Raw genomic sequence first — 144179 nt, forward strand, 5'->3', positions numbered from 1 at the left:
GCAGCGCACCACTCATCTTGAGTTTCCAGAGGACTCCCCTGAAGACCTTGCCAAAGTAGGTGTTTGGTAAATATCTCCTGAGTACACAAAACCCTGTGGCAAGGTCAAAAAAGATCCCAAATCAAGAATAAATATTGGTTCTAAGGACTAAATTTCAACTATTTCAATTTTCTAGAAAATAAGGTGGCGGGAACTGTACTGGAATGAAATTGAGCTTCCAAGAAATGAATAAGGAGGTGAATGTAGACAGAGCACTTGTAAGTTTTGAAGAGTTACTTAATCATATTTTATTTATTTGAAAGGCTGATTTACACAAATAGAGAGAGATCTTCCATGTGCTGGTGTACTCCCTGAATGGCTGTAATAGCAGGGTCTGTGCCAGACCAAAGCCAGGAGCCTGGATCTTCTTCTGGATGCATGGGCACAGGGTCTTGGACCATCTTCCACTGCTTTCCCAGGTGCACTAGCAGGAAGCTGAATCAGAAGTGGAGCAGCTGGGACTTGAACTGGTACCCATATTGGATGCCAGCACTGCAGGCAATGGCTTAACTTGCAGTAAGTTCTGAGAAAAGGCAAGCCAGAGATGGGTGTAACTTGAGCGAAATTGTTTAAATGATTCTCTTCTTAACTTTAAGGGAAATTTGGCAGTTTTTCTAAGCAATAAAGAAGTTGGAACAGAGGACTAAGAGGAGCTGAAGAAGTGAACATTTGTTATTGACAGAGCAATGTGTTAGGAAGGATTCTTGGGGCAAGTGAGTGACATAGGTAAGAAGCAGGCCATTTGCTCCTTTGAAAGCAGGTTGAATAAAGGAAAGTGAAGGTTTTTTTTTTTTTTTTAAGACTATTGTTTTTAATTGGAAAGGCAGATGTACAGAGAGAAAGAGATACAGAAAGATCTGCCATCTGCTAGTTCACTCTCCAAGTGGCCACAACAGCCAGAGCTGAGTGATCCGAAGCCAGGAATCAGGAACTTCCTCTGGGTCTCCCATGTGAGTGCAGGATCCCAAGGCTTTGGGCCACCCTCAACTGCACTTTCCCAGGCCATAACCAGGGAGCTGGATGGGAAATAGTGTTGCCAGGACGCAACCCGTGCCTATATGGGATCCTGGCATGTGCAAGGCAAGGATTTAACCACTGAGCCATCACACCGGGCCTGATAAGTGACGTTTTAATAGGCTATGTTGAATGAATGGACTTCTTTTTCTGTGGGCCAGGGACAAGAACATCCTATATCCTGGGAGGTGGGGAAGGATATCAGGAAGTGGATGGCAACTCAACAACTGGAATGTGGAACGGCAGCTAGAAGGGATTTGAGAGAGAGAGGAGCATGCTAGCTGAGAAGTCATCTGGATTTGCAAGGGACCCAGCCTGTGAGGGCACGGGATGTCCTCTGGCATCGCTCAGCAGGCTTGTGGGCACAAGGACAGGAAATGGACAGACCAGAGCAGCTGCTGACACAAATGGCTGTGATTCTGGCTCTCCGGGGATCCCGGGCCACCTGACTTCCACTGTGACTGTTCCAGTCACATGGTGTGGTTCCTTTCCTTTGATGAACTCTGTGTGCTCTGGGAACAGACTGCACAGCCTGTCATGTGCATGTGTGGAGTGTAAAAGAGAAGTGTGGAAAGGGTTTCAAGTTTTCACGTGAACAACTTAAGATTCAGTTTCTGGGGCTGGTGTGATGGCACCGTGAGCCAAGCTACCGCTCATATTAGCTTCCGGTTGGAGTCCCAGTTCTTCCACTTCCAATCTAGCTTCTTGTTAATGGCCTGGTAGAAAGCAGTGGGACATGCCCCCAAGTAATTTATACCCCTGCCACCCATGCGGGAGCACTGGATGAAGCTCCTGGCTTTGGCTCAGCTCAGCCCTGGCCATTGTGGCCAACCTGGGGAGTGAACCAGCAGGTAGAAGATACCTCCTCTCTCTCTCTCTCTCTCTCTCTCTCTCTCTCTCTCTCTCTCTTTCTCATTGTCTTTCCCTCTCCTCTGATTTTCAAATAAATAAATCTTTAGAAAAAAGATTCAGTTGCTTAGGATCATGTAGATGATTTCAATACCCTCTTTATTGTTCAAAGTATGTGAAATTAACAGCTAATTCTCATTTTCCCTTCTAGGTAGCTCCTCTAATAAATGACAGCGAAAGCCAATTGCATTATTGTGGAAAATCTTCTCAAGAGGATATGAAGGAGTACAGGAAAGGGACTTCAAAGTCTTGGCTTCTGTCCCTGCACAGCCCCCATGTCTGTAACCCCAGGAGAGACCCGCTTCCCTCCGGACCTTCACTATTCAGTTGTGAAACGAGAGAACTGGACGGGCTGTGCTCTGACCCTATCCAGCCCAACTCTCCCGTAGTACCATTGTTCCCAGCCCCCTGCGTCCCCAAGCTCCCGCTTTGAGAGCATAACCCAAGTTGGACACTAGGGGTCACATGTTGATAACCCCTCACAAGTGGGTCTGTGGCAGCCAGGTCGCACACTGGGCTCCTCTCTGGAGCAGGGCCCCGTGGGTGCGAGGGTGCTGTGTCCCTTCCAGGCTGGCTGAGATGTCTCGGGGGAGAGGGTGCGAATCACAGGTGCCGAGGCTTAGCTGCACCTTCCTTTCACACAACACCCCAAAATAGGCCAGTCTTTCATTGGAGAGGCCCGTGGATTCTTTCTGAAGTGTTCCTATTTTCCCTCCACCAATACTTCTTCTTTGGCTGGGTAGGAAAGAGAAAAAGAAAGACTAGAGATTGCCTTATAGGGAACCATCTTGACTAGCTGTTTGCTTGAGAGGCCCCCACATTTCTCTCACTGCCGATTTCCTGGCTGTTGGGGTTTTCAGAAGTGGACCAGTGAGGCATACGCCATCCCTAACCTCTTTCCCAGAAAGCCTCTGCCATCCTCCTTGACCATCCTCTCAGACGAGCAGGCCTCTCTCTCTAGCTCATTGCCTCATGTCATGCTCGATTCAAGGGAAGATGGGAAATGAAAAAAAGGAGAATGCTGGAGACAGTTCCCACACTGAGGAGCAATATTTTCTTGCATGTATTCACCTTGATGATTTTCAAAATATTTTCACGTGCTTTGGTCCCCTTGAGTATCACGTGGTGTTCTTCACCCATGCATCTCCTGTATCGCTAAGATACAGCCCCAGATGGACACAGGAGAGAAAGCAGCTGGCCTGGAGAAGGGAGCCAGTCATACCCTGGCAACCTGCATGTGGCCCTGACTCTGCTCCTTGTCAGGTGAGTATCTTCTGACAAGCTGTGGCCATTTTTTTTAAAGATGTCTTTTATTTTTATTCAAAAAAGTAATAGAGAGGAGAGGCTGATTCGCTGGTTCATTCTCTGAATATCTGCAGTGGCTGTAATATGAGCCAATCCAACACCAGCAGCTTCTTCCGGTTCTCCCACATTGGGCTGTCCTCTGCTGCTTTCTCAAGCGTATTAGTAGGGTGCTAGACCAGAAGTGGAACAGCTGGGGCAGGAATCAGCATCCCTATGGAATGGCAGTGCTGCAAGTGGAGGGTTAGCCTGCTGTGCCTCTATGCCTCGGCACGGCCCAGGGCTCACTCTTGAACCCGGACTTCCTCATCTGAAGAGAGTAGCTATGAGTCTCCCCTCCCCTCAACAGAACTGTTAGAAAGGGGATCTGTTCTCAAATCTGTTCTCCTGGAAGCAGCCTACCCTGCTCAGTCTCGTGGATGGGAGTTTCAAACAAAGGGATTACAAGTGGAGTTCCTGCCCTGGCTGCCTCCAGCTCTCCCTCCAGTCCTAGGCTATGAGACATTTGGATAATGTTTAGGAAAATCTGTGTATCTTCCAAAACCAGAGACAACCTGAGGAGCTGGACTCTCCCTCTGCTCCTTTGGGGCCCATGTTTAAAAGCACAAAAGGTCTTCCTCTCCTCTCTATTCCTATTGTACGTTCTGGTGCCTCCTTAGGAGAAGCTCCTATTCCCCAGCCCCTCTGAAGAAGGACACCCAGGTTGGACGCCCAAGAACTCCACAGTGGACCAAGGCTGTAAGTCCCCTACTTCCCAGGCTTTTGTCTTGCTTTAGTTTTGGGCTGACTCTTCCAAGGTGAGGTGCTGCTCTAGGATTCCCTCTGAATGTTCTGCAGCCTTAGAATATCCTCTCTCATAGCAGAACACTGCAAAAGATGTTAACTCCAGGATCAGAAAGATATGTGTTTGAATCCGAGGAGTTCAGCACCGAGGAGGCTCGAGTGAAGCCGACCTTCACTCTAGGACAACTTTCAGGACCACCTGTGAGTGCAACCCCTGCTGGGTGAGGCCACCCAAGTAGGAGGGAGCTTGCTCCAGACACTAGCAAAAGAGAAAGCTCAAAGACAGACTGAAAAAGAAAGCCGTGTGAAGAACAGACCTCACCCGCTCTCAGCCCAGAGCTGAGGGAGGTGGGGAGACGGGATTGGGATAAAGTCTTCAAATAAGGAAGATTGAGCCTAAATATAAAATGAGACAGTTCCAATAGCCGTGCAAGGCGACACTGCTACAGAAGCCAGCCAAGGATATTTATGGCTTGCCACCCACCGGGAGAGAAAGGTATCATGAAAAATTATTTAGAAGTCAGTAATTAGGAAAATTAAGCATTTAAAACATTTAAATCAGGTAGCTTAGACTGATCTGTAATTATCCTGTTAGATCAATGTTGGGCAGTCTATTGTTCAGGTAGCTGTTCAGTCTTTTCCAGTTACTGCTCCTCCTACTCATTGAGGACTTCTCTTCCTATGTAAAGATATATTTTTAATTGATGAAGTACTTGGTTATCTTTTTCATTGATTTTTATTTATTTGAAAGCTAGGGTTGTAGAGAGGAGAGGAGAGAGAGAGAGGTCTTCCATTCACTGATTCACTCCTCAAAGGACTGAAGTGACCAGGATTGGGCCAGACCCAAACCAGGAACTGGGCTCTTCTTCCAGGTTTCCCATGTGGGTACAGAGACCCAAGGACTTGGACCAGTTTCTGCTGCTGCTGGTAGAGAGCTGGATTGGATGTGGAGCAGCTGGTATGTGAACCGGTGCCCATCTGGGATGCCGGTGTTGTATATAACTTTACCTGCCGCACTATAATGCCAAACCATGGTTATCTTTCAAATACACTTTCTCTTTTCTTTTTTTTTTTTTTTTTTTTTTTTAAAGATTTATTCATTTTATTACAGCCAGATATATACAGAGGAGAGACAGAGAGGAAGATCTTCCGTCCGATGATTCACTCCCCAAGTGAGCCGCAACGGGCCGGTGCGCGCCGATCCGAAGCCGGGAACCAGGAACCTCTTCCGGGTCTCCCACACGGGTGCAGGGTCCCAATGCATTGGGCCGTCCTCAACTGCTTTCCCAGGCCACAAGCAGGGAGCTGGATGGGAAGTGGAGCTGCCGGGATTAGAACCGGCGCCCATATGGGATCCCGGGGCTTTCAAGGCGAGGACTTTAGCCGCTAGGCCACGCCGCCGGGCCCGCACTTTCTCTTTTCTTTAAAGGGCTTCATCTTGCTTGTGAGTTGGATCTTTCTCCTCATCTTGATGAACACAGTCTGTGTGTCCTTATTGCAAACCCACTTTCAGATCCATACACTCGTTACCATCGCTACCCTCTCATTCTCTCTTGGAGTTCATTCAGTCTAGTTGTCGGCTCCATCACTCTGTCAGCTTGGCTATAGCTGCAGTCAATAGTCTCTTGGCCTAATGGATGTGCATGTGGATTTCTGTCTCGTCTAGACTTCCCCTATCAAGTGCAGAGTCATGGATCGAACCACGTGTCCAGCACTTCCCTCAGATATTCACAGAGCATCCCAATGTATCGGGTTCCATGCTTCCCTCCTTCCTCCCACAGACTGTCCCTGGAACCTCCCCATTTGGCAACTCCTACCTCCCAGTGGCTCAGCACAAGCACCTTGGAGCTTTTCTGAACTCTTCCTCCCACCTCCTATGTTGCATCTAATTTATTAGCAAATTCTGTTAGATAAAAGTTCCATACATACCAAAGATCTGATCACTTCTCATCCCACCACTGCTTACTACTCTGGTTAGAGCTGCTGCTGTTGTCCACCTGTCTTCTTTGACCAACTGTCTGCTTTGTCCTTCCTGTCTCCACCCCAGCCTGCTGTGATGTTTAAGTATGTGCTTGACTGGACTCTGGTACCCAATTGTTGGCTTACCCTGCAGTCTGGGCTGAAGGTGTTTTGAAAGACATGGTTAGGATGGAAATCAGCAGGCTCTGAATGAGGCAAGTCTCTACTGTGTGGTGCTACCCAATCAGTGGAAAGTCTTAAGACCAGAGATGGAGGATCTCTGCAGAAGAAATTCTGCTTTCCCACTGAAACATATGCTTCCTGCCTGGATTTCCAGCCCCAGGACTCCAGATTCCAGCATCAGCCTTGATCTAGCTCTGCAGCCCAGCAGCCTTTGCTTATAAGCCCCAGCCATCCCGTGAGGCAGTTATTAAAAATCTCAATGATGGGGCTTCAAAAAGTTCATGGGAAAATAAAATGAAAAGGAAGGTTTGTTTTGGTGCAAAACTTTAAAATCTATGTACGCTTTTTTAATAGGTGGCTTTTGTGAACTTTCTGAAGATACCTTATAAGAGGGACATAAAATTTTGGGGCACCAAAATGAAATTTTTTTTGTCTCCATTTTCCACTAGCTTTTTGAAAGGCCTTGCAATCGATAAATTGGTTGATATGTGATGTCTCTTGTGGATTCTTCACTCACTGCCTGTGGTGGTACTGCTTAAAATGCCCATCATCAGGTCACTCCCTACGCGTAGCAAGAGCTGAAGCCCTCCCCAAGGCCTCCAGGGTCCTGCCCGCTCTCTGGCCCGTCCATTGCTTTTCTATGTGATCCCTTCCTGTGCCCTTCCTGCCAGCTCCAGATAAAGACTGTCGTATGGACTCAATGGGTGACGTCGGGAACCTGCATGGACAAAGACAGGAAACAGACCACATGTCAGACACCTAATGGAAACCAGAACCTGTGGATCAGCAAGCTGAAGATCAAGGCCAGTGCCGGCCTCTTCTTGGTCTGCGTTTCTCTCTTCCCTCTACCTTGCGCACAGCGTGTTCCCGCTGAGCTGCTTGCACAGGCCCTGAATAGCTGACTTATGCCTCAAGTCATTCAGTCGTTCAGCAAGTATTTAACAAGTGCTTCATTTTTTTTTTGAAGATTTATTTATTATTGGAAAGGCAGAGTTACGAAGAGAAGGAGCAACGTAAAGAACTTCCATCTGTTCCCCAAGTGGCTGCAATGGCTGGAGCTGAGCCGATCCAAAGCCAGGAGTTTCTTCCAGGTCTCCCATGCTGGTACAGGGTCCCAAGGCTTTGGGTAATCCTCTGCTGCTTTCCTGGACCATAAGCATGGAGTCGGATGGGAAGGGGAGCAGGAACCCGCACCCAAATGGGTTCTTGGTGCTTGGAAGTAGAGGACTAGGTAGTTGAGCCATTGTGGCAGGCTGAAGTGCTTAATTTTTAAAAAACTATTTATTTATTTAACCTAAAGGCAGAATTACAGATACACACAGAGAGAGAGAGAGAGAGAGAGAGAGAGAGAGAGAGAGAGAATCTCCCATCTGCTGGTTCACTCCCTCAGTGACTGACTGCAATGGCCATAGCTGAACCAATCTGAAGCCAAGACCAGCAAGACCAGGAGCTTCTTCCGGGTCCCCTACTTAGGACCCAACGATTGAGCCATCCTCTGCCGTACTCCCAGGCCATAAGCAGAGAACAGGGTGGGAAGTGGAGCAGCGGGGATACAAACCAGCACTCCTAAAGTATAGGTTTAGTCCACTGTGCCCTTAGTGAGCGCTTGTTACACACCAGGCAAGTGGATAAAGCAGTGAAGAAACCTAATTATCTTTCCAGGGCTTTTGTCCCAGTGTGGGTGAGAGCAGGCGGGGTGTAAGAGGAAGAGGAGAAGCAGGAAAGAAAGGAGACAAACACACAAATTGAAGTTGATGTTCCATCATTGAAAACACGTCAGAGGCAAGAAAGCAGAGGAGAGGCACAGAGAACAGTGTGTGTGTGTGTGTGTGTGTTACTAACCGTGGTTGGGCATGAGAGAGGGAAGGTCTGGTTGAAAACACACCTGCAGGAACTGGGAGAGCAGAGGCTCAGGAGGGGTAGGGAGCCAAATGGGCAGGGAATCCTGGCGTGGTTTTTGATAATAGGAATTTTGTGAATCTGAGTCGCATTTGAATAGGATCACTCTGGCAGCTTCTAGAGGTTAAAGTGTAGGAGAAAAAGTGCCAAAGACGAGTGTTCCTTTTGAAAGGTCATCCTACTGAGGCCAGGACTGTGATGTAGTAGGCTGACTCTGCACATATAGCACTGGCATCAAGTAAGGGCATTAGTTCACATCCCACCACTTCACTATTGACCCAGCTCTCTGCTTATGCACTGGGAAAGCAGTGGAGGACGGTCCAGGGCTTTGGGCCACTGCACCCACGTGAGAGACCCGGATAAAGCTCCTGCCTGCTGGCTCCTGGCCCGGCTCCAGCTGTTGTGTCCATTTGGAGAGTGAGCCAGTGAATGGAAGATCTCTCTCTCTCTCCGTATTTGTCTCTCCTCTCCATAATTTTGTTTTTCAGATAAAAATAAAATCTTAAAAAAAAAAGAGGTCATTCCCCAAACCAAGAGATTGGTGATGGCAGCTTGAACCAGAGAGGTGTGAGCTGGAGTCCATTTTTTTGTAAAAGGTTTGTGCAATGAGTACGAAAGAGGCAGAGACATGAGCTACTCCTGAACATGGAGCTTACTTAAAGACCCCACAGGTGGTTGATGTGCCATCTGCCAACATATGACCATTGCATTTTAGCACCTGCCACCCATTGTCCCCACTCTTTGGGGTGCTAGACAGCACTAGATCTAAATGGGGAAGCTAAATGTTAGCACAATCTGCTGAGCGAATGATTTAATTAGAAAGGAGTCAGTGCATATTTCACAGCCTTTATCTTGGTTCTGAAGTTCCCTGGTTCTGAAGGAGGCAGATTTCCACTGCCCCATGGGATGCCAGGGAACAATTTGTTTAGCCTCTCTCTTCAACCTGGACTACTAATCTTCTTGATGCAAACGGCCCCAAGGTCATTTTCAAAACTTTTTTCCATCTTATCTGAAGGCGAAAACGAATTGAAATGTGGCAAAACTTATTAAGATAGTTGGAGGATTATTATAAGTGGCAAAGCGAGATAACCTCCAGACGTCTCACTCCGGAGTACTCATTCGTCCACCTGTCTCAACTTCCTCCTGCTCCACAAAAGGAGCCCTCTGGGCAGAGCTGGGAAGAGGCACTCCGTGGTGTTTGCTGCTTTCCCACTCTGCTCAGAGAAAACACAAGACACCAGGTCTACAGGCCCCCCACCTTCACAACACCCAAAGTCTACGTCACGAAGTTGCTGCCAAATGCATTCAGAGTTGGGAGGCTTGCAGAGAGGGAAAGGGAAGCCTCATCAGGGGCTTCCTCCCTTGGCACAGGCAGCGACAGGTGCACATGGGAGAATGCACCTGCTGTCCTCCCCATGGCGCCCCCAGCCCTGTTCAGGATGAATGATCAGGAGGTTGTCTCCATAGAACTGGTTCTGCAACACATGGTTTTGCCTTCATCGTTGTTATCAATCAAGCTGAAAGAACACCTCTTCCTATGGAAGCCTACGCTTCCCGAACAGAAGAGACCGTCCATTGTAAAGATACACCTGAGCAACAAACCATTGCCTGCCCTGAGGCTGAACTCAGATGCTATGTGGCTGCTTGCCCTGCTTCTGGCATCAGTGAGAGGCAGGGAGCCTGTCCACCCCAGCTGCGACCCAAGTGGCTGGGAGGACAGTTATGTCCTCAGCCACAGCTTGGGGACATGTGTGTGCATGATTACCAGCTAAGCTGAAGGGACTCTCTGTCCACAGGGAGGCATCAAATGTCAGATGTCAGACCTGAAGGTCTCAGATGACCACAAAAGGAGCATGGAGCCTGCTGGGATAGTTCTGACCACAACTGTATGTTACACAGAGCTCCACACTGAGTTCAGTTTCTACGGTCCAGCTTCCCCTTTGCACTGAATAACCAGGCTTGGCCCACGAGGAGGGAGGGAGAGGCTTGACTTCTCCATGGCGGGGTCTACAGCAGTTTAGGAGGCAGAAGCTTTGTGGCTGTGGTGAGCTCTGCGGAGGCTGTGCATCAGATAATACATGCACCTGCTGGCAGGAGATGGAAGGGGGAGACAGGGAAGGAATGGAGTGGGGAGAGGAGAGAGGGAGAGAGAGACCTTTCCTTAAAGACAGGACTGGTGGTTGTATTTGGGTAGTGTTTGTCTGCCTCTCTTAGAAGAAGCTGGAATGTGATTGGGGGCTATTGCAGGGGGACTATGGAGACAATTCCGCAATGTGCTAGGATTGGGAGCCTGCGTAGTGAGAGGCTGGCTTCTAGCTCTTTCAAAGAAGGTGGGAGCCAGCAGGTTGGAGGCACTGACCAGAGCAAGGGGAAAGGTGGGGATTCTGAAAGGTGGAGGAGCCAGGAACAGAACCACGTGAACAGGCGTTGTGGCCTGGGCTGAGACCCCAGCACAGGCTCAGCACTTTGCCAGAGCCCCACTACACAGGGGGTCATGGTAGGGACAAAGCATACAGGGTTCAGTGCCTGCTTACTCTCACCAGAGAGAAGCTGGTGTCATGTTTGTTGCATGAGACGCTCCAGCAAACAACTGCAATGTGCTTGCTTTGCACCTGCCACAGGCACACTCACACTCGCACACACACACACACACACACACACACACACACACACACGACTGTGGGGGCACAAGTAAGGAGTGTCAATTTTCCCTTTTTTTCCCTTTCTTTCCCTCCCCTCCCTTCCCCTCCCTCCTTGTCTCCTCCCCTCTTCCCTTCCCGTTTCTTTTCTTCTCCCTCCATCCCTCCCTCCCTCCCTTCCTTCCTCTCTTTCTCTTTCTCTTTTTCTTTCTTGCAGAGCAACAGAAAGATGGAGAGATTTAGCATCCTGTGCTTTACTCCCTACAGACAGAGCTGGACCAGAACAAATCTGGGAGCCAGGAGCTAGTTTAGCAGCCAGAGTTCAACCAGCCCTCCAATGTGGGATTCTGTGTCATGAGTGGGGGCTTGACTCACTGTGGCTGTTTTGCTTTCCTACCCTATAAGGGTGGCAAGAGGGTAGGGAATTGCATCAGGGAGGGTTGCATTTTAAAGGTGGGGCTGAGGCAATTCAGTGTGTCTGGGAGGAAGAGGAGGAAAGTGTTTGGGGTTTCAGCTTCCTTGCTGGGTCCACCTCTCACCCCTTAACTGACTTCCTCTCACTTCTTAGCTTACTTGCCGGTGCCTCCGTGCAAGCCAGCAAGGGGGCCGTGATCTCCGGAGCACAGAGCAACAAGCCAAATGTCTCCTCTGACCCTCCCTCTGTGCAGGTTGTGCGCGGCCTGTGCTTGCATCTGCCTGTCTGACCCAAAGACATTACAAGGGCGAAGCTGTTCTCTGGACTTAAACTTCCTTTAATAGCAATTGAAGGTTAATTCCAGGGCTCACAGTAAAGCCAAGTGCTGCTGCTTTCCAGAATCCCCTTTCTTCTTTGGCATTTATAGCACAGCCCTGTGTCATGGATCTGCCCACCAGAAGCGGTCCACGTTAGAAGGGAGCGCCTTTGTCCTCAGCAATATTGCAAGGGTCTGAAAACCTTCACACCTGCCCAGTAGCTGCTTCCTGCCTCCTCCCTGCTGCGCAGTCACCAAGAGGCCCCTTACACCTGATGCTGCTTGGAGCCCTCATAACCAGCGCCTGAGCTGAACTGACTGGCAGAAGCAGAGTATTCAATGTTAGTTGAGTTTCCAAAGTTTCCACTCTGATGTCCCATGTGATCAGGGGCATTGTGGTGAAATTAGAAGTTAGAAACTAGAAAATCAAATTCCTGCTCACTGGATTAACGCTGGGAGGCAGTATGCATGCTAGTAACCTCCATGGGATCACTTGGTTAGCCACTAAGCAGGGGGCAATTCTTTCTGCATTCATTTCTTAAATAGATACCCTCACCCCCACAAAACATCAGAGGAGCCCCTGAGGGTACTGGTACGTACCTGCTTTCCACCTCTTAGATAAAACCAAAGCTCACAGTAACAGAGATACAGGCTCACTTAAAAAACGGAATGAATTTGTTATAAGCTAAATTAATATTTTATATATCATTAAATAATCAACTGTAATGATCATTTGGGTTTTAACATTTGATATGGTGCAATTTTTCTGCAAAAGTTGAAATCTGCTGTGTTTGAACTTCACACTGTCACGAGCTCACTGAATCTCCGGACACCAGCCCCCTCACACCCCTCATCCTAGGCCATCATTAGGTGTCATTCTGGCTTCTACTCATCAGTATCAAAAATCCAGATGAATCTATATCCTCACTCCGTTGCTTGGCATGGGTTAGAGCTCCATCTTTGCATAGTCCACAAGCCAGCCTTCTTTCTCATTAGTTATTTATTTTTGTGTGTCATCTTCCTCCGACTTACCCTAGTCCCTGCTATTGGCTCCTCAGTGGTTACAACGCTCCAAAAATTTCGTCACGGTTTCATTGCAGCTTCAAGATTATTTGCAATCTATGTATGCACAACAATCACATTCCATTATAATGTTGTAATTAAGGCAGAAGTTGTCATGTATGCTGTGTTAACTTTGCTCAAAATTGATGTTATAGAATATCTGTTATTGCTTCAGTTAATGTGTGTGGTGCACAAAGGTTCCATGGTGGAGAGGAAGCTGCAGTTGGCATGTGGTTTATCCGCCACGGACTCCTGGGCTGGAAAATGGAGCATTCAGGAGCAGGGGCCCAGAGGATGGGAACTAAGCCGTGGAGGTGAAGCCTTGGAAGGGGTTAAGGTCACTGTGTGGTAACAGTGGATCTAAGCAAGGCTGCCCCACAGTGCCTAGCCCCATCTACTTGGGGTCTGGCTCCCTTCTGATTCTCTGCCACCCTGGCAGCCGAGGGAGCCGTTGCCGGCACCATGCGGTTTGGGCCCTGCAACCCCCAGGATGCTGAGCTAAAGAAACCTCTCCACTCTCAAAGTACTTCATCTCAGGTGTTTTTTTTTCTTTTTCCTCCTAAAGGTTTATTTATCTGAAAGGCAAAAAATAGAGGAGCTGTATTGCCAGAGAGCTTCCAGCTACTGGTTCACTCCCCAAATGGCTATAGCGTCCAGGATGGGCCAGATTGAATCCAGGAACCAAGAGTTCCATCCTGGAGTGCTGTTTTCCCAGGTGTATTAGCAGGAAGCTGGGTCAAAAGTGGAGCAGCTGAGATTCGAACCAGAGCTTGCAATGTGGGATGCCAACAAGGGACAGCTTAACTGTGACGCCACAAAGCCGGCCCCATGTGTGTTTTCCTCCAGCCCCAGCAGCAGACCTCTGGGTCCTGAGGCGCTGGTGTTTTTACTTACACATTTCAAAGGTGCTAAGAAACAGAGGGCATATGGACTCCGGCTCACATTCCACATCAGAGCACCTAGGTTCTGTTCCCAACTCAGGCTCTTGAATCCAGCTTCCTGATAATCCAGACCCTGGAAGCCACAGACAGAGGTTGGAGCAGTTGTATCAGTGTCACCGTGTCCAGACATGGGTTGGGTCTGGGGTCACTGCGGGCATGGGGGGCTCCAAGAAGTCCTACAGTGAACGAGGTTGCTGGATCTGGCTCTGTCCAGCATTTCTCACATTTCTATGCCACGAGACACCTCCCATCCTCCCCTGCTTCCATGCAGTGCAGTTTGGCACATACATATTCATGAATCGCACAGACTCCTAGAAAGTCACCAGTCAGAGGACACGGATAAGGTTATATTTACAAGCTGAGATGACCACAGTTAAGGGGTAGATGATGCTTCTACATGAACATAGAGCAAACATTCCTGACTTGGGCTCAGGGCACAGAGCACTTTTTCAAACATGCAACTCTTCTGCTGAGATCAGAATGGTAGGGCCAGCCACCTGCTGCTGGGGGCTGTGGGCGGAGACACTTTCCGTACTCTTACCTCCTTCGCTCTGTGAGAGTTGTGAGAGTGGGAAGGCTAGGGCAGCTCAGAAGGCAGGGACTAGGGACACAGTCTTCGTTCTCTGTGACACGTCTGTTCATGTTGACATTTTCTTAGAGAAATCACTCCAGTTTCTGGGCCGATGAAAGCCTTCACAGGATTAGGAGGCTGCTGGGATGTGGGGTGGGGGTGGGAGCTGGAGGGAGTGAGCCAGGAGCTGCTGAACACAACACCCACTTTCCAACAAGACTTGGCTATTTTTACAAAGGATCTTGCAGATTGTTCAACTGTGGTCTGTGAACTACAGACTATCACTCCTCTGTAGTGTGGGAAATTGTGCAAGGGTTCAGCACACCTTCGTTTAGATGCTTGTTAACTGAATGTTGGAGCTACCCTCCTTTCCCCAGGAATGAACCAAACCTAGTAGGTAAAGGTTTGAGACCAAGCACAGGAGGTGTTCACAGCCAGAGAAGCAATTAGAGATTTATTTTAAGACCAAAAGCTGGTGGCTCGTTCTTTTCTTTTTCTTTTTTTATCTTTTTTTATTTTTCAGGGGAGATGATATGAGCCTTCTGCTCCCTGTGACAGAGCATCTAGCTTGTAAAAATCTGGAAAATAAACCTTACAGCAACAATAAACAGACAATGATCTTGACGAATGACCAGCACAGGACTATTAAAACACAATTTGCCATTGCGGGCACCTCCTGGCTTTGGGGGTCAGATGGTCAGAAATTGGAATCTAGCAGAGAGAGTGGGAGAAGGGAGCTAAGAGGAAAGAGGGGGCAGGCAGAGAACGCAAGCAAGACACTTAGGACTGGGAGTGGGAGTAAGTATAGGAAGGGGGGCTCCAAGCACTGAAAGTAGGACAGGGGCCAGAAGCCAAGATGCGCCAGGAGACGGTGCGTTGCTTTTAAGTGCAGGCAAAGCTATCAAACAGTTTTGGGATTTCAACCTCCTCCCTGTGCATTTGGTGTTGTGGAGATTCTTCATGTAGTAGCAAAGCCAGTACTACTACCCCTGAGGCTCAGGGCACCTAGCGAGAAATGATTGTGGTTCCCTTAGATATAAACTCTCCTGGGTGCCATCTTGGATTTTGGGGTGGTGGCCTTCACAAAGTTGCCTCATGCCCAGGAGTGTGGTGTGGGATGTTCTCTTCCCTGGGCTTGCCTTGAGGGGGAAATAGTACCAGTTGGTAATGGAACTTTAGAGAAATCTCTCTAAGGCTGTTCATACATAAGTCTTCAGAGTGAAGTTCAATTTCTCACTTGACCACTTCATAATAATAAACAACACTGTGCCAGTTCGTAGATGACATTAAATGCAGAGAACTAACTGCCATGGCTTGTAAGAAGTCAGATGCTGAACAGAAGACGACAAGCTCATGCGGAGATTGGTCAAAGCAGGAAGCTCCTCTTGTTCCCAGGTCTGAAGGGTGGGGGGTCTGGTGGGAGCTGGAGATGCGGAGGAAAGACCCTCTCCTGGGATCCGGGACATGATGATGCACTCAAGCGGAGAAACTTCCATGAAGACAAGGGGAGATGCTTCTTTGCCTCCTGCCAATGAGCCCCTTGGTGAATCAGAAGCCGGTAAGCCAGGGAGCCTGGGAAATGTAGAAAAACAGAGTAACTGAGAAACAGATGTAAGGATAAGGAGGCAATTGACCAGTCTAGGTGCCCTGGTGCCCAGCTGTCTCACATCCCATAACTACAGATTCTTTATATATAAAATAAAAATAGTATTCCAACCTCAACGTGTTGCCATGGCCACTTAAGTAGTGTTTGCTTGATTGCAAGAGATGATGTCATTCGGAGAACTTTGGATCAATTGACGGGATGAAGGGAGACAGTTACATATGAAACAAAATGAAACAAACAAAAAAAGAGCTGGATGCATCTGGGCCAGGCACTAGAGAAGCTAAGGAAGCTGGCGTGGCGAGGGCAGGGGTCCCTTCAGAGCTGGGCTTTGCGGAGCCTGCAGCCACCCTGGATCCCAGCAGTGTGGGTCCCAGAGCATTACACAGCTCCTTTACAATGAGATGACAACAAGTCTTGTCCCTGTAACCATCGAAAGGCAGTTTCATTCTCTCTTGGAAGCTTTTCTGGGAAGCTAATCAGTTTTGCTGTGTTGGATTCTGGTGATTTTGACCTGATTGTAATCCATCAGAGTCCTCACACTGGTTTCCACTGGGTAGAGCGTCCCAGCACAGACCTCTCCCATCAGCTGTGACTTGGATGCCTGTGAGGAGGTGGAATCCCTTGGTCCAACCAGAATCCTTGAAGGAAACAGGGCAAGGTGGTGTGGTCCCAAAGGTGACTGCCCAGAGATGTCCCTTCAGTAGGGGCTGTGGATGGGGTCTAGCAGGGAACTTTGTTCTGTCCCCACCTCCTCTTCCCCAAATGCCACATAAGCTGGAACTCTTGGCCACCTTTTTTCATTTTCGGTTCAGAAAACCTCCAGTTTTGAATTCACAGCACCATCTTGACAAGAATTCATGCCAATGCGTTCTAAAATCTATGACTAATACGAAGTTCAAAGTTTCCAAAATTACATTCTTATGAGAAACTCTTGTAATAAGAATGAACAAGTAGAGAAAAGGAGAAATGGTTGACCATAAATCAACTCGCTGGTTGCGAGAACATTGAGGATATGTCAATGTCAGGTGTAGACTCATTCAGAGACTGCAGTGAAGGTAGACACCTTATCCCACAGCAGTAACCCTCCTGCCAGCAGAACAAACAATTCATGAGTGACAACAGTTTGCAAGTCAACAAATCTCAATACTTAACATTGGTGAGTGGATGATTCTGACTGAAGAAGGAAAATGAGTTTAGACAAAGGACACTTTTTCCCTTTTCTTTTAAAACACATTTTCTTTTAAATTTGATACACAGTGAGTCCACGTATTTATTGGACGCAGCATGGCACTTCCCTGCACGTATGGGTGTTCAATGTATGATGGTCAGATCACAGTAATTTGTACAACTATCACTTTCAGATATGTATCATTTCTTAGTGTTGAGGGCATTGAAGATCTCCCCTACCGGCTGTTTTGAAATGTTCAATTAATTGTTGCCAACAATTGTTGCAAACAATTGTTGCCAATCAAAGTGTTCCTGTAGTGCCAGTCCTCCCATTAGCAGGCCTTTGCTCCGTCTCTACTGTCATTTTCCCCATGCCTGTCCCAGGTGCCGGTAGCCACAATTCTTTCCTGTACTTAGAAATTAACTTTTTGATATAAGAACTTTCAGTCTTCATCTTTTTCTGTGACTGATTTATTTTACTTGGCATGATGTGACATATAGTTTGACCCATGTTGCCTGAAGTGACAGAATTGCTTTTTTTATGGTCAAATAATAGTCCTCTTTTATATATACCATACTTATCTTTCTCCATTCAATCATTAATGGACATGTAGGTGGATTTCATATCTTGATTATGGTTAAAGTACTACAGTAGACATAATTGTGGATGTGTCTCTTCAGCATACTGTTTTCACTCCCTTTGGATAGATACCCGTAAGTGGGCTTGCTGGACCATGCTGTAGCTCTGTTTCTAGGATTTTTGGGAGGAGGGGTAAGGAGAAACCACATACTGTTTTCCATAATGGCTTTACACTGATTTACATTCCCAGTAATGGTAAATAAGGCTCTTTCTTCACATTCTAGCTAGCATTTTCTGTTTATTTTTTGGTAAAAAAAAAAAATATTCTAACTTAGGTGACCAGAGATACTGAACATTTTTATTTTCAGATATTTGTTGGTCTTCCACATATCTTTTGAGAAGTGTCTGTAACGCAACTGTAGAGCAGACTATTTGTTTGCTGTTGAATTGTTCCTTCTGTATTCCAAAATCAACCCTATATTGGATGACGAGTGCGTAAATATGTCTTCCCTTTCTGTAGTTGTGTCTTCACTCTGTTGCTTGTTTCCTTTGCTGGGCAGAAGACTTGCAGCTTAACACAATTTCACAGTGCTGGTGTTGGGATAGCAGGCAAAGCTGCTGCCTGGGAGCCCATTGCCCCTTACTGGGGTGCATGATTCCAGTCTTGGCTTCACTTCTGATTCCAGCTTCCTGATCACGCACATCCAGGGAGGACAGGCAGCAGGTGAGTGCTCCCGTACTCGGGTTCTTGCTTCCCACATGGGAGTTTCTAGCAGGGCCCAGTTCTTGGCTTCAGTCTGTCCCAACATAGCTGATGTGAGAATTTGGGAAGAGAATGAGCAAATCTTCTACTTCTAGCTCCCTATTAATCTGTCAAGTAAATTTTAAAAAGTATTTAAAAAATATGTAATTCTATTTGTCAATTTTTGCTTTTTTGGGGGGGGACTTATGCTTTTGGGGTTTTTCATGAAGAAAACCTACTCAATGTCTCAAAGCATTTTTCTCATATTTCCTGTTGGTACCTTCATAGCTTCCTTCCGTTGAAGTCTGTGATTTGGTTTTGAAGTTGCTTTTTGTGCATGGCAGTCAAAAGGCTATCCTTCTGCATCTGGGTAGCCTGTCTTCTAGCACCATTTGTTAGAGAGACTTTTCTGTCTCTAAAGTATGTTCTCATTGCATTTGTTGAAAATCAGTAGGCTACAAAACTTCTGTTTGTTGCTAGGTTCTCTATGCTGTTCTGTTAGTCTGGATGTTGATTTTAACGCCACAGTCATGTGGTTTGATTACCATAACTTTGTAAAGTCAGGTATTATAATACACCCAGTGTTGCTTTTCTTACTCAGACTGCTTCTGCTATTTAGGGTCTCCACTGCCCCGTGTAAATTTTACAACTGTTTATTTCTATGAAGAATGCCATTGATTTTTTTTTTGATAAAAATTGCAGTGACATTGAGTAGTATGGACATTGTATCAATACTCATTCTCCCAATCCATGAATATATTGTGTCTTTCCATTCCTCCCATTTTTGTGTGTGTATTTTCTTCAATTTCTTTCATCAGTGTTATGCAACTTTCCTTATTGAGCTAATTCGCTTCTTTAATAAAATATGAAGCCAGAATTCAGAAGGGAGACATTACAACGTCATAGCCACAGAAATGCAGAGGATTTTAGGGACTCTGCTGAACAATTTTAGGCCAATAAATTGGAAAAACAGGACAAAGTGGACATGTCTAGACATATAATCCACTGACATTGAACCACGAAGACAGAATTTGAACAGACCAAGAACACGTAATGAACTTACTAGCTACAGGTTTATTAATTTTGTTTATTTCTCAAAGACCCAACTTACTTGCTCTTTTATCTTGTGTTCTTCAGTCTCTGATTGTTATTTGTCATCTTCTACCAATTTGTGATTTGTTTTGTTCTGATTTTCTAACTCCCTGAGTTCCACCGTTAGGTTGTCTATCTGCACTCTCATTTTCGCACTATTGTCCTTACTGTAGGCACCTGGAAGAAAAGTTTTATAAATGCCTATTAGGTTTGTTTGGTCTATAGTTCAACTCAGATGGTTTCTTGGTTGTGTTTTTCTTTTTGGTGTGTGTGATCTGTAAGTGATCAAACATGGTGCTAAAGTCTCAACTATTATCATACTACAGTTTATCTATCTTTCAATTTCTAACAATGTTTGCTTTTACAATTGAACATCCCAGCTTTGAGTATGTACATATGCATATATACATTCTCTTTGTACAGGTTTTGACGTAAAGTCATCTAGCTGATGCAAATGTAGCTATAGTTCTGGTTTCCATTTATATGGCATATTACTTTCCATCCCTTGATTCTCTGTCTACACAGGATTTTGCCATAAGAATGAATTTCTTTCAGGCAGCACATTATAAGATATCAATCTTTGAAAATCTATTAACAAAGTCTTCATCTTTTAGGTGCAAAATTTAATCCACTTGCATTCAAGGTTATTATTGAAAAGTGAAAACATTCTCCCATCGTTTTGTTCTTTGTTTCTTGATGTTTTGTTTATATTTTGTTTTTTGCTTCCTTTGTTGTTCTTGTTTCTGGTTAGGGTTTGTCTCTTTTGTTTTTCTGTTCTATTGTTGAGTTTTGTATTTTCACATTGTTTTCAAGACAGTAGCTCCCTTGTGGTTCTAGCTTAGACTTCCTTATGTATTTCTTGTAGGGCTGGTCTGGCAGTAATGAATTCCCTGTTGTTGTTTGTCTTTTCTCCTTTATTTCTGATTTCTTTCTCCTTTGTTTCTGAAAGATAGTTTTCCTGTGTATGATCTTGGTTGGTCCCTTTTTTTCCTTCCAGAACTTCGAGTCTATCATCTATTGTGTCCTTTACTCTAAGAGTTCCTCTGGTAAGTCGGTTGTTTGTCTAATGCAGATTCCATTACACATGACTTAATGCTGTTCTTTCACAGTTTTCGAGATTTTTTCTTTGTCTTGTTCTTTGGACAGGTTGCTCTAATACAAATATAGCTTGGAGAGAATCTTTTGATCTTCTTGGCCTGGTGTCCACATTTTCTCAAGATTTGGAAAGTTTTCAGCAATTCTTTCATTAAGTGGGTTTTCAATGCCTTTTCCTTTCTCTTCTGCAACACTCAAAAAAGTTTGTTTGCTTAATGTTGTTCCAAAAATCTCAAGGCTTTCTTTTCCCTTTTAATTTTGTTATTGTTGTTACTGAAAAAAAAAAGCCTTTTCATCTTTTAGGCTTGGTAATAACTTAATAGGGTTGGTTTTCCTATTTTAGAAAACGTCTGGGTGATGTGTCCTAGGAGAGACTGCATGGATTCCAGGTGGAGGCTTTAGTTCAGCATTTCTGTCACTACCTCCGTTGTCTTGGTGGGCTAGGCTGAAGAGGTTGTGGGTTGCACCATCATTTCAGATGCAAATCTGTTAGTGTGAGAGTGGGATGCCCGTATGTGTTTGCAGGTCAGTGGGGTGGGTCTGTCTCAGTGGGGTGATGTGGGAGTGGCTCTGCATTCCTGGTGGTAGAGCAGGAGTGTGCCCACTTCTGAGGCTGCACACAGGCCAGGATGCCCCCTGTGTACCAGGATGGGGTACCAGTGTCTGAAGTTCTGCTCTGATACTCTGTGGAGCTCTCAGGGCCAACCTGGCCCATACTGAAGGCTGCATGAGCAGAGCCACGTGTTTGCTTTCCAGGGTCTTGGCAGGCCAAGCTCCTGGGAATGGATCACCCAGTGGCCTTCTAGAGCTACAGTATCAGGGACACAGCCATCCAGCTGCTTTCAAGGGAGTCCAACTTGCTTCATTGGGAATGTGCAGCTACTTTTAGTGCCAGCGTGAGTGGGTGTTCAGCTGCTTCCAAAGACAGGTGTAGAGAAAAACCCTCTGTCCCCTTCCTTGTGCGTCCCTTCGTCCTCACAGCGTCCCTCTTCATCTTTGCCTCTCTGTTGCGTGGGAGAAAGGCCCGAGTCGGAGTTCCCTGCATAAAGGCGTTTTACATTCTTTTCTACTCTTGGCTGCCACGTACCTTCACTGGTGGCCGGCGGATCTAACAATAGTTATCAGAAATTTGAGGTGTATTGTTCTGTTCTACTGTGGTTTGATATTACACATTCAGCACCCACTCTTTGGTCTTCAGCTTTCTAAGACTTTGATGGGATTTTAGAAGGCCTATTTCAGGCAAAATCAGGGATCAGTTAAAATGCTCAGACCTATACATCTCCCTCAAGAACATTGAAATCAGGCTCTCTAAATCCAGCCCTGGTCCTTGTGGGGGCTGGGGGCTGAGGACCACTGCTTCAGCCTTGGAGGCATTGGGTATTGAATCAGAGAACACCCAGGTGGTGGCTCAGTTGGCAGTGACTGGCGCTTCCTGCCAAGGTCATTGGGCTCTTCTGTTCTCCCCGCCCCAACTAGATTCTGCCCTCACAGACAACTCTGAGAGTGGGCTGGAGGGCCTGGCTTTTCCAGGGCTGGGGTCCACCCATGGGGATGGTCACAGGGCAAGGTGAGATGGAGGTTCTTTGTCATGGAAGGCACAGCTGCCACCACCAAGTGTCCTGAGACGTCTCACCCTCTTGGCTGCACTGCAGGCCAGGCACAGCTAGCATGGGCTGTTGCCTGTGGGACACTTCTGGGAAGGATTCCTGATTCCAGGCCTCTTGTGTCTGATTCCTTTGGTAGTGGTCCCCCAACATCCTTTCATCAATCACTGTCATGTTCAAACTGAGAGAAGGTAAGATCTGTGCGGACAAAGATGGACTCAGAACTTAATCCATTCTCATTTCATCCTCACTTGACCCACTGGGTTGAAAATATGATGGTTTAACAGAAGAGAATTTGAGGATCTGAGAAGCAAAGAAGCTTGGCCAAGGCCTGCTGGACCCAAGAGGACTTGGTGCAAATGGGCAGAAGCCATACTGTTTGCTCCATGGAGATCCTGGAAGGGGGTGCCTCCTGCTGGCAATTGCAGTACCCTGGACTTGGCCTCTTTTACAGCGCAGGGCAGGGGTCTGAGCCCACTGATGGCCCTGGACCTGTGGGGTGCTGTGGTGTGTGTTTGCTCTGCAGCAATGTCCATTGGCTCCCTGGAGGAGCAGAACTGTCCAGAGCCGTGCAGGGAGACTATTGCAAAGAAAACCCAAGCCAAGATGGCATGGCCAATAAGATACTGCCTAGGCTCCTTGGCAGGGCACTAGGAGGACCAGGACTCCGCTCCGCCACTCCCTTTCCATGTTGTGGGAAAAATAAAATTGCCATCAGTCATCCGCATGTGGACAGGCCTTTGTTTTTCGGAGCACTTGTTCTGGACCAGAGACCCTTCAGGATTGAGCAAAGCCTTTATTCTTCTGGAGATGTCACTCCCTCACGTAACACACATTTACTGAGAAGCTGGCACTGTTCTAATGAACAAACTCAACATGAGATCGGGGACTTATGTGATCAAAAAAATAAAAGCAGGTCCTGGGATTGGAGCCTTTTTAAAAAAAGATTTATTTATTTTTTTACTGGAATGAGTTCAAAGAGAGAGATAGAAAGAGAAAGATCTTCCATCTACTGGTTCTCTCCCCAAACAGCTGCAGCAGCCAGAGGTAGGCGTATGCGAAGCCAGGAGCTTCTTCTGGGTCTCCCATGGGGGTGTAGGGTCCCGGAGCCTTGGGCCGTCCTCCACTGCTTTCCCAGGTCATAGCAGAGAGCTGGATGGGAAGTGGAGCAGCCTGGACTTGAACCAGCTCCTACATGGGATACTGGTGGTGCAGGCAGGGGTTAGCTTCCAGGTATGCCACCTCCTAGGCCCCTGTGGTGGGCTCCAGCTTATACAGTGTGGCCTCGGTGGTCCCCAGGAGGAAGAACCCTGCCTGGTATGAATTAGACAATGGTGCTCAGCCTCAACTCCTCCGGCCTGTCTTTGCTTTCTCAGAGGTCCTTGAAGTTCTCGTCTGATTCACGATTACAACAGGGGCAGGTGGGGCCTCTGGGACTGAATGGCACCTACAGGTTTGGTTTTGCCCACCTCCACTCCTGAGTCCCGCAGGAAGAGGAGGGTCTGTTGATGCCGGGATACAGGTAGGAAGAAGTGGGGAGGGGAGTGGCAAAACACCTGGATTTTGTGATCCAGAGGGGGGTTTGTGATCCAGAGGAGGGTCAGGGTCCTGTGACTAGATCCTGAGACAACCTGCAGCCCCCAAGGAGGAAGCAGGTACAGGTCACGGAGGAATTAGCTCTGGGATTTCACACAGGCCAGGGACAAGGCTGAAGCAGAATGGAAGCAATTCGAGCATGCAGCAGGCGGCAACTATTCCAGAAACCAGGAGAGGCTAAATCTTAAGCTCTCTAAATTTGGTTTTCCAAATTTAGGCTCTCAAACTAGCAGCAGCAGTGAACCTAGCGGGTGTCGGCCGAGTGTTTATGCTGTGCCAGGCATGAAGAGCTGAGTGAATGACCGAGAGGCTGCTGCATCTTGCAGGGGACACTCCAGACTGAGTCCCCTGTCGCTGCCTTTGCCCTGGCCCCCCACCCATGGCTTTGCAGGCAATGTCTGTCTATGCCTCTCATAATTTTATTTAAAGAGTCACATTTGAGTATAAGACAAAGTGTCATCTTGGAAGATGAGTTCACATAAATCCTTCCCATTAGCTCAGCCTACCCTACTCCAAACTTACAAGTGCATCCGTTCTTCCTTGCCCCTTGGCCAGCATGCTGGCTCAGCATTCCATCTTGCTCTTTCTTATTCCCACTCAAGAGCTTCAGTTCCAGGCTAGTATCTCCCGTCCTAGCCCAGTCGCCAGTGCCCACCATTTCTGGTGTCCTGAAGGCGAGGTTTCCTGTTCATCTGTGTGTCTTCCATCGCAGCTGCACCTGCGGGGAGTTCAGCAAACAGTTTCTGGGTTCTGCTTCATGTTGTACCTCATGATCAAGTCACTGTTACACAGCTTTGTTCCCTCAAGAAAACACAACAAAATACACTCAATACCTTCAGGCTTTTGCATCAATAAAAAGCTTGCATTATAGAAAAATAATCTCACTTGTCTCTTAAAAGTGCAAGAAGCAAATAGCATCCAGTTCAAGGCAGATCTACGTCGAGTTGCACTGGCCAGTTTGAAGTCCATCAGGCACCTGCAGCTGATGAAGCAGCAGAATTCGCCCCCTGAGAAAGACTGGGCCCATGTGAGAAGCAGGAGGACTGGGCCCACGCCCGGCAGCGTTACTTTACCAGGTTGCATCACAGCCAACAGGGTTTCTAATATGACCCTCTCTGGGAACTCGCTTTCTTTCTTCTCGTTAAGAGAGCAAGGGTCGGGCCCGGCGGTGTGGCCTAGCGGCTAAAGTCCTCGCCTTGAAAGCCCCGGGATCCCATATAGTCGCCGGTTCTAATCCCAGCAGCTCCACTTCCCATCCAGCTCCCTGCTTGTGGCCTGGGAAGCAGTTGAGGATGGCCCAATGCATTGGGACCCTGCACCCGCGTGGGAGACCCGGAAGAGGTTCCTGGTTCCCGGCTTCGGATCGGCGCGCATCGGCCCGTTGCGGCTCACTTGGGGAGTGAATCATCGGAGGGAAGATCTTCCTCTCTGTCTCTCCTCCTCTGTGTATATCTGGCTGTAATAAAATGAATAAATCTTTAAAAAAAAAAGAGAGAGAGCAAGGGTCGTGCACTGTGTCCCTGCGGGGAGGCCGCCTGCGCATCTCATAAACCTTTATTTATTGTATTGGAAGGGCAGAGTTATAGCTTAGGATAAGGAAAAAGGCTGGGGAAATGTATTCAGAGCTATTGGTGAAAAAGGAGGTAGTCTACTCTACTTTTGCACCCTGCGATACCCCCAAATCATATGTATTCCAAGACTTTAGTTTTAGCCTGTGGTGAGTCGGCTTGTTGTCTTTTGAAAAACTATTGTCAAACAAAATACTAGACCTACCATTGCTTGTACCTGCAATGTCACGATACAGGTCAAGAGCAGGGTGCTGAATTGAGACTACAATTGGAAGACTATATTATTATAAAGCAGGGGGCAATGGGGAGGGGAGAGAAGCCTTATACCTACAAAACTGTAAAATGGAAAATAAGAATAATTTTTTTAAAAAAGGAAGGCCATTGTCAAATCCAAATAAAGGCACCATAGAAGTTTTCTCTCTCTCTCCCTCAAAAAAAAAAAAAAAAAAAAAATTACATACAGAGAGATCTTCCATCTGCTAATTCACTCCCCAGATGGCTGCACTGGTTGGGGTTGGGCCAGGCTGAAACCAGGAATCAAGACCTTCATTTGGGTATCAGGGGCCCAAACATTTGGGCCATCCTCTGCTGCTTTGGGCGGGTCATTATCAGACACTTGGATCAGAAGTGAAGCAGGCAGGACCGAACTGGTTCCTAAATGGGCTACTGTCGTTGCAGGCAGTAGCTTTATTCACTGCACCCCAAAGCTGCCTCCTAGACATTTTTATAATGCCTGCTCATTGCAATTTCTGCCAATTGGCAGGTCTGAGATAGGTGAGCCTTCACTCGAATGACTCTCCCAAACCCAGTTACCACTGATTACGTAAACATGGGTAACACCCGCCCAAGCTGGCCTACAAGCTGGCCTACAAGCTGGCCCATGAATATGGACACACAGTGTTCCCAAGTGGGCTGCTTGGTGATTTAAACAAACATGGAATGAGGTAGAGACGGGTGCTGGGAACCCAACTGACACCCCCTGAAAGCTGAGGCAGAAGCCTCTTTGTGTCAACTGGCTGCATGTCTGCAGGTAGGCAGACCTGCAAGGAGGAAGCGCCTTGGGTAGAGCCAGGACCCGGATGCTGGGGGGAGGGCCCAGGGCTCCTCGGCAGAATCTCCACTCCCAAAAGCCAGCGACCCTCAGGAGAATGAGGATGGTGACATTGGGACCTACAGTGTGTGGGCTTCGGGGAGGCCCTAGGTGCTGGACGGCGGCAGCTGACGCTGTACCGGGCTGCTCTGTACCGGGCTGCTGGCATTCGACCTTGGTGGCCTTCTTGGCGGCCCTAAACCTCTTCACTCCTCAGGGGCTCTATTTCTTCTGAAAGCAGAACATTTCCAGGCTCTGCTTTGGGCTTTTGGGTTTCTTCCCCTACTTATTTCTCTTGGCTTCTGGGTACTCCCCGTGCCCTCAGCTGGGCTTCCACAGCCTGCAGAGGCCCTGCTGTCGCAGTCCACGCTGGGCTCCAGGGGCAGAACGAGTTTCCTCACGTCTTGGGTGACCTTCAAGCTGCAGATCTCTTCAAAATGAAGTGCTGCTCACTCCCAGAGGCCTTTGCAGGGGCGGGGGTATTTTCAGCTTTGCAGCTGTTCTGAAGAATAAAGGGTACCTGATGTCAGGCCAGGACCAGCTGGCCATTAATTCAGTGTGCTCTCCTCTCTTGTCCTTTTTTTTTTTTGAAAGCAGAAGCTTGCTCTCAGGCCCCTTATGCAATTAGCTTGTTTCTGAGCTCAAACAGCCATGGGGGGCACATGAGCTGAGATGTTGGTTGTGCAAAATTTCAGGGGAAAGTCAACTCCAGTTAAAAACCGACCTTAGGTAAAGAACAAATAAATATTGTTAGATAATTGAGAACTGATCATAATGCTGACGCTGTCTGGGGAAGACCTAACGGTATTCATGCGCACAACAGAATAAATATGGAGGGAGGATTTTAAAGTTTCCAAACGCCAGCTAAGCAAGCATACGTACTGTCTTGAAATCTCTTACTGGTCATTCTCCTGAGAGATAGAAATCCTACTGTCTGTCTAGTTTTCTGGATTCCTGCAGGCCTTTTCGCTCCGACACAGGGATGGAACTAAGGCCATAGCTTGGGTTCAAACCATGAGAAAAATCAAGTGACCCAGTATCATTAAAACAACATTCATCTTCTTTTTTTATTTTAAGGTAAACAGAATGAAGGGAAGATTTTTTTTTTTTTTTTTTTTTTATCTGAAAGGCTGAGTCACAGTGGGAGAGGGGCACGGAAGAGACAGAGCTCTTCCATCTACTGGTTCACTCACCAAATGGCTGTAACTGCTGGGGACTGGGCCAGGCTAAAGCTAGAAGCCAGAAGGTTAATTCTGGTCTCCCATAGGGGTGCAGGGACCAATGTACTTGGGGCTGTCTTCTGCTGTTTTCCCAGGTGCATTAGCAAGAAACTGGACTGGAAGTAGAGCATCTGGGACTTGAACCAGCATCCACCTGGATGCCAGCGCTGCAGAGGGCACTTCATCTAGTGTGCCACAGTGCTGGTCCTAAAATACACTGGTACAGTGCTTACCTTTGTTATGCTAGATTTTTAAAAAAGATTTATTTATTTTTATTGTAAAGTCAGATATACAGAGAGGAGGAGAGACAGAGAGGAAGATCTTCTGTCCAATGATTCACCATGATGCAACAGCCAGAGTTGCGCTGATCCAAAGTCAGGAGTCAGGAGCTCTTCCAGGTCTCCCACGCTGGTGCAGGGTACAAGGCTTTGGGCCGTCCTTGACGCTTTCCCAGGCCACAAGCAGGGAGCTGGATGGGAAGTGGAGCTGCCGGGATTAGAACCAGCTCCCATATGGGATCCCGGGGCTTTCAAGGCGAGGACTTTAGCCACTAGGCCACTGCACCTGTTATGCCATATTCTTACAAACTTTAAAACTGTAAAGGTTTGTTTGTCTTTTAAGCCAAGGAAAAAAATTTCCCATTGCCATTATAATGTGAGTCGCCACTCACTGGCCCACCTTCTAAGGCGGAACACACTGAATCTGATCCCAGCAGGGCTACATATACCCGATAGGCACTAACTTAGCGTTTGCTCTTGTCTGAAGCAGCACAGGTAATGCCCCGGCTGCTTGGATAACACCAGGCAGTCTGCTGCTTCTTAGTGATGCTGAGCCTGTTTTAATGGAGCAAGGAATGAGTAGATGTAGCGTCTCTCAGGAATCGGACAAAAATTGCTCCAACCTGGAAGCAAGATACTCAGGTGAAAATCACCCCAGGCTCCCCAGAGCGAGTGCACTCAGGGTCACGGTAAACAGAGATAGGCACAGAGACCTGGGCCGGGGCAGGTGAGCAGGGCATCCAGCCAGAGGGGCAGGCAGCATTGTCAGCGGAGTCCAGGATAGGGCTTACAGCTGGGAGAGATCTCGCCAGCCAGGGCAGCGGTGGCAGTGCACAGCATGGGAAGGTGGCAGAGGAGGAGGGCCCAGGGCAGTGCTCTGGACCCAGGGGGCATGGGCCAGGGAGAAAGGGTAGCCAGGGTAGGAGAGAGTGAGTGATCTCAGATAGCAAGGTGAAGAGAAGTGCTAGAAAGAAGGTGGACCTTGTGCTGCATCCTGGAGAGACGTCAGGTATGACGAGAACTGGGCAGGAAGCTCAGATTTGACCCTGATGGGAGCCTTGAGCCACAGTCACTTTCTTCCCCCTGGAGTCTTAGCAGGAAGGAGTGGAGCACAGTGGTTCAGAGCACAGTGGCCCATCTCCCGTTCTCTACCCCTGCTTTAGAGAAGAAGCAGAACAGACTTCTCGTCCGCCCCGCATGTTACCAAGAGGCACTATGCGCAGGGGTAGAAGACAGTCTGGGTCCCAAATAAACGGAAGATCCAGGAAGGCAGCGCTTCTTGGAGCACTGGATGAAAGCAGGGAGAAAAAGCTCTGGGAGGAAATATAGGTGGTAGAAAAAACTTTGCTTCCTATAGGTGAGAAGGTCATGGTGAATGCCTTCCTTTCTTCTACCCTTCCTTCTTCCCAATCTCCCTTCTGTCTTTTCTTTGTTCCTTCCTTTCTTGCATTTATCCAACCATCCATCTTCCTTCCTCCCATACATACATCTAAACACGCACTCATACATCTATTCAACTATCCACCCATCCATCTACCTAACCATCCCTCTGATCAAAGATCCAAGCTATTATCCACCCATCCATCCACCCTGTAGCTTAGAATTAGAATTTAGAACTAATGCTTGTCAAGGTATGAGGTATCAACAGTAAGTCTGATTTACAAATTGTATTCACAATAAAGACAGCATTAACAATTATGGACTACGGTGGACATTTCCTACAATTGTGCAGGTTAAATTAGTAACTATATTTAAACTACATGTCAGAAATTTTGCTTTTTGCCTTTAACACATATGTGTGATGGGTATAGAGTGCTATTGCTCTAGAGAATGGGCATAATAGCATTTTGCTTGGAGAAGATGAAAAAGAGTGGCAGCTGGAGGCAGCAGGATTGCACGGTGGACCTCGGTGGAATTTGGGCCAAGCTGTTGCTTCGCTGGAGGTGTGAGAATCCAGCTGCCTCGGGAGCAGGGGACTGTCTTGGAGAGTTTAGGCTTTTTTGGTGTCTCTTCTGAGTGGTGTTGCTGCCACTTCTGCCCCATTCATCACCAACCACTTTCACCCCGCCCATCCCCAAGGCTTCGGACCTTTGTCTCCTGCAGCAGGTTTGGCTGCACTGCCAACATGTGTTCCCTGACTGCTCACTGGGATGCAGAAAAGTCTGGAGCAAGCCATATGGAAGAAGCTGGCAACTCCAACCTCAGAGCCCCGAAGATGGTTCTGCAGGTGTTGGAGTGACGTTTTCTTTGCCTGGCAGGAGGGGAGAGTGGAGACAGCCTGAGATCTCCCTGGCCAGGCACGGGAGAGGGAGAGGCTCCTGGAGCAGCTGAGGCTGCGGGTGTCCTCACATCCTCCACAGGAGGAGGCTCCATGAAATTAAAGCCAGGCACAAGGCTGGGGCATTGGCCTTGGGCGGGCCACTGGCCTGGAGAAAACAACAGGCCCTCAACGTGACCAGCCCCGCGTTCTGCACACTTGAAAGGGAATTCCTCTGGCTTCTCACCGGACTCCTGGGGCTCAGCCTGGCCTTGCCCAAGGCTGCAGAGAGGAGAAACAACAGAGTCAGGGCTGCCTGCCCTGAGCTTGGCTCTGCAGGTGCCCAAGGAGGCTGGCAACCTGCCAGAGTCCTGTGGCCTGCAGGCTGTGCCCATGCACTGAGTGAGGCCCCTGCTGGCACCTGGCTCTCCCCAGGCACTCCAGATAGGGCTGGGCTGTGCAAGGGTGGACCCCACATCCCTAGACCTGGGAGGGGCTCAGTTCCTGTCCCTGCTCCTGCTTCCCTGGCTCACAAGGTCTGTTGCTTGTCCTCCTAGATGCTCTTAGGCCTCTCCCAGCCAGTTGCTACAAAGGCAGGAGCAGAGTTGAGCCAGCAGGGGGCCAAGAGCACTGGGTTGGCTCAGGGGACAGGAGCATTTTGATGTTAGCTACTGAGATGAGTGCTCTGGACAAAGTGTAGGGATTGTGTGCCTGGTGGTCAATGTTGTCATCCATCACTGGAGGTGACCTACCCACGCGTCAACTCATGCTGGGATTTATGCCAGTGTTCTTGCTATAGTAAGTGCCCAGAGTAAGACCCTGCTCTGCCTCTTGCACAGTTACTAAAAAAACAATACTCTCTCTCTGTCTCTCCTTCCTCCTCCCCTCCCTTGCTAGAGGCTGTTGTCTAGTATGGCTCCATATCCTGTTTTAGTTTTCAAAATCTGGTGCAAGGCAGCTGACTTTCTTTTGCAGCCATGGCTCTCCATGCGATTGTTGGATCCTCTTAGCGATGTAGACAGCCCTTGTTTCTCTTTCCGAGGCAGACAAAGACATGGCATCAGCTCCAGGGATGCAATAAGAAGGCACAAGTCGGAGACTGGAGAGCTGCGCCTGTCGAGACCAGAAATAGACTTGTGCTAGCGAAGAGCCTCGGGTTACACGGAGTTTGGACAGAGTCTCCTTGCCCAGCCGCCTTGAGCTAATCTGAGCTCAGAAGGACATTCCCGCCCTCACTCATCCTCAGGTCCTGCTAACATCTGAGCATGTTTTGAGTAAACTCAAGTATCGGGGATGGATTAAAATAAACATTTCTCACTTATCAGAGTGATTTCCTTAGAGATGGAATTTTGTTTTGGATTAGGGTGATGAATGCATGAATCCTCAAACTTTAAGACAAAGACAGTCTCAGGTGGACTCTGGACTCCCGGCTGTAAGTATGCCTCCAGGCTCCCTCTCTATCAAAACATGAAATACTTTACTTTCTGCCAGGAACAAGAAGAAAATAACCAAATCTCAACGGGTGCTACATACTAGGCACTTTGCATACGTATACAAAATGTGCAAGGCTCTGAGTTTTTTCTTCCCTTTTCACTCATAAGGACCCTTGAGGAGGAGACACAGCCCCTGGAGAGCTCATGCCACAAGAGTGACCGACACTCACAGGCCTCCTCATGCCACATCTCCAGGCTGCATCTCAGCCACCTGCTTCCACCACACTCAATGTCATCTTCATGCAGTGCAGTACTGGGCTGTGGTGTGGCCATTACCGAGAGTCGGTTGATCCCTCCTTTGAGGAGCTGGCTGATTGGAGGGAAATTACAGGCACAAACAGGAAACAAGGGGTGTAACCAAGATGTTGAGCTGCTGAGTACATGAAATAGGACTGAGAGCAAACAGATGGGTGTCAGATGAGATCTGGTCAGGGAATTGCCACTAGAACAGATGGAAACCCTTCATGGGGGTGGATTCCGGGTCCTGGAAGATGAAGTGTAAGGTGAGGAGAAGCTGAGGGACTGACTGACTTGAGTGAAAATTCTACCTGCGTTAGTGGACAATTCCAGTACATTGGTTTCCGTTTTGGTTGACAGCAAACAGCAGACAAAGACCAAGTCCTTGGTCCATGCACACATAGGGGAGACCTGGAAGAAGCTTCTGGTACCAGCTTTGAATCAGCTCACCTCTGGCCACTGTGTCCATTTAGAGAGTGAATCAGGGGTTGGAAGACCTCTCTCTGTCTCTCCTTCTCTCTCTGTTAAAAAAAAAATCTGTCTTTAAATTTTTGGTAGTGATTTTGTGTTTCTGTTTGTTAGTGAGAATAACTGATAACCCTAGAAGTTCTGGAATTTCAAATAAAACAATGAAGTCATAAATTAAAAGGCAAGCAAGCCTATTGGAGAGGTTTGCTCCTGTCCCCTGGTGTTAGGTCTAAGACGTGTGTCCGCTTACCCTCCTTTTTGACACCTACTTTTCCCTTAATTCCTGTCTTCCTGCGTACTCAACTGGTGCGAAAGACAGAAGGAAACAAAACTAGAAATTAAATAAAGGTCAAATCTAACTGGGTGGAGATCTCAAAGCCAGACTTGGCAGCAGTTAATGCATTCCATAAGACACTTTAAAAATTGCACAGAAAACAAAAATCTAAAATACGTTTGTCTTGGTGGAAAATTTTGAAATTTGTGTGTGATTTTTTTTTTTCACCAAGTAAATTCTCCATAAGTATTTCTGAAGACGCCCTCCCCACCACATGTCCAGACATTTAGAAAGGCTAAGATTAGAGAATTGGTTGCCATGTAGATACTTGTCCCAGTTCATATCTCATGTCCCCAGACACATGGAAGAATCTTCTGGCCCCTAATTTTGACTGCTGGTGTATTTCCGTTTTGATTCATGAAGTTTCCTAGCACACCATTCCAAAGGCTACTTCTTTCATGTTTCTTTTGCCTGTCTTGCCTCTCTAGCTTCTGAAACTTCATTAAATGTTCTTCCTCTGTCGCATCTCCTTCAGGGCTTTCTGAACACAGGACATAGCCCAGAGAATTCATTCTTCCGGGGGTATTGTGTCTCAGCTCATTGTAACTATCTCCCCAATTGCTTCATATTGCGTGTTTCCTTTTTGGCTATTCAGCCACTCAAGAAAACCATGGGAGCATCTTCTTGTAATTACAGTAAACCAGCAATACACACAGAGCAATACTCAATCAGTACTGGTTAGTTGGTTCACTCATGCAGTCTATGATAGTGACTATAAAACTCCCAGTTCTTGAAACTTAATTGAGGATCCCAAGGAAGGAAACAATATAGAATGGCATGAACCCCATGGCTGGCTGGCTTATTCAAACGATTTTGCCAGTGTTAGGGCTGTCTGGTTTACAAAGCACGTTCAAATGCGCTGTGGATTTCATTGCTGCAGAAGACTTTCAAGGTAGAGAAGGAAGAGATTAGATCTCCATTTCACAGCTGAGGAAACCAAGGGTGAGGGATTTGCACCTGGTTAGGGGATGCTCTATTGCAGAGCGGGAGCTTGTGACTTTTCAAATCAGTTTAATTCCATGGAGATCTCACTACCTGCTATGCTATATATAAAAATTGCAGCTGGGTTCAGAAAAAAAAATGATGTGTATGCCTGAGTGGTGTGTTTTCCCAATGATCAGCCTGAGAGAACCCCTACAAGGTGACAATCCCAGCTTATTTGCATAATGCTTGGAAGTTTAGGTACCATGGTCAGCCTGTCCAGAATCTGTCACTTAAATCTCTGTAAGCATCAGCTTGTCCAACCTACACATCACAGATGAATAGCATACTTAACTCATAGCCCTCTGTTAAGAGTAAATGAGGATCTAGTTTAAATACCTGCTGTTACATCGCTATCAGACTGTCTTGATTTCATTAGATTTATAGTAAGTCTTTAAATAATACTGTAGAAATCCTGGGTCCAGCGTGGTAACCTAGCAGCTAAAGTCCTCGCCTTGGACGCACCAGGATCCCATATGGGCGCCAGTTCTAATCCCGGCAGCTCCACTTCCCATCCAGCTCCCTGCTTGTGGCCCGGGAAAGCAGTTGAGGACGACCCAAAGTCTTACGACCCTGCACCCATGTGGGAGAGCAGTACTTTCTAGTGTTCAAAGTTCAGATATTGTACTTATTTTGTTGGCTTTCACCTGGCCCAGCCAAGGCTTTTGAGGGCACTGGGGAGTGAGCTAGGAGATGTTGAGTCTCTCTCTCTCTCACTCTCTCTCTCTCTGTCTGTCTCTCACACTGACTTTCACATCAAAGTAAGTAAATACAATTTCAAAACAGTAAAACAAATAAAAACTTAAATGGACAAGCGAAGCATACAAAATCCCACTGTTCAAGCGGAGTAATGGTGAGAGTTCTCCCACCTCTGCAGCAAGGCAGACAATCCGATTTTAATAACACCTTGACTACTTACCTGTAGGGGCACCTGCGGAACTCAACTCATGTTTCTGGGGCTCAGGGTCAAACTCTAAATTGACTTTTCAAGGATCTTGAGTCAAGAGGACAAGTAATCATGTGAACACTTCTCCCTACTGTGACACCAACACAAAGAAATGGTGACACAAATACAATAAAAACTGCACATGTTAGAAACAAAAAGAACCAAAAAGTGTCTTAGAGGACATAGGAAAATCTCTCTTTCAACTTAAAAAATACCAAGTGTTTGTAGAGCTGAAGTCATGGGGTATATGGAAAGGAGGTCCTTTGGACATGGTGGCCACATACGCTGCATGCTTTGTGAGCGACCAGGCTCATGAGCCAGGCTCATGAACAAGGCTGGGCCTGTAACGATGGCCTCTCTGGCTATGCTTAGAAACATTCCGTTTACCTGGAGAGGCATGCATGCAACTAGGTAACCAGGCTAAGCTAAGCACAGGTGTAACACACTTGATGTCCTCTGACTGAACTTGTCAGGAGGACCAGTGGAGGTAAGCAGGAGAAGGAGCAAGCAGTCAATAAACAAGAAACAGGGGCTGCTGTCGTGGCCTGGGCGACTAAGCCAGCACTGACGAGGCCAGCAACCCATCTCGGAATGCTGGTTCCAGTCCCTGCAGCTCTGCATTGGAGCCAGCTCCCTGATACTGCACCAAGGAAAGCAGAAGATGGCCCAAGCCTTTGGGTCCCTGCCCCCATGTGGGAGACTCAGCTAGAGTTTCAGGCTCCTGGCTTCAGTTTCGCCCAGCTCCAGTTGTTGCAGCCATCTAGGGAGTACACAACCAAACAGAAGATCTCCCCACTCTGTCTCTCTTTCTTTCAAGTAAATAAAATGGATCTTTCGAAAAAACATTAGAAACCAATGTCACAGAAGCTAAAAATCTCAAATAAAATGTAGAAAGCACATAAAGAAATCTACCCACACATGAATCTGTTGAGACTCGACAAGCTAGGATCCACATGCCAAGACATTGAAATGACTTTGAAATCTCTGGGTAACTATGTTCTATATGCTTCAAATCCTCACAGAAATTCAGGAGAAATATCCTCCTTTCAAACAGTATTACATAGGAGGCTACACAAACATACTTCAAAAAATTCAAAGAAATGGAACTGAAACATAAGCTGACTTTGAAATATTGAAACCTGTGTATGTGAAGGGTCTCCCAAAAGGTCCTTGGAAAATGCATATTACAAAGGAAACATGCATGAAGGATACTAAGCTCCTTGTAAATTTTACTCACTAAGAAAACCGAGCACACGCACAGGAGACGGCACACACCTGGAAGAACATCTGCTTCCAAATTTTCCCCATAAAATACGGCTCTGCCAGACACTCCTGAGGCGCTCCCAAACTGAATCTATCTCAAACCAAGTTCAAGTCCTGTGGTTCTGTGCACCCCCCAGCTGGCGTGAAGCCTGACAGTCATTCTTGGCAGGAATGAGCTTTCTGTTAAGCTCCCGGTCTGCAGCACCCACTCTTTGGGATCCCAGAGGCAAGTGGGGTTGCTTTATTCAAATCTTCACTCTGGCCAGATGGCAGGTGTTGTCTTTCCTTCTGGCCCCAGGCTTTGACCCAAAGTAAAGTTCAGTTTTGCAGGTGGTTGAGTGTGAAACAACTTTAGGACAAAAGCTGGGTCTTGGTTTTGCTGCCTGGATTTTCCTTACGTAGATTTTTAGTTTAGCAAATCCTCCAACACCTTGTTGACAGTGTGATGCTTTGTTTGTGGAAGGTGATTTCGTATTTTATTCCATTTCAAAGGTTCCCGTAATGGTCGAGTTGTTCCAGATTTCGCCTGCTCTGTCTGTTACTGGGGGATAGAAGCTTCAGTTTATGTAGCCGCCAGAGGCAAGGGCATTTTCCACATTCCCTTCTTTCTGCTTCGTGTTTATGAATGCGTTACTGCCTACAAGCTTTATGAATGCCAAGAATGCAAAATAATCTTATGCATTGTTCATCAAGGCTTTTCAAAGAATTCATTTGGTATGACATGAAATGCTGTGTAAGACATTTGTAAGTCATTACTATCTCCGGCCTTTGAGAGTTAGTATGGTAAGCAGGTGTGCCCCCCAACTCAAGCAAGTCTAATGGCAGAGCTGGTGCCCCCCACACACTGCATACACCTGGTACCATATCCCGCCAAGGGCATTTCCTCCCCCAGTTCCTGAGAGCCTCTTCCCCACCCCTTCTCTCTTTCTCAATCTTCATGCTTTTTAACGAGCCTTTCTCTATATATCTTGCTTGAAATTACAAACACTTGGTGTGGGTCTTGTGGCACTACGATTAAGATGTCCCCTTGGGACACCTGGATTCCATATTAGAGCACTCAGGCTCAATGCCTGCTTCACATGTGGTCCAGTTACCTGCTAATGTTCACCGTGGACAGTACAAATGATGGTGTGATTTCTTGAATCCTTGCTACCCACGTGGGAAAGCTGGTTGGAACTTAACCCAGCTATGGCTTTGGGATTATCTGAGGGAGTAAATCAGCAAATGGAAAAAATTGCTGTGTTCTCTCTTTCAAATATAAGTAAATGAATTAATAAAATTTCATAAATCATGAAATTTCTAAACCATTGGTAATGGCCTTCTCCATTCTTAATCTCCCCGATTGGCTGTCCAAATGCAGGACGCACAGAAACAGTCCTCACTAGGACACAACACAGTTAAGCTTCCTACAGTTGAATATAAAGAAAAGATATTTAAATGTGCATATGAGAAATGACTGATAATCCATAGAAAATCTCCAATCAGATTCACAGCTGTTTTCTCATGCGAAACCCTACAGGCTAGAAGAGAATGGACAGATACAATCAAAGTCCCAAAACAAACCATTGACTCAGAATATTACGGTCAGCAAAGGTTTCATTTTTATATGAAGATGAAAAAAGGAACTTCCAAAGCCAATGAACATTAATTTCCCCAATCGTTGCTTTTTTTCCATTATCCTCTACCATCTTACATATGAGAGGGCTTCAACCATGGAAAAAAAATGGAATTAAAAGGTAAGTTTATTTTGATACAGAAAATATTTTAAAATCCAGACTTAGTTTTTTCATAAACACATTTTTAAAATAAACTTTTTGGAGCCTTTCATGTTACCTATTCTACTTTGGTCCAGTGACAGCGCCACTTGTCCAGTCTTGATAAATCTGCTTAACTTCTCAATTCCTTTGGCTCCCCAGACATCACTTAGAACCTTTCCTCGAAACTTTTCCCAGATGAATGTGTTGATGGACCAGAAGGTAGAGTACATTTTAATAGGACTGTTGCCATTCTTGTTGCACAGTGATCTTGTCATTCTAGTGTGATGGCTTGCAAGAAATTATCACAGTGTCCTCGTATCTGTCTATCTACATATACACACAGTCTAATTTCTATTGCCTTGGGTCTAGGGTGGGCTCATGAACTGTGTCAGTCATTAGACGGGGACAGAAATGTTACAGAACATATATTTTTTTAATTTTTATTTTTTTATTACATTGCATTATGTGACACAGTTTTATAGGCACTGGGATTTCCCTCCCCCCCCCCCCCCCCCCCGCTTCCCAAACCCCACACCCACGGTGGATTCTTCCACCTTGTTGCATTACCACAGTTCAAATTCAGTTGAGATTCTTTCATTGCAAGCATCTACCAAGCATAGAGACCAGCATCTTATTGTCCAAATAAGTTCAACGGTTTCTTGGGGAGACCATCTCTGGTCTGAAGGTAGAGCCGGCAGAGTATCATCCCGTTCAATTAAAAGCCCCGACATAACATCAGTAACAAGTTATGGAATTAGTTGACATGGTATTGAGTAACCAATATGTTAAAAGAGAAAAAGAAAAAAAAGAATGTAAGGTCTGAACCACATCCTGTGACTTCTACATTGACCTTTCAATTATTAGTTTATATACAACCGGGTTCTATACACCTTAAAATGGCTATAGATTGCTATTCAGCTGTCTCATGTCTATTTTATTTTATTTATTTATTTTTAAAGATTTATTTTATTTTTATTACAAAGTCAGATATACAGAGAGGAGGAGAGATAGAGAGGAAGTGGAGCTGCCGGGATTAGAACCAGCGACCATATGGGATCCTGGCGCATTCAAGGCGAGGACCTTAGCCACCAGGCCCCTCATGTCTATTTTAGTATTTAGCACTTTATAGCATTGAAGCATGATTTTGCTGAACCTGGCTGTTTTTCGGGTAGTCTAACTCTATAACTCCAACAAGACGTATGTCAACAGTTTAGGTGAACATTGTTAGGAGGGGTGTGCAGAGAAATCTTCAATACCCCAGTGAGGAGTAACTAATCTTTGTGTCCCATCCAGTGAGTTATAAGTGCATCCCCACTGGCCGTTTCCTGTCTGATTCTAAGCTTTCCTTGTTGTAGTTACAGAACATATTTAAGTGTGGGTCTCGAGAGCTTTTGTACCTTCCATGAGGAAAGAAAGATCCAGCCAACTTTTTGCACCTGTTGTCAGTGAGTGAGAGCATCTTAGACATGTTGCCCCTATCAAGCGATGAGACGACTGTGACCACATTACATAACCACAGTCAAAACTGAAGAAGAACTACTCGTTTGTGTCCAGCCCAAACTGTTGAGCCATGGAACCATGACAAAATAGAAAAGTTAATGGTTTAAACCACCAAGTTTTGAGGTGAAACAAAAAACCGAAACGAAGCACAAGTGGCAATATCTTTAAGATGGTTGTAAGCTATTTCTTCAGAAGCAAACTATAGGAGTCTGCATCCTGTCCCAGCACAGCAAACCCAGAGCAAACCAAAAGTCCCACAGATAATGCTTAAAAGCTTTGGGAAAATTATAAGAATTACATGAAGGGTGAGTAAACGTGGAAACTCTACAGCTGCAGAAGGCAACGGTGTTTTGAGTTAAGCTTTATGGTTTTTATGGCTATCATTGGTACCACAAGGGGAGAATGGAACTCCCAGATGCTAGTAGAGTCTGTGGATTGAAGGAGTCACTAGGTTTATGAAAGTGAAAGAAAAGTCTCATGAAGAGAACCATAAAGGGGAAAAGTAGAGACATAAGGAGAGAGAGAGAGAAATCCTGAATGCTGCCCATGAACTTTTGGTTGAACCATATACCTCATATGTGTGGGACTTCAAGTTTGCCAGCTGAGCTAAAAACAGCTGAACTTGCATTGGAGCTTATTGCTTATGTCAGGGAATACAGAGTTTGACATTTGAATTCAGATAAATTAAACCATTAGCCGAGTTAAAAATAACAATTTTTCATCGTAATAGCATAATGCAGGATCCCCACAGCGTATTAGCCCTAAGAGTCAGAACACATTCTTAAATTACTCCACATTTGCCTAAACAGGAAACTATGATGCAATCTCAACAGAAGAGCCAGCTGAGATCAGTCTAGGGGTGCTATAGATGACCTGGCGTGGGGCCCAGATTTTTAAAAAAAATATTTGTTTCTTTTTATTGGAAAGTCAGATTTACAGAGAGAAGGAGAGGCAGGTACAAAGATCTTCCATCTGCTGGTTCATTCCCCAAGTGTTCACAACAGCCGAAACTGAGCCAATCCAAAGCCAGGAGACTTTTTTGGGTCTCCTACGCAGGTGCAGGGTCCCAAGACCTTGGGCTGTCCTTGATTGCTTTCCCAAGCCACAGGCAGGGAGCTGGACGGGAAGTGGAGCAGCCAGAACACGCACTAACACCCATATGGGATCCCAGCACATTCAAGGCAAGGACTCTAACCACTAGGCTATAATGCTGGGCATTTGTGGCCCAGATTTTAAAACAGTGTTAGACCTATGTTCAAGGATGTAAAGAAAGCCATGTTCCTAATGAATGAAAAGATAAGAGTAATCAGTAAAGAAATAAAAACTATTTTTAAAAGAAGACAATTAAAATTCTAAAACTGAAAACTACAACATCTAAAATTAAAAACTTGCCAATCAGACTTAACGGTAAAATAGAGATAGGAGGAGAAAAAAAAAATCAGTGAACTTTAAAATAATTCAGTAGAGATTATTCAATGCTGAAAACAAAAGACAAAAAAAAGTGTTTAGACCCTCTGGGTACTGGCATCAGTATGAAAAGGCCTAATTTTATGCAACTGGAGTCAAAAGAGAGTAAAACAATACAGAAGAAAACGGGAAAAAAAGAAAGATTCCCAAAATCAGGGAAAAACACAAATTTACAGATTTTAGAAGATGAGTAAATGCCAAGATTAGGTTTAGCAGACACACAAACTGCAGATGCTCAAAAGTCAACATTGAGGAAAAAAAATCTTTAATTTGGGGGGAATTTCTCAAAGAGGAGCGATTACTGCTTTTTCTCCTTGCCGGACTCTCGCTGGGAGGGGAGGGGAGGGGAGGGGAGGGGAGGGGAGGGGAGGGGAGGGGAGGGGAGGGGAGGGGAGGGCCCAGCGGCCTTCCATCCTGTCGCTGGGGAAGGTCCAGGATAGAGACTAAGACGCTGATGTGAACAGCTCAACGCAGGCCAAAAGAGGTCGGTCCTGCATAGTCTCCCTGAAGTGGATCTGACCAGGAAGTCGGGTGGTGCTTCTTAGGAGCCAGGGCAAGTTCTGAGACGGAATTGGAGGAGAGAAAATTCAGGGAAAAGGCCTGAAAGGAAGAAAATGGGGAAGACCCAGGAGCGTTTGACCCTTTCATCTTTAGTTCTGTTACCAAAAGTTCATTCCCTGTTCCTGGCACCAATCAAATCAGTGAGAACAAAGCTTTGTGGTGAAGGAAAGAGGGTACTGAATTTGTGCACAGAGGAGGACGTGGCGGATTTCCAGGTCTTGGCTCTGCTGGATGAGGGTGTTGGGGACTATAAAAAAGGGGTACTCTTATGACAAAAATCATGAGAGCTATAGGTGCCACCGCATTGCGACTCTTCTCTGCTTCCTCGAGGTGATGCTTGAGGTCCACAGGTGGTGAACCAGGCCTCGCCCAACCGAGGTCCCCCTCCTCCAGAAGAGAGAGAGAGAGAGTAGACCTTAGGACACAGGTAAGTAGCAGTCTCACTCGGAGGCAACAGCTGGCCCGTTTTCCACTACAGGAATAAAAGTTGTCTGTTTCTGCTGGATGATAGCCACGGACATTTCCGGAATGCCCCTTCTGTCCTTCTATCTTCCTGCAACTTGCTAGAACCTTCTCAGGGTGAGTGCTAAAGTGAGGACTTTGAAATGTGAGAAGATGGAGTCTTTCTCTCCCCTTTCAATCCCAAATCACAGAGCTCTGCAGGCAGCAAAATCACTTTTCCCAGGGCAGGACTGTGACCCTGTGTTGACCCAGGGCACTCTTTAGGGCACTGAGGGTTCTTTTAATGATGGAAGACAAACAAATAACTAACAAAACCTCCATGTGTAAGCCCAAGCGTGGGCTGGTTGTCATTTTTTTTCCCCAACCTAGGCTGGAAATAAAGTTTGAGGATTGCGATGACCACCTAAGCCTCACCTGCTCCTTTTGGTCCCCTCCCTTCCATCTCTTTCTTACCCTACGTCATCTCTCACCAATTCCACCAACTCAATGGCACAAGAAACAGCTGCACGCTGCTTGCGGGGCCCTGCAGCAGGGGCTGGTGTCACAGAGGCTGGATCCCACGGCTGAGTGCCCCTGGGAGCAGGTGCACCCTGCAGTGCCTCCTCTGCTCTTGCTGGCCTGTCTGCAGCTCTTCCTGGAAGCAGAGGCCTTTTCCTGTGCTTTGCACTCCCCGCCAAAGGCTATCCTACTGAGGGTAAACAGCAGTAGTCTAAGCAAAGTTCTCCGCTCTCCGAACAAGGCTTTCAACTTTTCTGGGGCAGGCAGAAGGGGGTGGGTTGAGGACTGGGTGGAGGACCACAGGAAACACAAGTGACTCCAGAATCCTGGTCTGGCCTGCTATGCTTCTTTCTTTTTTCATTTTTTTTTTTTCCCTTTCCACCTCTCATTATTTCTGGATGGCTCCTTTGTGCAGGCTGCCCTCTGTGCACCGACAGCTGCTTTGAACATCAGGCACATGACGTCATCTGCCAAGCTGTGCACTTCTGGCCACATTTCTCTGAGGCCTCCTGCCGGCCAGCTTCAGAGCCCCTTCCCAGGAGCCACCTGCCTCCTTGCACAGGGATCATGCTCGGATCGTGTGCTCCAGAGCCATGGGTTGGAAAGAGTCCCCAGGGTGCAGTATTGAGAGGTGCTGGGCCCATTCCCAGTGGACTAGGTCATGGGGTGCTAGCTTCACAGAGAGGAAGAGGGCTGATGCTGTTCTGGAACAAGTGGAGGGGCTGGCAAAGTGACTCAACTGTCTAATCCTCCCCCTCCAAGCTCCAAGTGGCCTGGGAAAGCAGCAGAGGACGATCCCAAGTCCTGGGACCCTGCACCCAAATAGGAGACCTGCAAGCAGCTCCTGACTTCTGGCTTTAGATTGGCTCACTTAGGGGTGAACCAGCAGATAAAAGATCTCTCTTTTTCTGGAACTCTGCCTTTCCAATAAAAATGAAGAAATCTTTTGAAACAAGCAAACAAAAAAAGTGCATTAACTGAGGTCAGATTGGGTATCTATAAAACCAAGCCACTTTTCCTGTGATTTGTCTTCTGCCTGCACCTGCTGGTCTTTCTGCTATCTGTTGGGTTGTCACACATACACAACGGTGTGAAGCCCTTGTCGGATGTGGCCACCCCATCTTGGACTTCCAGCCATCCAAACTGTGTGAAATTGACTTCTTTCCTTTATATATTTCCTAGTCACAGGTTAAGTTTTTCTGTTGTAGGACAGAAAATGGATGAAGAGGAACAAATATTTATGAGGTCTTAGTCTGTGGACTAGGGATTCAGGGCCAGTGTAGCTAGGTGGTTTGGCTTGGGAACTTGCCTGAGGTTGCCATGGAAGCTTGGAACATCTAAAATTTAATTGGGCCAGAGGGTTCATCGCCAACATGGTCCTCTCACATAGGTATCAGCAAGAGGCCTCGGCGAATGACCTAGAGGATCCTGGAGTTTCTTGGTGACACGCAGCTATTTTTGCCCAGTTTAGGAATCCCAGAAAGAACTCAATGCCTTTATGATCTTGTCGCATAAGACCTCACCGCCAATTCCACCTTGTTCTACTTCTTATGCATGAATCGCTAAGTGCAGTTTTTGATGAAAGAAGGTGTCACTGCTCAAGAAATAAGTATTAAAAATGTTGAGAATCTATTTTAAGACTATTACACTAAATTCTTTTGCACATGTTGGCTATTTTTGTCTTGGATTATTTCGTTATTCTTACTACTATTATTTATTTGAGGGGCTTGAGTAAGAGAGAGAGAGAGAGCACACTCATTTTCTGGTCCTTTTCTCAAATACACATGATGATCAGGACTGAGCCAGGGGACTGGAACTCAATCCCACGTAGGTGGCCATATCCCTGCTATGTAAACCCTCACTACTGCCTGCCTGGGACTGCATTAAGAGGAAGCAGGAGTCTGGAGCCAGAGCTGGGACTGGAATCCAGGCATCCCATCATGGTGGGCTGCTGGTGCTTTCACAGAACAAATCACTGACACAGTACCATTTCATCTGTTAAGCCTGCACTAGGTATTTTTAAAGCAAAACCAACCATACCATTATCGCATTCAAGAGCATCTTTTAAAACCCGTGTGACACTTCTTGAAGTCAGTGGGATTAGCTCTAAATGGTGGTTGGCCTGGGGAATGGAGAAGGCTGACCCCTGCTGTAAGCTGGATGCCAGCAGACTGGGAAATGAGACTAGCTTTGTTGCATTTCCTGCCCGGGGCTGCAGGCAGGACAGGATCAGCTGTGGGGATCAGGGCGTTAGGCAGCAGGGCTCCAAAGATCTGACGGAATGTTCTCCTGACAGATCTGGGCACCAAAGGATTAGACACAAGTGGAGCCCATCACCTTAGAGGGACAAAGTTCATGTTGTTTTCCCAGGACTAGGCACATCCCACATTTCGCATAAACTTAAGACAGGGTGTGGCATCCATGAAAAATAAACACACACACACACACACACACACACACACACACACACACTCATACACACACACCTGTAAGCCAAGTTTATCAAAAAGGGAAAATTCTAGCAACTTGTGGGGTTTTTTTTGGTAATGTTTTTGTAATTTATTTGAGAAGGAGAGACAGTGAGAGAAAGAGAGAACACTCCCATTTGTCTAAACACTCCCACTGTCTAAATATCTGCAACAGGCAGGACTGAGGTGGGCCAAATCCAGGAGCAAGGAACCTAATCCTAGTCTCTCATGGAGGTGGCAGGGGCCCAATCACCTGAACAACCACCATTAACTCCCATGGTCCACATCATCCAGAAGCTCAAGTCAGGGGCTGGAGCCGGACACCAGACCCAGACAATCGGATACAGGATATACACATCTTCACCTCTAGGTTCAATGTCAGCCCTGGTAGTCTTGGTTAACATATTGTACACAATAGCTATTTCTCATCCTTGTGTGCCATAGGTGCAGAACGAGTATTCCTGGAGAGTCTGTGAGTAGAAGACAAGGCCTTCCTAACAACTCTGAAGGAAGCCTGGAGAAGGTGGGATCTACTAAGCTATGGAAGAGATTATTGGAGGGACACAACTGCTACCTGTGACTTGACAATAAACCCATACTACTAAATACATCATGTATATACATATATATGTATATAAATATATATGTGTGTATATATAGAGGGAGATATGTATGTGTGTGTATATATAGAGATAGTATATGTATATGTGTGTGTGTATGTGTGTGTGTGTGTGTATGTATGGAGAGAGAGAGAGAGAAACTGTTGGTTCACCCTTCAAATGCTCACAGTGGCCAGGCTGACGCTGGGAGCCTGGAACGCAGCCAAGGAGTCCCTCGTGGGTGGAAGGGACCCAACTGCTCTATTTGAGCTCTGCTCTTTGCCTCCCAGAGTGTGCATTAACACGAAGCTGGAATGCAAGTAGAGCCAGAACTGGCACTCCAATATATGGGATGTGGGTATCCCAGCCATATCTTTAACTTCTAGTTCAAATGCTGCCCCCCACATACACCAATAAACAGCTTGTGGCCATTCTCCAACTTGGCTTGTTGGCCCACACTAGACTTTTAGAGCTCAGAACACATTGTTCTGTAGAAGCAACATGTTCCTGGCAGTTAAGCCCACCAGCCAGTTGTGATATTGTGAAATCGATCTATTTGTTTTGCCTCAGTTTCCTGCTATGAATTCCTACAACCCTTGGAAGCTCCAGGCTGACAAATGCCTTCTGTATGTGGGCGGGATCGTGGTTGGCCACTGGCCCTTAGGGTGGCTTCTGAGTGGAGGCTGGTCCTTGGAAAGAGCAAGGCAAGGTTGGGGACTTCATTCTAATCGCAATGAATCCAACACTTTTTTAGATTTATTTATTTTTATTGGAAGGTCAGATTTACAGAGAGGAGAGACAGAGAGAAAGATCTTCCATCTACTTGTTCACTCCCCAAATGCCCGCAGTGGCTAGAACTGAGTCAATCCAAGGCCAGGAGCCAGGCAGGAGCTTCTTCTGGGTCTCCCAGGCAGGTGCAGGGTCCCAAGGCCTTGGGCCATCTCCATTGCTTTCCCAGGCCACAAGCAGGGAGCTGGATGGGAAGCAGAGTATCTGGGTCAAGAACCTGTCCCCACATGGGATTCTGGTGCATGCAAGGCAAGGCCTTTAGCCACTAGGCTACCATGCCAGGCCCTGGATCCTAATATTCTTTATAACAAACCGGGAAGAACAAGTACAAATGATTCCCTGAGTTCTGTGTGTTGGATCATGGGAGCTCTGGCTTCAATCCAGTTGGTCAGAAACATAAGTAAAAAAATCTGGATGTTGCAATGGGGACAGTCCTGTGGGATGGGATGCTGTCCCCACAGAGGTGGTGTGAGGACTGAACTGAATCAGAGGACACTTGACTGCCATCGACTGCAGAACCAATGGGCTTGGGAAAGTCCCATGCACCTGCTGTGGGCGTGTAGAAGGAGGAATGGCCTGTTTGACCCCACAGCGTCAGGCGAGTTCCTACAATCTGGATTTTTTGGAGAAAACCTCTGAGTGAGGTAGAATAAGCCTTTTCCCCTAGGCTTCCTCGTCCAGATGTTCAGTTCTGCTCTGTCTGCCAGAATTGTCACTGCTGTGCCAGCTTTGCAGACGGCTCTAACTTCTCAGTAACAGTGCTAGAGGAAAGGAGACGCTGCTGTGTGGGCATCGGGAGACCTAGGCCTGGGGTGGTGACAGTCAAATGAATCACGAAGGGTTGGATATGGTAGTGAAATGGGTACATCCCTGGACACTGGGGTAGAGAGTAGGGCAGAGCAGAAGACGCTAATGTTGGCAAGCTGGATCGTTCACAAGCTGGCTACCTCATACCAAACATTGCCCATACTCACCATCTTGCAAATCATATCATCATCTCTCTCTCGACTGCTGCCATCCCACGCCCTCTGCAGGCACCTGTGTCTCCTGATATGACTGATGCCCCTCCTCACTGGCAAATCAGACACAGCCCGGACCTCACAACAGTGTCCTTGCTTCCACTCTAGCCCCTGCAGAATCCATTCTGTACCTAGTGGTCAACGTGTGTTTGTGCCACAGCAATCTGATTTTCCATTCCCCAGCCCAAGTAGAGTCTCTAATGACCTGTCGCCATTCCTTAGGACCCAACTGAGCATCTGGGCTGAGCCTGCCCCTGGCTGAGCTGTGGAACTCCTCCTTCACCTGGCTCGTCTCTTCTCTCAGGTCTCTGCTGACTGGCCTTCCCCAAGCTGCAGGTGCAGACTTGGCACCCTGCCGTGCATGCTGCCAGCTCGCAGACTTCCTCTCTGAGCATGGATTGCAGCAGTTCATATTCAGGTTTTCAGGCCTCATGTGTATAGTGTTCTCTCTTATAGCTCTCCACCAATCAATGAAATCTGAAAATGCTCGAACCACACCAACATGGGCCCTTGGCCCACATGACAAGCTCATGGAACAGGGACTCTGGAAGTCTTTGCACCTTGTGTTTTGCTTTTTTATATTATGAAACATTTTGTTCTCTCCTTTGAGGGACCCCGTTCCTTGTGATGTGATGTTACTGTGTAACAGGTAAGGTTAGTTTATAGGGCAAGGCAAGTAAACTTTCTGATTAAAAATGAGGCTCCGACCATCATTTCTTGGGTTTGGGTTATTATTAACATGTGGTCTTGAGAAAGTACGAAGGAATTTCATAACACTCATTGGGAAAATGGAATTAAAAGTCTATTTTGATGTAGAAATTTCTGTTCATCCTTAGCACTTTCCATGAACGGGAAGGTCCTGTGCATGCATGGATCACAAAAAGTTATGCACCAAAACAACTTTATCTTTTCGTTGCATTTCCTGTCTAGGCTTTTGCAGAACACTCAGAGTCATCTCTTGGTGACTCAATTTCCCCATCTAGCAGGGGTGATGGATGAAACCACCACCTACCTCCTACAGCGGTTGGGAGGAAGACGTTATACCAGGAGCAGTGCCTGGCACACGCTGAGTAGGTAGGAGATTTCAACTATTATTTACTCTTAATCTGACTCCAAAATAGGAAGGTGGTGATCCTTACTTGTCAAATGAAAATCCTAGATGCATGGGAGAGACTTTCTTCAGTCACTTGTTTAAAAAGAATCCATCTTATCCTGCAAATAAAAACCAAAACACAGAAGAAAGAAGTGAATTTTCTCACGTTTTTGAGAGTCGGAACACGGAGGACATTGGAGCTTGGCAAGATGGAGATAATAAATCATGGAAACAAGAGAAATTTCAAAGCTGCTTCAGCCCAGGACTTCTCCCTTGCACGTGGACATCATGAAACTTGGCAATCCATGAGAAGTCCACAGAGGAAAGGGGGGCCCATGAAACTGACCCAGGCAGCAGCAAGTGCTACAGGAAGCAAGAACGTTAGCTCCCCGCCAGCTCCCTGCCTGTTCCCCGCCAGCTCCCCGCCAGCTCCCCAAAGGCTCCAAGCAGCCTCCGAAGCTTGGCCAGTGTCTCCAAGGCCATGTGCTCAAGCCACATGCATTTGTATTTTTAACAAATTGTGCTGTGTGCCCCAAATGAGAAGTGAGTGCCCAGGGAAAGTAAAACCACGACCTCACAGGAGTGGGTAGAGATGAGTCCTGCAACACTCGCATGTGCAAGGGCAGAAGTATTCCTTGCACGTTAGTCATGGCCTCCCCCGACATCGCCCAGGAGTCCATGTTTAGCTGAGCAGATAAATGCATTCTAGAACAGTCACAGAAGGCAGTACCTATCAGCACGTCAGTGATCAGGCCACAGCTTGAGCTGCCTCCCCACCCCCAATCCACACCACAATCTCAAAACAAGAAAACCCAGCCAGAGAAGCACACCCCTCACCCCCCTGGGCTGAGTGGTACATTTCAAACTACATGCAAATTGCCTAGAAGTCAAGGTGAATCTTGACTTCTGTTCTTGCACTTGGATTATTATTTGGTGAATCCTCAGTTTTGCTCTTGACCTTGACCATTCAGACATGTTCATCTTGCAGCATTCATCGACCTAGATGCATATATTACAATCCTCTTCTTCCCTCAGCCACCCCTATGATTGAAGGTCAAGTGAATTCTGGGGTGAATGGACACCTCTAAAGTTCTGGGTCACTGGAAGTTGCAGACTTATAAATTTGGGTACTTCGGTGTCAGGAGGCCATTGTAGGCACAGCTCCTATTTCTGGGTGTTGTTCTGAGTTGCTGAGTTTGCCACTTGGACCTCGTCTTGGTGTTTTCTCCTGGTCCCCGAGGTAGACTCAGTGGCTTGCAGCCCTCTGGCTTCTCAGATCATCTAAGGAACACTGCCATGCAAGGTGGGGCTTTCCTGAGGGGTCAAGGCCAGGCCACCCCCATGCTTACCCAGGCTCTTTTGGTTGGCTGCATTATAAACTCTGGTACACAGAGAAGTAAGGGCTCAGAGTGGCTCCAGCAGCCTGAAGAGACAGGTCACCTGCCTTGCCTAACGGGAAGGACCAGACAATTCCAGCCTCAGAGCCCCGAAGATAGTTCTGCAGGTGTTGGAGGTGACATTTCCTTTGCCTGGCAGAGGAGGAGAGGGAACACAGCCCTGTCTGGGCTCTTGCCCATAGGGCAGCGTGGGCGGAACCTGGAGGGGCTGCGGGTGTCCTCAGATCCTCCACAGGAGGAGGCTCCATAAAATCAAAGCCAGGCACAAGGCTGGGGCATTGACCTTGGGCGGGCCACTGGCCTGGAGAAAACAACAGGCCCTCAACGTGACCAGCCCCGCGTTCTGCACACTTGAAAGGGAATTCCTCTGGCTTCTCACCGGACTCCTGGGGCTCGGCCTGGCCTTGCCCAAGGCTGCAGAGAGGAGAAACAACAGAGTCAGGGCTGCCTGCCCTGAGCTTGGCTCTGCAGGTGCCCAAGGAGGCTGGCAGCCTGCCAGAGTCCTGTGGCCTGCAGGCTGTACCCATGCACTGAGTGAGGCCCCTGCTGGCACCTGGCTCTCCCCAGGCACTCCAGATAGGGCTGGGCTGTGCAAGGGTGGACCCCACATCCCTAGACCTGGGAGGGGCTCAGTTCCTGTCCCTGCTCCTGCTTCCCTGGCTCACAAGGTCTGTTGCTTGTCCTCCTAGATGCTCTTAGGCCTCTCCCAGCCAGTTGCTACAAAGGCAGGAGCAGAGTTGAGCCAGCAGGGGGCCAAGAGCACTGGGTTGGCTCAGGGGACAGGAGCATTTCCAGAGTGAGACCCGGCTCTGGCTCTTGTACACTTACTGCATGTGTCTTGCACACTAATAGCGTTGTGTCCGGCTGGTAGACACATGCCACCTCAGGTAGGTAGGCAGGAGTATAGGTAATAGGAAAGAAAACAGTTGGGACGATAACAGTAGGCAATCTTACAGGTTCTAGTACCCAATCTTACAAATTCACTGAACCGATTCCTTTCATCCCAGAGCATGCTTTGAGTGCTCTCTGCCCATGGGGGTAAGCCTGCACCCCACGTTTGTTCACATGGGGTGAGTGAGGAAGTAGCTGAAGGCTGGTGTTTCTTTCGCTGCCACAAACATCCCCAGAGGCCCTGGTTCCTGCTTGTGGTAAAGATGGTCTTAGCCAGACCTGACTCCTCTGTACCCCAAACCGTGACGGGTGTCAGTGGTCCCCCAGAATTCCAAGGGTGCTCCCTGGGAAGTAAGACTTCCCTGCCTTTTTTCTGCTCCTTCTTCACAACTTTCCCAGTTTTCTCCCTTCCCCAAAACGGCTGCTGGTCAATCCAAGACCTGTGCTTTGTCCCAATTCTTTCCAAGCACGTGAGAAAGTGGTACCGGTTCGCCAACGGTTTTGACTAAAGCCCAGAAGCATCGGGAGGGTAGAGGCAGCATGCAGTCCACAGCAGCTGGGAGATAAATGGGCCCGGCAGCCAGCGTGGGGAAGGCCTTCCTTTCTTTTTCTTCCATCAGCAAAGATGGACGCCGAGTGTGGTCCACGGCAGGTGGGTCGGAGACCCATGCACAAATCTATTACTCAATCCTGCAGGAGCTCTCGAGGATCCAGTGTTTCTCTGTGTTTCCAAGGGCCTAGAAAAGCCGGCAGCCCTTGGCTGAGAAGCCAAGACGCCCTCTCTTGCAGGCTACACATTTGCCTGGGCGAGCAGCGCCACGGAGCTGCCTTCGCCCTGCTCACAGTCGACATGACATGATTTGTTCCCTTTTGGCTGGGTCTGTTCTGCAAAGCAGACAACGGAGGCTGCAGGCAAGCCCAGGAGAGCCCGGCCTTCGGGAGCCCCAGTTGTTTGGACAAGGACAGGCCACTAAGGCGTTCTCATCCTCTCAAAACTCCTAGGCAGAGAGCAGAATTTGAGGAATTCCTTTTTTTTTTTCCAAAGCTTTTTTTTTTTTTTTTTTTTTTTTTTTTTTTTTTTTTTTGCCCCTTCCAACATTTTGTTTAAGAGCAATGAGATGTCTATCTTCTGTTTCCTTATTTTTTTTTCAGGAAAGCAAAGGGTTGTTGACTTCCTCCCTCTCCCCTCCCTTCCTTCCTTCTTCCCGAAGGTACTCATCTGAGAAAAAGAGAACGAAGTATTGTTCCTGTTCTCTTTCTTAAGTCATTTGAAACACTGTCCCTGCGAGTTCTTTACAATCCCTGCAGTCTGTACACAAGAGAAAGAGGGAGAGAGACAGACAGACAGAGAGAAAAAGAGAGAGAGAGAGAGCCACAGCCAGGGACCAGGTAAAGCAGTGGGACCGCTGGAGCCATTCAGTCCTCAGGAACTGGTAAGTTTCCCGGGCCATCACGTCTGTGTCCCTGGGCTGGGGACTGGCTGGGGGCGTCTTCAACAGATCAGCCCTGACTGAGGTTGTCACTGATGGGCAACCCAGGCTGTCGGCTTCTGTGTTGACTGCAAGAGAACACGGATGCTTCGCAGAGTTGATGTGGGGTGGGGGGACTGCGAAGCGCCTTGCAGAGGGGCTGCAGGAGGATAACACGGTGGCAAATGGGAATCTGGGCATGGACCCTATGGCTGGGGGAAACCGGGAGCCCCTGGGAGGATGGGATGCATTATACTGGAGAATTTCATTCTTGTCTGGCACGGTAGTCTTCCAGGCAACTAACTACTCCTATCAGGGCATCCGGTAAGATTTGTGGTCTGCGTTGAGGTTTCTGTGACATCTTGGCTGGATGGAGACACATGTCTGTGTTTTGTTCTTTTCCATTCCGCACCCCGTTCCCAAAAGACGACCATTAATGGGTGACTGTATCGCTGAAGTATAGGAAGGAAATACAGAAGGGGTCAGACTGCGGTGGGGGGCTTGTGTGGTCAAGTTCAACACGTGGGTTAAGTGTCAATTTATTAGTCCCTGTCAGTGGGAGAGGTCGTGCGCCACACAGAAGATCTGGGAGCAGAGAGCTGTGGTTTTGGCAAATAGCATGCAACCACAATGAGCAAGCTAGGCTGGATCATTTGTGCCAATGGGAGAGAAAAACTTAAACCAGAGACACAGCAGGGAGATGGTTGCCCTTTGCCTGGTTTCCCAAGTACCAACTGGAATACAGCAAGCAAGTCAACTTGCTTTTGAAGGTGTGATGTGCTTCATTTAAATTTGTCAGAAAGGATAATATTACCAAGAACTCATTATAGCAAGTCATTAGGGAGCCAAGATCGTGTTGTCAAAATTAGGTCAGCAAGGTTGCTTTAGACATTGTGCGCATTTGCTAATGTTAACAGGTTACCTGGAGAGAAACCGAGTGGGTGAATACTCTTCTTAAAAGATTCATTTTCATGAAACTTTTTGATTGGAGCCTTCCAGAATGTGAAGAGCATGGGAAAAGAAAACCTAGCTGCATTCTCATTTTAAAATTAATTTGGCCAGACTATGCTTTAACCAAAATCAGGTCATTAATCTTTGGGCAAAACCGAGCCATCAGCTTAACAAAGATGAGAAAATAGGACAGACGTGAACTGTTACATGGATTTTGCTCCATAGTCAGATGTCCTTGTTTCTTCTCCTTTTTTCATGGGTCTTCTGTTAGGAGGAGGGGGATTGTCTTTGCTTTCCTGATGATGCAAAATTATTCCAAAAATAATAATTGAAAGGAGTTTCCAGGACCGTCGCCGCTTACCCCAATCACCCCGTCGTCAGAGCTTCTTCAGGGCATAAGGTGGCTGGTATACATGATCTAGTGCATTTCGCATCATATCTCAGCAATGGGTATCCTGGAGGGAGACGCGGGGCCGTGATCCCAACACACTCGTTTCAGTTTCATTTCTCCTTGATAATGTACTTAATGCTCTGTACAATTAATTTTGCAGAACACGCTGTGGTTTAGGCCATTGAATAAAGGCATTAAGTGCAACACAAATGAGACAAATGGAAGCAGACTTACTCTAACTAGAGACAAACGCAGGTCACAGTATGTAGGCCAACAGTCAGACATCAGCACCCCTTCCAGCCTGTCTCTTTGTGAGGTCATGAGATGAAGGATTGAGTATAGGTGATGTTCTTTGAAAGGAAAATAAAGTATTCTCTATTGGCACTCAAATTGTTGAGTCATTGTCACGAGAATATATGCTCCACGTTGGGAGAAAAAAAAAAATTCAGTTTTCTGAAGAATGAAGTCACTGATGAATTTAGCCTGCTTGCCAGCACTCACCCTATCTTTAGTCAACTCCAAGGAGTGACTTGATGTTTGTGGAAACTTCCAGAATGTGATTCGTCTTGGGGGTCATCAGAGGTTCTTTTGTGAGATCATGAGGGGAATTCCATCCTAGAATACGATTCAGAATTGACTCCTATGAATTTTCAATACTTGATTTCTGCCCCCCAACCAAACCCCAAATTGCCAATTTGTCCTATCCATTACAAAGCCTGTTAGGGTATGCGTGTAGGTCTGTGTGCTGTAACATGAATCAGGTTAGAGTGAGGAAGACATCAAATGCACACAGACTCCGCTGTTGTACAAATCTGGGGTGACATTCAGCTTTGACTTTGGGTCTTAAGGCCAAATACTGAATTCCTCTAAACCTCAGGGTCTCCCAAGCATAAAACGCATAAAACAGTGACCTTGGAAGAATACAATGATATTATTGATGTAAATCAGATAACACAATGCTTGGTGACTAGCCCTCCAATGTCGGCTGCAAGCTTTTAAGCCTTGTGTAGCAAACACTTGGAAGTACTATATTCCTTCATGTGAGTGTCCTGTAATTTGAATTCTTATCAGTGTTCAATGCTAGACAAAATCTGTCTCAGCCAAATATGACTCTTCATAGCTTTACGGCTGTGCACACAGAGAATGAATGTGCTCTGAGTCACGGAGCCTTGTGGCAGCTGAGAAGGTGCAGTTGAATGTGATGCTGTTCAACCGCAGCTGGCACAGGTGCTGGATGTAGCCTCATCAAATGCCAGCTGTGTTCCATAGAGTTCAGTGCAAAGTGTGGAGGGCTCTATTACCTCTCATTCACCCCCCTCCCCAAGCTATGGGACTCAGGATCATGGGTGACCTTTTCCGTGTCTGTGACGAGCTGTAGGCACTTTTTGGGGAGAGAGCCATGGCTGTGCATAGAAGCAGACAGGAGTGAAGGGTCATGAAGAGGCACATTTCTCCCTGACCCAAGGCTGAACACACTTGGAGTTCCCTCTGCTTAAAGGTTTTAGCTGCTGAACAACCTTTGTGTGGATAGGTACCTGGAGTCATCACCAGGTTTGTGGAAAGCATGTGTTTGGGGGGATGAAGACAAGACCATGCATAGATTTTAAAGGTTTTAATATCAAAATCACGATCCCTTAATGTGTGCATCTGTGTGTATGCTTTCATGTGTATACATGTGTGTGCTGTGTCTGTGTGTATGTGTACATGTGTGTGCTCCGAAACAACAGACTGTGGCCGAGTCAGCTGCTGCTTCTCTGCTCAAATGCTGCACTGTTTATTGCACAAATGTGCACAAGCCACCTCCGAATGCAACTTGGTGGGGTAGCAAAGCTGCTGGTGGGTCAGAGACCCCGTCCTGGTCTCTGTGATCTGCTGCTGTGTGGCTCAGCAGGCTTCGTCACTGGCCTGGACCTCAGGTTCAGGTCTCTGAATTGATCAGGATGGATCAATTCTGCCCCTTTGGAGGTGGCCGGTATATACCGCTCACACCCTCCCCACTCCCTGCCAGACACCCAGAGTCGGCTGGGGTCTGGGAGATTCCCTGCAGGGGCTGCCTGGGCTCTTGCTCTGTCATCTTTAGGACAGCACTGACATGAACGTTGCATGGCTGTTCTAAAAGCTGGACTTTCACATGGGATTTGATTTGGTATTAGAAGGTCTCTTCCAAGTCAGTCTGGAGTGTATCAGTTGTTACTCTAGAATCTATTAGCATAATGGTGCAAGAATTGTCCTGGCAAGCAGAACATTCCGATGATACTAGTCAGTATTCCAGAACCATGGATGGGTCTTCCTCCCTGGGGCGTGGTTCCATGTCTGTGAGCATAGGGAGACACAGAACAAAGATTAGAGGGAAAAACCGCATTTGCACTGAATGTGGGAAACCTTGCTTCACTTATCACTATTCCCCATACAATATAGAAAAATGACTCCAGGACCTACAAGGCATTATGCATGAATAGTCCAGGGATGATTTTCAAAGTACACGGGGGGCGGGTATATGTAGGTTGTATGTAAATACCAGGTCATTTTATAGAAGGGACTCGAGTGTCCTCAGGTTTTGGCATCGTGGGGACCTAATACAGAGATGACTGTGCGGGTCATAACAGAATCACTGGCTGAAATCTTTCCATACTATTTTCTCTTTGAACAGCTCTTTTTGGCTTGTGTGTTCCTATATTGTTTGTGTCTTATTTTGAGTAGATATACTTAATTTAAAAAAACCTCAGAAATACTAAGCATTTTCTACTCATTTTTAAAGAATAAAAGTAGATTCACTCCTACAAGTTTTTTTAAACACAATGTGTGCAGTGGTAAGGCTACTTCAGAAGTTATATCTTTGTCCCAAAGTGAATGGTGACATGAAAATTAAAAAAACACAAAGATTGATAGTAGTGTTTGAAAAACCAGCACTTACAAGTTATAGTAAATCCGCTTTAATTATAAAAAAAAAAATGTGTCACTTACAGAACAATTTGTCCTAATTTTCCCGATTGGATTTGTATATGCATATACATATGTGTGTGTGCTGACGTATATATCTCTTATATATTTATGTGGCTAATGAGATGAAGCCACAAGGGACACAAGTCTGAAGGGAACACAGAGACCAGAAGTACTGTGGCATGCGTTCACCTGGTCAGCTGGCCAAAGTCTGGCTAGCCTTTCTGCTATTCAAACACCACATGCCTCCACATTAGACAGAGAAGCTGACATGCAACGGAAGAACAACATACCTTCATGGCTTGCTGTGTGGAATATAGCAGTTCACTCAAAAACAGGCCCTGAAGCACAGGCCCTCTGCTTTGTTCATTGCTATACGCCCAGGACCGGAATAAGCACCTGACAAGTAAGAGGTGAATAATAAGTATTTACTGAACAAATGAGTGAGTACCTACATGGATTATAGAATGAAATGGGCTTCTTACATAATATCAAAAGAAACATTTTATTAGCAAAAAGTTGGCCAGACTTTGGGGGGACCGGGACCATGGCAGACTGCCCCGACGACAGCTGTGCTCTTCACCTGCTGCAGCTGGATCTGCAAGGGCTTAGCCCACCGCTGTGTGCGAGCCACTGTCGTTGGGTATTCAAGGGCTCCTTTGGCCAGCCCCCCTCCACCCACTTGTTCACAGGACACAAACATTTCTCAGAAAGCTCCGCGGAAAAGTCTGTTGGTTGCATTTATTTTGCATTTGTTTGTCTGGCAGACGATGTGTTAGCAGATTGTTTTTGGCAGACGCAGAGCAAGAGAGAACGGCCATTTATTTTTCCTTGACTCAAAGAGCTGGAGCCAGAAGGTAGCCTTGTAGGAAATGCTCAGGCCTCTCTGGAAGTTGCAAGCGAAGCTGTAAATCCCAGTTAAAGAGATGCCACTTGGTCTGAGTTTACAAAACACCGCCGGCTGAACTCAGGGAGAGAAGTAAAACACCCTTGTGGTACACAATGCCTTTTTCTTACCTTAGTGAAAGCAGTGGAGGCAAGCAAAAAAAACTGCATGGAGGCAGATTTACACTTATTTTGCAAACTTCTTAAATGGTAAATACAAATGCTTAATAGCCAATTGGGATTTCGGATGACGATTATTACATACAACAGCTTTGTAGTAGAAATCGAAAAAGCTCTCTGTGTCAACATTTATCAAGGCTATTTCTGTAGTGTCAAAGACCAGTGCATTCTACTTTCCTCAGATGTACTGAAGCCCCACTCTAATGGCCACAGATACTGAAACTGGAGAATGAGATGACCATGGCAGCAGCTTTAGAGGGGAGTAAATATGTTACAGGTTTGGTATCTAAGAGTCTGACATTGTCGCATGTAACCCTTCCGCTCCGAGCAGTGATTGCTTCCTTATTTTCCTCTCAGAGATTGAAAACCAAAAAGGCACCCATTTTGTTTAACAGACCACCTAAGAGTGGGATTTGTTCAAGTTCAACAAATGATGCTGCTTGTTTTCAGTGTTCTTATACAGAGCAAAGATCACCTGCAGCCAACAATTCTTATGATTTGTTGTATTTGAAAGGCAGACTGACAGAGAAAAGAAAAGATTGAGAGAGAGCTCTTCTGTCCGCTGCTGCACTCCCCAAGTGGCCGTGACAGCCAGAGCCGAGTCAAAGCCAGGAGCCACCAGCTTCTTCCAGGTCTCCCACATGGGTTCACAGGCCTAAGCACTTGAGCCAGTCTCTGCTACTTCCCCAAGTGCATTAGCAGGGAGCTGGATCGGACAGAAGTGAAACAGCCGGGACTCAAACCCACACCCATAAGGGATGTAGGTGTTGTAGTTGGGGGCTTTGGCTGCTACACCACAGTGCCCACCCAAGCTAATAATTTTTTACGATTATTGATTTGAAAGGCAGCCTGGGAGAGAAAGAGAGAGATCTTCCACCTGCAGGCATACTTGCTAGATGACCCCAATGGCTGGAGTTAAACCAGGCAAAAGCCAGAAGCTTGAAACTTCATCCAGAGCATGCCCAGCGCTCAACTGCTTAGGCCAGCTTCCATTGCTTTCCCAGGCATTTGTAGAGTTGGATGAGAACTAGAACATGCAGGACTCAAACTGTGCTGAATACGGAATGACTGTCTCAAGCAGCAGCCTGATAGACTGCACTACAGTACCAGCCCCGTAGCTACACATTCTTACATGTCTTGTAAGCCAGACTCCTCAAATGTGATGCAAGAACCAGCCACATGGCATCTTCTAGAAGCCATGTTGTGAGAAACGCAAAATCCCACCACATCATGGTCAATGAAGGCATCACACATTCAAGATTCAGTAGCACTGCCCCTTGGGCTTGACCTGCTTGGCACAGACTGATCTTGTTCCAGAAGCACAAGCCCGTTTATTCACTCTGACACAGCCCAAGTCAACACAACTCCCTAGGGGACAGCGGCAGCACCGGACAAGTCTCCGACTATTTAGCTCTAAGTTACGTTAGGCATGCCATTAGGGATCCCATCCTTCAAGTGCAATCCACACCACGAGTGCCTAACATTCTCAGAGACCACAGATCTGGAATATAATTTTTGCACCCATCGTCACAGGCTGAATTCTGAGATCCTGGGGAGGGGTTCAGGTTCTGCCTGCTGTTCCAGCTCCTAGCTCCGGGTCAGGCCATGGCCCAGAGGAGGGCAGTGATGAATGGTTATGAGGAGCGTCACTCTAGAAAAAGCACTCAGCCTCTTTGGCAGCTTGAAAAGCATTTTAGAGCAAGAGAGAGGTACAGCACACCATAGTACGGGCTCTATGGCAGATTCATCATGGAACGCTCTAGAACAGGAGCAAGGGAATCCTCCATCTGCTTCGCGTCTTCCTGGGGGAGAAGGAGATGCTACAGCTCGCTCCTTGCTCTTCCCACTTGAAAAAGTGCAGCAAGGATCTGTGGCGTTTCCTTTGCACTGGGGACTCACTGTTCTCACTTGGAACAGAAATCAAGAGGGCACTATTGTTGGAGGGGTGGGGAAAGGAAGCAGCACCGGAAGACAGCACAGAGGGCCGGAAGCTCCTCTGTTCCACGGTAGCCTGGATGCAGCAGGGGCCTCTGCCTGGCTGGGGCCGTGGCTTCTCCCCCTTCGCTGAGGCCCTCTGGCCTCTTTCCACGGGAAGCACAGAGGTCATGGAACTTCTGGCTCTCCTCTCGCTGCTATTCTGTGGAGCAGCTCCAGGCAGCATGCCCTGCTAATCTTGCACAGTTTCTTCACTGCAGCATGACAGAGTCTCACTGCCTTCCCTGCATTCCTAGGGAAGTTTATCAGTTGAAGAACACAGGTACAAAAAGGGGCCTTTTGATCTTGTCCTACTGTGTCTTGTTGAGCACTGTTCAGCTGCTAAAGGGTGCTGCACTTCACGCATCAGGATGGGGTCCAGAATCCTGACTCCTACCTGGTTTTTCAGATGACTGACCAAGGAGAGATTATTCTGAGCCCTGTTTTTCTTGACGCCCAGGAGACAGGAAAGCAGGTGGCTGTCATCCTCAGCAAGAACCACAGTCCTCCTGCCACCGCAGTGCTGACACAACACCATCACCTAGCTTCAACTGCTCTGGGCTTGCCGGGAACTGCAGCTTGGGCCCTAGAACTCAACAGGGATGTTGGAGGAGCAGAGAGCTGAGCTTTTTGAAAAGGTGCAGGCCAATGTTGCATCCACTGGAAGATAGCTGTCCATTCCTATGTCTCCACAGCCTCCATGTGCACAGACATATCCTACTGTTCCTTTTAAAAGGGGATTAATAGTAGATTTATACGTTTTGTTTATTAGAGAGAGAGATTGATTCTACCTGCTGGTTCGTTCCCTAAATGCTCAAATATTCTTTTTTTAAGATTTATTTGTTTTATTACAAAGTCAGATACACAGAGAGGAGGAGAGACAGAGAGGAAGATCTTCCATCTGATGATTCACTCCCCAAGTGAGCCGCAACGGCTGGTGCTACCCCGATCCGAAGCCAGGAACCAGGAACCTCTTCCGGGTCTCCCACGCGGGTGCAGGGTCCCAAGGCTTTGGGCCATCCTCAACTGCTTTCCCAGGCCACAAGCAGGGAGCTGGATGGGAAGTGGAGCTGCCGGCATTAGAACCGGCGTCCATATGGGATCCCGGGGCATGTTCAAGGCGAGGACTTTAGCTGCTAGGCTACCGCACTGGGCCCCCTAATTGTTTATTAAGAATGTGCTGCCTGATTTTCAGGCCCATAAATGTCCAAATAGATTTATTACCCTAATTATATTTTTCTTAATGTCATTAAAAGAGTTTGTATTTTGTTTAGTTAGAGAAGATATGAGTGGTACCACAAGTAACTCATAAAGTTCTTCATTGAGTCATTGGACATCATGTTAAGAATGTATGAAGTGCAGGCAAGAAGGCTAAAATAGAGAATCAAGGTTGAATATACATTGATTTACACACAGATGGTAGATCAGTGAACCCAAATGCATATGATATCCTGGGATATGATAAAAATAGCATCACGTGTCAGAGGAGAAAGTTGGGTTATATAATTAATGTTGGAATAACTTAGGGTAAACTGAATTTATATCATTATTTTATCTCTTAAATCGAAGTAAATCCAAATAAATCAAAAGATTAAAACATTGAAAATGAAAACATACTGAGAACCTAAGATTGTGCTAAAAATATGAAGTCTTATTTAAACATGCAAACATAAGACTATCCAAAATAAATTTATTCTCAGAGTAGGAAGAGACTTTCTAGTTTTACTCAGGACACATTTTTTTTTTACATAATTGGTTATTAAAACAAAAAAAAAAACTTTTGCATATCCGAAGCTCAATAAACAAAGTCAAAAGACATGCACCATATTGGAAAAAATGTTTGGAGTATCTATCACGAAAATTTTAATATGAACAGCAATAGGGTAAATGACAAGAAACACAAATACAGTTGGCTCTTAACCATGTAAAAATTAGAAGATTGTCACCCTAACTCAAAATAAGAACATGTACATTAAACTGTTGGATCCCAGATGTTACCTGTTCGATCAGCAGAGAGGAAAAGGCTCAAGAGAGCCTGACTTGGGCCCGAAGGCGTGGCCTAGCAGCTGAAGCCCTCGCCTTGAACATGCCCCGGGATCCCATATGGGTGCCGGTTCTAATCCCGGCAGCTCCACTTCCCATCCAGCTCCCTGTTTGTGGCCTGGGAAAGCAGTTGAGGACGGCCCAAAGCTTTGGGACCCTACACCCATGTGGGCGACCCGGAAGAGGTTCCTGGCTTTGGATCGGTGTGCACCGACCGTTGCGGCTCACTTGGGGAGTGAATCATCGGACGGAAGATCTTCCTCTCTGTCTCTCCTCCTCTCTGTATATCTGACTGTAATAAAATAAATAAATCTTTAAAAAATAAGAGAGAGAGAGCCTGACTCTTCAAATGCCATAACAGCCAGGGACAGGTCTAGAGGGCTGAGAATTCAGTCCAGGTCTTCCAGGAGGCTGCCAGGAACCCAATGACCTGAGCCATCACCACAGTGTCCCAGAATCTACACCGAGGAACCACAGATAGGTATTGAACCCAGCACCTGCATATGACCAAACACTTGTCCGTGTTCTAGTCAATTTGGAAAGCAGTTTAGTAGTTACCATGCAATTTTGAAATTTACTTCTAGAGAACTATCCTGGGGGTGGGATTATCCATTAAACATGCCTTAGGGGAGTGCCTGGTTTGAGTTCTGGCTCTTCTGTTTCCAGTCCAGCTCCTCGCTAAGGCAGCAATGATGGCCCCCATATCTGGGCCCCCACCACCACCCATGCAGGAGAGCCACACTGAAGGCCAGGCTCCTCCAGACCTGGCAGTTGTAGGCAAGTGGGCTGGAACCCAGGGAATGAAACCCTCTTCTCTCTTGCTCTGCCTGACCATTCTCTTTCTCTGCCCTTCAAAAATTAAAAAAATAATAATAATAAAATAAAAATTTCAAAAAGACAATGCTGAAGTCATGGTCATATGGCCTGATGAAGGTTTGCCCACGAATGTTCATGGCAACATTTTTCCTAACTGCCCTAAGCTGGGAGTGACTCAAGGGTGAGTGGATAGACAACAGTTATCAACCTAGACCTGTGTTTAACATGGTAGGGGTGGGGGAAGAACAGGGCAGCTCTACAGAATCTCCCAATGGAGCCAACTTTGACCTGTGTGCTCAAGGGACAGGCCAGTATGTTGCCATGGTACAGAATGCTGTCATTTTGAGCACAGCAAGAAAGCTCTGCTTCTGCTAGATATATAGACATGATAGAATCTGTGCTTGAGGAAAAGGAAATGGGATGGCAGGGGGACAGGGCTATAAGAGAAAAGGTTAACTGTCTATCCTTTTTGCACCCAATGAGGGGAAGGGAAAGAAGGGGAGAGGAGAGCGAGCTTTGAATTCTCAGGTGAGCGTACTGGCTTGGGAATCTGTTCCCTTTCAACCCCTATACAATGAAGGAGTTGGACCAGTTGCCCTCTGAGGAGGTTCCTGCTTTGAGCACTCTGCTCTGAGAATGCCTTTATAGATGATCATCTTGCATCTGCTTGTCTTCCTCTCCAACTTGCCCCACTAGCACAGCCCCAATGCTGCCCATAAAGCCACAACGAATGACTTGGTTCTATCCTCAGCTGCCTCTCAATGTGTAAGACTCTTATGCTCTGGGCCACCAATGCAATGTAAAGTGTCAATGATAGGGAGCAACCAAGGGGTTAAGACAGGGTACAGAACCGTGATGACTCACCACGGGGGAAGGACAGCTGCCCAGGATGAGTCCCAGGGGCTTTTGCTTGAGCAGGTGGAGAGCACCATCTTCCTCTGTGTGACAGGCATGCAACAGTGTCACGTTTTTGGGTTTTGGGGTGGAAATCAGGAGCAGTAATTCATGGAATTGTTGGCACAGTGCCAACCTCAGGTGCCTTAATGTCAGCCCTTTTGATGATGAATCTGAGTTCTGCTACTCGTGGGACCAGGAACTTTCCTGGATGTCTGAGGGTACAGGACATCTCCACGAAGCCCACTACGGACTTGCAGTTGCCGCAGAATGGCATGGCTCTTTCCAACCCAACAACCCAGAGCAAGAGGCTGCCCCACAGCCAATATTTCTGGGGAAACATTTCCCCAGATTCCATGCCCTGGATTCGACTGGCCTGGAAATGTGACGGCTGCAGGCTGCAAAATGGCAAGATTGTGACATCATGTGAGTGTGGAGCCATGTGAGTTACAGGGAGTTTCAATTGACGTGACATGTGGTGCCTCTGGCGACATTTGGATCCATGTGTTATGGTCCCCCTTCTCCACAATAGTCATTCAGTACGCAAGAGCTGCTGGTTCAAACCAAGCCAACCCAAATCAAAGCTTTTTGCCACCACGACGTGCAGGCGTCCCTGCTCCTCCACTTCCGTCTTCGCAGTACTGCACGGGGACAGTTTGGCAGGAGTCCCTGTGATTACAACGGCCTCAGCCACAGACATTAGCCCATGCATCTGCAGCAAATTCTAGCTGAACCAACGTCCTCCTGTGGGCACAGAAAGATAGCAAGGCCCGTTTCATGCATCCTTTGCCTCAAGCATGATCCGATCACATTCTGGAAGGCACAGCTTAATTTAAGAGCTTGCTCACTAAGCTTTCCATGTATGTCTTCTCTCCACCCTGTTTTAGATCATGATTGTACTAAGTGTAAGACAAGCGCTCTCAACATTGTCGCTGACCTCACACGAACTCTCTCTGCGTTCCTTTGAAACAACTGCTCTTATGAGCCTCACATTAAAGATGAGGAAACTGGGATGCAGAGAGAACAGACGATTCAGCTGGAGGCCATAGAGCTCTGTGGCCCTTGGGAGGAAGGCGGAGCTCGGGCAAAGCGTCTGCATACAGCTGTCCAGGGTTTAATGCTGGCAGAAATAGCTGGGACTCCATTTTTCAGTATGACAGTGTTGTGGAAATCAGTTCATGGGAAATGGGTGTGAAAACGTTCCTGAATTCAAAATAGCTTTTGGTGACTCTGTGGGTTTTTTCTAAGTTATTAGAAATTTGGGATTTGCCAAATGTGTAGTTTTCAATAATCTCGCAGAGCCCCAGGTGCGTGGGTCTGAGATGCACAGTGGAAGCCCAGTGCTGCCGTCACCGGGTGGTTTGAACAACCTGGATCGGCTCATGGCAGTGAGCATTTCTGTTCCTTTTTTTTTTCTTTTAAGATTTATTTATTTATTATTGGAAAGGCGGATATACAGAGAGGAGGAGAGACAGAGAGGAAGATCTTCCATCCGATGATTCACTCCCCAAGTGACTGCAACGGCTGGAGCTGAGCCAATCTGAAGCCAGGAGCTCCTCTGGATCTCCCACACAGGTACAGGGTCCCAAGGTTTGGGCCTTCCTCAACTGCTTTCCCAGGCCACAAGCAGGGAGCTGGATGGGAAGTGGAGCTGCCGGGATTAGAACCAGTGCCCACATGGGATCCCAGCACATTCAAGGCGAGGACTTTAACCACTAGGCCATTGCGCCAGGCCCAAGTGTTTCTGTTCTTAAGCTGCAACTTTTCAGAAATGTGTGACTTTGACCAACATCTTAAAGTGTCTGGCAGTACTCATTGTCTGGGCTGAATTTCTTCGTTTATCCAATAACTAACTCCAAAAGAACTCCCAGTTCCTTTCTTTATAATCTGCAAACTCTTGGCGCATTTGCTTTCCCTATCTGTGTCCTAGCTCTCTCATTGATGAGAGGGGAAAAGAGCAGTGTCTGTCTCACAGGGCGCTGTGACCGTCACATGAGTGAGTGCATGTGATGTCTTTCACACACTTTGGCAGCATAGGAAACACTCAGCAAATATTGCTTCAGGCACCACTGACCTTTTCTTAAGGATTTATTTTATTTATTTGAAAGCCAGAGTTTCAGAGAGAGAGAGAGAAAGCGAGAGAGAAGCCAAAGGCCGAATGGCCACAATGGCTGGGGTTGGGTCAACTCGAAACCAAGAGCCAGGAGCTTTATCTGGGTCTCCCACATGCAAGTATGGGCCTAGGGACATGGGTCAGCTGCTGCTGCTTTCCCAGGCATGTTAGCAGGGAACTGTGTTGAAGTGAAGCAACTGGGACCAGAACCAGCCCTTGTGTATGAGATGCCGGCGTCATAGGCATGGATTCAACCCTTTGCATCGCCAGATGGACCCTCACTCTGCTTGTGTCACAGGCAGGCAGCTGGACCATCGCTTTTCTGCAGAGGCTGTGTATTAAGAGTATTTGCATCACTGGGTTCAAGCTGGAGAACTGGGGATGCTGCTATATCCTCCAAGCCAGCAGACTGAACACGTGCATCAGCTCTGTGCGTCCTGTGTCTCAGACTGCGCTTTTACGGGCTCAGGTGGGAAGAGTTTGGGCCTGGCACCAAGACGAGGCACCGCTGTATTGGTCATTAAACATAGTAAGAAGGAGCAAGATCATTCACCCACTTGAAAAGGCAGAGAGAAGCTGTGCTTTCTGGCCACAACTAGAACGCTGAGGGCCACAGTTCAAAAGGGCCAGAGGAAGTTAGAGTGACCTTGCATTGAGCTCAACGTATAGGTGGCTTAGGATTTCACTTCCAGATCACCACATGGGCACCTGCTCATTTTTGTTAAACAAACAACAGTGGTCTCTGGTATTTGCAAAGTGAGGTTTGGATCTAGAAGAAAGGACCTGTTGCCAGACTTGGAAAGGTGGGTTGATATGCTATTTTATTTTAACAAAGACTTCAGGCAAAGGAGCCAATCAAGGAATAATCAACTTCTTAGAATCGATTGCTTTTCCCAAAGCCATGCGAGAAGAACCGTAGCTAAAATCCTTAGCTTGCATGCATTGGGATCTCGTATGGACACCGGTTCCTGTCCCAAATGCTCCACTTGCCATCCAGCTCTCTGCTTGTGGGCTGGGAAAGCAACAGAGGATGGCCCCAAACTTTGGGACCCTACACCCATGTGGGAGGAGACTCTTGGCTCCTTGTTTTGGATCAGCTCAGTTCTGCTTGTTGCAGCTACTTGGGGAGTGAATCAGCAGATGGAAGATCTTTCTCTCTGTATCTCCCGCTCTCTGTAGGTCTGACTTTTCAATGAAAATAAGTAAATCTTTCAAAATAGCAATTTTGTTAGCAGATTTTTGGTGAGAAGGAGAAATGGAGAGAAAGGTCTTCCATCCACTGATTCACTTGCCAAATGGCTGCAATAGCCAGAGCTCAGCAGATTTGAAGCCAGGAGCCAAGAGCTTCTACCAGGTCTCCTTTAAGGGTGCAGGAATTCAAGGCTTTGGTTCATCCGCTACTGCTTTCCCAGGCCATAAGCAGAGAGCTGGATGGACACATGGAACAGCCGTGACACAGACCAGCACCCATATGGGATCCGAGTACTTGCAAAGTGAGGATTCAGCCACTGAGCCATTGTACTGGGCCCACAGTGCCTTTTTCAATACCAGATGTCTTACAGTTCTAACTTTGTGAAATTTCACAATAACCTTGTAAATTGAACTATCATTAATTTTTTTATACCCATGAGAAAATGGAGACCCAGAGATAAAAGAACTTACTATAGTTGATATGGAGAAGACATAGAATTTAAACCTGACTACCTGGCTCCCAGGTTCAGGTTCCTTCTGCACTGCCTACACCTGCCCATCTTTCCCTGATAGAACAAACTGAACATACTTAGTTCTTTGCCTGGACATAGCAGGTGCCCATTAGTAGACACTAGTCTTTCTCTCATCACCCTTTTTCTTATCCTGAATGACCACACACAACGTAAAAATGATGATGAAGGTTTCCAGCTGAAACATAAAGTGCATGCAGAATCCCCAAAGTGGATTCAGTTCACTCAGAGTCTAAAGTGCTCTTATCCATCTATAATCCTATGTGGGGGTGGGGTGCACACGAAAGCTACACAGCACGATTGTTAACAACTACCAGTTACCTACTCTAGGACCAAGCAAAGTCTGGAGATTGTGTTCAAGCAATCCTCTGCCTTCTTGGCTTTCTCTTTCTCCCTCAAATAATTCTGCTCACTCCCCCAAATCATTCCACTAGATCCAGTGCCTTTTGAGAGCCTCACAGTATATCAGAGCTGGTTCTTCCCTCAATGGGGTCTGAGTCCACAGAAAAAAAGAATGTAGGTGGGACGTCCCACTCTTGATTGAGGGACAAGGTCCCTGCTTCCTTCCCTCACTAGGGTCCCCAAGGGACCTCTGTAATAGTCTATACATGGCAATCCTAAGGCAAGTTCAGGAGTTCTTGAATGGAAGGCTCCAGTCCCCCCAGAGGCATCTGGAAATGGGAAGTTACTGTGTATGTATCATAGTGATGAGGGGGCACAGCTGGCATCTAGTGTCTGATGGCAAGCCAAGACGTGAAGGTTCTGCAATGCACGCAACAGCCTGGCCCCAAGAAAAGAGAAAACACAGCAGAGCAGTGCCGTCCACCCTGCTGGAGCAGGTCGGGGCTGTGGCTCTCTTCTCACCACCATTCCTGCAAGGCCAGAACTGCCCCCATCGCTCAGCAGGTGTTTCCTACAGAGACTTGGAGTGAATGCTCTCCTTTGGTCACAAAGGATGGCAAAGGACAAAGCCTTTGCCATCTGTGTGTTGCCTCTCCTGTCCCACTTGGAGGTTCTCAAATAAAGCTTTCCTGCTTGCCCTGAAGTTCTATAACGCACTGCAGAAGTGGTGGACTTACACAGCTCTATCTCAACTGTATCTTTCCTCCTCTTTCTCCCTCTCTTCTCAAAATCTTGGATAATTTGGAGGCCCACAGCCTTCAGGAATGCTTTCCAAATTGATTAGTCAGGATGGCCCTGTGAGGACAGTTCCAAGACACAGAGTAATTTTGAGCAGAACATCGTTTCTCCAAAGTAGATTTAAATTCTCTAAAAAGGTATTAGGTCCATGGTCTAATTAATAAAGTCATTCAGCTTGAAATGGTTTCCTACTGGTTTCCTCTCTGAAACCCTGTGGGTACAGCCTGGGTGGGCAAAGGAGCAGTGTTTTGGAAAAAAACCCAAGCTTCAGGTCTCAGCACCTTCACCACTGTACCGGAAACGTCAGGAGTAGTGGCATTCAGCCCAGGACTGCTGCATCTGCCAAGACAAAGAACCTGCTGGATCCCAACTGTCCCTGGAAGGCACGCACGCCTCCATCCAGCACTGTGGCCGCCAGCTGATGCTGCAGCCTGCTGCTTTCTGTGGTTGGGAACGCTCAGCTGGCACAAGTTTCACTTTCTGCCCAATTCTCTTGAAAAGACCTGTGTTTGCTTTCTATTTTTGCAAATTCCAAAGGTCTTCTTCTCTTTGTGGGAATTTCCAATTTTGTTTCATTCAGGGGGTGTGGAGGACTCTCCGCTTTTTTTTTTTTTTTTTTTTTAAGATTTATTTATTTGTTTGAAAGGCAGAATTGCAGAGGGAGAGATCTTCTATCTGCCGGTTAATTCCCCAGCTGGCAGTGGTGGGGCCAGGCTACAACCAGGAAGCAAGAGCTACTTCCAGGTCTCCCACATGGGTGCTGGGTCCCAAGCCTACCTTCTCTGCTTTCCGAGGTGCATTCGGTCATAAATGGAGCATCCGGGATTTAAATTGGCAGCCATATGGAATGTTGCTGGCACCACACATGGTAGCTTTTACCTGGTATGTCACAGCGCCAGCACCTCTCCTATTAAAGAGAATTAGTGAATACTTCTAAAAAAAAAATCTTAAGACGAAGTTCTAACTGTTCTCAGAGTACAGCTAAGGGCTGATGAGGATGGGCTACTAGGCATGGTGAAACACTTGGGTAATTGAGGAGAGAACTGACATTTGCATAGTACCTGCCATTTTCCGCTCGCACCAAAGGCGTCACTTTCATCTTTCTCCGGGGGGGGGCATGAAGTAGCCCCTGCACAAGGATAAACTTCCATAACCAACATGCCCACACCTCCATGACTCAAAAACAACAGGGGTCTGTGCTCACTTCTCTTCTACCTCCATTACGTGGATCAGCTGTGGCTTTGACCAAGTCCATCTTCCCTTTAGGCCCCAGAGTAACAACAGCTATGGTCTGAGCTGTTTAATGCTGCTATGGTAGAGGGAAGAAAACCATGTGGGATCAAGGCCTACTTTTCTACAGGTTTACCAGTCATGACTCATGCCACCTGTGCTCACATCATCTTGTCTAACATAAGTCATATGATCATGCTCACCTACAAAGGGGAAGAAGAAATGCAATTCAGTCATGTGCCCACATGGAAGAGCTAAAATTATTTTGACATTACTCTCCTTGTTTCCCAGCTGAGGAAAGGGAAGCTTAGCAAAGTTAGGAAGTGGTGGATCCCAGACTTTAGGAGGTCTCCTAAAGGACTCCCCTGTTCTTCCTGGGGGGCTACACTCCCCAGGTATGTCCATACCTCCTGTCCAGATGCTGTGGCTGAGCTAAAGCGTCCCTAGGGCACAAGGAGGCATGCATGTGCACTTGGAGTTGGGCGGCTAAAGCCGACCCCCACACTGGTGTGGCTCCGCCAAGTTGTCCTTTTACTCCTTCTGTTTCAAAGATTTTCAAAGTACACCACGTGAAGCCATTGGGCAACACAAGTTGTGTCTTTGAACACGTGCCAGATTTGTCTTTTTCCTTCTAGTTGTGGTTCTGCAGCTTTCCTTGCTGATTGCTTTTGTTTGTTAGATAATTAGAGAAAGGCCATGCTGTCGTTCTTGATCAGGCTGGTACCTGGTGGATGTTCATGGGGGCCACCAATTTTGTTCTATGACTTCAGCTAAACCAGTTTCGGGGGAAAAAATCATTTCTCAAAGAAACAATCAAATAACAAAACTGATTATGCTGATTGTTAACGCGTCAGTCCCACCGTGTCACCTCCTTGGAGCCCAGAGGAAGAGCCCTGCTATGTGAGTGGCTCCCAGACGTTTGTCTCTATTCCAAGTGCCCATAAAATGGAGGAAACAGTTGAAAAGGAAATCCTATGTGGTTTGCCACAGGTAGGATCTCACATGTGAACTTACCCTGCTCCATTCTAAATTCATATTTGTTTACATTCGAAGAGCCTTCTCATCTGTCACTCCCCAAACCATGGGGCCAAAAGATACTCTATGATTTCCACTATTACCGCTGGGAAATTGACCTTCAGTTTCTTCCATCCTTTATCAACAGGGCACTTATCACGTGAAGAGAGAGAGACAAAGGTTGCTATCAGATTGGTAGTTCTTCCAGAATACCCTGGGAGCCTGGGGGAGATACAATGAGGAGGAGGAGGAAGACTGCAAAGTATCATCAGGAGACTAGGAAGGGAGAGTGCCAGATGGGACCTAAAAAAGAAAGAAAAAACCCACAGAAATAAGCAGCAGCTAGTTGACTGATTAGCAAAGTGAGGGAAACTATAGCCTGAGACACATTATCTAAACTTGTCAGTGTTTGATCCGTAAAACACAAACTCAAGTGCTGTTAAGCCTAGCGAAGTGTGCAGTTTGCACAACTCTTGGAAGGCAGGGGGTGTGATCTGAGTGCTGCATATGACTCACTCATGTGTCTATTTAGGAAGGAAACACTCCATGAGCATTAACACGCACCTTGACAGAGCTGGTGGTCAGAGATTCATGATGAAAGGAAACTAATTGTTGATCACTTCAAATGAAAATGTAGAACAAAGAAGCAAACCAGGCGGTGACATGGGGCATGAGCCATCAAGGCAGGGGCTGGACTCAGAGAACGATTCCAAAGCTAAAGAAGGCCTCATTTACGGGAATGGGAAAACAGGGAGCCAGGAAATTGCTCAGAGGCCTCCTGTCTTTTCCTGTGCGCATGGAGATGCACCATGTGTTGGCTACTGTTTTGGATCTGAAACTCAGTTTTAGAAATAGACTGAGTTGTGTCCTTGGAGATGTGTGGTGTATTTGTGAGCGGTGGGGGATGGGGGAAGATATTGATTGGAACTGTTCAGACACCCTGAAGCCAGACTGCTTCCTTGGGCCTCACAGTCAGTTATCAGAGTGAGCCTGGCCATTGGGTGGCTAAGCTAAGGATACAGATCCTCCACGTCTCCCGAACCCGCTCCAAGGTCGGGTCAAGCTGGTCCCCTTGAGGACAGAGACTAATGCTGCCCATCCATGCCCATCTCTGTCTCTCAGTAAGTAGGTTGCTAGTAGGCAGCATCCTGTTGCCAGATGCTGTTTCAGCGGTGACTAGATATTTAAATGGTTAAGGAAAACTATTGATTCTGAAGTACAAAGTGTGGCTAAGTTTCAAGAAAAAATCTTTATACTCAAGAGATTCACCCTGAAACTGTTGTAGACAAAATTATACGATGTAGTGGCTCGGAATCTCAATTTTATACATAACTTGAGTTGTGGGGACAGCAATGTAGACAGGATAAATGTAAAGCGAGATTGTTCGTGAACAGAGACTAGGTATAAACATGGAACGTCATCACAGTGGTCTTTATACTTTTACAATTGGTATTTTCCATAATAAAAAAAGATAAGCAGATTTCCAGGCTTTCTCAGGTTCTATTACTGGTCAGATCCCCAAACTCCTCCCTTAAACATTGTGTAGGGTTCAGCATACAGAAGGAAAAGTCTGGTTGAGAACCAGTAATATTCAATTCTTACTTGAGACTGCAGTGGGATGGATGAAAACCTAAACCCATAATCTCCATCTTAGTTTAAATACCTCTGGCGGTAGCATTGCGTTGCGCTCTTGTCTTTCCTGCTGGTGCATGTGACCTCAGTATTTATAAACGTGCCCTCTGTGATTCAAGGAGAGGCCCACGCTCCCTGCCGGGGACGCACAGGTGCTGATGAGCATGGAGATATAATCTTGACTGGGGCAAAGCACTCTGCAAACGCGCCAAGAGGAAAATCGTTGGCTCCAGGCACAAAGAGTGTTGCTTCCCTTACCTATTCAGCCAGAGAGGTAGAGGATATCTGAGGAACGAACCCAGAAGGAATGTAATCCGAAAGACCAGGAGGCCCAGCCTCCAACCCCGCAGAGCGGAGAATGCAGTCCACCTGTCACTCCGGGTTGCCTGGGCATTGCCTAGATTTCTCACACGCATCTCAAATCTGAGAGGTTTCTGTCCTCCTTGACCTTGACTTTGATGAGGAAGCTGTAGTCTCCATTTTATTTCCCAAGACATTGCACTGTGTGGAGCTGAATGAATGGGGTCACAGGCATTTGAACTGAGCTTGTCCCTGCCCCTGCCTGACAAGGCTGTAGCTTCTGGCTTTGGTCCTACTGAATAATCAGTCTCCAGACCAGGTGCTCATTTTTATCTCCAAGGAAAGACCATTGCTAACACCTCTACAACAGTCTACAGAGGAAGAGAACAGCACGCAGTCTAAGAATGTTAGTTTTTGGCATATCCATCAGCCTAAGGAGTATTAAGTTTAGGGTCCCAACATATGGCATCGGTGTTAATTTTAAGGAAAATCTGGCGCATTCAACATGCTAAACCGTGCTGTCTTCTACTTGTGTGCTACTTGGCCTCAGTAGTGTCAGATTTTCTTAAATGTCAGGCATCTTAAGAAATAGTCTTGCTGAATTTCAAATTTCACACGTATACTCGCAAATAAATGGAAACGCTACTGTGATGTTTCTAAATAAAATGAATTTCATGCCTGGTAGAACATGAGACAACAGCTGATTGGAGTCTGTAGTGGTGGTCCGTTGGTTGACTGTCAGGACTCAGCAGAATGTTGTTTTAACTTCTGAGCAACGTGTGATAATCTCACAGTACATTAACAAGATGATAATTTACAATGTAGAATGTCTAGATCATCGGGGTGGAAAGGCAATAGATGGCTTTCCTGGGAGATTCCCTGTCTACTGAAAGAATTCATTTACCTACATTGCTTTAGCAAGCAAAAATTCTCCAGAAAAGACTATCCCCTCTCTCCCCGTGACTTGGAAAATTCTAGCATTTGGAGGCCCTGTGGTCAGGATCGTCCAACTCCGTAAATACATTTGGCCTGGAACCCTATGCTTCTTGTAAGTGAACTTCCCTGGACAAATTTATTTGAGCAGGTTCACCTCAAGTTCAGACAGCACAAGCTCACTGCTATCCACATGTTCTTGGGGGACCACTCCCTGGGTCCCAACCCACAGAGTAGATAAAGCACTCACTTCACGATCATCCCATCTCAACGCATGAGTCTGAGTTCAGATTTTTTGTAACAAAAGGTGAAGTCCGGTGGCGAACTTCCCAATGGTTCATAACACAGTGCAGGGAGAAGAGGAAATTGGGGGTGACACAAAGCTTTAGAGGGACCAAACTAAAGTCAAGATCATCTAACAGGAAAGAAATAGCAGCATCAGAATTCCCAATGCCCAGACCCTAAGACTTGCCTTAATGCTCTCGTGCCTGTCTGATGGAAGCACTGATCAAAACGCAAGGAGATACCACAAACTCCCACGCTGTCTGCATTCCACAGGTAATTGTCTTCATCTCAGGAGTTTTTGTGGGGACTGAATGCACTAATGAGCAGGACAGTTTTTGAAGGAGGTGGGAATTACCTCTGTAAATTATCATAACATCATGAAGCAACCATCTCCATAAATCCGGGGTTACTGAGTTTTTTTTCCCCTTATTTTGACATAGGTTCAAAGGGAGGAGCTTTCCTAACCTCAACTGGAAAATAGAAAGAATCATAGGGGTTAAAAAGGTTCACTTACATCCTTATTAATTTAAATATTAAGTTTACCTTTCTGAAAATGTTTAGCAGTGCATATTAGGAACTGAAATTAATATATTTTTACTCCACAATTCTATTTCTAGGGAATATAATTGAAGGAAATTACACTCAGCAAAGACTTATGACCAATCTTGTCTACTGCAATGTTATTTGCATATAGTAAATAGTGCTGTGAAAGAAAGCATTAAAAAAGACTTGAAAGAAGCAAACTGAAATATTAACACAGCTAATGGTGGTGGTATAATTGATTATTTTAATTTTCTTCTTTACGTATTTCAGTATTAAATTTACAATGGGTGAATTTATATTATTTAAAGGTCATTAAAAATAAATTATGTAGAATAGTTCACATTAATCTAATTCTGGTGCCAGCACACTTGGTGCTCCTTTTTTGAGGATTTATTTATTTATTTATTTGAAAGGCAAAAAGAGAAGGGAACACACCTACACGTGCAGATTGTCTGTTAGCTGATTCATTCCTTAAATGTCTACAATAACAAAGTCAAGCTCAGATCAAATCCAGCAGCCAAGAACTCCATCCAGGTATCCCACATGACTGACAGGGGCCCAAGAACTTGGGCCATCTTTCATTATCTTCCCAAATGCAATAACATGGAGTTGGGTCAGAAGTGGAAACAGAACGAACCCAGTAATCCTAACGACCAGCATAAGCATAAGCTGATTGGTGTGACGGATGGTGTCGGACTCTGTACTAGCAAACTCATGCAAGAATCAGGCCTGGGATCATCTCAGACGAAGTTTCTTTGGAGATCCCTTTAACTGAACTGCTGATCTTAGAACCCCAACCATGAAGAGACTGTTAGCCAGTGGATTCTGAATAGGGTTCATTGCGATTGGAACTGAGATATTGGCAGCAATCCAGAACTGATGAACTATCAAAACTGTATGAGCAGGACCCTCAGAGCGCACCTCCCGTTGGGGATCTGGGATGGGTGGGAGGTTGGGTGGGGGCTTTTCCCTTTGTTTTTTTCCCTGACCCCAGATACAGGGTAAAATGATATTGATGTGGAAACAATGGTATTACCCACTTTCACCCTGTAGCCCTTGACACTTTGTTCCCTAATAAACTAAGTAAGATCATTAAAAAAAAAAAAAAAAAAAAACTTCACGGAGAACATAGGTGATAGCAGAGCATTTAAAGGGACTCTCTCTCTTTCCCCCAAAATTCTGAGGAAATATTTGCTACCCAGAAACAGAAACTTTTAGATTCCATCTTAGAGCATCCCGCATCCCTGAACAGAGCCTGCTGTCAGTTCGTTGGCAGCCCAGCAACTGGTCGCGTGAGTCCTATTCAATTTAGATGCAGCAATTTCTGCACACATTCACACTGGTTTGGGAAACGTTCTTCACGTTTGATTTTAATCTCTTCTCATGAAATGTCATTTGTGCTGGGATGATTTCATTTAGGGAATGACTTTTTCTCCTGTGTGATTCTGTCTGAAATGAGTCTTGGGTCTTGTGTGCCTAATTCCAGGGACTATCAGAGAACAACAAGAATTTATGAGGCTTCTTACAACTTCCTCCCAAGGCATATCTATTTGTTGTTCTCCCTTTGTTCAAATTCTCAGAGTTGAAGTCATGGGGACGTCTGTGTAGGTTGTTCTCACGAGTTCTAAATCTGACGATCAGGTCAATTCCTGTCCCCAGGCTCACACCCCAGGCAACTCAACAGTCTCAGCAGGTGTGTGTCTATATACAAACATGACAGGTGCCTGCACATGCATGCAACTTAAAGATGCCAGGTCTGTTCCCGTATGTTTTGTCCAAACATGCCTATCACTAATGATTCCCTAATAGTAAGGTGTCTAGGTTGATTTGACACCAGCTTAAGTTTCTTCAATTCACCACTAGTACTATTTTTGAGCATTGACTTTTGGTGGCTTTTGTCCAATTTTCCACTCTGTATTGTCACTTCGGAGACAACTGTAGAAACTGCCAGATGATGAAAAATATTTTCTCTCAGGTTGTGAATATTTTGTTTTGTTTTCCACTTCCTTTTTAATTATATGCAATTTTTCCCTACAGGGAACTTTTTCTTACATAATCACATCACCCTGCTTTTTTAGTTCCTAACATTTACAAATTTTTAAAGATTCTGGGTTTTAGACAAACAGACATTGACTCTCCCTCCACGGAGAGCTTTGGACTTTGATGAAAGTGTCTGTGTGTTTCCCCACCATGGTTGGTGCTGTTGAAACAACTGGACAAGGGTTAGATCTACATGAAGGGCTGGGCTTACCCTCATCTCCAGGAGGAGGACCCAGCTGACCCTGCAGGGAAATAGGAGTCTCTTGGAGGAAGGCCGTGGTGGGGGCAGGAGAGTTGGTGATACTGAAACTTCAATATCTGTAAGAGCCACATATGTGACTAGAACTTGAATGACTCTTCTGTAACCTTTTCCCAGATCATGAGCTGATATTAGGGGATTTTCAGGGCCAATTTCTCCTGCAGGCTTGAACAATTTGGGTGATTCAATGGATGGGTTCTCCTGGGGGCACGCCATTTCTTTCGGTGGGGAGCATTGCGACAAGGAAGTGACAGGACTGTCTGCTGCTGTGACCCACACCCTGGCTGGTGCTAGCCCTCCTCCTCTACCAAGCTCTTTCACAGACTGTATTACTGGATTAGAAAAGCAGCTGTGGGGTCACTGGGGATCCCCATTCTCACAAGAGCAAAAGTAAGAGGACATTTCAAGATGTTTTAAATACGTATTTCGTTTGAGAGGCAGAGAGACAGAAAGACAGCTGGATCTCCCATCCTGCAGGTTTACTCCTCAAATGACCCTAGTTTCTGGGGCCAGCGCCAGGATCTAGGCATGTGATCAGGTAGCCCACATGAGTGGCACAAACTACACCACTTCGGCCATCACAGCTCTTCCTCCAGGGTCGGCATTGGCAGGGAATGGAGCCAAGACTTCAACCCAGGATTCTGATATGAGATCCAGGCATCTTAACCGCTAGCCCAAATGCCTACCCCAGAATCTCAAATTTAACTGACTTCCTGATAGGCTTCCTCACAGAGTTAATAAGCAAGGGAGATGTGGTATTCACTATAAAAGGGCAGTGTGACCAGGACCCCCAAGGTGGGCTGCCATCAGGTGTCAGTTCAGCCACTGGCTTGCTCTCTGGCCTAAGGCAGTGACTTCCCCTCCGTGCTTTTATTTCTCACCCATGAAGTAGAATAATGGTACCTGTCATACAGAACTGATGTGGAGGTCAAATGGCACAGTGCTCCATTTCTTTCCGTTCTTGGTCTTTTTGGTGGTGTGTGTTTTTGAGTGTGACCTTGACGCTTGCATGCATAAGGACACCCTGGAGAAACACCTCCCAGAGCCTGGCACGGAGGGCCCCCACACAAGCCGACGCTATGAATGGTCCAGCTCATGAACTCCTGAGAGTTCAGATGCCCTTGGAGGTTTTCCCCAAAGGGTCTCAGTGCAGTTTTATGATTCTTCTCATCCACATGCCCTTTTCCATCACAACATTTGAGTGTGTTGGCATTGAGAAATATAACTCATCAAGAGGAAAAATCTCAATTATTCACTCATTAGGCCTTTAGATAAGTGGGATAGGTAAATATAAAAGATCTTTTATTGAAACAGAACATTCCAGCCTTGTGCTTCAAAAGAGGTTAGTGTCACGACCGAGAGTAGATGCTGAGCTACAGCTCCCTGGCACCTGCACAGAGCACCTGCTCTGACTTGGAATGCATCCATGCACTCTCCTTGCTGTGTTGACTGTGTAACTGCCAGTGCATGGTTGATCAGTTGTGACCCTTTACACCCAAGTTTTCCAGTCCATGTCGTCCCAAATGGGTATGCTCAATGTGCTTTGAACCCCTCATAATAAAAATGCTGATGAAGTAAGATGGTCCAGGTAAATCCTTACCTCACACAGGGTAAGCCCTTGGTTAACAGCAGTTGTCGCTGTTGCTATTGATATCATTGATTGACACAAAGTTCCATGGGTTAAAAAACTCACCCTTGCTCAAGAATAAAAACAAATGTGTTCAGTTCCAGTTTTACATGTCCAGCTTGCAGCTGTCCATGGCTAAATCAGGCACACTTTGCTGCCACAATCATGCTTCTTTAAGATCAGCCATTTCAATGCCATTAACTCAACTGCCAGGAGGACATTAAAACATACCCTGCCAGCCCTCCACACTCAGTGTGACCATTGGGATCAGAGTCACTGAATATTTTCCAGTAGTCTGCGTACCCTCTCTGGGGGTGGAGGGAGGCAATGAATGAAGCATATTGTTGGAATTAAATGTCAAGAGTACCAGCTGCTTCTTTCTAAATATATGAGCTAGATATTTCAAAAGGTGTGAACCATCAATCAAAGCACAAGGGAGGATTTTGCATTTAGCTATTTGTTGTTAGAAAACTAAAAAAAAAATTTTTTTTAAAGAAAACTAATCTTTTCACAAAGGGCCATGAGAGCTGGAAAGGAAGATGAGAACCCAGAAGTCTCACTGAGCTTTCTATAAAGAAGAAGTGTTATCCTCTAATCCACTCAGTGTATGGAGGTGATTTCCAAGAGAGAAGTGAAAAGGAAAAAAAAAAAAAAAAAAAAAAAAAAACAAACCACAGGCAGGCCAACCTTTCAGAAGTATCCTAGTCATGTAGAGAGAAACCCTTTCCAGCCTTCTTCCTCCTTGTCCAGCTCTGCAGGCTCCAAGAGCCCTGCCTCTGCACAGCCAACTCCCCCAGGCAGCTTTCCAGCAGGTGGGCCTGGGCCTCCAGTGGAGGCTTTGGGGGAAGAAAAGGGCTGGGGGGATATCTCTAGCCCAAGTCTTAGGCACACTGGGCACTGGGAGAGCACCCACCCCACCCCCAAAATAAACAGGAGCTGCCCAGGATGCTTCGCTGTGTGGAATCCCTGGGCTCCATGATGATCATGACCATGGCCTTGTGCTCCGTCAACCCAGCTTAGGCGTAGAGAAAGATGGTCCCCCCACCTCATAGCATATCCATTGCAGCTTGAGTGGATAGTGGAAAGGGTGGGATGGCCTGAAATCATGAGATTCTCCCATCGGAACGTCTCCCTTACCACCCTTAGCCACTTGCCCTGCCCAATCACACTTCCTTATCGCACAGGCTCTGCCATTGTCATCCTGTGGGAGGCTCATCCAGTACCTCCCTACCATGGTTCTCAACCTGTTGGGCTCTTAAAAAATCACCCATGCCCAGGACCTCTCCCTGAGACCACCAGGTCACTCAGGTCTGAGAGGAGCCCAGGATTGTGTTTTTTTCTGTGAGGAATTCATCGAGTGCTTCAAATTTCCCATGTGATTGTGATGGGCTCACCTGTTCTGTGTCAAGTACCCGGCCTCATGGAACTTGGGGTCTAGTGCAGCATGTTAAGTAATAACTGAATGGATGGTTGGTACCACTCTATCTGCAGGCTGCTGAACAGCAGGGATGGAGGGTGGCCCTTAATGCAGGTCCTGGGAAGCTCCTGTTTATTTTGGGGGTGGGGTGGGTGATCTCCCAGGTCAGCCCAGACCAACCACTGCAACAGGAAGCCTCATATGAAAGCAACAGTAAACAGGGCGAATCTTAACAATCCTTTTCTTTGAAAAATGTGTTGCTCCGTGTACCCTCAATTCATGAGAACTTGTCCAGCCTGCCCTAAAGTGACATCCTGTTGCCAGTACCGCTTCTTCACTGCTGAGTACGAGTGTAATGGCACTCTTAAATGTCTAATTGAACCGCACCTGCTGGTTACAGGCCCTCAGCAATAATGAGCCCCTTTCTTCCATCGCTAAGGTAGGTGTCATTTCATTACCCTTTTTTTCATCAACATGGAAACCAAGACTGTGATGAAGGGGCTCTAAAGTGTGACTTCCCTCTCAACTCGGAGATCCTGTGGTGCCAAGCTCTCTAGCTTGTTTTGGTGGCGGCCATCTGAGCAAGGATGTTTCATCCCCCTCATCCCAGGGTGGAGTCCTTTCCCATCCACCTTCCCTAGGCCAAGGACAGCAGTCACCACCCATGCAGCAGGTCAGTGAAGGCAGTGGTCCCTCCTGCACCCCTGGCGCCTCCAGGGTGGTGGACATCAGTGCCACTGCCTGTCAACTCCTTCATGTTGGAGCCCAGAAGCTGACTGCAACCCTTCTCCTGATGGACTCCATAGAGTGGAGCCATCAGAACGAAACAGAGAGACCCTCTCAAAAAGCTCCCCCAAGCATGGGGTTCTGGGGATTTGCACCAGCGTCTTTGTCCCAGAAGGAATAATACAAGAAAAAGCCATTATTTTATGTTACTCACCTTGTTTCTCCCCACACTTTCCAAAGTCAACAGGAAAGTCACAGCAGGTCCTAAACTAGGCATCCTGATGTAGGAAGACAGCTGAGAATTCCTAAGAGTGGTATCCACAGTAGGGGAGGAGGAGGAACCCCCCTCCAGGGGAGGGAGTTCAGGCAAGGTTACCAATTGCCTATTTTGCTAATACAACATACGCGCGCGCGCGCACACACACACACACACAGACCAGATACAGCAACTGGAACAAAAGATGACTTTGCATGGCCTGTGGGGCAGGGTGCATGTCTGAGACAAGAAGAAAATGAGGTGACAGACAATGTCTCCCTGAAAACAGGTTAGCACAGAACATTGAGAAGTCACAAGAACCATCCTGTCTGAATATAGACTTCCCCTCCCACACTCTGAGATCCTTCTAGATTGTCACAGTAGAGGTGCCTAACCACATCCAAGACACAAGTCCTGTGACTCCGGCAGTTTAATTAAAGAGTGGTTCAACTTTGAGAGGTTCAATCAGCAGCCCTGTTTTGCCCTCTCCTCTGCTTCCTTCCTTTGCCTCCAGTAGGGGGGCCCAGTTTCCCCAAAGATAGCAGGGTTCAGCTCTAGTGAGACCATCCCACCCCCAGCTCAGCACAGGCTGAAGAGAGCTGCCAGTCTGTGAGCTGACCTCTGAGGAGCTCTCCAGATTGAATTCCAGAAAGTCCTCATTTCAGATCTTCTAGAGGCCGAAAACTTAGTGTGTTGGAGGTTGGCCTCCAGTATAAAACAAATGCTCTATAAACAACATGCAAGGGAGGGAACATATGTGGGTACAGGGCTTAAGATGCTTGCATCTTATGTCTGAGTACCTGAGTTCATGTTCTGGCTCTGCTCCGCATTCCAGCTTCCTGCTAACACACACCCCGAGCCAACCATGTAGGAGATGCAACCATGTAGGAGATTCGGGCTCTGGCTCGCACCTGGCTCTTGCAGCCATTTGGGGAACGAGTCAGTGAGTGGAAGGTCTCGGCCTCTCTCTGTGTCTCTGTCTCATTCTCTTTGTCTGCCTTTCACTTCATCTAAACAACAATAAATAAACCTTTTCACAAAACAATGTGCAAATTGAATGGGAAGCTCACAGCACATAAATAACGCACTGTTATAATGCTTGCCATTGCAGATTCTCCACATGGCATATTAATTCATTCTGATTTGGAGCTGGCAACCAACAATAATATTCATTTACAGATGGAGGCACAACCTGAATTTTCACATGTGCTCACCAAGCCAGAACATAAATCTGTCTTAAGAAGCAGACATAGCAATGTAGAGTAAGAGACACAAAAGCAAGCAGCGGCTACATATGAGTATCTTCAGGGTACTCAGTGCAGTGCACGTTGCCATGGGAGATAAAGAAGTGTAAACTCCCAGGCTACAGTGTGCGTGAGCCGAGGAAACCAAGTCCAACTGTGAAATAATCAGGGTGCAATATTAAGAAAACTGTGTATGCAATCCAGGGCTGAGTGGGAGTGGTACACCAGGAATTGAAAGATGGGAAGATAACTGGGTACAGAGCAAGGGGACTAGGCTTCTCCGAAGCCAAGTTGACTTCATTCAGGAAGAATGAGAAGGATCAAGGGAAAGAGTATTCTTGTTTGGTCCATTGGGCTTAAACAAAGCCTAGAGGCAGAGAGATTGGTTTGCCCCTAGCAGAGAACAGGGGAAGCCTGAGCTAACTGTAATGGAGAGGATTTGAGAGAGGGGAAAAGAAGTTGGACTTGTTTACAAAGCAGTGGGAGAGTCAGGTTGGTCTGTTGTGTATCAGTATGGGATTGCATGCAGCAACAACTCCACGGAACTCTGAAACATGTGCTTGACCATGGAAAGGCCTCCATTTTCTCCAACAACATGTAGCTCTGCACCAAGTGAGAGTTCCACATGGACACCTTGCTCTAGCTTGGACCTCGCGTGGTGGGGAGATTTACATGCAAAAGGTTCCAGTGGGTGATTTCCTCATTAGGGATGCAAAAACATTCTCAGAAATGCCTAGCGGTGACCTCTTTGTATTTCATTGGCCAGAACTACAGCACAAGGCAGATCCCACAGGATATCTGGGAAGGCTTGTGTTCGCATGGACATGCTATCACCATAAGCAACATCAGCATTCCGCTTCTTAAGGAAGTGGGAAAAGTGGATACTTGGAATAGCAAAGAGAAATTCCTGTATACCAGGCATAGCTGTATCTATACTGTATCACTCTAAGTTCCTAAACAGGCTTGTCTTTGAAAAAGTAATGACATTTGTTAGATGTCTTTGGCATTGATACGCAAGAAATTTGGAAAGAAGAAGAAGATGCTCTGGCAAGGTGGCTAAAAGTTGTTGAAGGTCATCTAGCAGTGAGATGGTGGGCATTTGGACTACAGTTCTAGATGTCAGAAGAAAGCAGACAGGCAAGCTGTCACAGTGTTCCAAGAAGGTTTTGTGACAATCACTCCATAGGCAATAGTCAAGGTGGAGGGTGTTGCCAGATCACCTACTTGGTCCTTAATTGTTTTTCTAGGTGTAAAGTTAGCACTGGCAGCAAGTGGGAGAGGACATCTTAGTAAGGAGAAATTGATTAGGAGAAATTCAAGCATCCAAGACATTGGACAGCATAACAAACCCTGGTGTGTTGTTGCATTTTTTAAAAGATTTATTTTTTATTGGAAAGGCAGATTTACACAGAGAAAAAAGGGACAAAGAGAAAGATCTTCCATCCACTGCTTCACTATCCAAGTGGCCTCAATGGCCAGAGCTAGGCAGATTTAAAACCCAAGAGCCAGGAACTTCTTCTTCTGGGTCTCCCACGCGGGTGCAGGGTCCCAAGGCTTTGGGCCGTCCTCGACTGTTTTCCCAGGCCACAAGCAGGGAGCTGGATGGGAAGCAGGGCAGCCAGAATTAGAACCGGCGCCCATATGGGATCTGGGTACTTGAAAGGCAAGGACTTTAGCAACTAGGCTACTGCATGGGGCCCAGTGTTGCATATTTACGTAAAAAGCACCTGAGATATCTAAAGGCAAAGCATGAGGCTCGGAGTTGGGGCTCACGTTTCTTCTTGAGAACATGTATGTCCCTGTCCAGAGGCTTCCTCTAAATGCAGTACGTAGCAGACCACAAGCAAACCTCTGAACGCCTCTGTGCTTAAAAAGCATAACTAAGCAGGTCTGGAAAACAAACCACATTCCTTTGAATGACTAATCCTAAACAAAGGAGGCATCCTGCCTGGCCCTGGGCTGGGAGTAGGAAAGGAAGACTACAAAGGGATCCCACAGATTTTTTTGGGAGGGGGGTGGTGAGGTTTGATCTATTCATTGGGAAAGAGCAGGATAAAACCTTCTTAAGACCAGAAAAGGACAAATTTGGAAACTCACCACTTCACAACACGAGGGCACAGTCCCTGTGCGAGACAGTGAGGGGATCAAGATGCCTTCTACGTAGTTCATGACCCAGGAGAGCCAGGTGTTGTGCGGTCGCTGACTGCACTGGCTGGAGGAAGCCTCCCCCAAGCCAATGATCAGGGCTCAGGCTCTGAGAGCTGACCAGAGGTGCTCCTTCTGTCGGGGCTCAAGCCTGCTCTGTCCTTTGACAGTCTGTTGTCCTGCGATAGCTAGCACCAACAGGAATGGACTTGACCTTAGCTTGAAAGGGATCTTCCACCAACAAAATTGCATGAGTGTCCTGGGAAAGGACCTCACATCATGAAAAATCCAAGGGTCTCCCCGCTGTGGCATCTCAGAGTTCTCCTCAGCCTTGCAGAAACACAGATGACTGGGAAACTCAGCAAGGGGTGGAGCACTGAGGTCGGGTTAGTGACAGCAGTGCTGGGTGATTCTGGGATTGCTGCGACCCGTGACAGCGCACTTAGCTTCATCTGGACTTTAGGAGCCTGGTGTGATGGCTCAGTTGGCTAATCCTCTCCTTGTAAGTGCCGGGATCGCATACAGGTGCCGGTTTGTGTCCCAGCTGCTGTTCCACCTCCCTCCAGCTCCCTGCTTGTGGCCTGGGTGCCAGTTGAAGACATTTTACTCCGCCTTGTGTCAGTTGCTTCCATCTGTGGTGAGCAGCTAGGATCTGGCGTTTGGGGTTCCTGGCTCTGAGCTCAGGGCAGGCAATGTAGCAGTTTCCTGGCTGTAGGCTTCAGCAGGCTGTTATTGTTTATACTCATTACCCGGAGGATTCAAGCCTGACCCAAAAGATTCTGTGCCTGAAGTAGAAGCCCCCGGGGTGAATTTTGCCAGGAGCAGCAACAGATGCTGGGCAGAAAAGTCTCAAAGTGCAAAGACATATTTCAGGGAATTCTTTGGGGCTCAAAGGACCAGGATCCCACATTCTAATGGTGTTTGAATATTGGTTGTTTCATGCCAACGTGAATTTTTTATTTTGTTAATGCAAGCATTTGAAGTCATTCTCAGCTTTTAAAAATGTAAATTTGAAAGATCTACAATTAAGTCTCCTTTCTGTCCAGGACCTGAACAACCACAGAGGCTCCTTTCCTTTCAACTCGGAGAGGAAAAGTGCCAATTTGGACGTGGGGCCTTCCTGCCCCGCCCCACCCTTTAGTCCTCCTCCCCAGGGACAACAGGATTCCTCTCCTTCCCTCCAGGCTCAGGCCAGATGGACCTGTATCTGAGTAGATGAATGTATATTTCCCAAGAAGGGTTTTAGTGGCAGGAATTAATGGGGGGAAAAAAAAGACAATATGTAGCCGGTGCATGAGAAGGCCTTGAACTAAAAAGTACAAGGAGAAAAAGTGTCAGCAGAAAAGATCACTCCTTGGAAGACAAAGATGAAGCGGTAATTCTACTCACATGAACAGAAAAGGCTGAGTCACAGGCCAATCTGCCCCTGAAGATGGGCATTACACAGAGCTAACAGGCATCCATCCTGAAGTGTCGGGCACACAAGCCACTCTGTGGTGACACTCTGTCGACGGCTCAGTGGCATCTGACCACAGTCACCTCAGGCATTTCCTCGAGTCCTCCCGCATTCATGTCTACAGGAAGTTTCACCTTTCAGGTCAAAGGAATTGGCACACCTTGGCTCAGGAGCTTGAGCCAGGATGAAGCAGGGTCCAATATCTTCTGAGGGCCAATCCCTGGTCACTGCTACTACACCTAGGTTAATCCACTTTGCTTCCCAGAGGTGTCGCTGACAGTCAATTATAAGAGGTTGGTGTAGGACTGGTTGACCGGTTCTCCCTTAGAGATAGGAGCGCACTCTGTTTGGGCTCAGGGAGCAAGAGCAAGCTGGTTAGTATCTGGTACTTGTCAAGTGAATCCTTGAGTAATTATTAAGTCCCAATCACATGTAAGACAAGCTTTTGCCTCTGTAACCAGATTGTGTGGGACATACAGGATATCCAACCACCCAGGAAGGGGACAATAGCACAGGACCCTGCCAAGGAGTGGGGACACAGATGGAGGTGGCAGGCTTCAGAGATGTGTGGGATTCCCTTCCAGCTCTGGTTGAAAGAAACAGGTCACAGCTAAGACCCCAGGGAGTCTTCGCCAGGGGAGGTTCCCTCTACTTCCTGTCCTGCAGAGTCATGCAGCCATGGGACTGGTATATGGAACACAAGCTGTTCAAAAGCCCTGGGCTCATGGGCTCAGAGGCACAAACGAGTTCCATTTTGTAATATAATTCAGTAAGCAAGGGAGCTCTATGGGTCTGATTATCAATACCAGTCTATCGATTGCCACGGAGGAGGGGCTATATTTTCTTACGACCTCAACGCTCTTGTCCACTGATGCCTGACTGTTTCTCATGCCAGAGACTTTTGGAGGCAATGACAGAAATGGCTTACTGTACACACAACCAGGGCCAAAGATGGGAAGACTTTGGAAGGATAAAGGACTGCACCATCTGTGCCTCATGACATTCTTGCTGAATATGATGCACACACTAAAAGGTGCTGGTGACTGCCATCTCTAAATTCTCCCCCTGGGGTGCAGCAGGGATAAATGCCATACAATTCTTACCACCCACTCTTCCCTGTATGTGCATTAATGGACACATTTCATAGACAAAATGATGAGACGGTGGGAACTGAACTGGCCACCTGGAGGCTCTTGACCGTTTCTCAGATATCTTACTATTCTTTATGTCATGATGGACAGACTAGCCGTTGGGGGGTATCTTTCTTTTCCATTTTGAAACTTACTGTTAATTTACATTCAGTAAAATTCAGTCTTTGAGTTTTATGGATTTCGACCAACACAGATTTACCTTAACACCACCACAATCAAGATGCAAGACATTCCATCATCCTTTCCCACTCACCCCCACTCGAAACATAGTTCTAATGTATACTTCTGAAATAGGTTCCAGGGTAGTGACTTCTGCCTTACTGATTTAAGTGCCACTAAGGAGGGCCACATCCCACATTGGAGTGCCTGGGGTTAAGTCCTGGCTCTGTTTTTAATCCCAGATTCTCTTTTATGCGGCAGGTGTTGGTTCAAGTAGTTGCATTCCTGCAACCTACCTGGGAGACCCACGCTGAGTTCTGGCTCCTGGCCCAACAATTGCAAGCATCTGGGGAGTGAATCAGTGGCCAAAAGCCTTCTGTCTCTGTCTGTCTCTTTCCCTCTGCTATTAAATAAAATTAAAAAGTTAAGAATTGATATCAACACCTGCCACACATGACTAAGCTGATGCTCCTGCTGGTTCTCATCGCTTGCGCTTTCAGAGGAGTGTACTTTCTGTCTTTATCTACCAGATCTGGGACCCACCAGCATGAACATTCTCTCATCCCCCAAGATGGACAAAATGAAGCTTTTTTCCAAGTGTAGGTATATTTGCTAAGTTAGCAATGCATCCATCAGGTTAATTTGGTTCTGGAACGCAAAACATAAAGTCAAACTGCATGTTCGTGACATTCCCCCCGAAGAAAACTGGAGACAATTTCTAACATTCCAATATGGGCTTCCTCCACAAGGGACATACCAGCTCTGAGGGTTGGGGATGAGGACTATTAAGTCATATCTCCAGTTCATTTCCTTCCTTTAACTGGGTCATGTGGATAAGATAACCCCTCCATATTAGCAACTGTGCCAGCACCCAATTCATTATACACACTTCTACCTTCCAGAAACTGGCCCTAGTTAGTTAGCACTAAAACGAAAAAACCTATCAGGTCTAAATGGAGTCTGCTTCCTTGTTAAATTATGCAACTTAGAAGTTGAATTTGTTGCTGCTGCTTTTTTTTTGTATGAGTTCCTTAAAAAAATTACATCTATATTTATATTTGTATGGCTTATATTTGCATGCTCATTAGAGATAATTTAAATGACACAAAAAGTAAAGCTGACGTTATTCACTTAATAAAATATTTATTTATTTATTTATTTATTTATTATTTATTTATTTGAGAGAGCTAGATTCCCTACTTATTGACTGCAGTAGCCAAGGCTGAGACAGAGCAAGGTCAGGAGCCAGGAGCTTTGTCAAGATGCCGCACACAGGCAGCAGGAGCCCAAGTACTTGCGTCATAGTCGGCTCTCTTCCCAGGCACAGGAGCAGGGAGTTGACTTGGAAGTGGAGTAGCCAGGACTCAAGCAAGTACCCTGGTAACAGGTGATGATAACTTAACCTGCTATACCAAAATGCTCTCTCCTTTAACTGTGTTCTATCTGGATGATATTTGGCAAGTTATGAAAAATCAGTTATATGAGTTTGATTGTTCCATGGGTCAGCATGTCTCATTACAACCTAAGATTTTCTGGCCCTATAGTGAACTCATCCTGCCATGGACTGGCAAAGTACTTTTCAACAACAAATGGGAGAAATGTGGGCTTACACATTTAATGGAGGAAACAGGGCATCTGGCAGGGCCTCCAGTTTGGCTCCCAGGAATCTGCATGTCCTTTTTGCTCCATCTCTGAGCCAGGGAGGACAAGAAAAGATCCTCACTTCTTTCTGGATATCCAACTCCAGCAGTCAGAGGAAGACCCCTGCATTCCTGCAATCACAAAAACACAGGGCTGATCTTTCCCTGCCAAGCCCCTACAGTGAACAGCTTCAGCACGGCTACACACAGTCAACAGCTGGGGTGATCTATGAGAAGGTTTTGTTGTCAGATTGAAGTCTCTTGAGAAGCAGGTGAAGTCTTACACCTGCAGGGGGAGGAGCGTCAGGACAGCCCCCTGGGTGTGATCTGAGAGCGAGGGACACTTGGTCACCTCACTCCTTGTATGTTCCCCTCCCCCTTTCTTAATTTTCTCTCTCTTTCACCTCTGTGGAGAAAAGGGCTCCAGGGCAAGGATCAACCTGATTGTTTCCTGATTCGTTACCTATTGTCTTTGCACATCAGAGAAAGTCAAACCTTAGAACTTTCTCTGACACCAGCAGTGACAGTGTGTGTAATAATTCTAAAGTCTTCACCCTTGCTCCCCCTTAGTGCTGCCTCTGCTGGGGTTGGGCACCTGCTGGTTTCCCTTGAGCAGAGAAATGCACCCTCAGTCGACATTTCCCCTCCCATCCAGCAGCCTTTCTCCCTACAGCTACCTGCACTCTCGACTTTTTAGGAATCTGTTGGCTGGGAGTGGCAGAACTTTGTGGCGCGTTGAGAGTGGCTCCCAAGCATTAATATAGCCAGGATCCAGGGCTTCACTGGAATCAGAGCCACTTCAGAGACCAGCGCCTTGGAAGTTATAGAACCACAGCTCACACAAGGTGTAGGCTGGAGTTGTTAGCAAAGTAGATGCACATACCACTCACGGTGTAAACTACATCAGATGAAAGTATATATCTTGAACTTTCCTGTAGAAACTTCCACCACGAGAACCATTCTTGCATCCCACAGAAGTTTATTGTTGCTGAGTTTACTTGGAACCAAGCACCCTGCTGGGGGTTGGAGATGCCACAGTGAGTTAAGGAGACCCCAATTTCTGTCCTCACCATGCGGCAAGTATGGCAGGCACTGGCTTGCCAACTCAGATGCATCACAGTACCCAGCAGTGCCTAGGACTCGGGCTGCAGCAACAGATCCCTAGGGAGGTGCCCTTTGCTGTTACATTAGGTGCAATTCTTAACCATCTCAAACTCTGGCTGTGGTAGCTCCTCACAAGACTGGCAGATTCCCTTTGCTTTAACTCCCCTGTTGCCAAAGCAGTCTATGACTAACGCAGGCTTGACAGAAGCAGTGCTTGGGGACAGAACAAGGAGGATTCTTCAACTTACCTCCACACTGCGTGAATAAACTCACTCCAGCTTTGCCCACTGGGGTCTGAGTGTGCTACACCTTCACTGGCGTGATGAGGTCCACTCAGAGTAAAGTCTTGATTTTGAACATGCAAAGCCAAAGAGCAGATGCCAGAGATGAACAAGGGCCTCAGTGTTACAAAGAGATCACTTCGAGTGACATGAACCCATTGCTCACAACCGCACCCCTCCTCTCCTGGCCACTCTTTCTTCTCCCTCAAATACCACACCAACTTGTGTTGGATATAATTTCTCATACACACCCAGTGTTAAGTCTCCGGTAAGCCTAATGGGATATCCTCACTCCTTTTTCACAGAGGAGAAAAACCAGACCTCAAAATTAATTCACTCAGTCCCACCACTGTTAGCAAAAGAAAAAGAGGCCAAAAAATCAAACCCAGACTCTCAGACTCTAAACCAATGTTCCTTACACTCTCCCATAATTCTCTACTTCTAAAAATCCAGCTCTTTCTCTTTGCACATGGCTTTGGCACCACGGGCCTGGCGGGCAGCTATCATACAACCTGTTATTTTTTGCCAAGGGTTCTGGACCAACTCAGAGGAAGGTTGATAGGTACTCCCCTTCTTAACCTGCAGGTCTCATCTCCTCCAGATGTGGCTTGCCCAACTCTGTTGCTGTCCCCAGTCTCCCCCTGCCTCCTGTGTGGAGAACCTGTAGGGGCTATGGATGTCTCGGCTTCCATTTTTACAAATGGAGGGCAGTGCGTGCGTGGCACAAGTTGAGGTTTTCTAGGAGTTGATTTATGCGTCTGCCGAGGACAGCCAAAGTTCTAACTGGGTTGATTTCAAAGACTTCCTGAGCAAGACGCCCAGTCCAGGCAGAGCCATGTAGGCTGTGTTGCATTCTGTACCCCCTAGCCTCTCCTTGTCACCCAGTGCTCCTAGACAGGGGTATTAATAACTGATCTGGTCCCCCCGGATGTCTGTGAGGGCTGGCCAGGCTCCCTAAGACTTCACGCAGAAGGGAATGCAATCTTCAAAGTCTGGACAAATGTCCAGGGATAGATTTCAATGTGTATATAAACCCTTGGGTTACTGGCCTCGTCTGAGGGCACTTGGACTACTATTTTGGGAAAGGGCAGATCATCACATACAGAAGACAGAAAGAGGAGAACTCTGTGCTGTCAAAGTAGGAAAGAAACTACAACCTATGTAAGTCACCTCTGCATTTGGCGACATAGTTGTGCCACTTCGGATTGAAACCCACATGATCTCCATTCAACAGCTCCCTTGCTTGACTAGGCACCTAAGGAACATGCTTCCCACGACATCTAATTGAATCAATTAGTTGATTATATCAAATCTAAAAACAAAAACACTGAGTACAGGCTATAGCAATGTGAGTAAATAAAACACCTTCATTTTTTTCTTTTTTTTTTATTCATTAATTACATTGTATTATGTGTCACAGTTTCATAGGTACTTGGATTCTCCCCACCCCTCCCAAACCCTCCCACCATGGTGGATTCCTCCACCTGTTGCGTAACCACAGTTCAAGATCAGTTGAGATTCCCTCATTGCAAGCATATACCAAACATAGAGTCCAGCATCTTATTGTCCAGGCAAGTTCAACGGCTTCTTAGGTATACCCTGTCTGGTCTGAAGACAGAGCCAGCAGAGTATCATCTGGATCAATTAAAAGCTCCAACATACCATCAGCAAAAATTTACATCACCATGGAATTAATTGACATAGTAATGAGTAGCCAATATGTTAAAAATAAATGCGAGATCTTAACCACCTTCTGTGACCACCTCATTGACATTTCAATTTTAGTTTATACACAACATATAACATACATAACATAACATGTTATACATAACATCATATCATCTTAAATTAAGGCAAAAAAAATAAAATAAAACACCTTCAGTTTTAGAACTAGCGATAGCTTTTCTTTTCAAGTGGTAATTTTCCTGGATAAAATACAGGACTGATACAGATAATACATATTGTTAACCATGCGTTTTCAGGCACCTTTTAAAAAAGATTGACTGGACAGGCATGATGACAGGGAAAGAAGGGAAGAAATAGACGGGGGGGGGGGGGGGAGAGAAAGAGAGAGAGGCCTTCCACTTGCTGATATTCATCCCAAGTGGCCACATCAGCCGTAACAGCGTCAGGCTGAATCCACGAGCTAGGAAGTTCATCTGAGTCTCTCAGGACGGCAAGAGGCCAAGTCCTTCGGACATCTGCTGCTGCTTTCCCAGACACACTAGTAGGGACCTGAATGGGCAGTGGAGCAGTGAGACTTGAACCTACACCCTGACGTGAGATGCTGGTGGCACCAGCAGAGCTTCACCCACTGTGCCTCAATCCCAGGCTCCTTCAAGTAGCTTCCTAACAGTGGAATACAGAAAAAGGTTAGTAAGCTCTGGTCCGTATTCTGATGTGTCACTTTTTCATTATATCCTAAAACAAGCCCTCCAATATAAACCAGGAGTGATTGCCTTTTTAATTAAATCAGCATAAAGCAGAGAGAATCAGTTTGCTTTGTACGGGTTCTGCTGTTGTTTGCCAAAGGCATTTATAGCTTGGATGGGTTTTTTCTGTCCCAGGAGCCATTTTTCAAAAAGGAAGTTATCTCCAAAGGGGCTGTAAAACCAACTGTGGCGAAAATGAAATTACACAGAAGAGATTGGCCATTTTCGCCTCCAATTCCATAGGATGTACCGAGCTGTGCTTAAAAGCCACTTATTTTCAGGGTTGCAACAAATTCTTGGGCTGGGTCCACCACCTACTATAACTCCATATACCTCTGATGAGCAAAGAGGCTCAATCCCACCCAAACTTAGAGGGCGTGGGTAGGAAAGACCCTCACTAGAAATGCGGAATCAGCCTCTTGGTTATTCCATCAGTACCCAGGAAGAAAAAAAAAATGCCAAGGAGACTTGTGAAAAGAAACTGGGCTTGTGGCTCAGCCACTGCCCCCCACCCCCGGCTCCTTCCCACATGCTCAATGGTGCCAGCAGCAACATCACCAGAGATTGTCATTTGTGGTAATCCCTAGGGAAGTGTCTTCCTAGAGGTCCTAGAAGTTGAGATCTGGGAATCTCCCTCCTCCCATCCTGGAAGTTGGCTTCAGGCTGAAGACTAGAATGCATAGGTTGCCAGGGTGACTGTCTCACATGAAGGGCCCATAAGATGCTTCTTGACGGCGTGCACCTGTCTCCTTTGCTCAGTGCATCTGAACGGCACACCTGGCCAGAGTGGATGTTCAAAGATGCGCAGGTGGAAGTCCAGCAGGCAATGCCGTCATGCTTGGGCCACACAACAGAAAGAAGGCAGTGGCAGTGAGAACTGGTTTCCCTGTAGACAATGAGTCCGCAGACCCACGGAAACCATTTCTGGAAGACAGAACGGCCTCTCAGGCTGGAGGGACAGCAGGCGCGTGTGTCAGCTCTGGCTCCTGCCCTGAGCAGCAGCTCAGAGAATTGAGCCTGCCATTCCATTTCTGGGCCTTGGCTTCTTGAGCCTTAAATGGGACAGCGGCCAGACGGGTTCTCGGGTGTCTGTCCTGTGCCCTCAGCCTCGCTCAACTCTGGCCTGTAGTCCTGCCGCTCCACCGCAGTCACTGGGTGTGCCAGGAGACAGTAGAGAGCAATTCTGAACAGGGCTAGGCCAGAGCAGGGTTGGGACCAAACAAGTGCTGCTCTCCCTCAATGAGCACTGACCAGGAGCCCAGACCCTAACAGGTCTCCTTCTCTTCAAAGGGAAAGCCGCTAAGCATGCAGAAGGAAGCGAAGACCATCAAAGCTGAGGCCGTGCACTTCAACCTGGGCGCCAAGAGGGCCCCCTCCTTTCCTCACTGTCTGCAGGCAGCGGCTTCCGCAGGGAAAACTCAGAAACACCCGCCCTTTCCCGAGGCGCTGCGGGGACCCTTCTCCCAGTTTCGGTATGAGCCTTCCCCAGGGGACCTGGACGGCTTCCCCGAGGTCTTCGAAGGAGGCGGGTCTCGGAAACGCAAGAGCATGCCCACCAAGATGCCCTACCCGCATCCTGCCCAGGAGGCCTCCTCGGCCCTCCGCTCGGACGAGGGCCAAGGCCAAAGTCCCCCCAGCCTCCCGCTGCTCTTCCCGCAGCCCCCACGCCCCAAGTACGACTCCCAGATGATCGACCTGTGCAACGTGGGCTTCCAGTTTTATCGCACCTTGGAGCACCTGGGTGGCAAGCCCGTCAGACAAGAACCCATCAAGCCCAGCGCCGTGTGGCCCCAGCCCGCACCTCCCGCCTTCCTGCCCGCGCCCTACCCCTACTACCCCAAGGTGCACCCGGGCCTCATGTTCCCCTTCTTCGTACCCTCCTCGTCGCCCTTCCCCTTCGGCAGGCACGCCTTCCTGCCCAAGCAGGCCCCCGAACCGCTGGGGCCACGCAAAGCTGATCCCCCGGAGGGCGAAGAAACCAAGCAGAAGGTGGAGCGGGTGGACGTGAACGTGCAAGTGGACGATAGCTACTACGTGGATGTGGGTGGAGCGCAGAAGCGCTGGCAGTGCCCCACCTGCGAGAAGTCCTACACCTCCAAGTACAACCTGGTGACCCACATCCTGGGCCACAGCGGGATCAAGCCGCACGCGTGCACCCGCTGCGGGAAGCTCTTCAAGCAGCTCAGCCACCTGCACACCCACATGCTCACGCACCAGGGTACGCGGCCCCACAAGTGCCAGGTGTGCCACAAGGCCTTCACCCAGACCAGCCACCTCAAGCGCCACATGATGCAGCACAGCGAAGTGAAACCGCACAACTGCCGCGTGTGCGGCCGCGGCTTCGCCTACCCCAGCGAGCTCAAGGCGCACGAGGCCAAACACGCCAGCGGGCGCGAGAACATCTGTGTGGAGTGCGGCCTCGACTTTCCCACCTTGGCCCAGCTGAAGCGCCACCTCACCACGCACCGCGGCCCCATCCAGTACAGCTGTTCCGAGTGCGACAAGACTTTCCAGTACCCGAGCCAGCTGCAGAACCACATGATGAAACACAAGGACATCCGGCCCTACATCTGCTCAGAGTGCGGCATGGAGTTCGTGCAACCGCACCACCTCAAGCAGCACTCGCTCACGCACAAGGTAAGGCACGGGGGACTGGAAGGTGCAGCACGGGGGCGGGGCCTTGGGCGGGGCGGGGTTCTGGGGGCGGGGCCTTGAGCGAGGGCGTGGCCCCTGTGGTGGGGCGTGGCTGTCAGGGCGGCACCTTTTTTTTTTTATTCATTGATTACATTGTATTATGTGATACAGTTTCGTTGGAACTGGGAATCACCCCACCTCTCCCCCCCGCCCTCCCCCCATGTGGAATATTCCACCTTGTTGCATATCCACTATCAAGTACAGTTGAGATTCCCTCTTTGCAAGCATAAACTAAACATAGAGTCCAACATTTTATAGTCCGATCGGGTTGATAATCTGATGGTTCTGCCGGACAGGGCGGGACCTTGAGCGAGGGCGTGGCTCCCTGTGGCCTGGGTGGGGTCAACGGAGGGCGTGGCTTTGGTGGGCGGAGCTAATGGAATCTCTACAGAGATAAGCAGAAGGGCTCTGGTCCCCAGGGCCCTCAGATGTCATTTCTGTTGCTGTCAGGCTGCATAACCTGAGCCCTGAGAACTTTCCTCACCTGTAAGTAGAAGCAAACGGGAGGAGACTAGACTATCACACAGAGCCTTTCCCCAGCTTGACATCGAGTCCAGGACAGCCTGGAAAAAAACAAGAATGCAGACATTCCGAGAAGACCTGAGGAAGCATAAAGGAAACAGCTGCTTGTGCTGTTGCTTCCTAGTCCCTAAGAATCCCTAGAATGTTCTTTCCAGAAGCTTCATCCAGGAGCATGCATTGGATCTTGGCTCACCTCTGTGCCTGGATTATACCCTCGGGAGTCTTCTAGAGAATTCTCTTAAGCCCTTGGTGCTGGAGCAGTGACCACCCGTGGAGCTGTGTTCCCCTTCAACAGGGGGACGTTCTGCAGGCAGCTCTGCAGGAGTAGAGCTTGGCCAGGTCCAGGAGGGACCTGTGCTTCCAGGGGGGTTGAGTTCCTGTCTAACTGGGCTCCTGTCCGGTGGGTGGGCTGTCAAGCATGAGAAACTACCAAGCGTTTGGCTTGGTTTGCTCTGCCCTTGACTCATGCCCCAAGCATCTAAATTCATCCTAGCTTGTAGCCAAAGCTCTGAAGTCATTCCCCCGCGGTTAAAACCAGGCTCCTCGAAGTTTATCCTTGAAATCTTACCCCAGCTAAGCTGCCTGGAGTTTACTGTGAGCTTCCAAGGGGGATGTTTTGCCCCACTGACTGGGTACTCTCATATCCTTGGCCTCAAGTGGTTCTCTTGGCAGGAAGGCCTTTCTTGCAAGCCAGGGTTTCTAAAACATTCTTTAATTCTGAAAGGTCAGCAGAGGACTTTTTCTGGCCAAGATAATGTTTCTGCTCTGCCTTAGCAGGTTTCATTTGTTAAGTTAGGACAAAACATGGGGCTTTTTCTAGCTCTGCTATAGAGATGAAGTGGGTGGCTGCTTTGTGGGCTCAACATAAACAGCTCCTGCTCTACCAAATGCACCTGTCAATGCCATCAGACACTGAAATTTTCCTGCATAGAAGGAAAAGCAATACAAGGTTCATCCTATTTTTCTTTTAAAGATTTTAAAGAGTTATTTATTTTTACTGGGAAATCAGATATACAGAGAGGAGGAGAGACAGAGAGGAAGATCTGTCTACTGATTTACTCCCCAAGTGGCCACAACGGCTGGAGCTGAACTGATTTGAAGCAAGGGGCCAGGAGCTTCTTCCAGGCATCCATGCAGGTGCCGGGTCCCAAGGAATTGGGCTGTTCTCAACTGCTTTCCCAGGCCACAAGCAAGGAGCTGGATGGGCAGTGGAGCAGCTGGGACACAAACTGGAGCTTATACAGGATCCTGTCACCTGTGAGGCAGGGATTTAGCCACTGAGTCATCACACCAGACCCACAAGGTACATCTTACAACATGCAGATTCTGGAAGGTTCTAGAAAAAGAAGCCAAAACGGGAGAGAGAACCTGGATTCCGAAAAAAAATTTTTTTTCTTGGGAAGTGAGCAGTGGGCAATGTTCATTGAGGGAGTGGTGGGAGTTTTCAATGCTCACTGACTCTCAACAAACCCTAAGAGCCACTCACCATTAGTGAATGAAGACACCAAGGCCTGCGCAGGTTTCTCAGGGGTCTGATGCCAGCACCTGAGTCTCGAACACTCCGGCTTGTGCCTTGTTACTCTCTACCCCACTGTCGGCCCTAAGCGCTCACGCAGTGGTGCTCGTCTTACCAGACCCCAGAACCTTCCTTCATTGCCTCAAATAGGATCCAAGCTCCTAGTGTCTTCCCTACTGGGTCAACCTGTGTGTGACTCTCACTTGACATGAAGATTCTCTGTAGACAAAAACATTGGAAGGTTGAGATTTCTCCTTGGTCCCAGAACAACTAAGCCCCCCAAAAAATCTTGAGTGAGGAAAGATATTCAAGTACCTTTTGAAATTCATCAAGAAAATACTTCTCTTTCACTGATCTCATAATTTTTCACTCGCTGTTTTAATATGCAACACATTTTTAAAAATTCATCTTCTCAAGGAGAGTATTCAAATTTAATTTGTAGAGGAAGCTGGTTTGGTGATCTGTTTATTAGTATAAATCCATCCTTGCCTGCAGCCTTCTAGACTAGAGAGTCTTTGAGCTGGAAAGAATCCCAGAGTTTGCACCACTCAGCCCTTCATCTTAAGAAGAGAAACTTTCACTAGGAAAGGATGCTGGGGTTATCTGAAGTTTAACAGCCAGTAAATGAGGAGCGGTACTTTCTTGGTGTGCTCCAAATTAAAGAACTGAAAGTGTGATGGTCCAGAACTGAGCTTGAGGCAGCCAGCATTGTGGTGCAGTAGTTGGAGCCCTCGCTACTCTGCTTCTGATCCAGCTTCCTGCTCGTGTGTCTGGGAATGCCTTAGGAGACAGCCCAAGTGCTTGCCAGCCATGCAAGAGACCCAGATGGCATTCCTGTCTCCTAATCTCCTGGCATCAGCTTAGCACAGCCTTAGGTGTTTGGACAAGAAATAAATCCAGAGAGAGAGAGAGAGAGAGAAAATATTGAGCTTGAAGTCTGGCTTACCAGTTAGGTTACTGGTTGGTACACTGCAACCTGTATTGGAGTGGGTGGATTTGAGCCACTGGTTTTGGCCCCCAGTTATAGCTTCTTGCTAATGTAGACCCTGAAAAGTTGCAGGCAATGGCTCAAGTAGTTGGGTTCCCAGCACCAAGAGGGAGAACCAGATGGAGTGCCTTTCTCCTGGCTTTAACTCAACTTAGTTCCAGAGACGTGAGGACTGAGCCAACAAATGGAAACTCTTTTCTGCTGAGACAGAGAGGGAGGTCAGGGAGAGAAAGAGAGGGAGAGAGGGAAAGAGAAGGAACTGAATTTGGAATTTGGAATCCTTCCCTCCACAGGCCACCAAGGAGCCCAGGCCAGATGGATTTTGCCATGTTAACTGGGTGACTTGTTCTAATCCTCTAATAACCTTCACTTTAGTGCTATGGCTCTCCAACTTTTCCTTCCCCTAAGTCATTCTGGGGCAGGGTCTCTTGCAAAGGGACTTTCATGAAAGCAATGATGGCCAGGCCCAATGGGCTCTTGTTCTACCCAAGCCGGAAGAGTCACAGTGGCTTGAGTGTGCAAGCATTTCTCCATCACCAGCAAGGATGCTGGGGAGATCTTTGGCTCTGTTTGCTCATTCATAAATCCATCCCTGCCACATTTCTGTGCACAAAGCATTTGGCTTCAGCTCCCTATCCCTTACAGCTCATTCTGACCTGAGAGAACCTTATGGACTAAGTGGAGAAGGTGATTACCGAGTAGGAATTGATTGAAGTGCAGTGTGAGTTTTTCTTCTGGGGATTTTCAGGTCCACTAAGGAGAAATCAGAAGGATGCTGGCTCTCAGATGGGAAACGATAACATCAGCTTAGAAGACTTAATTTTTTTTTTCATGACCATGAAAGCTGGATTATAGACTCATTTCGCCTATCATTCCAGAATGCTCTTATCCAAATCCTATTAATCCCCAAGAACTGGTACTGTTGAATTAACCCCAACAGCAGCAGGAACAAAAAAGTGAGAGCTGTCTTTTCCTACTGCAGTCCGGATAGATGATGGTTTGCAGCAGAAATGAAAGATTATGAAATCAGCACTCTTTATGACAATAGTTTTCAGGGACTGGCATCATGGCATAGTGGGTAAAGCCATACATCACAGGCATTTCTTGTAGGCACTGGTTCTAGTTCCAGCTGCTCTGCTTCCAGCACAAATCTCTTGCCAATGGCTTGGGAAATGCATCAAAAGACAGCCTGGGGCCCGGCGGCGTGGCCTAGCCGCTTAAGTCCTTGCCTTGAAAGCCCCGGGATCCCATATGGGCGCCGGTTCTAATCCCAGCAGCTCCACTTCCCATCCAGCTCCCTGCTTGTGGCCTGGGAAAGCAGTTGAGGACGGCCCAATGCATTGGGACCCTGCACCCGCGTGGGAGACCTGGAAGAGGTTCCAGGTTCCCGGCTTCGGATTGGCGCGCATCGGCCCATTGCGGCTCACTTGGGGAGTGAATCATCGGACGGAAGATCTCCCTATCTGTCTCTCCTCCTCTGTGTATATCTGGCTGTAATAAAATGAATAAATCTTTAAAAAAAAAAAAGACAGCCTGGATGTGTGGGCCCCTGCCACCTATGTGGGAGACCCAGATGAATCTCCTATCTCCTGGCATTGGCCATTGCAGCCATTAGGGAAGTGAGCCAGTAGATGGAAGATCTCTCTCTTTCTCTCTCTCTCTCCATCTCTCCCTCTCTCTGTAACTCTAACTTTAAATTAAAAAGGAAATAGTGATCCCACACGATGAGAACTACTTCCTTTGGCAGTCCTTTCTACCATCAGCTCCACATGGGCTCACCTGACAGGGAGATGACTGCGGGGTGTGGTAGCCCGAGGTTGCATGGCCGGCCAGTCACCACTCTTTGGGATCTTGCCTCCCTGCAGGGCGTGAAGGAGCACAAGTGTGGGATCTGCGGGCGGGAGTTCACGCTGCTGGCCAATATGAAGAGACATGTCCTGATACACACCAACATCCGAGCCTACCAGTGCCACCTCTGCTACAAGAGCTTCGTGCAGAAGCAGACCCTCAAAGCACACATGATTGTCCACTCGGATGTGAAGCCGTTCAAGTGCAAGGTAGGCAGAGTGTCCTGGGAGGAGGGAAGCAGGGGGCACCGGAAGGGCTCTGCCAATGCCTGGTGGCCAAGACTTCCCAGGGAACTCCAACTACATCACATTCGTGGAGCCCCTGAAACTCAGAATGAGTTGGTGGTCAGCTTCAAGTCCCACCAGCCACTCCATCCCTTTTTTCAGCCCACGGAGCCTTCCATGGGCTCTGGGGTGGTCTTTCTGCCTCTTCCACCAGTGTCCTGGGGTGCAGGCAGGCAGGAGAGGTGGAAGACAAACCTGGGGAGTGAGGTTGAGAAAACATGAATATGCCATGGCCCACAGGGATATCAGTTGCCGCCTTCTTCCTCTCCCAAGGCACAGATCAGAACAAAGAAAGGAGTTAGAAAACTCCTAGAACACCCCTCTCCTGACTTTTGGACTGAGGGAATGATTTGAGGGTCGACCTCCCAGGACAGATAACTGGGTCCTGGGGAACCTCAGCAATGCTCTGTCAGACTGAGGGTTACCAGTGAGCTTGGGGCTATCGGGGGCTCTGTGTTTACCCTTCAGCATCTTTGTTACAAGTCAGCATTGGATGAGCCAGGTTGGATATTCATTTCAGCGACTTGGAAAACACATGCTCTCTGAGAGCAGTACTGTGTCACTCAGACACTCAAGAGACACTGACAGACACTAGTGCCCCCAGGCCAGCCCCATCCAGCCCCCATTGGTGTTTCCTTTCTCCACTTCCAACATGGGTGGTGGGGGGTGGCCTCTGGCTCCCAATTGGCCACCAGATTCAAGGAACGTCCTGGCAAGTGCCATCCTGGTCATGAGTAGAGCAGCTGAGGAGTCAACACGAGCATCGCCATACTCAGACACGGGCTGCACAGAGCTCCCCGCGTCCAGCCTAGCGTAAAGGAACCCCCCATGAAGCTGCCTTCTTTCCTGTGCTGGCACCTCCTGGCCGAGGTGAGGGGTCAGACGCCAGAGCTTCCCTCGACCTGGGTGGGCATTGTCTGGAGGAGGGACAAGGAGGCTTCTCCCTACAGCCCTTTTCCTGCCACCCACTTCTGTTTCCCTTCCTTTGCTTCAAGTTTCCAGTGATTGGAAAGCCGATCTGTGTTCATGTAGAGTCAGTGAAGCTAGAGGGGTGAGGAAGTGGCGTGCAGGATGAACTCCATCATTTTTAGGATCCGGTGCAAAGTAGAGATGCATCCATGCAAGGTTTCTTGTCTGAAGGTCAGTACAAGGCAGAGAAATCAGAGCCTTAAGCTAAAGTCAGGGCTCTTCTGAGCAGGGTCGTGTGCCGCACACCCAGGACTCCACCCTGGAGGCAGGAACTTACGGAATCCACACATCACCCCTTCTCTCTCTCTAAAGGCACCTCTTTGATTTTCTCCCCATTGGCTCTGAATCTCCAAGGGGATTTAGCATGGTCTCTGCCCAGGGTTGAACCTGTTTCTGGATGCAAACATGAGCCATAGAGTAGTCTACTTAGGAAGGGAGCCGTTAGCACAGTCATGATCCTTAAAAGTCCACACTTGTTTGGTCTAGTTATCTTCCTCCCCCACTTCATCCATTTTAGGGTCCTGCATGTTAAGAGTACAAGCAAGTTAAGAAAAAAGTGACCCTGGAATGGAGGGATGTGTCAGGTGCTGGAGCCAACACAGGTAGTGTAGGAGTTGGGACCGCAGAATCAGTTTTGCCTCTTGCCCTCCCTGAGGCAGGGAGGATTGCTTCCACCAGGAGGGTCCTCTCTGGGACCAGTACTCAGAAGCTTGCCCAGCACAGAGACAGCGGGCCTTGTGATGCTGTGAGCCAGCTTAGCAGGATGTTTAAGGCCTTCCTTCTTGAACTTGTCCCCTCCTCTTCCACCACATATACTTCAGAAACTCCAGCTGAAGGGTTAATCAGGCCCTGAAAGCTTGAGGCACACCACCAGATTCTATCATGGAATGTTGTATGGGTTACACAAACACAAGAGAATGGGTCTGGCATCAGCATTGGACTGGTCAGCCGCAAGGGCTACTTCTTCCTGTTGGGTAAGTCCATACTCTCAGGAGACCACACTGGGATTAGCACATCACCTAGTGAGTATTACATATTCTTAGAGAAAAAGAGTCAGCCACTAAATTTAGGACTTTTTTTTTTTTTTTTTTTTTTTTTGGTCAGGAAGCCCTTCTCCGTTCTCTGCCATTTCTGAGACAGGAATGGGTGTCAGTCATGGTGATTCAGGCCTTTGTCTTATGGAAGGTGCCAGAAGCACAATGCTCCATTCTTTCTAACCCTGCGAAGTGTCACTCTGTCTTTCTGTGCCATCTGCCACCATTCCTCCTGAGCCTGCCTGGCTCTACAGATCGTAGAGCAAAGCCCCCTGTGTTTGTTGACTGCTTCCAGAGCCCACTGAGGTGTGGACCATCCAGGACACTTGTGTGGACTCTGCTCTCCCTCCGTGTTGCACTGGTTCTTGGGAATAGGATCCCCTCTTTGGGAGTGGCTCTTAGGAGAGGGATGAAACTCATATGCTGGCTGCTGCATGGTCACAGTCATCCAAGACACCCGGCTCCTGGCTGCCTGGCAAGACGATGCTGGAGAACAGCCCCCACACAACCGAACTTGACCTTTGTTGTGGTCACAGGGAAGCGTTACTCTCTCTGAATGACAGGCCTGAAAAGAAGAGTCAGACCCTGCTCTGGCCACAAGCCCAAGAACTCGCTGTATCTTGTTTAGCCAAAAACTCCCACCAAGGTAGAGTGTTTCAGTAACAGAGTCTGATTTCTTGAGATTCTCATCGTGAAGCATCAAACAGCAAGATGGGAAATTAGAGGGCAGGAAAAGCTTTCATTCTCCTGCATGTATATTACACACACTCATATATATATATATAATGACTGCCTTCGGGGCTCTGCTTCTGCGCTCTGCCATGCGGAGCCAGCTGGAGCTTGTCCAGAGTCCTGCACTGAGTTCCAGAGACCTGCTTCCCAGATTGGGCGCAGGCGCACATGCGAGAGAGGGCTGCAGGGCTGCTCTCCTGGTAGTGGCCACAGCCACTCCCAGCCCAGAGCCAGCTGCCGTCTTTGGGAAACCTGTCCAGGAAAAGCAGCCATCCAGAATTTCCGGGACAAACTCTCTTTGGAGATGGGTGAAACCGGGAGCTGCCTAAGTTGTGAATCATTGGGGTCATCCGCAGCCTCCTGGGCAGCGAAGGGCATAGTTGTTGGCAGAGGGACCAATCCATGCCCCGCCCCTGCCCCCATTCTGCTACCTATCACCCATCATTTCTCCCTCAAGCTCCTGACACTGCAAAAGGGCAGAGACCAGATGGGGGAGCCTTGGCAGGGGTCCTGGAGCTGGGGCGGGGTGGCGGGTCAGGCTTTCTGGGCTGGCATGGAGGGGGTTAAGGCGGTGACCAGATAGGCGCCTTCTGGCAGCAAAGCAGCCCTGAGCAGAAGGAAGGATATAGCTGAACATGCTGCCTGCTGAACAATGCTTTGCCTGTCCCCAGGGACCCGCCTGCAAATAGATTTCATCTTGCTTTCTCTTGTACTTTTCAGAGCTTCCTGTTTTCTCACGGTCCTTTTGGACAGTTGACAGTCTTTTCTGCCTCCCTCCCTCTCTCTCCCTTGGAGGGAAGGAACACCCTTCTTATGATGAGAGGGGAAGGGAAGGGGGCGGGGGAGAATGCAAGGGAAGGCAGCTGAGCCGGCTGCCCTCTGGCGCTGCAGGGCGCAGCTCTTGAACCTTTCCTGGCAAGAGAGGAAAACGCAGGCTTCCCAGGGCATCTCACTTTTGCAACTCCCATCGGCCACTGGAGGCCAGACCCGGGGCTGCTGCTGCTGCTGCTGCTGCTGCTGCGTGGCTTTATCCCACTGCTGCCTTCATTCTGCTGCTGCTGCGGCTGGCTGGCAGGGTTTGTCAAACTCAGGAAGAGCCCGAGGTGCCCTCAGGCCATGTGCCAGGGATGAGAAGGTGCTGGGAAACCCCAACAGAGCAGCCTGCAGCTGCTTCAAGGGCGACCACCAGGAGGACAGCTGCGCACCTTCTCCAGGTCTGCAAGCTAGAACGAATCTTCCCTTCCCACCTTCACCCTGCAGCGCAGGGTTACCATTCTGTTGGGCCTCAGGTAACCCTGCAAGCATTTACTCAGACAATTTCTTGTTGGCTCCTTTCTCGAACGCTCTGTCCAAGCAACTTGATTTAGGAGGCTAGCAAGCAGTCTCATCTTCAGTCGCATCTGTTCCAGGAATGAAAATGAACCTACTGCACACAGAATAATGGAAGACATAAGAACTCGGATTTGTGGAGTGTTTACTTTCTGCCAAGCCTTTTTCTACAAAATCTCTCATTTGATCCTCCCACGCCAGCCTTCCTGAGAAACTGCCATTATGGGGGATGGTTTAGGGAACAGAAAATGGAGCCTGTTCTTGGTCTCTCTGTGTTCTGTCTCCTCCTCTGTCATCTCAAAGCCCAACAGGCCCTATGACACCCTTCTCAAGGGCAGTTGGAAACGTTTGCTTCTCTTTTTTATTCAATGTGGAGATTTGCCTCTCTCTTTAGCCTTGGGGACACTCCGAGGGTGATCCTTAGAGAGACTGAGATTACAGACCACGAACACAATTGGGGTTATCACCTGCCAGAGAAGTTCAGCATCCTCACCATCCCAGGGACTTCCTACCAATCCTACCCCAATTTGGGTCTTTGCAGATGTTGTGGGAGATGGTTCAGCACTTCCTGCCTCAGTGGGCTCTTAGCTGTGTAGCATGATATGAAGGAACACTTGACTCCAATGATTGCCTTCTCTAGTATCTTAGAGCACAGCTGGGGCTCCCAACCAACCTTTCACCTCCAATCTAACGCTCCTCCCCTCCTGCAGTCATGCTTTTGGGAGAACGCATCTCAAACTCCACTCAGGGGTGCTGCCATCAACTGACCCCATCTGCTTGCTGTGGCCCCTCTTCAGGCACTGTGGCTGAGAGCTCTTCCTCCGGCTCCCACAGACTTGGAATTATCTGTAGCCCTGTATGTTGTCATGGAAGGCGATCTTCTGAGAACGATGATGCTGACATGCGTTCTGCATAGGAGGCACTGGGCTCTGTGAAAGCCCAGGGGGGAAGCCAGGTGTCTACCACCAGAATGGGAATGGAACCAGCTGCTTCAGATTCCGAGTTCCATTTAATGGCCCCATCCTTCTGCCACCAAGGGTTTTTGTTTGTAAGCTAATGCTTTCCTGTTTGATTAAAGAAAGAGGAATATTCACTAAGGAAATAGAATTTTGCACAATGAATGATATTTTCATGGCTTGTTTGCTATTCCCTTAGCCAGACACTTAGACATTCAATAGAGTATGATGCAGCCCTTGTGCTCAATTTGGAGCTTGGCTACAAAGAACCAGAAGGCAAGCCTTTCTACCAGAGACTCTTTTGGGACACCATTTGAGCACATGTCTCTGTGTATGGAGGTGGCGGTGGCAGACGATGGATGGGACCTGGGTCAGGTGACTTGCCAGGCCTGCATGGACCCGAGTTTCAGCAGGTAGGGCAATAATAGGCAGTTAGTCATGGTTACCACAGTTGCCTATTCTGTAATATGGAGTGAAGTATCTACAAATATATGATGAGGGCCCGGCGGCGTGGCCTAGCGGCTAAAGTCCTCGCCTTGAAAGCCCCGGGATCCCATATGGGCACCGGTTCTAATCCCAGCAGCTCCACTTCCCATCCAGCTCCCTGCTTGTGGCCTGGGAAAGCAGTTGAGGACGGCCCAATGCATTGGGACACTGCACCCGCGTGGGAGACCCGGAAGAGGTTCCAGGTTCCCGGCTTCGGATCGGCGCGCATAGGCCCGTTGCGGCTCACTTGGGGAGTGAATCATCGGACGGAAGATCTTCCTCTCTGTCTCTCCTCTGTATATATCTGGCTGTAATAAAATGAATAAATCTTTAAAAAAAAAAAAAACAATACAAATATATGATGAGAAGACTTTCTCCATGCAGCCACGTGAAGACCAAAGGCCCTCTGCCCAGACCTCCCTCGCAGAGCCCTCTCTGACTAGCCCAGCTTTTGATACCTCATGGTAACCAGAGAGGAGGTGCTGTCAGTGTGGTAGCTGAGTGCACAAGCCATGCAACCCTTCCATCCAATGACCTCTGTCTGCACTGTGGAACCTTGAGACCCTGGGCATGCCTGGCCTAGGGCAGTCCCCTTTGCAGCTTCTCCATCATGGTATGCCTATAGGGATTTTGCCTCCTGCTCCTAGTTCTTCTGTTGCCACTCAGCAGGTGCTTACCAGTATATATGTTCTGTTCTGTTGGGGTCCTAGGGGGTAAGGGGCAGGCAGAGATGCGATAGATGCTGAGATCTACTTGTGCAAACCGATCTGAGGCAAGCGCTGTCAGCAGTCCTGAGCCGAATCAGCATCTCCAACAAGTGCATGGCCTCTGTTAGCCAGGACCCCTCCAGCACCCCAAATGAGGTGCACTGTTTATAGAAATAACCCACGGGGAAGATTCTGTAGAATCGTTACACTCAGAGCTGTTTGTCCTTAACCATGTTGCAGTGAGTAAAGTAAGAAACAGAATTCTACCAGAATGTTTGCACAAGCGTAGACCTGAACCACAGAATAAGTTAGCAAGGAATACATTATCTCTGCAGGATGAAAGAGGCATCCAGTTCACACTTCACTTGCCCCGAGGAAGTTGGAATTAGGCTAACTCCCTCAGCCTTTTCTCATCTGAGTTAGTCACCATTGTCAAATGAATGTGGGGTATAGTTACTCTAAATGCTGAGCTCAGAACAACCAGACACCAAATTCATTTTTACTAGGAAGGAAGCCAAGTGGAAAAAAGTACTTAAAATCCCCAAAGATGAATCACTCAAAAATACAGAACCAGCCGTTCGTCGTCCATCTGTTGCTCAGCCTGTGGCCAATGTGTAATTGCAGGCTACTTCCTCTTGCCACCCAGCCGACCTGCAGGCTCATCTCCTACAGCCACCACCTGCAAGGTCTGCTCATACTCCCAAGGCCACTTTAGTGCTCTCCTCCCATGGCCACCTGAAGCAAATGTTGGCCTCATAAATAACAACTCAATCCAAAATCCTCAACATTGGCCTGGAGACTATAGCTCAGTGGGACAGGAAGATGGGTGCAAGCCTTGGAGGAGCCTGTACCCCAAGTCCTATAACCCAAGCTGCTGTTCTTTGAATCAGCACAATGGCCACTAAGTGGGGCGGGGGGGAAGAATGCCCCTCCCTGAGTGCACCAGGTCAAACACAGACATGAAATCCACTTGTGCCTTTCTCATAGTGAGAAAGCCAAGGAGCTCTCCAGCCCCTGCTCTAATGCAGGCTTTAGAACCTTGCTTTCAATCACCCCCAAAACAGCTGTCTCTATGTCTGCCTCCACATGGACTCATCCCTGCAAAGGAATTGGGGACACCTGCTGCACGTTGATGGAAACAGGGAGAAATTATTTAAAAGACACTAATAATAACACATCTGCTTTTTGCCCCTCTGAGATGATATTCTCAACCAGTTCCTACTTCTAGGCACAGCCACATGCCTCTCTGAGGTGTCTTTTTGTTCCTTTTAACTTTAAAATCCATCCCCCAATTAGCATGTCAGAAGATTAGAAACATACTGCTTAGTACCATGAGCGGGGCTTCCTGATGTAGGGCACTGTCTGGCACAGCGGTTAACCCTATAGCTTGTGGTGTGAAATGGTTTGAATTTCTACCCCAGCTGCAGCATCAGTAGTGTGCAGCTAAATCCAAGTGATTCAAGTCCTCAGTGTGCCCATTTATAAAATGATAACAGCCCCCAGCTCATAGGATTAATGTGAGGATCTGATAAGGTGTTCCATGGCAGACTCAGGACAATGCCTCCCATACTACAAATGTACCATAAATGTCAAGTGCATAACGTATCTCTAATGTCAAGGTGAAACACAGTTTGACCAAGTGCTTCTATGACCAGCTCCTTTCTTTTACCAAAGGTTGTGTCCAAAAAGAGATTTACAACTTTTATGATTTGATCTTAAGTTTAAAGATCCCTTACCACAGGGGTCATACATCTTTACCTTCTGGATTTCTTGGGGACTGTTGCCTGGGAAAAAGATTTAAAACGCCAAGAGCAAACACAGGAGAAGCCCCTAGGGGCCATGGCACATCCATCCTCCATGGGCACTGATGGGAATAACCTGTGCTCTCTCCATCTCTGGCTCTGACAGCTGTGTGGGAAGGAATTCAACCGCATGCACAACCTGATGGGCCACATGCACCTGCACTCAGACAGCAAGCCCTTCAAGTGCCTCTATTGCCCAAGCAAGTTCACCTTGAAGGGGAACCTGACCCGCCACATGAAGGTCAAGCACGGAGTCATGGAACGAGGCCTTCACTCTCAAGGTAATCACCCTTCCAGGAAGCTCCACATCGACGAGTCCAGAGGGCACCATGTGGGGGCTGGGTAAGGTATGACTGCAAGGCTTCTTCTTGAGTAGACTGTTCTTGTCCAGGAAGGAAGTGTTGTGTCCAAGACCGCAAGAGAGCAGCGGGAGCAGGTTATGTCACTCAAAATTCACAATGCTGCTCTCTGAAGGACACAAGTGAAGGAATTTTGGAGTCAAGTGGAATGCCATGACATTGCTAGTTGGCCCTGTGTTTTGTTTCTGTGCTCTGGGCACTGCATTAGGTGCTAAAGGAATTTCTGTTATCTATAGTTTACACAAAGGAGGACTCCAAGAGGTTCATATGTCCCCAAGCCACTCAAATAAAGAGTGGCAGAGTCCAGACCTGGACTCGACCTTTCTGAGTAGTATACAGCCTTCATTACATTCACTTCGCTAGGTTGGTGATTTTTCTCACCTTTGAGAAAACTCAACAGATCTGCAAACTATGTTAGCAGTAGAAGTGGAGGACCTTTCTGCCCCACGCGTGGCCTTTTATTTTTTTTTACTTGAGATGAGCTGAGGAATCCCTCTGCACAATACATCCCTGGCTCTGAATTCTAACAGAACTAATGCAAAGCTCTCTGGCCTGCTCGGTGCCCTGCAGCCCCAGAGCCCTTAGCGGTGAGGAGTGTATGCCCTGAATGTGCTAAATTCGATGGGACTGCCCCTTAGTCGTCTTCTCAGGCAACCTTTCCATGAGCAGGCAACTACATGCCCATCTGGCCGACACAATGCGCTGTGTAAATGGCTGAGACAAAAGGAATGAGGCCCAGGTGTGAGGGAGAGAGCAGTCTTCCACACAATTTGCAAAATCACATTAACTGACGTGGGATCACTGGTGGGACCAAAGCCAGCAGTCAGGCATGTCAGGGGTGTTATTGCTCACCCACAAAATGCACGCCAGGGATTATGTTATCCTCAGCTCATATAAGAGGACCAAGGCCTGTAAGTGCTTATAAACTCTTCAAGATCAAGTGAGATTCTGACTGAAGAATTTGTGAATAGAGCCTGGGCTCCTACCCTACGCGAAAGTTTCGGCTTCTTCATGCCTGCCCGCACTGAGAGGTCGTTGAAAAGACAGGTGCACAGCTCATAGGGCTCCTTGAATTATGGTAACTCCTAAGTGATAAAATCTAGCTGAAGTTTGGGCAAAACCTTAAAATAATCTGTTTCTTTTTTTAAGCAATTTTTTTTTTTGCCTTGACCATTTTCCCCCCTGAATTAGCTGCTGAATCTGTAATGGCCTGAATAAAGCCAGGATTTTGTTTGCTTGCTTGTTTGAAAGGCAGAGTTAGAGAGAGAGGGAGACTTAGAGCAAGACAGATAGAGAAGCGGCACAAAGAGATCTTCCATCCACTGGTTCACTCCCCAAATACCTACAATGATTTCGTTTGGGCTAGGTCAAAGCCAGGAGCCAGAAGCTTCTGCCGGGTCCCCCACCTGAGTCCAGAATCACAAAGACTTGGACCGTTACTTCTCTGTCTCCCTAGATGCATTAGCAGGGAGCTGAATCAGAAGAGGAAGAGCAGGGATTCAAACCAGCACCCACGTGGGATGGTAGGTTGCAGGCTGTGGCTTAACTCAGCTCCTCATGGGCTGAACTCTTCCAGAAGCTAAGGTTTGATTGTTGGGGTAGGAAGTATACAAGGCAGTTAGTCTTCCATCTAAAAACCTGACTTGGGGGTGGGCTCGGATGCAACAGTTAGGATCATTGCTGGGTGCCTCACCCATATTAGTAATGTGATGCTACTTCCAACCCTGCCTCATGGTGATGCACACCCTGGGAGCCAGCAGGTGATGAATCAAACAGTTCGATTTCTGTCATCCTTCTGGTAGACCCAGGCTAAATTCCTGGCTGTTGTGGGTATTTAGGGAACGAACTAGTAGATGGAGGACCTTGCTATCTGTTCCTTTTCAATAAAAGAAACCAAAATTTTCTGGGAAAAGAAAGTATTAAAACATAAATAAAAACAAAGCCTGACCTGGTCACCATGGCTTGCCCTTCCCTGTGGTACTCAGGTCCGAAAAGGCTCCTAACGATGCTGAGCCCAGAAAGACAGACATCATTCACACATGGCAAGCCCGCTTGGGACCCTTGAACTTGCCTCATCAGCTTGCAGCAGTTAGAGTGTTGGTGCCACATTAGAGGGGCCTGTAGCTGAGCCCCCAAGACAGGACCTGGGGGGTGTCCTCTTTGGGGGACGCAGGGTCAAGGTCACAGGATGGTCTTCTCAGCCATGCATGAAATCTGTTTTTTTTTTTTTTTTTACATGAAAACACCTAATGATTATTGCTCTATTTGCTCTTACTGTAAAATATGCTCCTGTGGGGGAAAAAAATTAGAAATACATGAAAAGTGGAAAGAAAATGTGCAAACTGCTTGAGAACACATCCGTTCTGAGCTTGGCATACGTGCTCGACATTTGGAGGATATGAGTAGAAAGAACCGGGTTGTATTACAAATACATTGTTTAAACCTATAGTATGTAGAGAATGCCTTTTTAATTTATGGTCCCTAAAATTCCACATCAGCCACCCATAGTTCACGATGTGGATGTACCATCATTTACTTAACCAGACACAAACATCGCTTTCAGTCTTACCATCACACAGTCTCACCACAGCACTGAGCACAGTTGCAGGGATGATGTACTCCTGTCTGCTCGTGTTCCAGGTTTGCATTTTAGGTAGCATCCTTGCTGAGTCAAACCTTAGGCCTGAAGCCTCTGTTGCATGTTGCCAAGGTCATCTTAAAGCCATATAGATGCTCTCTGTGACAAGCCCCACATGCCCACATCTTACTGGGAATTACATTGTTGGGTGGTTTTTTTTAAGTGTTCCATTTCATTTTACTTAATTTTAATTTAGAAAAGCAAAGTTATAGAGGACAGGGGGACAGATGGGGAGAGATCTTCCACAGACTGGTTTGCTCCCTAAATGGTACAGGGACCAAGCACTTGGCTCAACCTCTGCGGCTTTGCCCAGGCACCTCAGCAGGGAGTTGCATAGGAAGTGGTGCCCATGCGGGATGCGAGCGTTGCATGCAGCGGCTTAACCCTGGCCCATCTCACGCCTCTGTCTGCTCTGGCAGGTTTGGGGAGGGGGCGAATCGCCCTGGCGCAGACTGCAGGCGTCCTGCGGGGTCTGGAGCAGGAGGAGCCCTTCGACCTCTCTCAGAAGCGCGAAGCCAAGGATCCCAGCTTCCAAGCCGACAGGGACAGCGCGCGGGTCAGCCCCTGCCACGAGGTCGAAGACAATGACCCGGGCTACGAGGTGGAGTCTCCCAGCCCAAGCCTGGAACCCCAGAGCCCGAGCCCGGCACGCAGCGCCCCCCACGATCCGCAGGCAGAGGCTGAGCTGGCCCCGGAGGTTCCAGGGGAGGCCGACGAGGTAGACACGGCGGGCGAGCCCCAGGAGGAAGCCGAGGCCAGCAGCAAGGTGCTGCCCGGGGCTCACCGAGAGCAGTGTCTCCGTCTGTGTACATTCCCCAGCCCCCGGCGCGGCTCCTCTTTCTCTGATTACTTATACTTCAAGCACCGAGATGAGAGCTTGAAAGAACTATTGGAGAGGAAAATAGAAAAACAAACAGTGCTTTTAGGGATCTAAGTGGACGACTCTAAAAATGCACTTGGAATTGTCACCAGTCGAGGACTGGGGAGCCGGGACCCTACTAATCGTGCAGGCACCCTCCCCAAGGTTTGGGTAGGCACCCCACTGTAATAACCTGTGCATAGCTAGGGATCCTCTCACCTTCCCCACCCAGGGTGCTTTCCAAAATCCCATTACCCTCAACTAACACGCAGTACGTGGACAGTTTCTTTCTAGTCACAGGACCATGGTGCTTAATGTGCTGCCTTAGCAATAACTATGTAGTTGGATTTGTGAACATTAGATTTTTTTTCCCAGGCAGTTGAGAGTAGTAGCTGTATATTTCAAAATCACCCCTATGGTATTATCAGAAATGCCAGAGGTAAGACATGGGGGTGAGCTATGGAAGATGTTCTCAGCTAGTGGCTGCAGGTGTGTGTGGAGCCAGCTCCGCAGAAGTTGCATCCTTACTCCAATGTGGACACGGGCAATATTGACACCCCTGCCTGGTCTGTCTCATTTGGCTTCAGCTGCCTGGGTCAGAGACTGGGCAGTTGGAGCATTTTTAGGGGAAGCTGCAAGGCACAGGGGTCTTGGCACTTCCTACAAGAGCAAAGTTCTCCTTCCCCAACACCAGTCTTATTGCCTCCTCCTGCCTCCCCCAACCCCCACCCTGAGCCCCTCTTTCTTCCCAGCAGCTGCAGGGACAATTGTCACCACTGAGCCAGCCATGCTGCTGGGTGGAAGAACTCTCCTTAGAACTGCTCTGACTTCTCTTGGGTATTAAAGTCATCCGCACCTGCTCATGCTGTGTTCTCAGGGGCTGTGGACACAGCGGAGACACCCAGGCCTCAGCCCCTGAGAGTCCCACTGAGTCACTGTGGAGAGGAACCAGCACTGTTTGCAGAATGCTCATTGGTCCATGCTGGTTCTGCTGTGCTGCCGTCGGGATTGAGACACTTACCTGCGAACCGAGGCTTCCAGAAAAGGCTCCGGAGAAGGCATCACCACACCTGCTTCTGGAGCAGAAGAACCCATTGCCACCTGAAGGTTTCTCACCTGCCACATGGGAGCCTGCAGGGGTGACACACACAGCCCCAGTCCAGCATACATTGTGCTTGGTAGGAAATAATGCCTGTGTGGTTCATGGTCGCGGGCCACATCGGGTGGCCAGCACGGTGCATGGGCCCTGGTTCCATGAAAGAGACTGACAATGATCTGGGAGGAGGGATAGTGTAGGCCTGGCTAAGGATGGCTGACTTTTGGTGACGACCCTGGGGAGTACTATGTCAGTGTTGGGGGACGTGCCTCTTGGTGGGGAGTTCCAGCTCTGACTTGTAGATTAGGTACCTCTTAGTCCTTGGCTTTCTCTCTTTCCCAGCTTCCCAGATGTTTGTTCAGAGGAACTGGTCCTTCTCCAGTTTCCTGGAGGCTACCTTGTTCTGCCCCAACCAGTTACATTCACTTCCGGCACTCACATGTATGCTTGGAGTGAAGGGATACCCTTATTGTCACCTTCCCTAAGCACCTTCCCCCAGTTTCCATCTCAATCCCATTCACATCTCCTAAAAAAGCACTGGAGCTGCCAGGCTTCCTACAACCACCCAGTGCAGACGCCAGAGCACTTGCTTTAAAAAACAGGCAGTGAAGTGAGCTTGTCATTCTGTAGTGACAAGCACAGCTTGACCAAGAACCTCTTCCAAGTCCTCCAAGGTTCGGTTCCCTTGCTAGTCACTACTTTTTAAAGACATTGCAAGCTTTTTTTTTTTTTTTAATCACAAACCCTTTGATACAAGAACCTGGAACCATCCATTCACTCTTCATGGCCCTGTCTCATGGCTTTGTCACTTCTCAGAGTCCCTTCACTGTGAACATAGCCCGTTGGGGCACCCAGTGGCATCGCCCAGGAAGCTGGCAGGGTGATCTGTGAGACTGCCAGCTCTCAGGCACCTGCTACTTCTTTCTTCATTTAAATGTTGCGTGTTGAGGACCTACTGTGTGCTGCACCTGACCACTTGTGCGGCACTCTTCCAACTGGTTGTGGATATGTCAAGCTGGAAAACCTAGAAAGCTAACTTTTGGTTCTTTCCAACCAAACCCAATCCTTGGGGATGGGTGAGCAAGCAAGGAATGCTGGGAACAGTGAACATACCATCTGGAATGTGGGCTGCGAGCTGTGCTGCTTGGGACCAGCAGCCCCGAGGGCTCCTGTAGAGTTGCTGGTGGGGACGGATGCTCAGCCCCTGTGTCCACTCAGGGGGCCCCAGCTCTGTCTTAGGTCATTGCAGTAAATGTTTACTGAAAGAGCAAAGCAAAATCTGGCGAGAGTAATAAAAGTATTAGGCAGTGTAATATTCTGAGGTCTGTGTATTTGGTTCTGACTTGAATAGAAGTGATATGGTTATGTGTTAACTGATGGCTTATGCAACGGCCATCACCTGAAAATCAAGAATGACTCTGAGTATGCCTGTTGTCAAGGGGTCCCCATCTTGTTCTGTTGGTAGCATTCCTGGTTTGCACTAGTTGTCCCAAAATCTCATCTCAGTTCTGGAAACTATCCCAGTTTTGGGTGATCAGGAACAAGGACTTAATTGTAAAACGAAGGAAAGAATTGGACCACCTAGCCCCACGAGATGAGTCCCCGGGGGGTAGGCTTGAAGGAGAGTCCTCTGAGGCCATCCAAAGGGATTGGCACTTGAAGGGCAGGCCAGCCTGGCATTCACCACATGGTGACACTCTGAAAATAGGTCACTTTCATAATACTTTCCAGACTTCTGACCACTGCTGCTTTGAACAGACCAACAAACCAGCCAAGTGGCAGATTTTTTTCCTGTTATCCTTGTCATCCAGGCCTATGGTTGCCGCCCCTTTCTTGCCTTTCAATTCCCCTTTCATGCCCTTTTTTGAAAAATCTGCCTCCCCGTCGCCCAAGAGACTGAAGCTGACCTTTCCAAAACTCACAAAAGTAACTGGCATATTTGTATGTGAGTAGTTGCATGAGAAAGCTCAATGTGCATACTGTATTTATTAAGTCCTGAAGGCATTTAATAAAATATTAGCATTGTGTTTTGAATTATGATCCGTGTCTGCTTTGCTGGAACAAAATGTAACAGAGCTAACATTTCAAAATCCTTTGCATATTTGGACAACAGGACGCCAAATGTTGACCTTGTACAAAATTCTGGCTTGCTATTTGAAAACTAAAATGCCAAGTGTATAGCAACCCAAGTTGTGAATATTGCTTTCTGCTTCCATGAAATGGTAATTTCCTGAGAATAACATGTTACCTATATTTTGTTAATTTAAGCAAATAAAGACATGTTGAAAAAGCTGAGTTCATTATTTGCACACTTGGAACTTGCAAGATATCTGATTGTCATCAAACATCTCATTGCTGCTATCATCCCCTCCCGGACATTGGCTCCTAGGCCCATGGGACACAGGGCTATTGGACTCTTCCTCCATCAGGGCTCTACAAAGTGTTTGTGAACTTCAGCTCATCCACAGGCAGGTGATTTTTTTTTTTTTAGCCTCTTCCTTTTTGCCATTCAGAAAAATTCATTCTGGAACAGTGTCACAGATACATGGGTGGTGAGAAACCAGATTGTTCATCTGCCATGAGCTCTTTGTGAAAGTCCAACCAAGGGGCCAGTGCCATGGCAATGTAAGTTAAACCTCTGTCTGCAATGGATGCTGCTTTGAGTCCCAGCTCTCTGCTTATGACCTGGTAAAGTAGAGGAAGATGAATCAAGTCCTTGGGACCTTGCACCTATACGGGACACACAAGACAAGCCTCCTCAACTTTGGCAGTTGTGGCCATTTGGAAAATGAACCAGTGGATGGAAGACCACTTTCTCTCTCTCTCTCTCTCTTTCTCTCTCTCTCTCCTGCCCCCTCTCAAATAAAAATATAATTTTAAAAAGAAGTTCAGCCAAGATGTAGTAGCCTGCGCTGAGCTGAGCACGGGTACTGCTCCTGAGTGGCCCTGGCTCAGCATGCCGCTCTGCTACTTCCCATCTCTGGGGCATGACAGCTGTTCATAGGCCTTCTCTGTAAGCTTCAGTGCCTTTGCAGCAAAAATGGGTCTAGAACCTAGAGTTTCCTCACTGGGTGAGATAAATGACTTAATACGCACAAGACAGTTAGCAGGCACTGTGCTCCCAGTTTGTACTGTGTTTGCTTTTAGTATGACTGCTGTCAAGAGTAGGGCCTAAGAACAGAGCAATCAGACATCTTTCTCTCCTCTTGCTCTCTCTGTTGAGTAGAGGAGCATCAAGTTGTGTCAGCTTGGGAAAATATCTGTTGCGAAGGAACTGCTTTTTAAAACAGCAACAAATGCCACACACACACACACACACACACCAGGCAGGGGTCTTCAAAATGTAATGAAAAAATATGTGTATGGGTTTTACTCTTTTTTTTTTTTTGCACAAACTAAATGTCTCCTGTTCTTATCTTTCTCTGAACCTTTGAAATCGCCCTGTGTTGGACATTGTACCAGGCCTAGCACGGTGCCAGGTGGTTTTTGCACTCAGTTTCTTTTAAGGCTCAGCATCCCTGGTCGTATCCCAAGTAGACATTCAGGATCATGCACTGTTATGCCCCAAATCAACTACTCTGTTGCTTTCAAAGCACATAGTTGGTGGCAAATTGGATTCTCTGGAAGCAGACGCAGAGACAAACTTGGGTGCAAGTCAAGGATTCTCACCAGTGGTGAGTAGAGAGAAGAGAGCAAGACAGACACAGAGAGAAACTAACTGTGGTGCGGCCCCAACAAAACCTCAGCCAGCACGGCGGGACGCTCTGGGCAGAGGTTGGCCCTTGGGTTGTACCACATTGGGCAGAAGTGCTCCCGTCTTGTTGGGTCACCAGATGGTGACTGTCATAGAAAGGTGTGGCTTCTGCAGCTGCAGCTGCCCTACAGAGCTGGCAGCTAGCAACTGGGCAACTGACTGCACTGTCACAACTCAGGTGCAAGTCCTTCCTTGAAGAACGACTGAGTGACTCATCTCTGTATGTCCCCTGGGCATCACTCCAGGCCACTTCATGTGGCCTCTCCTGCCCAGTCAACTGACCTCTCCCGAAGGTCAACTTAGAGAAGGAGGACTAGAATGAACTTCAGCACCCACAACTACAATGAGACTAGGGAGCAAAGCGGATACTCTTTCCTCTTCCTCTATCACCCAGGGCTGTGTTTGACTTTGTCCCTCAAAACCTTGCGTGTTGAAAACATGACCCTCAGTTTGCTTTGCTGATGGTGTTTGGAGGTGATGGGACTACAGGAGCCCATGGGGTGTTCCCCACAAAGGCATGAGCACTTTTACAAGAAGAGGAAGATACTCAAGCTAGTGCCTTCGTGATGCCCCCGCCATGTGACACTGCAACAAGAAAGCCCTCATGGGTAGTTTATGTCATGCCCTTTAGGCTTCCCAGCTCCTGTAACTGGGAACTCCATAAACTTCTGCTTTCTATAAATTCCCCAGTATCAGGTGCTGTGTGACAGCAACAAACAATGGTCCGAGACTCCTGCTAAGATACAGCCATCACCTACCACTTGTGCCAGACTCAGGGACTTCCCATTGGTGTCACCCAGATCTTCATCCCCAGTGGCCCTGAGCTCCAGTCACTCTGTTTGTATGCACTGTGTCCCTCTGAAATGTGTATATTGACAACATAATTTCCAGCATGAGGGTGTTAGAAGTTGGGGGTCTTTAGAGAAGCAGTTAGATGTAGATGAAGACATCTTGATGGTACTGGTGCTTCTGTAAGAATAGGAGGGCACTGGTGTTTCTGTAAGAATAGGCGATTCCTCTCGCTCTCTCGCTCTCTCGCTCTAGTTCTCCCTCTCACTCTCGCTCTAGTCCTCTCTGTTGCTCTCATTCTTGCTCTACCTCTATCATCTCTCTGTCTGCCATGCAAGGTCATAGAAACAAGGCAGTTGTCTGCCAACCAGTAAGAGAGCCCTTATTCCTGCACTTCGATCTTGAACTTTCCAACCACCAGAGCTGTGAGAAATAAATGCTTGTTGCTTAAACCATCCAATCTGTGGCATTTTGTTATCCAGATTAACTGATAAACACACACACTTTATAGATTAGAGTTGTTGCATCTGTTCATTTACAATCACAAGTGAGCAAGAAGGTGCAGAAAGAAACCCAAGGGGGTTGCCCAGATTCCAAACCATTCCTTCCTGACCACTGAGTAACACAGTCCTCCTTTCTCTTAGCCATGATGTCAATCACTTCTGTGAAGACAGTCCCCTTCTTATCCACTGATCCTGGAGACAAAGTGCCGATTCAGTGGTCTTCTAGGTAGGTTCCCAGGTGAACATGAGCCCCGCTTGAGGGTGAGAGGCACTGACCAGAGTTACAAGGATATGAAAATCTCACAAGGGGTTACGGGAAGTGATGGCAAGGGAGCTGTTCCTGCTTCCACCTGTCGTTGCTGGGCCTCACAATCTTCCCACTGAGGATGTTTTAGGTCCATCTTTGCTGGGGACTCCCTCCAGCAAGCACACTCAGGGCCTTCTGAGAGGAGTGATGCTACCAGCAGATCCTGGGGTCGCAGACCCATCTCTGCTCCTCATTTGCTATGAAGTGAAGCTGGTGGTTTCATGTGAGGCTGTGTGTGATTCTCTCCCAGCCAAACAAAAAACTGCATAATCCCACACCTTGCACAGTAGTGTTAGAGTTTACCTCTCCCTCTATTCCTCTAACAATGAACACTTGGCCTTTCGGGATAGAAGGAGCCTGACAAAGGCCACTTCAGATCAAGTCACTGGTTGGCCAGCATCAGTTCAATGCTCAGTAGTGCTAGCAACTAGATCAGCCTTTTGAGGTGTAGTTCATTTTGTGGGGCCCACGTGTCACCTCCAACTTGACTACTATAGCTACTTCATTCATGTGTCCTTTGTCCCAGCCGTGGAGTGGCCATTAACAGAGGCTAGCTGAAGTCAACTAGCAAAGTCATTTTGTCTGCCAGGTTCCTTAATGTTTCTTCCATGGTGGATGGTACCTGATGGCTATGAATGTGATTCAAAGCATTTAATACTTTGTGTTTATCTCCACGTATCTATCTCTATAAATATTCTAGACAAAGAATAATAGTGAATAACCACTTGCTTGGGAAGATTAAGAATCGCCTCTCTGAGGAAGTAACATTTCATTTATAAGCTGAGGGTTAGAAAGAACCAGCTATGACGAGAATAAAATGCAAGGAGTGATTCTAACATCCCATCTTGGACCCTGCTCCATTTCCTGCTTTTCCTTCCCCACAGCTCACAAAATTCACTCGGTCCAGTTATCCACCAATCAAATGTAACCTGGTGTTTTACCTGAGAAGCCCACTCCCCAATCTCCAGCCCCTCCCCCTGGTCTCTATCCACCTGCCTGTGGCTCAGATCATCTCAGTCCCCAGTCTCTGAGGTCAGCACACAGCCCCCTTTCTCTTCCCTTCCCTTCTTACCTGGCGCTTCCCCGTCCCTCTCTATCTTGTCCCTTTCCCTGCCTTGGCAGCCCCCTTCCTGCCACCATGGCAGGAGATGTGTGCCTTCAGTTTTTTCCCCTCCACCGCTGCTCCCATTTCTATCCTGCTGGAATAAAGGACCTACTAAGCACCTTGCTGCGTGTGGGATTTTGGCTTGCAATAAATTAATCATGAAAAGAAGACTCGGCTGCGGGAATTAGCTGTGGGTAAGAATGTAAGAACTTTAAGTGTGCTTAAAACCTAACAGAAAGAACATTCTAGCTGAATGGATAGCATGGATAAAGATCTTGCGGTATAAAGGAATATGACCAAAGAGAGATGACAATGTGACAGAATTCAACAGGAGGGGGAAGCGATGCAAGGTGAAGTACCACTGGTGGTGGAATTGAGATTATGAAGTTCATACTTTGGAGTGTGGAGGATGGGTTGGAAGGAAGCCAGGGCTACTGAAAGACCATAGAGAAATAGTTTCGATAGCGTGTGAGACCAAGCAGGCAGTAAAGAATTTAGAAACCTCTATTTAAAATCTGTTTGGGAGGTCCAACTAGCTTATTGTATCAAAAATAAATTTGAACAATCTGATTGATGTTCTTCTAGGTATATCATAAAACGTCGTTTTGTATAGTGTTCAACTGCCACATAATAACTAAATTGATCAGTTGGATTTTTCCAGTTACCATAATACCCTTGCTTTTTACTTGGTTGGCAGGAGAGCATACTTGCTAAGTAATGTACCATGCAAAAGCAAGTCCATCTGGTTTCCCTCAGCTTTGTACTAGGAGACAACTAATAGAGATGAAATCACTGGGACTGCAGAGGGCTGCGAGGCACCACCTGTGTAGGTCCTGGGGAAAATGAAGACAATGAAATACAGAGGTAGAAACCAGTGGGAAAAGGCAGAACTCCAAGACCCTAAAGTGAAACCCTTTTCATTGCTCTAGCCCTCTGAGGCCAAGTCTAATCCAGCCAATCTAACAATACAGTCATGATCATGACCTCTCCTGGTCCAAGAAGAGCTCGTTACAGGCGCCATAGTTATTCCATAATGAAGTCCAAGGACATGTCCATGTTTACAGTTTAGCTCTTGCACGGCAATGGTCCAGTTAGCTGGAAAATTGTGTCCAGTGCATTTAACAACAATGCAAAATAAATGGGAGGTTGTGATGTTTTGAGGCCCAGAGTTGATTGGCGTGGGCACCACTGAGAGCACCTCCTGAAGAAACAAGCACAAAAACATGTGGGAGGAATTTGGCTCTGCCCACAAAGAACACAGAGTTCCCAGCCAGCCCGCTGTGGCCAGCAGCGATCCAACTAATGAATGTTCACCTCTCCTCTGTGCAGACCTCCAGAGCCTTAGAGCTGAGACCCTGCCCTGTGAAAGCCCAGATGTGGATGCAGCTGGCTTCCCAGAAGCACCGTGGCTTTTCATTATTTTTACACATCACAGCTCGGCCAAGAGTAACTTCCACTCCCATCACAGACTCAGCCGCTAGGGGAGGAAGACATGTTCATGTGACAGCTGGGGAGTGACCCTTGTGGAGCCCCTGGGGACTCTGTATCAGTGGAGCTCACTGTTTCCTCTTCCCTGGATGCAACAATATATTATCAGAGAGGGGAAAAAAAGAGGAGGTTGGCTCTTTTCATGATTTTCCTTTTTAATTTTTGTTGAAAATGGAACTGTGAGCTCTTGATCCTTCAAACAAATGGAGGGGAAGTGGAAACCCCAAAGGTTCTCTCTTATGTTCCCTGGAGAGGGGGAGAGGGTGGCTGTGTTTGTAGTGATGTGGGAACGACGGGGTGTTTGTCCCTGCTGCATTGTCATGCTGTACTGAAGTGACTGGCAGAAGCAAGGGTGGAACAAATAGCGTTTCTCTGGCAGAGAAAGTGATGCAGCCACAGTCTTTGAACCAAACATCTCAACTCACCCTTCATCTCTAAGACGTGCTTCCCCCAGGCCTCCACCCCACATCTTTATACAGTGATGAAAGAAACCCGAGAATGCTCCCTGGGCTGAGCCCGTGCAATGAGTGCAAACAGAAGTCCTTGGTTATTGAGAATACACTGGAGTGAAGGGAGAGGGAACTTGGCAGAACATGACAGGATTCACAGAGGCTGTGCGGAAGGGAAGGCCTGTGGAGTTCTCCAGTCACATACCTGGAGAATCATTCCAAACTGTCTAAACTGATGTCTGCGATATGTAATTTGAGCCTTTCCACCAAGCAGATACCTAATAAACAAATGGTGCTTGGGTGGAAAATGGAGAGACACGTTAAGACACTTCTAAAAGGATTACAAGGAGGTTGTCTTCAGTTTGGCCATTTGTTATATGAACCACACTGGCAAAACATGCTGTTTATTCTAGAGAGGCAAAAACTGGCCTCCAACCTCCTGCCAGAAGAAAGGACGGATGAAGCCAAGTCCATTCACCATTCTGAACATCCAGAGAAGACTGTGATGTCATTTGTCTTGGTAGAAAGATACTTGGTGAAGGGACGGTTCCCTCCAGCTTGAAGCAAGTCTAGCCAAAAACAAGGTTTCGCTCCAAGTGGCAGCCTGTCCAGGTCACAGTGCTCCCCAAGACCCCAAGCTGCGGTTGTGTAAGACCATCCATGCAACACGGGGTCCACTGCATCTTCTTCCTTAGACACCAATGGAAAGTAGAAATAGACAGTCTCCAGCAATGCCAGAGTCCTTACAGGGAGAAAAAAAAAAAACCATCAGATACAGGTTGTTCAGAGCCTTGGAGACAGATGACTACAATCTCAATATGCCAGAGAACATTCATTCAGCAATCACAGAGCCTGAGGGAGACATTCCCCTGAGAAGTCACTCTATGTCCCCTGTCTGCAGGCACTGGTGATCCAAAGGCTTGCATGTCTGAAAGCTCTGCACAGCCTGTGTTGCTAATCCCCTCTCCTCCCTGCAGGTGCTCAACCCCCCGGGGGGGAACTATCAGATGCTTTGCTCTACTCTGCCTGTTAGTGCTTTGAACAAAATGCGTGGCTCTCACTACACCATCTTCAGTGAGGCTTTGGTCAGATTGAGATGGGAAGTGATAATTCTTTCTACTGCTTCTGCAGACACTTTCAGATAAGTATAAAACTGGCATGTGACTGTCACAGGGAAAGCCTTCAAAGAGCCTGGCCCCAGTGCAGCTGCTCAAAACCATGCATCTTTTAAAAGAGATTTATTTATGTGTTTGGAGAGAGAGAGAGAGAGAGAGAGAGAATCTTCCATCACTAACTCATTCCCCAAATGGCTGCAAATACTAGGGTTGGGAGCCTAGAATTCTATCTGGGTTTCTCACACGGATGGCAGGGATCCAAACACTTGCATTTTTCCACTATGGTTAATAAAAACTGTATGGAAAGGTGCAGAAGCTTCTAGAATTGTTTGTGAAGAGTCCATAAACTCATCCCACAGAAACAGTGACAGGTGAGCAACCATTCAAAATTTCTGGTGAGTGACTGAAGGACTTAAAACAGATTAAGGCATATATCCAACAAAATCTACAGAAAATCAACAGGAAGAGGAAGAGGGCAAGTTGTGGAGTCAGGTAAAGAGTTGTATCCCCCTCACACAGCCCCAAACAACCATCCAGGTCCATGTTGTAGAAGACAATTCCAGGGACCTTATAAATCCCAGCTTCTGCCCTCAGCCTGGCATTGTGTGGGCAGCTGGAGAGTGAGTTAGCAAATGGGAAAACTCTACATGATGTGTCCTCATCATGTAGGCCATGCTGTGGGGCTGGTTCCTCCCACAACCCCCTCCAGGGTGGGGAACAGCTGAGCCCTCACCCCGCTCCTATGCTGTTCTGTACACAACTCTACCAAGGGTTTCAGCAGGCAGACAAGGGCTTCTGCCTCCCCCAGCTTCTTGGGATAGGAGAGCTCTTCCAGTCCAATTTAACAGCCAGAGAATGGTGGCAGGCCTCACTTCCCATGACTGTGGGCTGCAGAAAACCTAGAGGCAACAGAGGAATAGAGTCAATACATTCACAGGTTTCATGGACTTTGTTGCAAATTTTTTGGTGTGTATTGCATACAGAGCGTGAGATGTACTTCCAACTCTTTTTAGGTATACCATATGGTGACATTAGGTACTTTCACATTGTTATGCAACCATTAGCATCAACCAATTCCAGACTTTCTCACCTTTTCATTCATTGAGAAACTCTGTACCTATGAAATAGCATCTTCCCCAGGTCCCTGGCAATCTCCCTTCTGCTTTCTCTAAGTGCCCCGTACCAGTGAAAGCATATAGAACCTATCTTTTGTGCGTGGCATATTTCACTAAGTTTAATATTTTTCAAGGCTCACCCATGATGCAGGACATGTCAGGAATGTGTTCCCTTTCAAGACTGAAAAATATCTGACATATACATGAACCACACTTGTCCCCTTTTTTATTTACCTTTGGGGGACCTACTGTAACTAACCTATGAATATCGGTGTTCAGATTCTGAGTCCTCCGTTTTCTTACTTTCCATTTCAATTTTGGGTAAATACCTGGATGTGAAACTGCTGAGTCATGCTGACTCTTCTCTGTTTAACCGTTTGAGGTATGTGCTTTCTACAGAAACTGCACTCTTTCACAGCTCCATTAGCAGGGACCCAAGGCCTCATTTTATTGCGCTTCGTCACCAACACTTGTCATTTTCCTGTTTTTAAAGAATGGCTGTACTGATGGATGTGGGATGCCATCGTGATGGTCACTTCTTAATTAGAGCACATCTCGGGGTCGTTATCTTTTCAGCCAGGAGTACTGAGATCCACGGGTTGCACTGTGGGCTCCCTGGTTTGTTCTCGTGGATACAAACCAGGCAAGTGAGAGATGAACTGGACAGGAGGAGCTGGCTGCCCCCAGGGATTTGGGTGGGTTTTTCTCTTTGTTGCCTTGTCATTGTTCTGCCCTTTTTGCACGGTCAAGGACCCTCCTCTGGATTTGAATAGAAGCCATTCTTCCAAGAAAAGATGTTTATTTCCAGCCTACCGTTTCAGTTTCTTCTCTGGCCCTGGATCCTGTTTCCCTTGCCTCTGTATTGGCAAGATGACCTAACAGCTGCAGCAAACTGACTGTGACCACTGCAGGACTGGAAAACAAACCTTTAGCAATTAGGCTTTCCTAAGGGCTCCTTATGAGGAGTTGGCCAACACTGAATTGCTCGAGGGTGGGGGGTTCATAGAAGCAGTAGAGCTGGTCCCACCAGGGTGCAGGTGTCTGGGATAGCCTCCTCTAAGCTTGCAAATCTTAAACTATGACAAGTTCAAAAAGCAAGGAAGCAAGCAAGCCAACAAGCCATATATATATGTGTGTGCATATACATATGTGTGTGTGTGTGTGTGTATAAAACCACCAAAAAAAAAAAAAAAAAAAACCAAAACTCCAGAAAAAATCTCCATGGGACTTTTGTTTGTTTAGACGGAAAGAACTCACGTGGCTAACTTAGAGCTATCATGAGTCACTTAGTGACCAAAGACTACATTTAGTAATAAAAATTATGGAACAATATTCATTCACCAAAACTGTGATACTCCAGATTAAACAATTTCTTTACAGTGCTGGCTAACCCTGACCTTTTCGTGAGGAATCCAAACAGGAGACTGAGCAGCATGCACTCATCAATAGCGTTGGCTAAGCACCTGCTGTGTGAGGGATATGGAGAAAGCTCTGAAGAGAATGGCCCTCGCTCTCCTGGCTGATCTTACAGCGTGGTGAGGCTGTTCTGTAAAATTGTGAGGCTGGAATAGAATTCCTCAGCAGCCACCTGCAGCACAGCTATGCTGGGCACTTGTTATGCTTGCTACAGTGACCGCAGACCATCCCACACCAGCAGGTCCCTCTTGCCAGGGACAGAGTCACAGGCGTCACTTCCTGCCAGGGAACACAACCAGCTAAGGTGCCATTGGCCAAGGCTTTCCAAGCATTTGCATTCTCTGCGTGTGAGCTGCCTCTGAAGGCATCAGGATGGAAGGTTCCTCTCCAACTGTGACAGACAATCATGCTGAGTGACAGTGCCAGGTGCATTGACTGATAATCCCCAAATTATAGCGCATGAATGTCAACTTCTGAGAGTCTCAGATTTATGTTGCTTCCACTACATTTGGCAGTGATAACTTTTAACTTTAACTTTCCAACCATTAACAAATTCAGTGAGCAGACAGCAAGGACTTTTACCGTATTCATTATACAAGGCAAACATCAGAATTTTGCCACAGGCCTATGTTGCGGGGATACACAGAGGTGTTATTGAAACAGCAGGTCATGCCCCACTGGGAGATCATGAGTCAAGTGGATTGGGAGCAGGGGTTTCACAAAATGGAATAGACTAGAATAGAAAAGCATTAGAATGTTATGAATAACAAGGCTACATGTTTTTGATGATGCTTTTTGAAAGATATGCAAATGGCTGGCTGGATGGATTATGTTACCAATGTCTGTCTCCTGATCAAAATAGTATGAAAGCCATTGAATTTTATCCACACAAACAAAAGTACCCTTTGTGGATTAAGGGTTTATGTAAAAACAGTGGGAACCCAGGCCACTCAGCCAGCACCTTCTAGTCATAATGGTATTGCTTTACTTTATTACAAAGAGTGTGTGTGTGTGTGTGTGTGTGTGTGTGTGTGTGAGAGAGAGAGAGAGAGAGAGAGAGAGAGAGAGAGAAAGTCCACCAAAGTGTGTGTTCACATTTTTAGTGCTCCTGACTTTGGGGCAGTTTCTCCTTGGCAACTGGAGCTGTCAGTGGCAGGGAAAAGTCAGCCGATTGGCTGCGGCCCTCCTGGGTTTCACCTGGTGGGTCACCTTGACATTTAGCCCCTGAAGAGTGAAGATCAAGTCTTCTATTTTGGCTCTCTCAGTGTCTTATCACAACACATGCTCGAGAATTTTTCATTGATAACAGCGATAGGCTTATTGAAATGCTTCTGTTTGAATGCCTTTATGTAACACACTCTGAGTCTATACGTGCAGATGGCAGCATCCTAAGCAGTGTAGGCAGACAGAGTTTGAAGTCTTTAGGTGAGAACCAGGGGCAGGTAGAGGTGCATAAAAGACCAGGCAACTCCTACAGATCACACCAATGAGTGAAAAGTCTGCAAATGCTAACCTAGGGAATTGTCCCGTGATTTTACATGTGCTCACACACGAAGATGTGAATATACAAAATGGTGTACCTGAAGCATGTTTTGAAATGTCAAAATCATTTAAATATCCATCTATAGGGGATTGTCGAAATGCATTATGATACCTACCTCCATAGTGGAAGACAATATGCTTATGGAAGACTGTGAAGAACTTACAAGTGTACTGATATGGGATGACTTTAGAAGGGTGAACAAATAGTTAATACAGTTTAAAAAAAAAAGAGAGAATAAGGTGCTGGCATCACAATGCTGCAAACCTGCAATGCTAATATTCCATATTGAAGGATGGATTCAAGTCGTGGCTCTTCTGCTTTCAGATCCCTATTCATGCACCTGGGAAAGCAGTAGAGAAAGGCCTGAGTACCTGAGCCCCTATCACCCACATGGGACACCTAGATGAACCTCCAGACTTCTGATGTTGGCTTGAATCAGCCCTGGTCGTGGCAGCAACTTGGAGAGGGAACCAGGAGATAGAAAATCTGTCTTTCCTTCTCCCTTTAATGAACGAATGACTTAAAAGCATCACCACTTCAAAGCTTTGCTAAGGGTAGTTGATGCCCTCATTGAATCTGTCACAGCTCAGCTCCTTCCTCTTTTGGAGCATTTTTCTTTCTCTTCTATTCCACAAGGGCCGCACTGCTTGCTTACTACTACATAATAAACCACTACAGAGCTCTGCTGCTTGAAGCATCAATGAGCACTACCATGCTATGAGTCAAGAACTCAAGAGCTACTGCTCTGAGTCAGTCTGGATCGGTCTGGGATGCTCTGGGTCGGTCTGGTACAGTCTGGGACGGTCTGGGACAGTCTGGGTCAGTATGGGACGGTATGGGATGGTCCGGCACGGTCTGGGTCAGTCTGGGTCAGAATGGGTCAGTCTGGGTAAGTCTGGGTCGGTCTGGGTCAGTCTGGGACAGTCTGGGACAGTCTGGGACGGTCTGGATCGGTATGGGATGATCTGGGTCAGTCTGGGATGTTCTGGGACAGACTGGGTTGATCTGGGTCGGTCTGGGTTGGTTTGGGTCAGTCTGGGTTGATCTGGGTTGGTCTGGGTTGATCTGGGTTGGTCTGGGTTGATCTGGGTCAGTCTGGGTTGGTCTGGGATGGTTTGGTACAGTTTGGGATGATCTGGGTCGGTATGGGATCATCTGGGTTGGTCTGGGTTGGTCTGGGACGGTCTGGGATGGTCTGGGTCAGTCTGGGACAGTCTGGGACAGTCTGGGTCGGTCTGGGTTGGTCTGGTACAGTTTGGGACGGTCTGGGTTGGTATGGGATCGTCTGGGTTGGTCTGGGTTGGTCTGGGACGGTCTGGGTTGGTCTGGGTTGGTCTGGGATGGTCTGGGTCAGTCTGGGTTGGTCTGGGCCGGTCTGGGATGGTCTGGGTGGGTCTGGGATGGTCTGGGACGGTCTGGGTAGGTATGGGACAGTATGAGACGGTCTGGGTCAGTCTGGGTCGGTCTGGGTCAGTCTGGGTTGGTCTGGGTTGGTCTGGGTCGGTCTGGGTCGGTCAGGGTTGGCCTGCCTTACAGTCTCTCCAGGCTAACCGATCTGCTGGCTCACACTGGCTGGGACTGGGCAGCTTGGGGCGGGAAAAGCACAACAGAAGATTGCTTTGCTTGCCACCGCCAAAGGCAGCGAAAGACATCTTACGGGTCAAGGACTGTAACTGAGCCATAATTGAAAAAGAGGACCTCCTGTGCTCTAACAGTCTCCTGGGGGAGAACACTGTTACCCTGGCTAATCTTCTCTCTGGCAAGGACTTCAGTCTGTTTTCTTACATGGTGGCTGTGTTGGCCACGGAAAATGTGCTCATCGTTATTTCCCTAACATCCCTTACACACGGAGACCCTGGTGCCATCCTCTTCTTAATAGGATCTTAATAGAGATCATCTCGTTCCTATTAGATCTTTTCCTTTCATCATTCTTCTCATTCCGTTTTCTATTTGCATGAATGCAAATGGACATCTAACTTGGACATTTGCATTGTATTGCCTTGGAGTAACTGATATCATTATTGGAGCCAAGGCAGTATATTGTGTGTCTTGCCCTCCATACCCTTCCAGTTCCCCCAAGTGTATGTGTCAGAGGTCTTCTCTGCATAAGCCCCAGCCCATCTTAATTCTCCTTGCAGGAAACTAATCTAATTGTGAATAAGAGTAACCCCAAAAGTTGGTTTAAGGGCTCTAACCTTGCACAACTTTTAGGTCCCAAACCCCTCCAACTAAAACTTGTGCCCAGGTAAGAGTGTGGTTCCACTAAATCTACCTTCATTTAATAGCCATCTGCCTCCTTCCAAAATAGTGTCACCCCCCAGGACCTCCCCATAGAGGAATGGCTTCTGATGAGCACACTGCAAGCAAACCAAGTCACATCTGTTGACTTTTCAACTTCTCCAAGAGAAGAAGTTTCTGATCAGCATGTTAAGGCTTCTTGATTTTTCTGTTGCTGCCAATAGAGACTCCAAAATGCTCTTATGTTTGGAAACAGTGGTTCTTCTTTAGTCTGCTTGATACTTCACATCCAAGTGGCCCTAGCCATGCCCCCAGAGAGCTTCTGGTATAAGAAAGAGAGCTCTACTTTCCTAGTTCCTCTCGTGGCAAAACCAGTCTTCCCTGATCCCTGCCTTTTCAGCTCTCTGATAGTGTTTTTATTAAATCCCCGGACCATGGCTCTGGCTTCTCACACTTTGAGTGTTGTTTTGAACACTGCTTTACCCTCAGCATGCCACAGGTCTAAGTTCCCCCAGAAAAATCCCTCCTGCCTGTTTGCTTGGCCACCATCAGAACTATCTGAAGGATAAATACAAGGAAAGGAAAACTGAGTCCCGAGGCAGTTAGAAATTTCCAGTTTTAGTTCCTGAAGCCAACAGGGGCATGTGAATGGCAAATCCTAAAGCAAACTGCTAGTGGAATCTCAACCCCTCCCAACATGGGCTCCTCTCACAAAGCGCATCAGGTCTTTCTGGGGTCAATACCTGCGTACTCCTTGAGATGCGCTAGAAGCCTCAGCTTCAAAGACAGTGGCTAGAGATAACAAAGCTTTAAGATCTGATCTTCCAGTTCAACTGCCATTCTTAATTGTCAGCCAAGATAGATCTGCAGGGTAGTAGGAGAAAACTCAGTAACGGAAGAAGTCACCAAGGCATGATATTCTTCTCCAGCACCATGTCACTCCCTCATTCTCTTCCTTCTTGTTACTTTTGATTTCCACCTTAGACTTTGTCTCAGAAGCTCAATCCCGAGAATTGCTTTAACTGATACCAAATCTATAGGCCTACAGATTTCTAAGATAGAGTTCATGTTTCTGTAGGTTTTACAGAGTTACCTGTAGCTCGTCTGACAGCTCAGTTCACAACTGTGCTGTTTGCATACATGGGACAATGAGAGTCAACTAACCCACGTCTCTGCTGACATGGGAGTGGATGATAACATCTGCAGGGATTTACCTCCATCTCTAATTCTGGATAGGAATTTCAGGAGCAAACACCACAATGGCTTTCATTTTCCTTTACAAGGATTCTATCATTAAAAGATGGTTGGGGCCTGGCACAAGGGCTCAGCTGGATAATCCTCTACGTAGCAGCACAGGCATCCCATACAGGAGCTGGTTCATGTGCTGGCCGCTCCGTTTCTGATCCAGTTCCCTGCTTATGGCCTGGGAAAGCAGTGAAAGATGACTCAAGTCCTTGGGCCCCTGCACCCATGTGGGAGACCCAGAAGAAGCTCCTGGCTTCGGATTGCTCACAATCAATCACAGCTCTGCTAAGCAACTGCTATGTGGTCTTGATTTCCTCATCTGTGTTTACCTCATCCTGTAGCTGCAAGGACTGAATGGTGCCCACATGGTTGTATGCGTGCACACACATGCAAAGATGGTGACACATGTCATTGTCACAAACAGCGCTTGTCATCTGAGTTAGGATACTCACGTGAAGTGAAACCACCTAAAAGATGCTCACTGCTGAACCCCTCTCCTCTCCAACCCAAAGCAGAATCTGTGGGACTCCTTGCTGGGTTTGTGAGTCGCAGCATGTTGTGAGCTCAAAGGTTTCAGAGAGCAACATCAAGTCTAGAGGGCACTCCAGCACCCAGAAATAAAACAGCAATCCTCACTTGGCATGTAACAGGGCAATTGACTCCTGTTCAGAGTTGAGAATATTTACCAGGTGCCCACCTACTCTTGTGTAAGAGGTGTGTGCTGGAGCTGGTATGGTCACAGACTTTCCCAGGGAGGGGTACCAGGTGGCAGGGTGGTCAGCAGGAACCCTCTGGGCTTTGGGGAGGGGTGTCTTTCCGGGCAATGCCTGCTGGGGGTCTGATGTGTTTCTGAACTTCTGTGCCTCATCTTACACATTCTGGTAGTTTTCCTTTTGGGCTCAATATATGTGAGCACCTGTTTTAATACAGAATATTGTTATTTTCCAAACCTTGCGTAGACTCATGTTTAGCGGCAGGTACTGGCACAATGGTTAAGACGCCGCTGCCTGTATTAGAGTGCCCGGGTCCAAGTCGCACCACTGCTTCTGACTCTGCCTTCTTGCTGATGCACATCCTGTGAATACTTGGGTCCCTGCCATCCCTGTGGAAGACCTGAATGAACTTCCTGGTTTCCAACTTTGGCCTGGACCACTTCAACCAGTATTGGAGAAGTGAACCAGTAGATTAGAGCTTTCTCTCTCTCTCTTTCTCTACCCCCTACCCCCAACGTCCTTTGTGTCCTTGTCTGGCTCCCCAGTTGCAAACTAATAAATATCACAGTGAAAAAAAGAATACCCTACCTTCATTTTATAGGCACCTGCAAACACATTTGTTGCCTCCAATTGGTAACATTCAAAGGGATTTCTATTGCCTTTGTCAAAAAGGTTAAATGCTGTTTACTATGGGTCTGGGGAAGCTGGGCTGAGCAGAAAGCACAAGGTGTCATCTTGGGTGGCATGGCTGGGGGTCCTGACCATCCATGGTTCCAGATTCCAAGGGATGCCCAGGACCCTGATGTTTACATGGTGGAGGATGCTTTGCTCCTGAATATACTGCTCACTTCAAGCACATGTGTAATTTCTTTTTCGTTAATTCCTCATTGTTATAAAGACTTGAATGCTGCCCGTTTCCCTTGTTGGGCTCTGTGAGACTCGATGCAGTCCATCAGCGACTTCTAGTCACTCACCAGAGATTCAGAAAAAAACGACAGAAAGATTTATGTAAAATACCCTTCACTGTAGCTTTGTCATTTGGAGAAAAATTGAACAACATGGACAGCTAAGAGGAAGTGCTATGGTTCTGTTGTAGCTTCAAATGATGTGTTCATGTCCCTCCCCCAGAACCTATGAACATGACCGGATTTGAAAGAAGACCCTTGCAGATGGAATCAGGTTCTGATGAGGTCACCCTGGTTGACACTGGGCCTTTCTCCAATGGCTGGGCTCTTTGTACGGGTGGGAAAGCAGGGAGAACATGAGGGGTTGGAGCGGTGCACCCCCCGGCTGAGGAACACTGAGAATCTTGGGCAAGCACCTGAGCCTCAACAGACAAGGGAGGTCTTAGAGCCTTCAGAGGGCTGTGTGTCTGCCAACCCCGATCTCAGCACCTGACCTCCACAGTGGAGAAAGAAAAAGGCCTGTCCTTTCAAGTCACTTAGCCTGCGCGAACCTGTTTAGACAGTCAACGACTCAGAGATGTTTGAGAAGGATTCAGCTGTATCCTCCAGTTTCTTTCTCTTGCTGTGTCTCTCCTGTGCATAACTTGTATAGATATAGAGGTCTCTTTCTGTGTGTGTGTACTCATGTTGGCTCTCCAGTGTATATAATAAGGTTCTGCATCAGTGTGTTCAAGGAACTCAAAATATTTTTAATTGATTCTGTGCTAAACAGGTAGACTGATTTTCTTGGCATTCCTTCCTCAGCATTTCAATACAACAACTGCTTGCAAAGAGCTTACATTGTATTAGATAGAATAAGAAATCTAGAGGTGACTTACAGTCAGCAGGAGAGGCACAAGTTGTGGTGCAGTGAGGAAAGCCACTACTTGAGGCGTCTACAGCTCATGTCATAATGCCTGGTTTGAGTCTGGCCACTCTGCCTTCCCATCCAGCTGCCTAGATGTACCTGAGAGGCATCAGAGGATGGTTCAAGCGCTCAGGTTCCCACCCCCCGTGCAGGAGACCCGCTACTCAGTGACAGAGTTCTGGGATCATGGCTCAGCCCTGACTGTTGTGGACACTTGAGAACTGAAGCGGCAGATGGAAGGTATATCTGTCTCTCAAATAAAACAAAATAGTCTTGGTGGCCAACGGACAGAGTGTCTGGATGGCTGAGGGCAGGGACAGGAAGAAAATTCCTTCTGTTTCCTTTCCTTCCGTGCATTTAAGATCTCAAGTCATGTGCATTGATTTGCTTGTTCAAAGAAGATCGCATTTTAGAAATATTAAGAAATTGAAGAATTCATTTGTATCACATGTAATAGCTTCTTGCAATCCTTTATGGGCATATGGCTAATTACATTTATACCCCTGACCTAATCCATTCACAGATTGTATTTAATGGACTGCTGTTCCAGCACAGCAAGTTAAAGTACCCTGCAAAGCTGCCATCCAATGTTTGAGAGCTTGTGGGGGATGGTGTCCAGGCTGGACCCTTGTGACCATTTGGAGAGTGAACCCGAGGGAGGATGGAAGATCTCTCTCTCTCTCTCTCCTTCTCTCTGTCATTGTGCCTTTCAAATTAATTAAAACGAATCTTTCCAAAATGATATTTTCAAATGGTCTTCAAAAGCTCTCACCATGGATTAATGACTTTTGCATATATTTATTTTTAAAACTTAATTAACTTTTTGAAGAGAAAGCCCCTGAGTTTGAAAGCAAGCAAAGTAGTTCCCATGATGGCCAGATATTATTTTCTGGGTTAAGGGGAAAGGAGATATACAGCATAAAGGAAGAGAGAACTTTTCAGTGCTTTGTTTTTCGGTTTCTCCACATTGATGAGATCATTCTGATCTTTCTTTGAAATTTTCTAGCTAACCTTGTTCAAAATTCCCAGTCATCAAGAGTAATGAGTGAGCGGGTCGGCTATCCAGCAGACTCTTCCGGTGATGGGGGAGGCTTGCTCATGAGGCACGGAGTGGATGGGCTCCACCCCCAGCACTGAGATCAAGGGCACAGCTGTGCATGCCACAAGATGGCCCTCCTCTGGCTCCAGTCACCTCCCTCCTCTCGTGGAGCCTGCTGTCATACACTGCCCTGAGTTTCTGCACTTCCGGGACCCACCTGCTCCCGCTGTGTGCCTCAGAGAGCATTTGGCAGAGTGTCAGAACCGTGGGAAAACTTGCTGAAATTCGCATTTCTGAACCCCTCCTCAAGAATTTCTCATGGAGAAGACTTAGAGTGAAGACACTACATTGGCATTCTTTTTTTTAAAGATTTATTTATTTTTATTGGAAAGGCAGATATACAGAGAGGAGGAGAGACAGAGAGGAAAATCTTCTCTGTTGATTCACTCCCCAAGTGGTCACAATGGCCGGTGCGGAGCCAATCCAAAGCCAGAAGCCAGGAGCTTCTTTCGGGTCTCCCAGGCAGGTGCAAGGTCCCAAGGCTTTGGGCCGTCCTCGACTGCTTTCCCAGGCCACAAGCAGGGAGCTGGATGAGAAGTGGGGCTGCCAGGATTAGAACCGGCGCCCATATGGGATCCTGATGTGTGCAAGGCGAGAACTTCAGCCGCTAGGGTACCATGCCAGGCCCTGCTTACTCACTTAGAAAGAACACGCTCCAATTATTTAGTTCTACTGCAGTGAAAGGAACATGTGCTTTCAGGGTAAGTTAAATGCGTGTTAGGCAAACTTTGGGAGACAGACTTTGTCATTTGCTAGCTCTGTATTCTGAACAGGAATTTCTCTCAACCCAAGTTTTCTAATATGTAAAATGGAAATACTAACAATGGCATATCATTAATTTGCGTAATGGGCCCAGACAACATTAGATATTCAGTAAACATCCTTTTTCCTCCTGTCCCAAGTGTAATGTGCAGGTTGCCATAGGAATGGTTTAATCATCCCATGTAATATTGCCCAGGATGGTAACGTTACTTACATTTGTACAACTGGACAAAGCAAGCCAATAGAAATTGTCTTCTCAGAAAGTCTCGGGAACATGTATTTTTAGCAAACATGCCAGATAGTGTTCCAGTGTGCCAGAGTTTGAAAGCAAATGTGTATCTTGTTGAGTCCTCACAACAACCTGAAAGATGACACCATCCATCAGATATGGCCCCGTAAGAAAATGAGATGCCAATAGGTTGGGTGATGTGTTGTAGTAACAGAGAAGAGTCCCAAACATCTAGCTTGTGAATTCAATTTTTCAGTGTTTAAAGGCAGAATTACAGAGCGTGGGGAGAGGGCGAGACAGAGAGAGCTTTCCCATTTGTAGCTTCATGTCTCAGATGACAGCAGCTGCCAGAGCTAGGCCATGTCGAAGCTCAAAGCCAGCAGCTACATCTGGGTCTCCCACATGGGCAGCACTCCCAAGCATGAGTGCCATCTTCCTCTGCTTTTCCAGTCACACTAGAAGGGAACTGGATGGTAAGTGCAGCAAACCGGCCTAGAATCAGCACCCAGAGGGGATGCTGGTGTTGCAAGCAGAGCTTAATCCACTAAGCTCCAACACCTGTCTCAAAATAAAAGTCTTTAATGAAGATATGTTAGGCATCAGAGACAGGAAAATGGACAGATATTTTTGCCTATGAGGTTATTCTTGCCACCACCTGCTGTCTGATGGGTGATTTGCATGGGAATTTGCATTTGCTACCACCTGAGCATGTGTCTCCTGCTCCCTTAGCAAGGAAGTACCCGATCCAGGTGTCCCACAGGCTTTCAGCTCTGGAAATCTGTCACTTGTCATCTGAATGGCTGACCCTGTGCCAGCTGGCTTTCCAGAATGGAATATTTAGTGATCCTGTTGATGAACAGCATTCCCCTTTCCACTTTTTTTCCATAATTTGAGCCTAGATAAGGGAAGGATATAGAATCCTAAACATGGCTCTGGAAAAACCTTAGCCCAGGAAGGAACAAATCTTGACTTGGACCTTGACAGATGAGGGTGGCCAGGAGCCAAACACGGCCAATTGAGTTATTTATACTGGGAAAGGAAATCGTTTCCTTGCAAGCTACTTCTTTTCAGCGTCTGCCTCATCCAAAATATCTTTCTGGAAACCAAAAGCTGAGGTTGAAATGAACAAAACACTTCGTGGATCTCCACATGGCTTCCCATGAGAAACGCAAAATAGCAAGCGTGTCAGACATGGCGCTTTATTGGCCATCTTTAATCAAGACAAGCCATATTTAATCAAGACCTTTCCATCCTGAAACCTTATTTGGTTCTTAGCATGTCCTGAGTGTATATGCGACGACTATCATCAGGCTTCCAAGGAGATACCCTTACATGTTTGCACTTTTTTTTTTAAAGATTTATTTATTTTATTACAAAGTCAGATATACAGAGAGAAGGAGAGACAGAGAGGAAGATCTTCCATCCGATGATTCACTCCCAAAGTGAGCCGCAACGGGCCGGTGCGCGCCGATCCGAAGCCGGGAACCTGGAACCTCTCCCACGCGGGTGCAGGGTCCCAATGCATTGGGCCGTCCTCGACTGCTTTCCCAGGCCACAAGCAGGGAGCTGGATGGGAAGTGGAGCTGCCGGGATTAGAACCGGCGCCCATATAGGATCCCGGGGCTTTCAAGGCGAGGACTTTAGCCGCTAGGCCACTGCGCCTGGCCCCATGTTTGCACTTTTTTAAAGAGATTTATTTATTCACTCTTCCTTCTAACATTGCAGAGTTAGAAGGAGGGACAGAGTATCTTCCATCTGCTGATTCACTCACATAAATGTCTGCAACAGCCTGAGCTGTGCTGGTCTGAAGCCAAGCGCTTGTTCCAGATTTCTCACTAGAATGCTGTGCCACGTTCTGGCCCCATGTGTGTTGCTTTTTGAGTAAAAGATGCTCAAAAGAGAAGCACAACTATGGATAACGTCACTGGAATTGGTCAAGGGAGAAACCACACTGATGCAGAATTCAACGACTGGACACTCAGCCCCAGCAGGTAGTGGAGGACAAACATTTCCCCATGAACTTTGGAAAGAAATCCCGCCTCTGATCAAAGAAATGGAGCCTCTCTCCCTCTGCTTCCAGTGGAAAAGACACTATATGGTTTTCCTTGATGTTGGTGTTACAAGAATCCATAAGAAGCCCCACTGGATGTGACGAGTGAACTTAGAATGTAGGTCTTACGTTTAAGAATAATGGCTTAAAAGGGTGACTTAGACTAGACTGTGAACTATGTCGGTGTTCAAAACCACTATTTCACCTTATGTTTGCAGGCAGGCATGAACCTGGATTGAAGTAGGTGTAAGAGATGCTGTAGGAGCCAGTCATTGGGAAGTAGTCCGTTTTTACATTATGGAAATGGTAGCACGCCATGACTGAACCAAATCAGAAAGTTTTAAACTTATTTCTGAAGTTTAGCTGAAGAACTGAAGGTAAGATTTGCTGAAGGTAAGATTTTATGAGCCTGGTGAGAGACTGAACAGGACAGTACCCTCTGGGCATATTCTTTTTTTAAAAAAAAAAATTTATTTGAAAGGTAAAGTAAGAGATGGGGAGAGAGAGAGAAGAGGGAGGGGGAGAAAGAGAGAGAGAGAGAGAGAGAGAGAGAGAGAGAGAGAGAGAGATCTTACATCAGCTAATTCATTGCCCACAGGCTGCAATGGCCAGGACTGAGCTAGCCTGAGGATAGGAGTCAGGAACTCCATTGAGGTCTTTCATACACGTGTCAACAGCTCACACCACACCCTTGGGCCATCTTTGGCTGCTTTTGCAGGTGCATCAGTGGGGAGCTATTCTGAAAGCAGAGCGGCCAGGACAGGAACAGGTGCTATGATTAGGGATGCCAGCATCATACAAAGACAGCAACTTAACCCACCCTCTATGCCAAAACATTACTTTCTCCACTTAGGAAAGAATTCCTTCCTGAAGAATACCAGACAATTCAGAACTTCTCTCCAGACAGTGGAGAAAGCAGCTCTTCGCCAGTCTAACCTGGCGGTGCAGGGAGTCCTGAGGCGAGACTATGACCTCAGAGGACCCAGGGGGGTTGCACTTGTGATGACGCTGAGCCCACACACAGGATCCAGCTAGGCCAGGAAGTGAAGGTGCAGCCTACACACAAGAAGAAAGAGGGAGATGCGGTGCAGCCAGAGAGAGGAGTGCCCCCAGTTATCCAGAAAGGAAGAGAGGAGAGGGGAGAGAAATGGTGGCCAGAAAAAGGACAGGGAGAAGATGGACAGTGGGAGGGTAAAGGAGAGAATGCAGCCAGGGCATGAGGCTGCCTTGGTCCCTACCCACCATTCCCCCACCCACACACACTCCTGGCTCCTTATAGCTATGGCGTGGCCATGAGGTTGCTGTGAGTCTTAGTTCGTAGGGCTTTTTTCTGGTGCTGGCATGGGACCACACTGTGCTTGGTAATCAAAAGAATTCTAGCCATGATAGCAGACTATGTTATTCAATAGGCTGCAATGCAAGAAGTAGGCCTTTTAACTTTTCTTATTTCTGTTTTTAAATTAACAGTAACCTTACGTACGTAAGGGCTCCGGGGTGACATTTCAGTATATGCAGACAATGATCTGATCGCTGTAACCAGTGTTTCCCCTTCTGTGACATTATTTTGTGATTGGCCTCTTGGAGCTCCTTCCTTCTATTTGTTCATGAACTAGGCAATAGGTTATTGTGAACTTCAGCTACCCCACTACACTGGGTCAGGCAAGGAACTTACTCGAATTTTGATCAAACTCCTAAATGTTACCCACCATCCAATAGCTCTATCTTTCCAGGTATTAAAAATAAAAAAAAAAAAATGTGTGGTTTGCACGGAGCAATACGAGTAAACTTTCCCATTTTGGTTGTCAGCATGCCAAAAGCCAAGGAGGACCAGATGTGAGAATGCCCAGGCTTGGCGCCTCCTGCCACTGTCGGCTCACTTGCCTAGAGGTTTGTCCTGGACCCACTGCCTGCTGGTGTGTGCTGCTCAGCGTCTGTGAGAAAACTGGGGGAACACAAACTTCTCAAAGCCAGAGTCCAACCCAACCATGCAGCATACCTTAGTGGGACACATGCTGCCAAAAATGTCACAAACAAAACAGAAAACAAAGAAATCATCATCTCTCCAGATATCATCTCTTAGCTTTGTCATCCCTAAATTTTAACGAAAACCTAGTTCAATTAACTAATAGCTACTTGACACCAATAATAATGAAAATAGCTGCGCACTATTTTGGAGAATTCGTTCTTTTCACTTGACCACTTCCTATTCAATCGTTGTCTATTAACTTTTTTCACACCGCATTCAGAAACCGATAAAACAAAGTTACTGAACGTAAACATGGCTGGTCTACCTCTTTCTTACAGTTTTGTTCCTCATTTTCCTTCCCACTTCCCCTTAGGGAGGATTTTTTTTCTCTCTTTCCTGAATGGTTCAGGCCATCACAAGCTGTGAGAACTGGACAGGGTCTCTTCTGGTTGTTTTCTCATGCAGGGTGCCTGGAGGGCTCTCACCCCAACACAGTGATCTCCACAACTCTGGGTGTGAGTTTGGAAAGAAAAAAAGGAAATTCTCAGAAGCCTGGTGATGTTTAGAAGTTTTTTTAAAAATAGCTGGAGCATGAAACAGAAAAGATTTCATGTGCATGCTACCTGGAAAACATCCTTGGTCTTAATCTTCCTAGCCATACTCTCAATGTAACTGTCATTGTCAAATGTTAAAAAAAAATCAGCAAGAGCCATTGGGCCACTCACATCCTTCTCACATCACATCTGCTACTACCTGCTTAGTGTTTTCTTGGGACCAACCATTTTCAACCACCCCACCATACTGTTTGGGCTATGCCTGTCAGGTTCAAACTGGGCAGGTTCAAAGGCAACCCTCTCCTCCGCCAGCCTGAGAGACTCTCTCTCTCTCTCTCTCTCTCTCTCTCTCCCTCTCTCTCACACACACCATCACCACCACCACCACCAAGCCTTCCACGTTCTCACAGGGTGTGAACCACATTCTGTCTCTACTTCTCTCTGGAAGTTTCAATTCTTAAAACCTGCTAATACAGATTCTCTTCTGAGTTTCCCCATTGCAATTTTGAATTCCTCTCTATGAACGCATTGTTCTCTCAGGATATTTTTTAACCTTGTCGCTTACCTTTCTGAATCCATTTTGCGTGGGTGTTATTCCTTCGTGCCAATTGAAAATGGGCAAGATGCAGTATAATTTCCCTTTCTTTTTCCTCCCAATATTTTTTGAAGGTTTATTTATTTTTATTGGAAAGGAAAATTTGCAGAAAGGAGAGACAGCGAGAAAGAGCTTTTGTCTGCTGGTTCACTCTCCAAGTGGCCACAATGTCCAGAGGTGAGCCGATCTGAAGCCAGGAGCCAGGAGCTTCTTTTGGGTCTCCCATGTGGGTGCAGGACCCCAAAGCTTTGGGCCGTCATCTGTTGCTTTTCCAGGATACAAGCAGGAAGCTGGATGGGAAGCGCTTGGGATTGCAGCACTTGCAAGATAGGAATTTATCCAATGAGCCATGGCATTGCCCATCCCCCACTGGTTCATTCCCCAAATGACTGCAATAAGAAAAGTTGGACTAGGTAAAAGCCAGGAACAAGGATCTCCATCCATGTCTTCCACATTGGTGGAAGAGGCCCAAGCACTTGGCCATCTTCCATGGCTTTCCCGGGCACCTTAGCAGGGAGCCACATCAGAAGTGGGACAGTCAAGACTCACATGGATCCTCCATAAGGAAATGACAGCATTGCAATCAGTGCTTTAATTCACTGTGCCACCACACGATCCATCCCTCCTTCATTCGTTCTTACCAGAATTTTTTTTAGACAAATCATCACATCAACCAGACTTAAAGTCTTTTTTGAATAAATGATGAATATGCAGAATATATCAGCAACTCAAAACACTCAATAGCCAAAAAAAAAAAAAAAAAAAAAAAAAAAAATCCAGGCAAGAAATGGGTGAAGAGTCTCAATGCACCATTCTCAATAGGAGAGATACAAATAGTCCACAAATATACTTTGAAAATGCTTCGTATCACTAGCCATCAAGGAAATGAAAATTAAAACCACCAGGAGAAATTACCTACCCCCTATCAGAATGACTGTTATCCAAAAAATATTTTTTTTTTTTAAATAGAGAACAACAATTGCTAGTGAGGATGCGGAGAAAGGTTTCTTTACGCCCTGTTGGTGGGAGTAGGAATTAGCGTGGCAATTGTGAAAAACAGTCTAGAGGTGTCCTATGGAAGGAGATCTTGTCTTGCCATAGGATGCAGCAATCGCATGCCTCAGCACACACCCCAATGGCATGCACACGTTGCATTCAGGAGAGAGCTGCCCCGGTACATCTGGAACAGTGCCATTCAGTTAGACAAAACATGGAATTCACCAAGGTGTCCAGCACCAGATGAACGGATAAAGATGATGTGGCATGTCATACACAATGGGATATTGTGCAATTATAAAGGCAAATGAAATGAAATGCTACCTTTTGCAGCAAGGTGGTTGGAAGTGGAGGATGTGAGGTTGAAATAAATCAGGCATAGAAAAGACAGATACTACATGCTCTCATACATGTGAGAGAACATTTTTGCTGCAAGCACAGTGCTTATTAATGTTGTTTTCGATATTTGTTGAATGGATTGATAGGACTTAGCTAGCTACAGTTTCAATGATTTTGTGACTGTTGTAGAACTTTCTCTGATTAAAGCTGGACACTTTTCATCGGATTGCTGTGTGCCACCACTGACCATCTTCCTGCTGGGACCTGATCTTTTCTCCCTTTAGTACGTTGAACTTTTTCCTTAGTGGAATTAGGGATCTTTTACCCTAATGTAAATTAGAAGTGTTATCTCAAAAATAACAAATAAAACATCCTTAAGTCTCATTTGGAACTCTCTTGGCAAATAAAGCCTCACTTTTCCCCACAGATTTTCTGCACAATGGATTTACAAACAAGAAACGGCCTCACAGGTCGTCTACACCAACGCCTCCCTCTGGCTCGTAAGATAAATTCTTCCCGGTTGCTTCTTTACTTTGTCATGACGGTGGTTTGACTCTTCCTCTGGCATTTGCTCTCTGGTACCATTTATCTTTCAGTCAGAGGCTCAGATACTGTTCCCTAATAATGTAAGATTAAAAACAAACACTAGAAGAATTCTTTCAGAGAACTTTCCTGCTACCACTTCCCACACCAAGTTACTGAAGACATTGGGGTTCCTTCTCTTAGTATCTGGTGAGGTTTGCAGCAAGAACGTGGGATTTTGCCATCAACTGTTGTTTGAAGCCCTGGGTCTTTGGCATCCAGTGCCAGCACATCCAGAGGTACTTTACCCCAGACTGTTCTGGATCTCTCTAGGAGAGTCTGTTGGGCTCGTAATAAGCATTAGGAACATGTACAAGCACTGCCCACTCACTCCCAACACACACACACACACACACACACACACACACACACCCCGATCCCTCTGTGAAGTAGAATCTCCATTTCCATTAGAAAGGGGGAAAGAAATCATGACTTTGAGATCTTGTGTCCCAAAGTAATGGAGTTCACTGGGACACAGATGTAGGCTATAAACCCAGATTTTTCCAACTCCAGTTTTTCCACATGCTATTTTCTTCAAATGTGATCTTTCCAATGAGTTCATGGAAAACGGAATTGAAAGCTCATATGGGTGCAAAAAGAACTTGAATCACGCATAGCTTTTCCATAGTGTGCACTTTCCATAAACTTGAAATTCTTTATATGTAACGAACAAATAATTCAATAATAAAATAGCCAAATTTCAAAATGGGTTTAAAATTATATATTTAAGTAAAGAAGATACAGGCATATTTAATAAGCATGTAGAAAGATGACTGCAGTTATTACTCATTTGCAAGGCAACTTAAAACCAGGATGAAGGGTGGATATTTAGCCTAACATGACATGTCCACTGACACTGGTGAGTGCTCTAGTGTGTTCTCTGTTGGTAGGAATATAAATTACAGCCACCATGGTGAAAAGTGTAGAGAGTTCTTCAAAACCTATACCTCCAACTTGCACTGCGGGCTGTATGCACAAAGGACATTAAAATGGATGGAACTAGGGGGCTTCATGCTGAACGAAACACACCAGACGCAGAACACAGACATCAGCACAGCATGTAAAGCTTCTGTCTGCCATCCTTGTCCCACATGTGCCCTGGCTGTGTTCCAGCTGTTCACTTCTAATCCAACTCCCTACCAATGACCTAAGAAAGGCAACAGAAGATGGCCCTAATGTTTGGACTTTCGCCACTCATACAGGAGACTTGCAGGCATCTCCTGGCTCCTGGTTGCAGCTTGGCTCATTCCTGGCTGTGGCAGCCACACTCTGGGAGAAAACCCATAGATGGCAGGTTTGTCTCCATCTTTCTGTGTAACTCCAGCTTTCAAGTAAGCAGATAAATGATGCCATATTCTTCCTCATATGGAAGAGCTACATTAAAAACAAAAAAGACACCTGAACACACTGGTGATTATGGAAGACTAGGAGAGGTGGGATGGTGGGATGTTAGGTACACAAAACAGAATGCTTTATACTGTATTGCATTCATAGGAAATCTATAGTGACAAAAATTAGGTTAGTGGTTGCCTGAGGCTGAGGGTGGAATGCGGAGTTACTGAAAGTGGGCATAAGGAAAACTTGAGGGCCAATGAAAAGTCCTTAAACTAGGTTGTGGTGAGGGTTGCACAATTGTGCCAATCAACTTAAAAGAACAGAATTAAATACTTACCTTGGACAGATTTTATGATTAGAGATTTTTTATTTCAACTTGGCTAAGGATTTATCATGACCTGTGTTGACTGACTTTCAAACCTGTGAGCCTGCCCTGGTTTGCTATGAATGCATGCATTTCTGGGCAAACGTGCATAAAAATAAAAATAAACAAATAAATAAACAGAGCCAAAACTCATTAGATTGTCCCCTGGTGTCATTTATCATTGCTTGGCAACTGAAATATTTGAGGTGCAAATAGCCCTTAGACTGTATGCTTACTTCCTGCAGCAATATACCAAAACTTCACAATGTTGGTCAATGTCTCCAAAATCCAAATCAAATCAGCAGATCCTTCTAAAATGCGAACTCTTCCATTGAAAGGAAGGTTTCACAAAATGCATTCAACTCTGAGATTCAGACACTACACAGCTTGCCTTTACCAGGGTCAACATTTTTCATCAAAATTTGCGTTCTTTGACCTTCCTAGTTGGGCTTCCTTCCTCTAAAAGAAGCCCTGTTCTATCTTGATGGTGATCGAAATGTTACCCTCCCTATCCCCATTTGGACATCATGTGGCCTGCTTTAGTTCTGCACAACTTCAGTAATTCTCCACCTGGGATGAGGACCAGAGCAGCTGAAGAATCCCAGCAATACAGCTGATTTTCCTTGTGAGTATATTTGCAAAGTCGTTGTAATTTATGTTGGGACTCCGTGCTGCACACCTGAGACAACTGTGTATTCATCCTCTACCAAATATAATTTATCTTATTAAAGCAAGAAGTTGTGTGGAGATGGCGTGCTATCTCAATCTTTTGGATGAAATGGACTTCCAATGAAACTGTTTACTATATGTTGACACTGGGATGCTGGAGTCTCTGCCACTGTCCATGCCTGCCCGCAGTGATGGACATATGACTGTGTGCGAAGAACCATACTAGTAACGCTATAGGGAAACTCAATGAGAGGGGATGGAATTGGGGAGGGGTGGGAGAAATCCCGGGGCCTATGGAACTGTATCATAAAATGATAATAAGAATTAAAATCTTTTAAAAGAGAGAAAAAAGATTTCTTTCTTTTATTGGAAAGTCAGATTCACAGAGAGAAGGAGAGGCAAAGAGGAAGATCTTCCACTTACTGATTCACTTCCCAAGTAGCCATAATGACCAGATTTGAGCTCTGGAGCCAGGAGCTTCTTCCGGGTCTTACATGTGGGTACAGGGTCCCAAGGTTTTGGACAATCCTCTACTGCTTTCCCAGGCCACAAGCAGGGAGCTGGATGGAAAGTGGAGCAGCCAGGGCAAGAACTGGCACCCATAGGGGATCCTGGAGCATGCAAGGTGAGGACTTAACGACTAGGCTATCACAACAGGCTCAATCTTCAAGTGCAGCAACTTCATCT

At 47.2% G+C, this 144179-nt stretch overlaps 1 protein-coding gene across 1 annotated transcript; it reads left to right on the top strand.

Annotated features, from left to right (window-relative positions):
- Positions 1–51252: 51252 nt before the first annotated feature.
- Positions 51253–111942, top strand: ZNF366 (zinc finger protein 366). Its single transcript, XM_004586158.2, has 5 exons — positions 51253–51583; positions 92832–94178; positions 99127–99318; positions 107515–107689; positions 110825–111942. The coding sequence occupies exons 2-5, from the start codon at positions 92847–92849 to the stop codon at positions 111337–111339; spliced, it is 2214 nt and encodes a 737-aa protein (XP_004586215.2). The 5' UTR covers positions 51253–51583; positions 92832–92846; the 3' UTR covers positions 111340–111942.
- The last annotated feature ends 32237 nt before the right edge of the window (positions 111943–144179 follow it).

This window comes from Ochotona princeps, chromosome 28 (genome assembly GCF_030435755.1).
Source record: "Ochotona princeps isolate mOchPri1 chromosome 28, mOchPri1.hap1, whole genome shotgun sequence".
Lineage (NCBI taxonomy): Eukaryota > Metazoa > Chordata > Mammalia > Lagomorpha > Ochotonidae > Ochotona > Ochotona princeps.

Bases quoted from the DNA above. Each gene is read 5' to 3' on its own strand.
- ZNF366 (XM_004586158.2), top strand. From the start codon at position 92,847: ATGCAGAAGGAAGCGAAGACCATCAAAGCTGAGGCCGTGCACTTCAAC. The intron at 99,319-107,514 runs GTAGGCAGAGTG...TGGCTCTGACAG, and splicing joins TGAAGCCGTTCAAGTGCAAG to CTGTGTGGGAAGGAATTCAA. The intron at 107,690-110,824 runs GTAATCACCCTT...CTGCTCTGGCAG, and splicing joins ACGAGGCCTTCACTCTCAAG to GTTTGGGGAGGGGGCGAATC.